Below are 142,989 nucleotides of genomic sequence, written 5' to 3' on the forward strand. Positions count from 1 at the left end.
TATTATGGGAATTGAATTTCATAGAATCACAGAATTGTTGATGTTGAAGGGGTACATTCTGCCCCACCATCCAGATCATTAATGAAGATGTTGAACAGGAATGGACCTAGCACAAACCCTTAGGGTAGTTGCTGGCCTTCAACTAGACCATGCCAATGATCAGCCCCCTCTGGGCCTGGCCAGTTTCCAATCCACTTCATGGTCTTCTCTTCCAGCCCATATTTCATTATTTTCTTTGTGAAAATCTTATGAGAAACAGTGTTGAATGCCCTCCTGAAGACTAGGTAGATAATAACAATGGCTCTTCCTTTGTCTACCAGCCAAGTCAATTCATCATAGGAGTTAATAAACTTTAGTCTTTGTCTAATGAAAACAGATTAGTCAAAAAGTGCTTACAGGCAGACGCAGTCTTTTTCTGAATTAAGTCTTCAAGTGCAATGTGTGGAAGCAGTATCATAGATAATGAATATGATCGTAAAATCTGCAGAAATAGAAGGATTTCATAGAACATCACATCTAATGTTTGACTGCATCCAGTATTTTCTCCCTTGTTAATGGATATTAATGGATATTAATGCATTGTAGAGGACAGAGACTGCACAGTGTGCACTGCCTATATGAGTTAGTGATTTAAGAAAAGCCATACACTTTGCAATATTTACACATTTTGACAGCTCATTTTTTCCTGTTCGAAGACTGCACTAATATATTTTTTTTATCTAGGAATTTAAAATACTCCTTTTTGGAGTGACTCTTTCCTTTTTGAAGTTTCCAGAAGGGTCCTGCTTGGACAGCTGGGGCTTCTCCTCTTTTCCCATCCCCCTACTTCTGGTATCTGAGGGACCATGAGATCTGGACACAGGTGGCACCACCATGCATGAGGTGCTACATCAAAACATGAGGCACTAAGGCAGGATAGAGGCAGCAGTTCAGTACTCTGAAAGTTGCTGTCAGCTTTGTACAAAGCGTGGAAAGAAGGTGACATTGCAAATAGTCCTCACTGGTGACAAAAGAACAGATGTAAGTTTGCTGGTGAAACACAGCCTTTCTGGAATAATTGCATTGCACAAGTTTTTGGGGAAGTCAAAATATTTGAAATCATCAACAGGGGAATGATTTGTTTTGCAAAAGGTAGCCATCTCGAAAATGTCACTAATTCAAAAAGGTCACTAATTAAATGTGTTGATAGGGAATTTGACAATACCCTTTGCACTTTATTTGCATTATGATTCTTTGAGATTGCAGTAAGGTATATTCTGCTCCACCAGATCTAACTCATAATCTGATTAGACAACAGCATCAGGCATTTTTCTTATGCTTTCTTAATTTATTCATGTCTTGGATTCAAATAGAGTCCCTGTGGCCTCATTAACACATCTAATTTGCCTCATCCTGACACTGGGAATAATAGCCTTACACAGTATGTGATTAGAGCTAATGAGAGAAAATAACCTGGGACTTCATTACAGTCACTGTGCCAGACAAGGCTCTCAGTAAATAGAAGGCAAGGAGACTCTTTGGGAAAGTGCCACCTTTAAGTAATAGGACACTGGAGGAAAAAGGTATTTCTGAAACTTTCTGAGATGGTTCATGCACAAAGCTGGCTTATATTTTAGTTTATTAAGAACAAAGAAGACAGTCTTCTAGGGGTAGGTGAAGCACACCAGCAATTTGTATGTGGAAACACCTTCTTCTGCAGAGAATAAATATTGGTGACACCTTGGCTAGACTGGCTTGCCCAGAGAGTTTTTCATCTGTGCACTGAAAATTTCTTTTACTATTTCCCCTTACACTAAATGGATTACGATGGTTTTATGCAGACACAATGTTTGGATGCCCTCTCTATTGGTTTTGGCTGGGAAAGGGTTAATTTTCTTTTTAGTAGTTTGTGTGGTGTTGTGGTTTGGATTTGTGATGCAAGCAGTGTTGATAACACACACACAATCCCCATTTAAGCTAAGACTGAGCAGTGCTTACACAGTATTAAGGTTTGAGTAGCCTGGGAGTGCACAACAGTTTGGGAGGCAACATCTGAACCCAGCTGACCAGAGATACTCCACACCATATGATGCGTTCAGCAATAAAAGCCTTGGGTGAAGAAGGAGGAACTGGGGTGTTGGGAGTTATAGTGGTTTTTTCCCAAATAACCATTACACAAGGTGGAGCCCTGCTTTCCTCAAAATGGCTGAAAAACTGCTTTGTGGTGGGAAGTAGTGATACATTCCTTAATTTGCTTTACTTGCATGCATGGCTTTTGCTCTACCTATTAGACTGTCTTTATCAGCAATTTTTCTCACTTCAGGAATGTGGCTCTGGCTTCTACGAGTTTATAAGAATTAGCTTTGCAGTAGGGTCCAGGCACTGTCTGCAGGGACTACAGTCTGTCCTACAAGGAAGTTGGGATCCTACCCATTCATAAACTCCTTCTACAACCAGAAAACAATGCCTGAGAGATACCACATGTTATGAAAAGAAAATTACCAACTGTAAGCTCTGGTACAGCTGGAACTGTCTGGAAACACAGTAATATTTCCAGAATTTAAGGGAGATAGGGCTATAAGGAATAAAGGGAAAAAAGCAGCTTTGTTAACTTCCTGAAGGGACTACATTAACATGTGCTGATCTTACTAAATATACTTTAAAATGCCTTAGATTGCATTTGTCATAGAGGATCTATCTTTTCTTCAATCTAAATTATGACCAGACAAAATGAGTTATCACCTGGCAGCACTTCTGAAATGATTACTTCAAGAGAGATCAAAGTGTCTAAATGATCACACATTTTATTTCAGAAAGTAACACTGTGAGGGTGAGAATGTTAACTACAGCTGGGCCAGACTCACTGGAGATGAAGGAAGAAAATAATTACATATTATTTATTCGAAAGAGATTATTAAAAAATTATCTTGCTTTATTTTTGTGAGATTAAGTATTAAAACAGTCATGTTGTCATTAGCAAGGATCCATAGTAGAAGTGCTGATATGGTGTATGTTTCATTGTTCCTTTTGTTCCTTTTTATGTCATTTTTAGGAGGGCAAACTTTACAAGATGGCAACAAAACAGTAATATACACAATTTCAGATCCTGATACCTTGCCCTGCTGAAATGTATAATCATTCAACTTTTAATATTTTCAGCATAGAGTGCTTCAGTACTCCATAGAGTACAGAAAACAAAGACGAGATACAAATATGATGCACTTTTACAAGGAACACAAATGGAGGACATTCTGCTGAGTATAGCTCTTACTTCAGTACAGAGTCATCAATTTCTCTCCATGGTCTCTTCTCAGATACTGATCATTTCCTGCCCACTCCCAGTACTGTTCCGTCAGGATTCAGCTGAGTTCAACCGCAGGATTTCTTCACAATTCTCTATATGCTTTCCTCGAAAGCTCTTACAGCATTGCCATGAGACAAAATAACAACATGCCCAAGCAAAAAAAAGTTCTCTAAGATGCAACGTAGTAAATAATGTTTTACATCTATAAACATTCATTAGATAGACATCATTTTCTGGCATTCTCGGGTGCAATGCAGCTTTTTTGCAATTGTTTTTCACTTCAAACTTCATATTTTTTCTCGTCTTTGATCTTGTTAAACACACTTTTGATCTCATTAAGCAGCAAAGCCTTTAAGTGGCAAACTCATAAGTGACAAGTTGAAATGGAAACAGAAAGAGCAACACAACCTTTCTCCATCTCACCTTCCCTCCATTGACTGTGCAGGTATGGCTGGTTATTGGCCTGTTTTGACCTCTGCACACATATGGAAGGGGAAATACAAAACTTAGAGAGCTTTGGGTTATTAGACAAAGATGCCAAGAAATCCAGAGGAAAAGTTTCTCTGCTCTTTCTAGAGGAGAACACAAATGAACACAAATACTGTAATATAAACATGTTCAAGAAATTAATCTGTTGCATCAGAATATTTTTTTAATGATGAAGATTTTAATTATGGGATATAAACTGCTGTAAGTTTTTTTAAATGGAACTCTTGCTTTTCTGTGCATTGCAAATAAATAGTTATAATCAAAACACCACATACAAAATCTAATCTGGAATGAAAGAATACGTAAAGCACAATAGTTGCTTATCTGCTTAAACTACATTTGGTAAATAGGCAAACAAATTTTGGAAGGAATTTCCTTCCTTCACAACTCTTACATCTAAGAGTTCAACCTCCAGGCAAAAGTTCAAAGCCATGAATCCAACCATTTAAGCATGTTAGTCTGAGAACAAATGAGTCCTGGAAGAGTCCTGTTGAAAAACTTTTCCAAACAGAATAATCTTCAATGCCCTGCGAAACCACATGTAAAAAAATGCATAAACAATTGGGTTAAGTGTAGAGTTTAAATAGCCAAACCAAACCAAAGCATCAATGAGAACAGGAGGTATCACGTAATTCATAAATGGATTGGTAGCTGTAAAGAAGAAGAATGGAGTCCAGCAGATGAGAAATGCTCCCATTATGATGCCTAAAGTCTTAGCAGCTTTCCTTTCTCTGCAGAATGAAATGTGGTGCTTCATTTCAAATTGCATTTTTTTTCTGCTAATTGCATTGATAGATCTTGCCTGCTTCTTGGCTACAGAGTATATTTTCCTATAGATGTACAGCATAACAAATCCAGGGATGTAAAAAGACACTGTGGAGGCCACAATACCTGAAGTTTCACTAAAAATGAGAAAGCATCCTCCTGCACAGTAAACATGATTATAAATCTTTTCTGCCCCTTTCAAGTTTAGGTCTAGAAAGATCATCCCAAAAGCAAAAGCAGCAGGGACCATCCAGCTTATGCACACCATGACCATGATGACAAAAGTACTTATCTTTGATTTGTATCTTAAAGGATCACACACAGCATAGTAGCGGTCAATGGATATGAAGGAAAGATGGAAGATAGAAGCTGTGCTCAGCATAATGTCCATACTTGAGTGGATCTTGCAGAAGAACTCCCCAAAATACCAGCAGTGCTCAACAGAGCGCACCATACTGCAAGGCATGATGAAGAATCCCAGCAGGAAGTCTACCATAGCCATTGAAAGTATCAAGAAATTTGTAGGCGTGTGGAGCTGCTTGAAATGGGATATTGAGATGATAACTGCCAGATTTCCAACCACTGTGGCCAGAATAATGCAAACCATGAAGATGTACATGGAGATACGGATGCTGTTTGACCAGGTGCTCCTTATGCAAGAGCCATTTACAGATTCACAGCACAATTGCATCCTTACTGGGGTCTCAAATCCACGTAGCTACGTAGGACACGCACTGTTTCTCCCAATTCTAAAGTATGTTTACAACTGATTTTCCACTTTCTAGATGGGAAGAGCTGCAGAGAGGAAAATAAAAGGGCATTGTAAACACCTTCATTTGGTTGGATGTGCAGGAAATTCACATTTCATATACTTATGAAGGATGAAAGAATTTTGTAATTACATTTAGCAGAATGACACTTTCATCATCCAACTTCCCTGGAAATGGGAATCTCCTTTGATAAAATAAACTGCATAATGGGTTGTCCTCACTCCAGGACAGCAGTGACTCTGAGATGCCTGCACTGGGCAGTGCCTTGTCCAGTGGGCAGATGAAAAGCCTTTTTCAATATTTTCTGCCTCTGTTTTCAGTTCTAGTCTTCTTCATCTGTATTAGCTGGAGTACTCTATCTCCACTTTGCTCTTGAAATTCAGTAATTTTAAATTCTGAAGCTTCCTCAACTTCTTTTTGGATACAGAAGTTTAAAACCTACAAGTCTAAAACAGAAGTGCTAAAGCTGAGGGATCCATGCGTGACCTCTCCTCCAGCCCTGCCCTGATAGTGATGACTGGACAGATCAAGTTTTACTGGAAAATCCTTGCAGGCTCTAGCTGTAAATAGAGATGCCAGGAAGAGATCTCAAAAAAAAAAAAATTCTGCCCTTTTGCTGACAAAATAAAATGGAAGAATCTGACTAATCTAAAACATTATCTGCTGCATAAGCAAATGGGTTTGTTTTCTGTTGAGCTCTAGTTTTTTTTCAGTTCTAGGAGTTTAGCATTACTATGAGTATTGACTATATTTGTCTGTTTTTTTGGCTAAGGCACAAACATGGAGAGAAGCATTCTCAGAACATAGGTTTAGTTTGCATCCAAGGACACAAACACCACTGTCCTCTTGTGTAGGCAGTAGCATGTCCCTTTTGCAAGTCACTCTTTTTATGAAAACATTTAATGACAGTACTTTATGCACTTGGCAAGCAATATTTATATTTGAAAAATCTTTCTTATAAATAACAGAAACATGGTGTTATTGTGAAAAAATAGAGATAATTAGCATATGTTGTTCAGTAGCACTATCATTATGGTATGAAATGGTTGTCAGAAAAATACTGACATGGCGATTCAGCCAGTACTGATTTAACCCACTTGCTTTGGGATTTAGCTGCCTCTGCTTATTCTGGATAGAACACAATTTAAAAAATAATTTCTTTCCCATATTAAACCAAATGTAATTACAAGCATACCATGGCACTGGAAACTGAATGAACATAGACAAAAAACAATAGCTTGCAAAACCTTGACAGCTACAGCTAGCAACCAGCCTATGTTATACAGAGGGATTTTGCAAGTAGGGCCAGGCAGTGGCACCCAAGTGCCAGGGACAAGGTTCACCCAAAGTCACTCTCAGGAGTGGGGAACATATGGAGTGCGAGTATATTTATGTGCTGTTTGGGGTGCTTTTCACTTCCCCGTTTTTCTGCCTACTAATATTTAACACCATCTCTGCACCATTTCACCTCATTTTAATTATCACTTCATATACCTTTTCTTTCCATTTTTGTCAGTCTATTCATGTTTCTTTTCCTCCCTGTCATTCCTTCTTTCATCACGTTTACACCCGAGGCCAGATGACTATTTATTAACTCAAATTTTCAATTTTCACAGTAGAAAGAATGAAACACCAATTTAAATGTATCTACTGGGCATCATTGTAAATGTGCCACACAGATTTTGAACTTCATTTGTTCTGTTTTAAAGTTTAAATAAATTAAATGATTGCGATAAAACATTCTATGAAGCCAATCAAAAAGAATTAACATGCTATCTCTAGTTTTCCTTAAGATTTAAAAGATTAATAACTTATGATTTTCTGATAAATAATCTGTTTTCTGATAGATAAACTGATAGATTTATCAGTTTTCTTATAAATAAACTGTTTTCTGATAGATAAACTGTTTAGCCTTAAAGAAATATTATCGGCCCTGAAAACAGGTTTTCTTAAACCAAAAAAAAAAAAAAAATCAGGGAAATGTTTTTCTTTTTTTTTTTTTTAATAAAAGAAAGTAGAAGGCCATCTTTGGCCTCCAGCCAAAGGATGGAAAAAACTGAGATCAAGTGTGTGGCTTTGCATTACATGGAAACTAAATAAGTCAAAACACATGTGGCAAACTGTTCAGGTGAGCTGAACCCTGAAGAAGTTTTGAAGAAGAAAGCAGAATGCTTTCCTTCCATATATAGTCACAAAAGTTAAAATTAATAAAATGGAAATACAAAGAAGCATACTCTTAAAATCCTCTTCTCTTACCTTTGTCACTTCATTCTGGGTAGAAGTCTCCTCCTGACACTCATTTGTTTTCTACTGGTTGAGTGGCACTTCTTCCTTTTAAAGACCATCTCAGAAGGCAGCTAATCCTCTTCACCACCATTACAGTTCTGTGTAACACAAATTTTGAGAGAACAGGCTTTTAATCCACAGCTGGAGGAGCCTCCAGAAGCCCCCGTGTGTTACTGGTGCATGCTGGTGTGATGGACAGCATCCTGGGCTGTCTGACTCAGTAGCAGCTGTTGATGTGAATAGTAGCTCAAACTGTTTATTTTGTCACCCACATAGAGAGCAAAATCATGGCTGTAGTTCCCATACTGGCTTAATGGGCCCTATTTATAGGTAAATTAAATTGATTTGAAGTACGTTTACTTGTTTGATTAAAAGTTACAGTCATATTGTGAGTGGCCCAGTATTATCTAAGCGAAGAACAAAAGACACCATGTGGTCTACCTCCCATAAGCTTTTAAAATATAGCAACATACATAAGTATAGGTTGGTTACAGCAGCATGTAAGATGTCCTTGGAAAGTATAATGTAGACAGAGTGACACGTTGTGTATCTACCAGCCTAGTCATGATTACTGAACAAACAGGTTTAATCTATCTATCTGTTAGCTCACCAGCTAACAGCTATTTGCAGGATACAACTATTGGAAAAGTGTTTTAAGTAAACACCTTCTATTGGCTGTACCAGAGTCACAGATGAGTAGCATCAATTTTTTGTTCCACAAAGGACCGTGCAGCCTTTTAAAACAGTGATACAGCTGAATGTAAAAAAGCGTTATTGTGATGACCATCAGGTAAAGCCCAGCTAAGCTGAGTGCCTCAAGGGCATATGCAACAAGGTGGGTTGAGATACTATTGCAAATTCTTCTGATGACCTGGGTTAGCTACTTTGTTATGTTGTGTGCACAAAAATCAAAATGGGTGCATACAACTTAGGTCTTTTATAATTTTTTTTTGAGGCTGCTCTCATATACGGACTGAGGTTTTGCACTACAAGGTTCTCTTTGAAAAGAGAGTTTGACAACTAAAAAAGTGCAGAAATAACAATCAGAATGAGGGAGAAATCACTGGAGAGTGTTGAGAGGATATGTTTAGGAGAGGAGTCAGGTCCAATTCTTCAGAGCTGGGGAAAAGTGAAAAAGACATATTAGGTCCCAAATACTGGTCTGTGAAAGAGGCCTTCACCTCCTGAGATGCACGGAGCCAAGCACTTCTCTTTGAGGAATGAAGGTTTAGGTCTTGGTAACTACTGTCTTGACACACATGCATTTTACAGGAAGGTAAAATTTAGGGGAACAAACCCATGTTACATTACTCTGTACAACTTGTTGTTATAAAGAGCTGTCAGCCAGCTCATTAAGGGCACTCAGTCCAAGGCCATCCATGCATGCACACAGGGCTCTCCCTCCATGCTCCACACTCTTGAGTAGCACAGGCCAAAACGCAAGGGCATTTTCTGGAATGGCAGCTCTGCTTCAAGTGCTTCTTCCAGAGGCAGCTCCCTGGCAGCAACCTGCAAAGCTCTGGGGGAACCCCTGGGGCTGGGGTTCCCCTGCCCTGGGCAGGTGTGCCCTGCTGCAGAGGGGCAGGCAGCAGCCAGCCATGCAGGGTGGGTTTTGCTTTGCCTCTTCCTGTGCCCAGGCTCTGTGTCTGGTCAGGGAGCGCTTCCCTCCATCTCCTGGCTTGCAATAAAATTGCACCGCAAGACCCACACACATCGGAAAGGAGTGAACCACAGATCTAGGGGGAGCTGTGAGCATGGGAACGGTGGCATTTAACGGAGTGTTGGCTGGAATGAACGTAAAGCGGGAGGTTTTGATATATCAAGATAATTAAGTAATTAAGCAGGCCAAATTGTAAACTAATTTAGAGTGAGAAGGAACACAGCGGTAAAAAGCTTTCACTTTGTTGGTGCAGACGCTTCAAACAGGAATTTTCTTGTGCCTTAATGCTGATATGGAAAAAATATTCCAAATATTTATGTCATGAAAATAGTCTCAGACTTGCTCCTTAAAATATAAAAGAGAAGCATGCCAAACTCTGTTTTTGTGAGAACTCAAAGCTTACAAATTGGCAGTGTTTAGCAATCTTCTGAATCTGTAGTATAGTAAAGCAGTTATACATCAAAATTAATATTTAAAACTTTTGTACAAAATTGTTGCTGTGTTTTTTTTCCTAAATAAAATTATATTTCTGCAATAATTAGTTTTGGTTTGGAAAATAATTGTTTTGGAAAACCATCTCTCTTTTTTTTGTTTGGAAAACCAAAAAAAGAGAGATGTCACAATGTCTAGAATACTGTGGGTCATCTACTCTCCTTGTTTGTTTGTCTTTAAAACATAAAGCAATTAAAATGGAAAACGGCACATAAGGGAATGGAAATAGCACTTTTTCAGACATAAAAACTATTTGAAAAATGTGTTGAAAATTATCATGTCCTTCTTACACAAAACTGTGGAAGGGACACTGGAAGTGGGAAAGAACAGAAAAGGACTTGAGAATGAGAACTGTTACTTTGAAAAAAATGTCAGGAAAGCACTGGTTTCTACTGTGCTGCTGCACATTGACCTTGCATTTCTGTGGGTATTGTTTGGTCAATCAGCAGAAAGTTTCTCATTTTCATACAGTTCAACTTTAAAACTCTTTCTCTGTTAGGGGAACCATGGAGGCTGTAAGGTGACCCTATGGCTGAAGAGGAGTTTTGAAAGTGTATAACTCCACTCATCTTGTATGCATTTCTCAGAAAAAAAACTCAAAAGAGCACAATATTAAAAAAAAAAAAAAAATCTTCCTAAGTTTCCATTCATATGCTTGAAATCTAGAGGGCAATGCTCAAATTCCCAATAAGCTAGTAGTACAAAATAATTATTTCTTTATAGGGGTTAAACAAGAAGATCTGGCAACTACTAATCTGAATGCTTCTTCTGCAAACATGGCGCAGTTCTACTCAAGACAGTCTGAAATTAGCCCAATTTGTACCCGGGGAATTTGGAGAATAGATGAGATGATTGAGCTGCAAACCCTTTCCCACGGTTTCTGTTCCTAGTTTTCAGTAAAAAATACCATTTTTCCTTGCCAAGTAAAGCTAGCTGTTTATACAGAGTAATGCAATGTTTGTACTCTTTCTGCAAGTATAGTACTTAGGCTAAGGACTATAAATCCAAACTCCAGCATGAATGCAAATCTCTGAAATGCACAGAGGACTAAGAGATTCGGAGAAAATGTTTTAATAGCAAAGCAAAACATATCCATCCAAAGCCAAGGAATTATCTCTACAAGGGGTGAGAGATTCTACATATTTGGTAGTCTCAGTAAGTAGTGCCATAACGTGGTCCAGTGCCTTCATTCTGCAGGAAAAGCTTCTCTCAGGGCTCCTGAGGGCAGGAGCAGCCCCTTGCCTCTCACTCCAGCAGGGCAAGGGAATCCTTGCAGCTGCTGCACAGAGCAGAGGCACAGCAGGGCAGGTCCCTTGTGCCTTGCCAGTGCTTCTCTGCACCCATCAATCCAACAGGAACGAACTGCAGCTACCAACCGTAACTGCTTTGTTGATATTTGTTGGCTTCTGAACACCACCTCTAAAATGGAGGCAAACCCAGAGGAGAGAGGCACTGAACAGTGAAAAGGTACGATCAAATTCTGCATCCTTATGGTCCTCTAATAACTTCAGAGAAAGGAAAGAGCCTTACTCTGAATTCATAGCTGTGTGTGAAAAGAGCTTTGCCACCAGCTATGTTTCTCTTTCAGCCATTGGGAATGAACAGCTTTTAAAATCATACTTCAAATCATACTTACTGCTGTTGGTGCTATTGCTGTTCATTACAGAAAGAATTGTGCAGAATAACAACCATTATCTTCAGTGCTAACCATAGGAGATTCATCTTTGAAAGAAAATTAGATCCTAGACTAGCAAATCAGCAGCTCACCGTATTCCGGACTGCATGACTCGGAGATGGTACGGCACAGGAGCCACTTCCTCATCACCAGCCAGCGCGGGCTGCAGATACAGCGTGGAACTGACTCATCCCACACCAATTCTCCCAACTAAGTGGCTGCATGCTTGGTCTGACTGGTTCACAGCCTGCTGGGAAAATCTCATCAACAGGATGACGTAAATCTTAAATATTCAGAAAAGATAGTGTATGCAAAGATGAATCAATTTGGAGCAAGCTAAAGCCAGGCTTCTTTCATGAAAAAAAGCATGCAAAGTGAAGGAAATGTTTATTGTGGTCAAGGAATAGATGGAGCTAATTAACACTGAACTGTTTTTAAGATCACCCAATATTTCACTTACTCCTTTCAGTTTTGTGTAATGTTGACAAATTTTAACACTTTCAGTTATCTTTAAAATTTGATTTATCTATCCCAGAGTGGATATTTCCCAAAAGCTCCAAGCACAATACTTTAACAGTGTCTGAAAACAAGACTGATTAAAAGACATTGTTTCCTTTTAAAGAAAGAATTTACTAGCTGCTTATTTATGATGCTCAGGTGTCTATATGATATGCTTTGTAACAGGAACTTAAGAGCTGTTGATTTCCTATCTATATACTTTTACCATGCCAGAGAACTATACCTGCAGCTCAATGACAGCATCCCCCATCCTCAAACAATAGTTTTTGTATTGCTGAGGAACCCAAGAATGAGCATCCTCATGGGAAAAAAAATTAACCCCAGAGGAAAGAACTGATCCACTTTGGGTCGGTTTGTGTGTGTCATTTGGTGGGGAGCCAGGTCTTTCAGCTCCTGCTCCCCTGAGGTTTCTCTGAGCCTGTAGCAGGACCTGTGGGGCTCAGGCTGCAACTTCTCCCCTGGATATTTGGGTTTGGGATATGCTTGGGACTTAGGAAGGTATGATACTGGCAAGGTGGCACAAAGGACATGAGGCCAAACAAGAAGAACAACTCATGTTGAAATGGAAGTCCTGAAATGTCACATTGTGGTCTGGGAGTGTGACGACTCTACGAAGCCACTGAACACTAAAATTGCTAATAAAGACTTACATGTCAATTAATGATGTCCTCTAGCTTGTCTGCTCATGGACTGTTCTCTGTTCCTTTCACAAATGCTGGATTTGACTACTAGACACATGCTATTTTCCCAGAAATATTGAATCTGACTGTTTCTAGTAGTCCATTTGCAACCCAACAGGCTGCAGATGCCAGTGCTAATCCACTGTGGGCCATTTTTAAGGGGGCAACCTGCCAGGGCCATCTTTTCCTTCTGCAGCCATTTCTTGCTGTAGGAAGCAGCGATGCTGTGCATGAACATCAGTGGTATCGTGACACTGCAGAAACAGCAACACAACTAGTACAGAAATTACCAGTGCTGGAGGCTTTATCCTTTCTTGCTGAACCTTGGCTCAGGAAGACATGCCTGGGCAGCCCATTTTTTCACCAGAAAAGCTTTATTTATCTTGTCAGTCAGTGCTGTATATCAGTTGAATACCAGGTCACTGAAGAAGAGGTAAGGGTGCACTGAAGTCAATTTGAACTTGATTTATGAGTTGTTATCGAGTCCTTACTAACTGGCTAGTTCCTGCCAATACACAAGACACTTAGAGGGAACAGATGGCAGCAGGAGGTTCAGCTGTTTAAGTGTTCCTCTACCATCTTGTGTACATTTTTGTTCATGCAGGTGAGGACTGGTGAAGAGAAAGCATCTCTCTCTTCTCCTCCCTCCCTTTTTTACCCCCTGTAGTCCATTTTGTTCTTATCTGCAATCTCCCTTCTACTTTCAAATGTTTGTAAGTCATCAAGATCTAATGATGAGCCTTGGCAAATGAGGGAGGAATACAGGTCACATCCTTGGTGATGGAAATGATCGATAAGAAAAGGTTCAGCAGAAAACACCTGGCTTGTAAGACTTCCTTGGCAAAACACAGGAGTGGTTACATTCAGTGTTACACAATCCTCAAGTTCAAGAGGTTTCTGTTTTTGATTAGTCTAATGCTGAGCTTGGAAGAATTCCTGCAAACAGAGGTTAATGTTAACATGAATAAACAACTAAAAGGCCTAGTGTAATACTAAAGGTAGTCTCATAAACTCTTCAACAAAATAAATGTTTGAGTCTATTGCTAGGTAATGATGATTGATTAAACTTAAGCTTTTACATATACACAATCCTCATACATACAGCCATCTGATACTCTTAAGATACAGCTAATTGATACTAGTTATGAAAAGACCACACATGTTTTTTTACTCACACCTGCCAAAAGCTTTCTTTCAGCCTAGCTACCAGAAAGTACCTCATTATTTATTAATGGCCATGTTTTTACAGTTTGCTCTTCCCTCCTGTAAATCAGTGTCAGACATATTTGATTTCTTCTTAGACAAGAATAGTTCTTCTTTTTAAAAAAATGTTCCCATGAATGAATTACAATGTGCTTTCACCATTTGTTTATGGTAGTTATTGCAGCCAACTTGGCATAAGAACATCTCTGAGAAAATTGGAGAAGGCAACCACTTAACAAGAAGAGGATGGGAAGAAAATAAAGGTTTGTACATTTTTTGTACACTTTGTAAGCTGGGTGATAAACTAAGGTACTGGGAATGTCACAGGATCAGTGCACCTAACTTTTGTCAGGATGGGAGCTATATCAGTAACTATCTCTGAACTCTTCAGGGCAGAGTTGATGATTCCCAGCCTCAACCAAACCAAGACAAGTTGTGTGAGACCCTCCATGAAAGGGATCTGAAAAAAACCCACAGATTATGACTGTTTGAGTTCAAAGCTAAATGTAGAACAGCTCTGTTTCTGCAGATGTACAATCAGTAAATACAAACTGAATGCAGCCACCACTAATTTTAGTGGTATTATAGCAAACTCACTGTCCACATTTGACTTTATTGGACCTCAATGAAAAGAGCATTAAGTCAAGATTTCTGGCTCCTACTAGAGACAAAATAAAAGGAAGGGAGAGCTTTAGGTATAAATGCTATATGGAAAACTTAGAAAGGTCTCTAAAAAGCACATGGGAGAGTATATCCTAAAGAGTCTGTCAGTAACATGGCAATGGCATAGGCCTAGAGTTCACTGTACTTTCTTTGCTCAACTTAATAGAAACTGTCAGTACTATATTTTGTCTATGAATTTCATAAATTTTGCAGAATAAAGGTTAGGTTTTTCCAAACTCATCCATAAGTTTGACAAGAAAGTCTTTCCTGAACCACCCCTCTCTCCCCCCAACAATGAATTTTCCTTAGAGAGCCCTAAAACTAGAATCGAATAAACCTTTTTCAGTTTACAAAAATCAATCTCAGATGGCTGGAAAACACATCAAGGTGAATTGCAAAATAGAAAAATAACCATCTTATAAAAAAGTGACCTTAATGTTTCCATGTATTTGACTTTGGTAAGTTCAAGTGTGTCTCATACTGCTAATGTTCATTTAGAAGTAAATGTTCAAAATTGCTGTTACAAAAGTCATCACTTGCTCCTGAAGACTATCTCAAAGGTATTCAAATTATTTTTTTAGTTTTATGTTATTCTATTTTGCAGTACATAAGCTGGGTGATCAACTGTATGCAAATATTCATTCTCTCATTTTTCTGAAAGGGGATTTCCTAAAGATTGACTATATGTTTGACATTAAAATCTATCCCTGTTTTGTATACTCGTTAATCTTGTATCCTGACACTATCACAGCTCCCAGACTATGAGGTTATCAATCAATTTTAACATTAGAAGCAGCAAATGAAGATGGATAGACAAAGTTAAAATCATGCAGTTACAATACATTTTCTATATTGTACATATTTGTAGTAGAAATTCCCTGCTGCCATGAGAATATCTGAATAGAAAATTGATTATTTCCCTTGAAACTTTCTAGTAATGAGTGGCTACAAGAAATATTTTAATACTTTCACAGCTGTTAATTTTTTTCCCAGACTGAAAGAGAAAATAACATTGTGTTGTCAACATGCAGTTTCTGTTTCACCATTCAGCTGTGTCTGATTCACAGACAGACAACACTTGGCAATGTTGTCATGCTCATCTGTGGCTTCAGTAGGAGGTGGTTGTCTGCAGTGTTAAAAGATTAATTTTTAGAAGGTGTACTATAATTACTTCTCTGTTGGGGCTCCATGACATCTCATGGTCCATCACAAGCCACAGAGAAGCATTCCTGTATTAGCTGTGGTAAGCCTTATGATAACTGCTGCTCTCTTCATTGACCTACGCAAGCTATTTCTCTTTTTCAACTTTGTTGCTCTGATGGTGGACATTGGCATTGCAAACACCATCTAGATGAAGTGGGGCTATAATTCAATTGTTGGTTAATTAGAAATTCTGCAGTTCAAATGCATGTCATTGTCATTCTGTCTGTCACCCACTGTAACTGCACTGATTCAATGCACCCAGGAATGGTGTCCCATACTGTCAGTAATTCACCCATGACAACATGACTTGTTCACAAACATTTAGCTTTAAATTACTTGGTTTAAAAGTCGCATGACCTCTGTATCTCACTGTACCACATTATTTAATGCATAACTTGAGGCCATGATGACTTAAATATATGAGTAAAGACATGGCTGAAGAGTACTTCTCTCTTTAAAACTCCAGATTATTACTATTTTGTTTCTTTATTTTTTTTCCCAAGGCCCTACTTTAATTCAGTATGTAAAATAAAGTACATCAGATTTTACTCCAATTTTCCCCAAAATTGTTACTTTTTTACTTAAGGTAGCTGCAATGTTTGGATCATATTTGTTTAAATGGAGTATTTTTATACCTTCATCTGAAGCCTTGCATCAATAAAATCTATTATGAACTTGATTTTCTTTCTGTGAGGTTAGAAACACTGTGGACAGGTGGGTCTTGTTTGCTTTGGCCAGCATCAAGGTGTAAGGAAGAAATATTGATATATGAAGAGCTTGCTTTTCCAGCTCAGAGAGGTATGGGTCTCATTAAGATACCTTCTGTAGTAGGTTTTGGGGTCAGATCATTGACGTGAATTACTTATAAATTAATTTGACTTTTCTGCTCTGGCAGATCTTTCCCAGAGTCAGTAAATATTGCTGCTGTTAAATGTCATTTGTTGCATTGGACATTCATTACTTCTCTGCTTCTCTATTCTGAATGTTTCTGTAATTTGCATCATTTGAAATTTCCTTTTATTATTAAACCTCATATTTCATTAACTGAACTTTGTCTAGTCACTTGTGACCAGCAATCACTGAGGTGAAGATCTGGTTGGTTTTTGCAACCCCTTCAGGGAATCCTCTCCCAAAAGCAGGGTTTGTGGTTCTTGTGTATTGAAATGATGGAAGTATTCTGAGGCTGCTGCAACTGTCCATGCAGCTTCATCCTCTGCTCATCCAAATTCTTTCTTTGTCATCAGAAATGGGAAAGAGTTTCATAAACTCATCAGCACTTCATTGTATGGCACCCTTGAAACCCCCTGAGGGAAAGTTGTGCAGCACATCTCAAAAACTGCAGGTGACCCATTCTTCAAATTTGCTTTTAGTGTAATTTTCAAGGAATCCTGGACTTCTGCATTCTGCTAATGGATGAGATACAAGAGTCCTTTCCTGATATCCTGTATTTAACTAGCAATATTTATTGTATCCTACCTGTGTCAAGCTCTGACAACCCAGGACAGTCAGCTCTGCATGTACCTGGGAAGTACCCAAAACTTCCGGAAATGCCAGCGAGCAACACGTGAGAGATTTTTGTGTTCACTTGTGAGGTGCTGAACAAGGAACCAGCAAGCACGACTAAGAGTCCCTGTCTGTTTTGAGTAAGTGCTCCCAAGTGGTACAGTTATCCCACTGAGTGAAAGTTCAACTGTTTTATTTCCAGGATGAAAACACGCCCAAAAAGAGCCCCTGAAGTTGCATGCTGAGAAGCTGCAGTATGGGGAAAACCAGAAATCATGTGATTTCAACAACTTCTGGATAACATACGTAGGTGTGTGTGGGGTGGGAAGTCACAGAGTGTTTCTTACATGCCACATTTAGCACAGCTCAGTGCTAACCTTGGTGCAGGCTGTAAGAATGGCAGTAGATGCAAAATGCTATGGGATAAGTGTGGAGGCAGGGACCACTCCAAGGCATATTTAATGCAAACAAAGCTCATTTGCTCCATAACATTATAGACAGAAATGGGGCCCAGGGCTGCAAAGTTTGATATATCACTGCTAGAAATCCAAAATAAGGCTCATTTCTCACACTACAAGGTGAAATGTGTTTCAGGTGCTAAAAGATTGCCTATTTCATATATCTTAACAGTTTTGAAGTAATTATCCATATACCCAGGAGAAGGTGTTGGAGTACTGTGTTGTATATGGCAAGTTGGATGTGAAGTGCTCTGGGCGCAACACCCATCTGCCACATACAAAGAGATGCAAAATCAGAGGGACTGCAGAACTGGATGTGCTGTATCTTATCTTAGCCAGACCCAACACCTGGGTGGGCTGTGGAGGACCACTTTCTCTCTCTAAGATTGCACCTAAGATTTTAAAATCTGGTTTTCTCTTTATTTTACAGTACCTTGGTCAGAATGGGGCCAAGACTCATTGAGTGTTAAGTAGGCCCTGTTGATTGGGCTGTAAGGCTGAAAAATACAGAAACGTAATGATTACACAGTCTGAAAAACAGTAAAGGGCAAAAGGGACAGAAAGACTTTCTTGGAGAGAATTTATTCTCCAATAAAATGACAAACCACATTTCACAGATATTCATATCAGTCTTCTTTCTGCTGTAATCCTAGCAATCTATATGATAGGGGGAAAAAGAATTCTGATTAAAAGTTTCACGTGACAGATCATGCTTACTAAAAAATAATTGCACTGGCTCAAGCCCTATTAAAAAGGCACTCACACCAGGGTGAACACATAATTTTGTCCCAAATAAGCCCAATTGCCACAGGTGCTGAGCAGAAGTGCAGTATTGCAGAATAGGAATCATACAAGGTAACTGCTACGGCTCAGGAGGAAACTCCCCTCCTGTCTCTGGTGAGTGTATAACTCCTAAGGAGATACTTTACAGGGAAATTCGCAGAGGATGTGGCTGGTCCTTCTCATAAGGCCTTCCAAAAAGTGTCACTGTAATGAGCGGTTTTGAAGTGCCATGCTTGCTTTTCAAACGCCCGTCACGTAGCACCTGGTGGAAAAGAGAAAGAACAGCACTAATAGTCAACTAACAGAGTAGCAATAGTACATGGTACAGAAAGAATAGACCTTAGATGCTGAATATTTTGATGCAACACTTTCAAAAACAGTCATGATAGTGAAAGAAAACAGAATTCTTTCTGGGTTTGCCACAGCCTCCCCATTATAGCCTTCCCACATTTTCTTGGACCCAGAAATCCTTAAACTTTCTTCTGTCTTTGGAAATAAGTACCATTTTCTCCACCTCATAAGAAAGTGAGAGTGAGAATAACTAATTTGTTAGGTTCTCTTTAGTTACTCATACAAGGCAACAAAGATTATATGCACATCTAGGACACACTTGAAACATTTTTTGATTTGTAGACCCCAGAACAATTTTCAGATGGAAATAGAGAATGTCAAGCTACTGGCCATATGTAGCTTTTCTTAGTTCCTTTTTATGTATCAATTTGAAATCACCAACTGTGAACACCTGTGACAATTCTTTTTTCCCCTGTGACAAAAGGTAAGCATGTATTTGTTAAGGAAGTACAACCTATTGTTTTAAAATTAGACCATGATCATATTTTTAGCATACCAATAAATTCTTTGGTGTGCCTATTTTTACAGAAGTCTCATTCAAAAACAAGTATGAAGGGTGAACAATGCTTTTCAATTTCCCACTCTGTAAAAAAATCACCTTTGTTTCCCCTAAAATTTTTCAGGTCTTTCTCACTGTCTTCATTGTCTTTTGTAAGCTGTTAAATACTTCTTCCAAATCAATTAGGATTTCATCTAGCCTATTGCATAAAACTAATCTAAGGTTTATGAATGAAAACACCTTTGGCAAAACTAAAATATGAGCCACCAAATAAATAAAAAAACCCCACAAATCCCTCAAAAATCACTTTTAACATTCTTAACTGCATAGAATCTCTGCTCTTACAAATTATACTTCTAAGTAATTTTTATTGCTTAGGTAATTTCTCAGAGTATTTTATTTCTTTTTGTCCTAAAATGACCATAATGAGAAACCTGTAAAAATTAGCTCATTGAAAGCAGTGTTTTCTCCATTTGCGATCTGAAGTGGGAAGGCAGATTTGCTAAAGAAAGCACTGAAGAGAGTTTCAGCTCCAGGACTGGTATGTTCTCATCAGTAAGGATTGATTCAATCCACCTGTTTAAATCAGTTCCCTTGGGTTCCAGTCTGCAGAACCAAAGAAAGACATTCTTGGATGGGGCTTTGCTGCCAGATCAGTTTTCTGTGCCACAGCGTGAGAAACCTTGCAGGAAACAGCTCCAGGGTGTCCCATTACCTCGAACTCCCCAGGGGCCAGCTGCACCCCGCTGTACAGCACTTCTGGGAAGACGTAGCTGGTGCCAAACGTGCCACTGAGGGAGAACATCTCAAACTTGGTCTGAGCCGTCTCCACGGGCTGCCCACATGTGCTCAGGTTTGTGCTGGGGCACTTGAGCAGAGTGCAGATCTGTGGGGAGGAGGAGACAGAAAGGCAAAACACCCCTAAGCTTTCAGCAACCACGAGCTGAAATTGGTAGCAAGAAAACTTCCCAGGATGCAGTAATGGACAAATATTTTTAGGTGGTTGGCATGTGGACACACTCACCTCTAAACATTAAATTACCTGCCAATGGTATTTTATGAGAGAACCGTGAAGCCCATCAAATGCACCCAGGACATAAACTTCATCTCTCGTCTTGTTTGACATCTGGTAAACCAGATGACAGCAAAGGTCTCCTTGACAAACTGTGCAATTTCCATCCTTGTGCTTGAGTTCTCTGAAAGTGAATATATCCTTCCGGACAGCTCCCGAGAAAGTGTCGTTTTCTCCAGGAAATTCCTTGATGCTCGTGGCATACAAACTCCAGTTGATGGCAGGAGGATAAGTGGGGGAAAGACGGGGGTGTGCACTCAACTCTGCTAGCAGGAGACGTCCCTCCTCGGTGGCACTGTCGTAGTGGTAGGCAGCAGGTCCTTCTGGTGTGAACAGCCCACTGCCTGCCAAGGACATCACCAGCCCTGCGTTAGCCAGCACCACACAGCACGGCTTGGCAGGGGCGCCAGCCACCCCCACACCACACTGGCATTGTTTTTCAGTGATACTCTTTTCATTCAATACGTTACTGAGAGATTTTGGAATTATTTTAAAGCACAGAACAGCTAAAATACCCATGCTAGTGTTAAAACTTAGGTTCATTTAAAAATAAATCATAGCTCTCCGAGTGGCATATTTGACAAAGGAGGCAATGATGGGGGCAGTTATGTTTCACTGAAGGACACACTGGGCTGTGGCCGAAACTCAGTCTATTTAGGGCAGGCAAAAATATTCCTTTGTAGTTTTCACTTTGATTCAGGGAAGAATAACAGATGCAGCTATGTCGTTTTCTCAGTTAAGAGGGGAAAAAAAAAGCAGTAAATATATTTTCAGAGCAAAGCAAAACATAATATCTCTAAGTCTTCAGCAGCTACAAGAAAAAAAAGAATGTTTTATTCAGTGTACAAGTGGAATTCTCCTTTTGGTTTTACACTATTAGGTTCTGATTAAAACATTTTTTCTCCATTTAACTGTTGATTGAATTTTAAAGAGAAAATGCTGCTTCTAGATGAGAGACTGAAAATTTAAGTGAAACTTTGTGCTATTTTCTGAAATAAAATTTTACTTTTAAGTTATCAAAACTTAATGTCGTGGTCTTTCTATTTTTACCTTTTTCAGAAAATTCAGCATTCTTTTACCTGAAGTTGTTTGTTATATTCAGAAGCAAATAATGATTTTCAGTCCAATTAAAACACTATTTTTCAGAGACTTCACTATGTCTAAACCATTTCTCCCTACTTCTGAATCTGGGAACAAATTCCCTGCTCCTGAATGCAACTCACCTGTCATTGCCATGGTGGTATTGTGAGTATTTGCAGAAAGTAAATTAACACGCATGCCCATGGCCCAGGCAGAGTTAAACTCAATTGCAGTCAGAAAGGGCAAAACATTCATCCAAGCTGTTGGGAAGAGCACGGTGTCCACCTGCATCTTGCTCACCAGGACCACGGCAGGCTCATAGAAAAGGATGTCAAAGCAAGTGAAAATGCCAAACTTCCCAAAAGGAGTCTCAAAGGTGACAGCTTCTGGCTCTTTTGGATAATTAAACTGCGTTTCACCTCTAAACAGATTGTACTGCAGATGAAGAAAATGGCACATTAGTGACCTAAAATAAGGCAAGATTATGAACAGCTTTTATGTCTGAGACAGGCTTTAATGCAGAACTGGGAGCTGAGGTAACTGCTGAGGTAACTGCTCAGGTAACTGAGCTGGCTTGCCCAGCTGGTTTATATCCATCCAACTGACCCTCCTCCCCAAAAATGGGGTGTCTGTGCCCCATCTACCTCCTGAAAGCAATGCCCATTCAGTATTATCTGCTAAACTTCAAGACCAGGGGCCAAAATATCCCCTGCAAAAGCACTGTCTAGGTTGGCTATGAATGTATCAAGGAAAAGCTAATGTTTACTGAGTATGGAAAATTCTGTAATTCTGTCATATTTTCTTACCATTTACTGTCATAAATGTAGCCCTCAAGTGTTTGGCAGCTGGCATGCACTCTGCAGCTGTAGTGCTCCTGGGAATAATTTGCCTGACTGGTCAAGCAATTACTTTGTTTTCCTTCTGGCCATAAGGTCATCACATCATCCTGGATTGGTTGTCACTTATAATAATGTAAAATTACTGTATAAACCATCTGAAATTGGTGCCAGAGAGCTGAAAAATTCATTGATAATAAATTAGAGGTGGATGCTGTAGCATTTCCTTACCTTATGGTACCGAGCCACCAGTTTCCCCTGTGCATCAAAGACCACATCCGTATTGTAGTGGTACCAACCATCCCCAGGGCAGTTGGGATCGCTGGAGTCACACGGCTTCTTGTCCCCAATATTTGCAACCACATAGATGGAATTATTTCTGGCCATGCAGCTGAGTCGTTCCTGCACTGGTGCCGGACCAAATCTAATGCATTTTAGTGAAGGAAAAAAAAGTCTTAGAATTTTAAGTGTCCCATGTATAAGTAATGCATTCAGAATTACTACTCCATTAACTGCACATCCCCAGATGCTGAAAAAGCAATAGGTCAAATCATAGGTTTTGTTCATTTTCTCCTCTGTCCATAGCATCATTTTAAATTGCCAATCTCTTTTATCTTTAAAAAAATGGCCTCCCTGTGTTCTTCTTTCCTGTATCCTTTACAATGTTATTTTCTGTGTGCATAGAATTCCTAGCTAACATGCATACAAAGATGTGAAAAACTTCACAAAGCAAAGACGAGAATAAATCAGTACAGAGACATAAATCCTTAATAGCTTAAAAAGCAAATTATCAAGCAGCTCTAAACCCTGATTCAGAAGAAAATTTTAGACTTTTTAAATAATTGTTGTCTGTATGCCTTTAGTAAAAAGCAGGCCCAGCATTTACAGAGCTGAGGACTCCCGAAATCTAGCTTCATATGGCCTCAGAAGAGAACATAAAAGCTTAGCTTAGACATGAACTCAGTCTTTTCAGTGTCCCCAGCTCACACACATTGGGGTCACCTCTGTGTGTAACACGGCAGATGTGCAAGTGGCTGGATTTCCAAAAGGTCTTTCTTTCAGATCTAGATTAATATTTTGTGCAGTTTGGTTTAGAAATCACTCAGTCACCTGAACTGAGGATTGAATCAGCTTGTCTGATCTATGTAGCTACATGACAATAAAATAGCTTCTACTTACAGAAGGTTTTCACAAGTGATCTAAATTGATAAAGTTGTGCATGTTTTTAAAATAACTATTTTGCCTAAATCATCCTCATTTTTGTCCTTTTACAAGTGAAACTGTCTCAATGCTTTTACCTGATATATTCCCATTGCCATGTAATTAAGAATTCTTTTCTACAGTATTTGTGAATTTTTATAGATTAAGTTCTTAGTAATTTAATGTGAGATGCTCAAGACTCCATGAGTTATATAAAAGGTTGAAATCACCTAAACCACTGCAGAAGGAATCACCTTGAGGGGTCAGTGCAGGGAATCCAATTCACCACCGGATCAGGGATATCCTCCAGGTAGGGGTAGATGGATTCTCTTGTGAATCGCCAGCCATAGATGCCATCTTCAGGAGTCACAATGATGTGGGCACCCTGTCACAACAGGCTCCGTTTAAAGGGCACCCATCAGCACACAGCCAGGAGGGTCAGCAGGAGCAGAAAACACTGACGGACAACCCTCATGGCGGTAGCCCTCGTACCTGCTGGGCGGCTTCCTTGATGGCCCCTTCCAGGACATCCATGTTTTTGTTCATCAGGGCCAAAGCATCGCTGGGAGAAATGGGCTCCTCGGTGGGATGCGGCAGGATGACGGCGTGCTCGTAGACAGCTGCCAGGAAGGTGTCGGAGGCGAGGGCCTGAAGGGCTGCGAGTGCCAGCATCACAGTGGGCAGGAGAGCCTGGGAAGGGAGCATGGCTGCAGCCTCCCAGCTCCTGGATCAGCATGGGGAATATAAACTAGAGAGAAAGAGGAGAAGTAAAGACTAATAGGTTTGCTTTGGCAATAATCTTCTGTTGAGTAATCTGAGAAGATTTCTGCCAAAAAGCCAAAGCTTTCCTAGGAATTTGATCTTGTTTCCAATATGAAAAGTTTTAAATAAAAGTAGAACAAAAGGCTAAGAGAGCTTGTCAGAAGCCATGTTAATCTACAAGGGGTTCATTGGAAGGAGCACTTACACATTTCATTTGCGCATCCCTCTCCACACTTTTAAACCCATCTTGGGGCAAGCCCAGACTCCCCTGGTTAGGATATGCTACTCCATATCACCATACTGCACGTGGCTGCTGTCAGTGAAAACTTCAGCCGCTTCTGAAGACAGATACCTGTGTGGGGTACAGCCCTCTTGCTTCCAAGAGCAGATAATTCAGCAATGCTTATGAGACATGGTCCTGCCATACCTCCTGCTTTTGGCCAATGGCTTATTACAGATCAAGTGGGTGCCTTGAGAGCATCCTCTCCACTGGGCTCACACTGCAGTATAAACTATCCCTTGACCTCTCTGCCTAGAGCTAACAGACTTGCTTGTTTTTTGAGAAAGAATTTGACAACACAATTTTTTCCTTACTATGGTCCTTTCAAAAGGAAGTTTTTGTACAATAAGCAACTTGAAATTGCTCATGAAAAGCACTATTTTTTCTCATGGAAATAAATTTTTAGCATAGTATTTTGTAAATAGACTATTGCTACTATAGTTTTAGATGATCCCTAGAAAAACCTTAGTTAGGACCTGTGATACTTTAGTGAGGGTAAAGGGACATAACCTGACTTGTCATTTAGCACTTAGAAGAAATAAATTTTAAAAAACTTTTTCCCTCCTTGAAAAATCTTCCTCTTTACTATGTAGTGTCACCCAAAAGAATGATTCTTCTCCATCAGCACCAAGGCCTCCTCAGGAGAAGCCAACACTTCATCAAGTTTATGATTCTAAAATGTCATTGTGCTCACAGATGGCTGCAACATCTGTGCTCAGGGCACAGGCCTGCAGAGCAGAAAGCACCAAAAGCACAGCAGAGGCTCAAGTTTTAGGAAGCCCCATGTCTGCAGCCTGAAATCAACTAAGAGGAGGTGGCAGGCAGGCAAAGGCAGTGGGCTTTAAAAAGAGGAAGTCTTGCACAAAAGCTGGGAATTCCCCAGGGTAGCTAAAAGATTACACCCATGTCCGGAAAGACTCAGTATCAAAGGCAAGAGAGCTGCCAGCATTGAGCAATTCTGCCTCACAGCAACAGCAGGGAAGTCACTGAAAAGCCACCACTGTGCTGCAGCTGAAAAAACACATTACTTACCAGATATACAAAACAATCAGGCATATTATTGCTGTAGTAACTCAGTTCAAGGCAAGCATGGGTCCCAGAAGAAAAACAAAATTTGGGAAATCTCAGCAGAGACCAGCATGGACACATTCCTGCCCAAACTCAAGGGCATGAGGTGCTGGGAGATGTAGGCCCTAGCATGGATAATACCTGAGCCACCACAGCTCAGCACAGCACAGCTTGGAGTAGCAAGGGGACTTTGGGGGCTACTGCATATCCTAGGGGGGAGCTGCGGGGAAAGCTGGTTGTCTGAGCAGAACCATCAGCATACCCACCACTTAATAACCAAGCGCCAAAGATCTCTGGTCCCCAAAGGTCTCAGTAGGAAGACTGTCGTGAATAGGACACACAGTTTCTAGATTTTGCCTATTACAGTGTGCTTTCTTCTATCCACAGATCACTCCGGCAGATATCTTGAAGCTAAAGCTGCACGTGCACAAAAATCACTTGTATCTGGCACCCAAGTTTCTTACCTTCTTTGGTTCTGACTCAGCAGTCAGGTAAGGAAAGGGTTTTTTCTGCACTACCCTCGAAGTGTTTATTGTTATCGGTGGTTACACGCAGCCCTGTTTTTATACAGAGTGAGTTGGTATGTGGGTAATGGGTGGACTTACATAGGATTGCTTTCTGTATGCTTGACTCACTTCTCACAATAACACATTTCACAATGATAAGTGTTGTGCAATCTCTGTAGCAAAATAATCCATTATGTCATTATGGCTTCTGCCAGCCTTCTGTAGGAAAATACTCAACACACCTTAACCAAACCACAATAACCTTGAACAAAATCCTGGATTCAAGATACTCACCACATTCAGGGTTGGGATCCTACACCACCTGCACACACATTCCATTATCCAGAGGACTGGCATAGGCAGTGAACAAACCTGAAGAAGCCACCCCTCAGCTTTGAGACTGGCCACACACTCCTGCTGAATCCTTTCTGCAAGATGAGACCTTCCCAGAAGCCGTAACTTCCCTCAAATCCAGATATCCAGATCCTTTCCCTGGGAGAGAGTCGTGGTGTCACCCACCAGGTTCCCTGGGGGCAAGTACAGTGTCTGCACTGAGTTTGTACCCATGGGAGGAGGACCACACTGGATAATCCCTTGCTGGACTGAGATCAGTCTGTGGTCACACAGTAACTGACTCAAACAGTGAACAAGGTTTTAAGACAGTGTGGCCTTAGCAGCAATAATGTTGAGCTTCCATGAGTCAGAGCACATTGTCTGGGGCTTTTGATAAACATGTCATTATGTGAGACATGTCACTGTTATGTCACATGTGAGTATCTATATACATCTGGAAACAAAAAAGGTTATATGGCGCACAGCAGCAGTAATCACAGTGCTGGAGTTTGGAGAATATTTGCACTCCCAATGTCTCACCAGCTCCAGAATATGGGAATGAGGACCTTGAGAACATCATGGAAAAAATCTTAGATGAGTAAAAAAATGGCTAGATGACACTAAGTTGGGTGGAAATGTTGATCTGTGTGAGGGTAGGTAGGAGGGGTCTACAGAGAGACCTGGACAGACTCGACGAATGGACTAAGGGATAATTCCAAGAGGTTCAAGAAGGTGAGGTGTCAGGTCCTACGCTTGAGTCACAGCAACCCCAGGCAGTGCTACAGGCTGGGGGAGGAGTGGCTCGAGAGCTGTTTGGCAGAAATGGACTTGGGAGTGCTGGCTGAGAGCTGGCTCAGTGTGAGCCAGCAGTGTGCCCAGGTGGCCCAGAAGGACAATGGCATCTGAGCCGGTATCAAGCAGTGTGGCCAGCAGAACAAGGGAAGCGATCATCCACTGTACTGGTGAGGCTGCGCTTTGAGTGCTGTGTTTCATTCTGGACCTCTCATTTTAACAAGGGCATTGAGGTGCTGGAGCCTGTCCAGAGAAGGGCAACACGGCTCCTGAAAGGTCTAGAAAACACGCATTATAAGGAACAGCTGAGGGAGCTGGATTTGTTTAGTCTGAAGAAGAGGAAGCTCACAGGAGAGCTAAATCCCTAAATACTTCTCTACATATATCTACATATCTCTACAACTCTCTGAAAGCAGTTTGCAGTGAGGTGAGGGCCAGTCTCTCCTGCTGTGCCTGCAATGAGAGGACCAGATGTAATGGCCTTAAACTGGGAAAGAGGAGATTCAGGTTAGATCTTAGAAAAAAAAAATGTCATGGTGCAAGTGGTCAGGCATTGGAATAGGTTGTGTAGGGGGGTAATGGAGGCCCAGAGATGTTTAAGAGGGGTCTGGATATGGCACTGCATGATGGTTTAGTGGTTTATAGGTTACAGTGACAATGTCAAGTTTACAGCTGGACTGGATGATCTCAAAGGTCTCTTTCAACTCTGAAGATTCTATGATTCTTTGGTGAGACCAGCAATTGTAGCAATGTGGGGAAAAGGAAGGAGAAATTACACAAACAGGTCTCTGACCACTCTTAAGGACACAGCCACAGAACATGCACATCTTTATACACTGATCTGCTGAAAGAAGGTCACTAAGGTCCAGCAGCATCAACAAAACACAGGTCACTTTGGAGAAGAGAAAGCAAAAATGTGAACAGCGACATCTCACCAGGACTAGCTGGTCTGAAACAGAACTATAAATCACCAAATTCCTACAGAAAATTCATCTGCAGGGCAGCCCCACCCAGCATTAACAAGAGGGAGCAAAGGGAAAAGCTCATTTCACATACATTGGTGTTACATGACCAGAAAGAAATAGAGAAGATGGAAGGGAGGAGCTGCTATGAGATACCAGGTCACTCAGTGACTTGTTTACTGGTTGCAGTAAAAATTCTCTCACTGAATAGCAGCCAGTGCAGTCAGGAGGTGTCATCAAGCTATTTTTCAGAACTGACAACCAGAATAAATTGAGGTTTCAATTCCGAGTTTTACTTCAACAGAGATTTTATATGTATAATGATTCAAGTCATGTTCTGACCAAAAAGTGGTGGCACATTTTGTTTCAGGAGGAGCTCTTTGACTGGAGTCCTTGCTCAGTTTCCATGATGCACTCTGTTGCCATTTCCTACGTGATAGGCACCAATGACATAAAGGATTTAAAACCAAAGCAACACAAATAGGGGGGGGAAAGATCTAATTGTGGTAAAAGAGCCGAGTGGCATAAGTCAGCACATGCCATATTCCAGAGACAAAGAAATATTGAGCATGTGTACAGACCTGCCACAAATCACATCTTTCACTGCTTTATTTACTGGTCCCATAATAATCTGCAATGAAAAAACATGCAATGCTGTTTTAATAAGAATGTATACTCTGGACTAAAATTGAGGAATATATACTCTGGACCACAATTGAGGCTTTTTGAGGATTAGAAAAAGAAAAATCCAGCAAACAGATTAAAGCAACTGCTGTTTTGAACTAATAAAATATTAGTATTCTTATTACATAGAAATAGATTATTCTCAAGAAATGGTAGTAATAATATAATATTACCACATTATTACTAAACCAAACACATTGATGAGTTTTTACAATTGGAAATGGGAGACATAATTAGGATGGTTGTTGTAAATGATGCTGTATCCCATTTGGACATAGGAATAACAGTGTAGAGCTTCAGTTACGGAAATATCATGGGGAGGCATGTTGGTTGCAGGTCTTGTTTCAGATGATCCCTTTCATACCAGCATCCAAAAAGCATCACAGTAATGACTGATCTAGTTGGGTATTTTTCTTACTTATCAAACATCCTGCATTCAGAACAGGATTGAAAAACGTGAAACAAAGAGTTTATTAGAGGAGTACCCATATGCAGACACTGAGAGCTCAGAAAAATGTGACAAAACAGGAAGAAGGTGTGTTACACCATATCTCTCACTGAATCAAGTGATTGCATGAAAATGTATTTAATAGGTCTGATTAATCACTATGAGCAGGTTCACTGTGGCTGCTTTGAGACAGTTTATTCCATTACTGTCCAGCAGAGGACTTATCAGGACGCAGCTCCAGGGTGTCTTAAAAACTTCTTCATTCTAGTATCTTCATATTCCTCAGTTCCTGTGCTATGTGTCAGTATGTGCAGCTTGCTTCTGAGTTTCTCTAAATCAAACAAATTGCATTAGCATCTCACTGTACATAGATGTCATGCACCCAACAGGCCAGAAACAAAACTGTCCCTTGAGTTTATCCCAGTGTCTCTCCCAGTCAATTCTGTTTAGCTGGGCATCACTTTCCAACAGCCTTCCACCAGAAAATATTAATCTGGACAGAATTTTTCCTCTGAAATAAGGCATCTAAGTAACTCATTGCCTAGCTCTCGCTAGCCTGAAGCAAAAGAGCAAGCTGGTGGTTCACCAGGTGCAGTAGCATGCCTGCTCCTCTGCACACCTTTCTGTCCACAGGAACCTGCTGTACATTGAGAGAACTTCACTTTTAATCTTCAACTCACTTCAAATCCATTTCTTGCTATGACATTTTCCAGCTTTTGACTTCCTAGTACTTCCAGTATTCCCATTTGAAAAAGGCTGTCTGGGCACTGGGAATCAGAACAGGCTGCCTGCTTTCAGCTACAGCAGACTGCCACTGTAGAGCTGGTTCAGAACATACAGACCTGCAGATGAATGCAGATACCACAGAGTAGTGCTGACTGAGGGTTTCAGTCATTAGGAACTTTGATTTTTGTCTGGTGATGTTCAACCCCAAAATACTTCTCTACATATATTACTACATCCAGCAAGCTCATTCTGTAGCCTTAAACACAAGTCTTTTAAAGGCTGCAATAGAGATCTCGGTGATACTTGAACTAATGTAGCTTGGAAGCCTTCCTCCCTCTCTGCCTCACTTTTAAAACACGTGAAATACAGAGTGAGTCACATTAGGCACAATCAGACATCAGGGTGAAAGAGCAAGCAGCAAATGCTCCCTTGTTTAGCAATAGCGAGGAGATCAGCCAGAAAGGTGACTGCCCTGCCAGGGCTGAGCAGAAATATTTACAAGTGCAGTGCAAGGGGAATGCCCCGCAGAATTCGAGTCCCACTGCCGGCACAAGGTGCAGTGGAGTTATCCCTGTTTGTGCATTGCAAGGGTTAACCCTGCCCGAAGGAGGCTGCCTGAAAGGTCCCTCGGGCAGCCCAGGAGCAATCGCTGCCGAGCACGGAGTACGTGTGAGCTGCAGTCAGCAAGTCGCAAGGCGCTCACTGCTGCCAACAGCACCTAGTTATGTTACTGTGCCCTAACAGCACAGCTTCTCCTAGGGCGCAGGTAGAAATTTAAAGATTCAGTCCTTTTCCTCCCCGAACAGTAGAATGTTTCCCAGTATTTCCACTACATGAATTGTAGAGGGTTTCACTTTGATACTTTCACAGAACGTAATCTTATTTGTAAGACATTGCTTTGTCAAAAAAAGCCCCAAAAATATATTTTGCCTCCTACGTGTCTATATTTTTTAAATTACGTTGGTCAGATTAAGTATAAACAATGTTTGTACTTCAAAGCAAAACTGCAGCATAAACAACAGAATTAGGCACATATAGAAAACTTAGCTGGGAAATACAAAGTACTCCAGTCCACTTGCCTAAGAAACAAAACAGTCTGCAGGGCCCACATCCTCACATGTGCCAGCGTGTCCCACCTACTCCATCTGTTCACTCTCCTTACCCAATACCTGCTGGCACAGTCCCGGCTCTCCCTAGCACCGGTAGGAGCAACCATTCCATGGGAACACACACATGCTCCTGAGAAATTGCTTCTTTTCAGTATTTGTGACACAAACAGTTATCAATCTTTCTGTGCTAGGGAGATTTTCCACATCCTAAAAATGTGGCCAGAAAGATTAAAGCAGACTCTTCCAGCCGTGAGTTAGGCCATGATATGATAACACCCTGTACTGTGCTGAGCCAAATAACTGTTTTTTTGAAGGAACATGTTTTCAATGCTTGTTTTCCTTTTCAAAGGAAGTTAGAATCTTCAAAGGTTCTGGTAATCTCTTGTTTACAAAAGTGGCTGTTCAGAAATGGGGTGGGAACAGTGTTGTGGAAATGGCTGCTAATACTCCAACAAAAATTTCAAATAATTAAAAGCTCTTTTTTATTGGGGCACAACCCACTGAATCCTACACCACTAAAATCAGAGGAATTTATTTTCTAGTGTTCCCAATATTAAGGCCAAGCCTATGCCAACCAAATCCATCATATAAAAACACACACACAACAGTCCAGCATCATATTGATTTTTTGCTGCAAAATCAAGTCAATAAATCAAAGTGCAGTAACTATGCTGGTAGATAAGACAACTAGAAAAATAGAATGCCATTTTAATTATGAACATTACTATGAATTACCATTATTTGTGATTAATTGGCATTACAGAAACGAGCTGATGAAAGCTTGAAGGATCTGCAGTGAAATCATGCTGAAGTTTGATATGTGGATGGAGCGTCCTTTTCATACCACCTCCCATAGAGTGTTACACTCAAAACTGGCTTTGATGTAGTATTCCGATTTTTCAGACGTCCATCAGCTAGCACCTGGTTATGAAAAGGTAAAATAAGCAGGAGCAGCATCAAAGCAGTACTATTGTGTGGCAAACACAAAATCATATATTCAGTAATGCTGACCTAGTTGAGAGAGCTCCAGTCTCAATTGGAGCTAGCAGGAAGTCTGAGGAAAAACTACATTTCTGTCTTGAGGGAGATCTGGTTCTAGAGGATTTGGGGGAACAGGGCAGAAGAGAATTGGCAAGGTGGACTTACTGTATGAATACAGGCAGGAAATCAGGCAGAAAGAAAGCTGCCTTGAACTCAAGGCAGAGGACAAGGACTCTGGTAACAACTAAGTTGCTCTTGTAGTGGCTTTTTGACCACTGATGTCTGAGAAACCACAAGGGTGTCCCATTACCTCGAACTCCCCAGGGGCCAGCTGCACCCCGCTGTACAGCACTTCTGGGAAGACGTAGCTGGTGCCAAACGTGCCACTGAGGGAGAACATCTCAAACTTGGTCTGAGCCATCTCCACGGGCTGCCCACATGTGCTCAGGTTTGTGCTGGGGCATTTGAGCAGAGTGCAGATCTGTGGGGAGGAGGAGACAACAATATATTTAGCAAGATGGTAACTTTTCAGCTGTAGCTTATTTTTTTACCCCTTGATCTGACTGGGCATATTCCAGGCCTGCATTGCCTTAGTCTTATAATTTTACAAATAAATTGTCTTTGACATAAGTGCAGTCAAAGAACCTTATTTAATCTCTGAAGCCAGATCCTGTCCCTTCCACTAATTCTTTCAATTGGCAATTGTCTTATTTGAAAGTTTCTTTCCCACATGTCTTAGTAAGATGAGTTTGTGTATGGAAATTTTAGGCAAACAAAGCAAAGTCTTCTACATGGGTATGTTGTACAAGTGCACATCCAGGTCCTCTTACTGCTAATTGTACATGTTGCTAATTATACTTCATTAGATGGCCTGGTAGTCCACAGGAAGTCTGAATTTGATATTCCCTGTCCAAATCCTAGTTAATATAGGCCAAGGAGATGAAGTTAGCATCTTTTGTTACAGTTTTGTGTTAGTAGTTGCAGCACATAAAGTAGGAATCACAGTGTTGTTTCCCTTTTATCATGAAAGTTATTTATCCAGCTGATAAATGTTTATGGTCTTAATGAGAAAATATGAAACAGGGCTATCACTCCTCTGATTCAGGAATGATTTGAAGGATGTTGTCCGGTTTTGCTGATAGGTGATGGAGTTTTTCTACGTGTCTGGTATTAGGGGATAGAAGCATATTTGCAAAAAATCAGAAGTATTATTCATCAGCAAATGTGGTTTTGTGTTGAAATGCAAATAAGCAGAGAAATAAGGAATATGTTCTGAGGAAATGAAAAAAGTATTGATGGAAAAAGGAAGAGTAGAAATTCCTGTATTCTCTAGAACTTTCAATTCTGTCAGAGACTATCTGGCAACTTCCACAACCACTGAAATAAATATTACAACCAAGCTCACCAAGAACTGAATTTATTCAAGTTACCTTTCTAGTATTAGATGAGCTGTTTGCTGGATAACACCTCCCCTCATATCCCAGAGTCTGCACCAGCTGGTACGAAATGGTGATGCTGACAGACAGAAGTAACTAAAAAGAAGTACAATCTGCTGGCACAATAACTTAATTATGAAGGCAAAGGATGTTTTCAAATATGGCTTTAAGAAAATTCAACCAGGATGTAACTCACTGTCTTTGCAAATATTTGATTAAAGAAGAGAAAGGGAGGATTTTTCCACTAAAAGTCATAAGCCATTTAAGTAAGATTCATTGCTATGATTTGGATAATGACAAAAAATTACCATCTCTGTGACCCTAACTTATCAGAGCATCTCATAAAGACAACTATTATCAACTGATTTTTAACGGCAACTCTTTGATGAAAATACAGTGAGACCACATGTGGAGTACTGTGTCCAGGCTCCTCTTTCTTTCCAGCACAAGAAAAAAAAAGGAGAGTGTCCAGCTGAGGCCACAAGGATGATTAGGAATGAGGAACTTCTCTCTTATGAGGAGAGACTGCGGGAGCTAGAACTGTTAAGTCTAGAGAAGACAGAGGGGTCTCATCAATACATACAAATATCTCTAAGGTGTGTGCCAAGAAGATGGTGCCAGGCTCTATTCAGTGGTGCCCAGCAACAGGATGAGGAGCAATGGCCATAAAAACACAAGAAGTTTCACCTCAACATGAGGAAGAACTTTTTTACATTTAGGGTGGCAGAGCATCAGAACAGGCTGACCAGGGAGGTCATGGATACTCCCTTTCTGGAGACACTCAAAAGCCACCCAGATGTGTTTCTGTGTAATCTGCTCCAGGTGACCTTGCCTTGGCAGAGGGATTGGATTATGTGATCTTCAGATGTCCTTTTCAATCCTAACTATTCTATGATTCTGTGATACAGAGGAGGTTCAAAACACTTACTGCAGATATTCACAGAAAAGAACCTAAATTTAGCTAACATTGCACACCCCTAAAATAGTGAGTGCACTCTGAGCATTTAGAAGAAGAGGTTTAGAGACCTCTCTACTGCATTTGTTGGATTTGAAGGCAAATAGGCTTGGAAGTTTTAGCCATTTCTTTCCATTACTATCAAAAGGTGCACCAGGACTCCAGCATAGAAGACATTGTCTTCTGCTTTTCCACCTGAAAGTTTCTCCCTGTAAATAAGCTTCCTAAAGCAAATAACCCCTTCCAAAGAATTACCTGCAGATAGTACTGTCCTTCAACAACATGAAGGCCATCAAAAGCACCCAGCACATAAACTTCATCATCTCTTTTCTCTGCCATCTTGTAGCTCAAATGACAGCAGAGGTCTTTTTGGCAGACAGTGAGATTCCCCTCAGGCTTAGCGAGCTCCGTGAAAGTAAAGAGGTCTTCAAAGACAATTCCTGTGAATTCATGGTCATTCTGTGAGAATCTTTCAACACTCAAAGCATATGAGTTCCAGCTGACAGCAGGTGGGGAGGCAGGAGAAAGACGAGGGTGTGCATCTAGTTCAGCAATGAGGAGGTGACCATCTTCAGTTTTCATGTTGTAGGAGTATGTTCTGGCTCCAGCTGGTGCATAAATGCCACTCCCTGAGGAGAGCACAGTAGTCAGTCCAAGAAGAATTTAAAAAATCATGTTGTCCTTCTAATCATCTCTGATAGCTTATCCACTATTCTACACAGATTACAGTCATTTTAGTCTCATCTAAGGTGCCCATTGCAACTCAGTACACAGAGCACCTGCTTTGTCAAAGAATAGCATTTATTCCCTTAGATAAGGTCTGCTCAGTGTAGCCAGAGGATGTTTAGTTTTTTTATGTTATGCTATGATTATATTTAAAGCCTCCTGAGTTCTCTTTTCCCCTGTGTCCAATATAGTTGATAATTCCTTTTTTCTTGGCTGATTGATGTGAAAGGACCAGCTACTGATTGAGACAATCCAAAACACAAGATAGTCAAGTATCACAGGCCTGTCCATGAACAGAAAGAGACAGCAACTGTCCAGCCCCCTTTACACTGGCTGAGAACTCCTCCCCTCCTGAGGGATTCACATCTGACCAGCACCAAGCAACTGAGGGAAATCAAAGGTCTGTCATACCATCACTGCAGAAGCCTGTTAGGCATTTCAGATGAAAAGTCCCAAAACAATACTGTGGTTACACAGCTCAGTGAAGACAATGGTGTAACTGAAATATACTATTCCATAAGCTGAGGTCTAAAAAAAAATCAACACTACATTCTAAAATGAAGATGTGGACATCTTAGCAATGTTACTACAACAGGCCTGAACACGTGTTTTTAATGATTTTCTGTTAAATGCAGCTATAAAAATAAATATCTCATTTGGCAGAATAAATGTAGCCACATATATGGTTTATGAGTATATTTACAGTTTGGCATTCAATCATACCCTTAGAAGTGGAGAGGAAAAGAGCCTTAAAAAACACAAAATTTTCTGTTCAGGTATAAGGGCAGTGACCTACTACTTATTTAGAGCCATTAAACGAAAAGATAATCCTAAGAAGCTAGGGAAAATAAAACACTGTGAGTTTTGTTGTGTCTTTATGAAACCAACAGGAACAGGATCCATCAGCTTTAAAATTTAGTGACTACTCTCTTCACCTTCCAGAGAAATACATTATATTCCTCTGCAAAATCACTTTGTAGAACAGGGAATAAGAGATTCGTGGTTATAAAGATTCTTGCACAGAGTAAAAATTAAGTTACCTGTCATTTCCATGCTGGTGTTGTGAGTATTGGCAGCTAAGACATTGACACGCATGCCCATGGCCCAGGCAGAGTGAAACTCAATTGCAGTCAGAAAGGGCAGGACATTCATCCAAGCTGTTGGGAAGAGCACGGTGTCCACCTGCATCTTGCTCACCAGGACCACGGCAGGCTCATAGAAAAGGATGTCAAAGCAAGTGAAAATGCCAAACTTCCCAAAAGGAGTCTCAAAGGTGACAGCTTCTGGCTCTTTTGGATAATTAAACTGATTTTCTCCTAGAAAGAGATTATACTGTAGGGGAAGGAAAATAAGAGAAACCAGTTAGAGGCACTTACTTACCATGTGTCTTGGGGTCATTCCCTAAAGTGGTTCAGAATGACTAAAGAAAACTTTTGACCTGTGTTGGAAGCCCTCACAGGTAGGAAATCAGGCTAAAATTATATGATCATCGTACCCAAAATATGGAACACATATTACATATTGACCTGGCATCTAGCTAGGAAAGCAGCCAGCTGCCTTCAGGTCTGTTGGTGTCATCTGCATAAGAATAATCTCTCCACTCCCCCCACCTTGTTTATATTTCTGGCAACCCAAATGCAACCAGAAGAGAAATAGCAATGTAAGGGAAGCGTGGGAGATCTTGTGCCAAGGGACAAATTGGTGACTTTGGTGTGGAGATGCCCAGAAGTACTGGAAGTACAGAGCACCAGTATGAAGCACAGGATAGTATTTGGGACTCTGCAGAGCAGAAAACAAAGGCTGTGATGATGGGGGAAAGGCAGATGTTCTCCGCCAACAGAAAAATTGAAGTTTGTGACATTCTCAGCTTTCCAACATTTTCTTCCTCCTTCACATACATATTTATTAAGAGTGCTCTATAAATGTCCAGGTGGTCTGAAAGTAAATATGGACACCAAGCCAGAAAAGAAGTTCAAGTTTACTTAACTTGTAATTTACCATGTGGGCCATAGCAGGCTGGACAGATTTGTGTTATCAGTGTTTCACTCACCCAGTTTGCTCACAAATAGATATCTTGGCACTGTCTCTAAACCAGATGAAATAATGGGCCCAAAGTGCATTAAATAAACTGACTTTATCCACACTGGCATGATATCTGGCACACAGTTCATAAACAGCTTTGATGGAACTTGCAGGTATACACATAATATTGAAAGAGGAACTTATAATCCAATATCCTTATCTCTTTTTACACCCATCTGGCATTTTCATTTGCTTTTCTATGTCTAAATAATTCCCACTGTGCAAAAACTGTGCCAAAACAGCATCAGAAATAAAGGTCCTGCCTCTCTGAAGTCAGAGTGCTCATTTATGAGGAAATGGATGTGAACATTGAAATCCTGGAATGTGAAGTGGTAGTCTGGTGAAAAGCTGGCACTGAAAACTGAAACTGCTCAAGCAGCACAATTTACAGTAGTAGTGAGCTAATGAACTGAGGAAGTCAGCAAAAACCATATGCCACTAAATTGTACCAGAACAATCATTTTTCATTCCAGTCTGTTTTGAGAAACAGGACAGCAAATGCAAATTTGGCATTGACGCTTCATAGCAAGAGAGATATTTTTTTTAATTATAAAGAAAAACAAAACTCTCCCAGTGGACAATGGCATCTAATTCTCTTCCCAAACTGAGACATTTTGGAAGTAGTGGAAAATTAATTTCTGTCTCTCCAAGACCACTTTACCTTATGGTACCGAGCCACCAGTTTCCCCTGTGTGTCAAAGACCACATCCGTATTGTAGTGGTAGCGACCATCCCTGGGGCAGCTGGGATCGCTGGAGTCACACGGCTTCTTGTCCCCAATATTTGCAACCACATAGATGGAATTATTTCTGGCCATGCAGCTGAGTCGTTCCTGCACTGGTGCCGGACCAAATCTAATTTATTTTAGGAAATGAGAAAAACAAAATTAACAGAACTTGTGCTGTCAGCGGTGTCCATTTCCAGAATACTTGAGGTCACACCAGCAGCATCTCCAACCTTGCAGCCATGGCACAATAGGCAGACACAGAGTTGCTGCAGTGCTTCCTCAGATTGCTTCCTGCACCTTGGGGTAGGCCCTGGAGACCTGCCATTGGCCCCTGCAGGGATATGCCTGCCAGTCCCCTTCAGCACCTGGAACGTGCTCTGCAGTAAACAGATAATCCTTGGGCTGGGAAAGGGCAGGAGAGCAATTTCTGGGCAGAGGAAGACACTAGCGTGGTGTCACACAAGCAAACATTTTAGCATCAGGCATACTGACACCTGAGGGCTGCAGCTCTGGGCCCTTAGCACACCAAGCAGGGCTGAGATGTGGGATAATGCAGATGATATGGACAAGGCAATTCAGCAATTCATTTTCTCCCACAGACAGGAGCACACAGACCTGTAACCATGGCATGAAGAGCAGTGGGCTAATAATTTTGAGATGTGACAGGGTCCATGTGTCAGAAACTGGCAGCCCCTCTGAAGCATCCATACCAGGCCATAAAGAGAGCAGCCATTCATTCCCCTTTGTAGTGTGCCAATACCCATGGCTTTGCAAGGTGTGTGTGGGCCCCACAAGGGGACCTCCAGGCAAGATACACATACAGCACCAGGAATAAGGCATGCAAGACACTGATGGCAAGTGTTATATTCCCAAAAGCTGCTAGTGAAACCCCTGATTTGGAACAGTGAGGAGGCACTCAGATCACCTCTGCTAAACCTGTGTGATGCACTAGAATGAAGACCTGCTTAGTTAGGCACACAGCCACCCCACATTACACTTCACTGTATACATGAATACAGTGTATATATGAAACACTGTATACTCTATCTACTTATATCTCAGCAAAAAGTTGCACATCCAGTGCAACTGTGACTCTTCTTCTTGGAAGCATTGAGTTATTATATCCTCACAGATACAATAACCTGCTCCTCATCAAGGAGGTGCAGAAAGCCATGGTGAAAAGGGCAGCCCATGGCTGTAATTCCACAGCTGAACACAAATTGCATGCTGTTGGAGTGTAAAGTCCAGGCCTCAGCTATAGCTTAGTTTGTCACTGCTGAAATATGCTGCTTGAATGATCGTGTTCTACAGCACAGAGACTCTAGCAATTCAGACTTTATCTTACCTTAGCTATGGAAAACCAAGATTAAAAGTTCCTGGGTTTTTATCATTTAGAAGTTTGGACTTTAATTACTGACTTCATCACCTCTTATTATCTGCTCAGAGACTACTTCTTGTCTGTCCACAAAAAAGGTTTGTGTGCTTTTGTTTCAACATGTCATTTGTAAAAGACAAACAAACAAAAAAAATCAAAGAAATACTACTGTTAATAATTTACAGTCAGTTCTATTCAAAATAGTGTGGAAGAATTGAAAACAGAATAAGAAGCAGGATATTCTGGCATCAAAAAAAGACATTTCCTCAACTTTTAGTAGTCCAAATTCTGTATGTTGTTTGAATTTCTCCTTAAAGCATCTAATTAAAAAAAAAAATCTTCATGTTTCCCTCTTCAATTAGTCATGGACATATTTAACCATTTAACTACCTTCATACTGAATTTCAATAAAAACTTATGTTAGAGATGTTAGCAGTTCTTAGTAATTTAATGTGAGCTGCTCGAGACTCCATGAGTTATATAAAAGGTTGAAATCACCTAAACCACTGCAGAAGGAATCACCTTGAGGGGTCAGTGCAGGGAATCCAATTCACCACCGGATCAGGGATATCCTCCAGGTAGGGGTAGATGGTTTCTCTTGTGAATCGCCAGCCATAGATGCCATCTTCAGGAGTCACAATGATCTGGGCACCCTGTCACAACAGGCTCCGTTTAAAGGGCACCCATCAGCACACAGCCAGGAGGGTCAGCAGGAGCAGAAAACACTGACGGACAACCCTCACTGCGGTAGCCCTCGTACCTGCTGGGCGGCTTCCTTGATGGCCCCTTCCAGGACATCCATGTTTTTGTTCATCAGGGCCAAAGCATCACTGGGAGAAACGGGCTCCTCGGTGGGATGCGGCAGGATGACGGTGTGCTCGTAGACGGCTGCCATGAAGGTGTCGGAGGCAAGGGCCTGAAGGGCTGCGAGTGCCAGCAGGAGAGCCTGGGAAGGGAGCATGGCTGCAGCCTCCCAGCTCCTAGAGTGCTCTGGACAAACAGTGCAAAAGGAACATGCACAGAAAAGAGAAAGGGGACAAAGTTTACTTTGAAAGAGGGAGGAATGAACTGTAGGTCTGTTAAAGCATTACCTGGGAAGGGTGAGATATAAGAAAGTACTGCAGTACACAGTAAAGATGTCACAATTGAACAAACCAAAAATACTGGGCAGTGCCAAGACTGGTGGAGCCAATGAAAAAATAAGCCATTAAAATAATATCTAGAAAGAACAGCCCAATTTTTGTTGTTATATTCTTCTCTATCACTGATTACAGCAAGACTTTTTGTGTGTCAAAAAAGTTGATACCCAAGTGGATATTGCCACCAGTGGAGCTAGTCTTCTGAGAATTTTGAGTGGCAAAACTCAGAGTAATAAAAACTTCATTCTAGTATCTTCGTATTCCTCAGTTCCTGTGCTATGTGTCAGTATGTGCAGCTTGCTTCTGAGTTTCTCTAAATCAAACAAATTGCATTAGCATCTCACTGTCATGCACCCAACATGCCAGCAACAAAACTGTCCCTTGAGTTTATCCCAGTGTCTCTCCCAGTCCATTCTGTTTAGCTGGGCATCACTTTCCAGCAGCTTTCCACCAGAAAATATTAATCTGGACAGAATTTTTCCTCTGAAATAAGGCATCTAAGTAACTCATTGCCTAGCTCTCGGTAGCCTGAAGCAAAAGAGCAGGCTAGCTCACCAGGTGCAGTAGCATGCCTGCTCCTCTGCACACCTTTCTGTCCACAGGAACCTGCTGTACATTGAGAGAACTTCACTTTTAACCTTCAACTCACTTCAAATCCATTTCTTGCTATGACATTTTCCAGTTTTTTACTTTCTAGTATTTCCAGTATTCCCATTTGAAAAAGGCTGTCTGGGCACTGGGAATCAGAACAGGCTGCCTGCTTTCAGCCACAGCAGACTGCCACTGTAGAGCTGGTTCAGAACATACAGACCTGCAGATGAATGCAGATACCACAGAGTTCTCTCACAGAGTAGTGCTGACTGAGGGTTTCAGTCATTAGGAACTTTGATTTTTATCTGGTGATGTTCTTCCCTAAATACTTCCCTACACACATTACTAGATCCAGAAACACAAGCCTTTTAAAGGCTGCAATAGAGATCTCGGTGATACTTGAATTAATGTAGCTTGGAAGCCTTCCTCCCTCTCTGCCTCACTTTTAAAACACGTGAAATACAGGCTGAGTCACATTAGGCACAATCAGACATCAGGGTGAAAGAGCAAGCAGCAAATGCTCCCGTGTTTAGCAATAGCGAGGAGATCAGCCAGAAAGGTGACTGCCCTGCCAGGGCTGAGCAGAAATATTTACAAGTGCAGTGCAAGGGGAATGCCCCGCAGAATTCGAGTCCCACTGCCGGCACAAGGTGCAGCGGAGTTATCCCTGTTTGCCTCTGTGCCAGCAGGCACCGCTCCCTACTTCCTGCTGGGAGCACGCCCAGGAGCAAGGAACTGACACCCGGTAAACAAACAAATGCACCGAATAAACTGAAGCAAACCGCAGTGACCCGGGCTCTCAGTGGCTGTGGACAATTGAAGCGGAAACTTCTATAGAGGTCCGCCTACTTTCCACACCTCTCTCCTCCCAATCCACTCTTCCCATCCCTGTACTGCACCCGTCCCCATCGCTGCCACCGCCTGATGGTGGGGGCTACCTGAGGATTTAATTCGTGAAGCCGGATGCAATTTGGTGCTAAATCAGCTTAGCTGTAGAGGGAGTCTGTCGTCAGGCTGTGCTCCGACTTCTTTTCTTGAGCTTAGCGAGAGGAGAGCGTGAGGCAGACTGCGCATCGCAAGGGTTAACCCTGCCCGGAGGAGGCTGCCTGAAAGGTCACTGGGACAGCCACGCAATCGCTGCCGAGCACGGAGTACGTGTGAGCTGCAGTCAGGAAGTCGCAAGGCGCTCACTGCTGCCAACAGCACCTAGTTATGTTACTGTGCCCTAACAGCACAGCTTCTCCGAGGGCGCAGGTAGAAATTTAAAGATACAGTGCTTTTCCTCCCTAAACAGTAGAATGTTTCCCAGTACTTCCACTACATTAATTGTAGAGGTTTCAGTTTGATACTTTCACAGAATAGAGTCTTATTTTTAAGACATTCCCTTGTCAAAAAAAAAAAAAGAAAAGAAAACCCAACCAAACAAAACCACCTGCAAATCAATTTTTTATATTATTGGTCAGATTAATTGTAATGTTTGTGCTTCAGAGCAAACCTGCAGAACAAACATCAGAATTAGGCACGCATAGAAATCTTAGCTGGGAAACACAAAGCACCCCAGTGCACTCCCCAGAAACACAGTCTGCAGGGCCCACATCCTCAAACGTGCCAGCATGTCCCACCTGCTCCATCTGTTCACTCTGTGAAAAGTGTGTATTTTATGATTGGCTTTTCACAAGTATTAAAATGAATATTATATGTGTTATGTTAGAAAATTATGCTGTATTAATTTTCTCAAGTAGTGTAATAAATATAGTTTTAGGTTGTAACATAACGTTAAAATAGACCTATGGTATGAAAGATATTTTTTTAAGAAAGGATTCGCACCAGATAGAAGCCACAGAACACCTAAATCTTTCAGAGAAAGGGAATTTATTGCTCCCTTATCAGCAGAAAACTAACTTCTTCCCACCTCGCTCTGACAGGAAGATGGCATGAGGATTAAGAGGAAGAAGTTGACAGTGACCAGACAGAATCCTATGTTTGAATGAATTTGAATAGAATTGATGCATCACGTATGAGGTGTATGAATAACCAACAGGCGATTGTTTTTAACGGTAAATCCTCTGTTAACGGGGTCCTTTTTCAGGCTTGTGTTGCCCAGGAAAAGGTACCCCGACGTCCGTATCTCTTTGTTTTTATTGTCTCATATTGTCCTAATCTCAATTGTTCAAATTTTATTACTCTAACTAGATTACTATTTTTATAACCATTTTATTACTATTAAACTTGTAAAAATTTAAAAAATAAGTGATTGGCATTTTTCACAACTCTCCTTACCCAACACCTGCTGGCATAGTCCCGGCTCTCCCTAGCACCGGTAGGAGCCACCATTCCATGAGAACACACACATGCTCCGGAGAAACTGCTTGTTTTCTGCATTTGTGACACAAACAGTTATCAATCATTCTGTGGTAGGGAATTTTCCACATCCTAAAACTGTGGCCAGAAAGATTAAAGCAGACTCCTCTTTCATGAAGTACATATCATGGTATGATAACACACTGCACTGTGCTGAGCTGAATAACTGTCTTTTGATGGTACATGGTTTTTAGGCTTGTTTTCTTTTTCAAAGGAAATTAGAATCATCAAAGTTTCTCTTGTTCACAAAAGTGGCTGTTCAGAAATGGGGTGGGAACAGTGTTGTGGAAATGGCTGCTAATACTCCAACAAAAATTTCAAATAATTAAAAGCTCTTTTTTATTGGGGCACAACCCACTGAATCCTACACCACTAAAATCAGAGGAATTTATTTTCTAGTGTTCCCAATATTAAGGCCAAGCCTATGCCAACCAAATCCATCATATAAAAACACACACACAACAGTCCAGCATCATATTGATTTTTTGCTGCAAAATCAAGTCAATAAATCAAAGTGCAGTAACTATGCTGGTAGATAAGACAACTAGAAAAATAGAATGCCATTTTAATTATGAACATTACTATGAATTACCATTATTTGTGATTAATTGGCATTACAGAAACGAGCTGATGAAAGCTTGAAGGATCTGCAGTGAAATCATGCTGAAGTTTGATATGTGGATGGAGCGTCCTTTTCATACCATCTCCCATAGAGTGTTACACTCAAAACTGGCTTTGATGTAGTATTCCGATTTTTCAGACGTCCATCAGCTAGCACCTGGTTATGAAAAGGTAAAATAAGCAGGAGCAGCATCAAAGCAGTACTATTGTGTGGCAAACACAAAATCATATATTCAGTAATGCTGACCTAGTTGAGAGAGCTCCAGTCTCAATTGGAGCTAGCAGGAAGTCTGAGGAAAAACTACATTTCTGTCTTGAGGGAGATCTGGTTCTAGAGGATTTGGGGGAACAGGGCAGAAGAGAATTGGCAAGGTGGACTTGCTGTATGAATACAGGCAGGAAAATCAGGCAGAAAGAAAGCTGCCTCAAACTCAAGGCAGAGGACAAGGACTCTGGTAACAACTAAGTTGCTCTTGTAGTGGCTTTTTGACCACTGATGTCTGAGAAACCACAAGGGTGTCCCATTACCTCGAACTCCCCAGGGGCCAGCTGCACCCCGCTGTACAGCACTTCTGGGAAGATGTAGCTGGTGCCAAATGTGCCACTGAGGGAGAACATCTCAAACTTGGTCTGAACCATCTCCATGGGCTGACCACATGTGCTCAGGTGGGCAGAGTGCAGATCTGTAGGGAGGAGGAGACAGAAAGGCAAAACATCACTAAGCTTTCAGCAACCATGTGCTGGACTTGATAGCAAAAAAAGCTGTCATGATGAAAAAACAATCTAAAACATCTATGTATTTATTTATTATATACTCTGTATAGTTCTCTATATATTTCTATGCATACAGAAATGATTTTCAGCACACTAAAAACAAGTGTGGCAGCAAAATTTTGAAGAATCTATACAGTGACAAGCCAAGCGAATACAAATGCTATGTTCATATTTAATTTCCTTATTTTGTTAGATAACCAGATGGCAGATAATCACATCAGCACAATGGTACAACCCACTGAGCAGAAAACAGCTCTCTTGTGACAAAAGCAACCCTTTGAAGACTGGGAGAGATGTACATTCTTCTTTCCTTTTCATACATATACAAGAAACCTGCTTAGAATCATAAAATCATTTAGGTTAGAAAAGACCTTTAAGATCATCAAGTCCAACTATTACCAGCACTGCTAAACCAAACACTAAACCACGTCCCTAAGCACCACATCTACACATTATCTTTAAATATCTTCAGGGATGGCAACTGAACCACCTCCTTAGGCAGCCCATTCCAATGCTTGACAATCTTTTCAGTGAGGATATTTTTCCTAGTAACCAATCTAAACCTCTCCTGGAACAACCTGAAGCCACTTCCTCATGTCCTGTCACTTGGGAGGAGTGATCAACCCGACCTCCACCTCACCACAGCCTCCTTTCAGGTAGTTGCAGGGAGCAATAAGGTCTCCCCTCAGCAATAAATCCTGACAAACCTACAACCTGCAAAACATTAAGAGCAACTTCTGCAGATATGCCACAGATGTACAATCAGCACAGAGAAGCATAAATACTCATCTTCTCCCGTCCTTGCCAAAACTGCTGGGTGACCTCACCTTTAAGGGTGTTACAGCATAGGGTCAACCCAAGGTCTACACTTCCATAATGACACTGAAAAGCAGATTAACATCCCTAATGAAGTCAAAATGTATAATGAAGAAAAGAAATGAATGTATGGGGGGGGGGGCTAAAAAATGCCTTAAATGCCTCCAAGACAAAAAAAAAAAAAAAAAAAAAAAAAAAAAAAAAAAAAGCAGACTGCAAAGAGACTATTGCAGCCTTCTCACAGTTCAAGTAAGAGTAGAAAAGTAGAAAACTCTTACCTGCAAATAATACTGTCATTCAACAACATGTAGCCCATCAAAAGCACCCAGGACATAAATTTCATCTTGCTGCTTCTCTACTGTCTTGGAAGAGATGGCAACAGAGGTCCTGCTGGCATATGGCTCGATTTCCCTCAGATTTAGTGAGTTCCATGAAGGAGAAGAGATCATGGTAAATGACCCCACTGAAAAGAGTGTTTGTTTGATGGAAGTTGTTTGACCTGGCTGGCATACAATGTCCAGTTAACAACAGCAGGAGTCAGGAGAGAGATGTGGGAGTGAACTCAGGTCACCAAAAGGTGACCATTATCCATTTCAGTATTGTATGCTCTTGGACCATCTGGGGCATAAATACCACTCCCTGCAAACATATAACACAAGAAAGTTTCTAATCTGAAAGCAAATATATGAGACAGGAAAGCAGTAGTCACTAATTATATATGTGCAAAATGTAATTCTAATGTTTACCAGACTGTTTTGAAACTAAATTGAGCCTTCATGGACTACAATCTTAACTTAATGGTTTTTTTGCCATCGATGGAAAGTAGATCAAACTCTGGTGTTTCATGTATTTTAAGTGACAAGATTAGTGTCCTGATTATATATGATTTAAATGGCTGAAGTTTTCCATTCTTCTCTAACTGCATTAGAAATCAGTAATTCTGATTAAAATGGGTGGTGACGCTGTCCAATCAAGAAGTTTTTAAGGAAAAGCTATCACCAAAATTCACATCTTTATGCAAGTGCTTTACATAAACAAAGACATCTTTAAAGCCCAGAATAAAACCTATTCATAAAGAATATGAATTGTGACATAGGGTCATAAACTGAGAACTAAAGGAATGGCTCACATGTCCTGTAAAGTTTAGAGCTACATTTTAGCAGGATGTTTCTCTCAGTTCTGTAAACACATGCATACAAAATTGGTGCTTGACTTCTAGCATCTGCTCAGGAAAAAATATACAGTGAAAACAAAGCCTACAAAGAAAATGCGACACCCAAAGTCTCCAGCCCAGAACTACTATTTGCAGAACTCACAAGAACATTTCTTAGAGTTAGGGTTCCATCTAGTGGACAAAATGAAGTTTGGGTCTTTACATGGCCAAAATACCAATAAAACACCAGGGCCAGAAGATGAAGAATATCACTCATAAACGCCCAGGACTGCTTATTTAACTATTAAAGATTAGAGGTGTTGTAGTCAACTTAAGAATTTCCAAGTTCTTACATAGCACATTTTTATTTCCTTTATATCAAGAACTTCACATGTCCAAGTCCTGTGACATGAGTATGCATGCTTAAAGCTGATGTGAATTTCTGCTCAGGTCAGCTGCACTACACAGGTACAAATGCTGCCCATGAGAATGAGGATCACTTAGAGCACTCTCACATTACCCAACTGTCATATCTGAAGTGGAGTTGTGTGTATTTGCTGAAAGGAAGTTGACACCCATTCCCAAGGTGCATGCTGACTGAAACTGGACAGCTGAAAACAGTGGGTGTTCACCTAAGCAGTTAGGAACAGAATGGTGTCAATCTGAAATCTGCTCGCCAAAACCACAGCTGGGTCATGGTAGAGTATGTCTGCACAAGTGAAAATTTCAAAGTAGCAAAAGGATGTATTGAAAGTCACAGATCCTGGATCCTTGGGGTAATTAAATGGTTTCTTTGTCACAAAAAACGTTGCACTGCTCATGGAAAAGAAAAAAAATGGAGAAAATAAAATATTAAGAAAATACCTTGCATCCAACTCTAGTCCTCTCAGCTCCTTCTCACCTGGCTCATCATCAGCACTGGCATGGTCAGCATTTCCTAGTAAGGTGAGGTGTACATTCCTGGTTTCAGTAAAGTCTAATGTCTGATACAAAATGGAAAGGAAGCTATTAACAAGATGTTCCATGGGGAAGCCTGCCCTTTGGTACCCTGAAGTTCCACAGCCATTTGGCTACCACAGCAGTTGTTCTTTCTAGTCCAAAAGAGCTCTGGCAGAGAAAGAAGTATTTCTTATTAAAATCCAGGAACTATTCACAGAAGAAACTGACTGCAAGTTGCTAGGACAGACCACTTTTCTTATCTGTGGTAAAAAGCCACCACAGAGAAGCCCTTCTAGAAACCAGTTATGGGCTCAATGACAAATTAAAATACTTTTGTCACAACTGAGGTCAAGAAGTCTAGCGTGAGTTTGTCAGAAGTGTCCTTGTCTCAGTTCCCCTTTAATATGTTCAGCTGAGCATCCAGAATAGGTGAGGAAATGTTTTTTTTCCACAGTAGCTCCAGAGACCTTAAAGATTTGCTGTTGCAGAAGCAATTAGTACTAACATTCCAGCTAGCATTTATTAGCAAAATAAATCTCAAAATCACCAAGCTAGGTCTTCATATATAATACAAACATGCATTTATCTTTTGTGTATGTATATAAATGCATTCACCAGATGACAAGTTTCCCCCAGGACTGAAGATCAGTTTTTACTCTGTAGATATGGCAAATTTTCATTATTTTTGCATCTCATTTTCAGGCATTCTCAAGATAACACAAGTGCTGGTAGACCAGAAGTATTTTAGACTCTTGTTATCTAAGAAAATGTACAAAACTTAAGGAAAAAGTTGCTTTATTGAAAACAATATTGTGCTTCGTCATTTACAGTTTCAAATTCTGTTTTTACAAGGTAATGAACTTCCTTTAAAAAAGTACAGAAAATCATGGTAGCAAAATAGTAGTTTTTCCCAAGAATAATGCACAGCACACACAGGCATGGAAACCAGACCTCTTTTCACATACAGTGGTGCGCTGTACATGGAACACAATTAAATAGGCTGACAGCTGAGTGTTACTCATCATTTAGGAGAACTTCCAAAAGAAAGGCAGTCAGTGTTTAGTGTTTCAAAACAGTAATGCCTCTACAATTAAACCACAACTGGTTGTTCACTAAGGGATCATGTCCCAGCTCCAGAATAATGAAGCAGTGTTAAGGCCAGTCATCTCAATACTAGGTTACACCACAACAGCAAACAGAGAATTGAAAGTATGTCTGGCTACGTTTCATTGCCCATTAGACGAGTCCTTTCTTCATTATCACCAGGAGGATTTTGCAGGCTGGAACTGGAACTGTTCACGTAAGGAAAAGAACAGGAGAGATAACACAGATTTCATATTCTCTAGAGACTTCTATATGATGCAAACATAATAGGCAAAGAAGCACATTACATGCAAAGAACTACATGGATCACAGGATTTGGTTCCCTACTTTTGCACAGAACCATTCACTGTTCATTCCCATGATCATGCAGGGGTTCAGACTGAAAGGGACCTTTAAAGGTCAGCTAGTCCAGCTACCTTGCCATGGGTACAACATCTTAAACTAGACCAGGTTGCTCAGAGCTACGTCCACCCTGGGCCTGAATGTTTCCATGGATGAGGCATCCACTACCTCCCTGGGCAACCTGGTCTAGTGTTTCTCTACCCTCACTGTAAAATTCTTTTCCTCATATCTCATCTGAATCTACCTTTTTTTAGTTGTTGGTAAGGATACTAAACAGTACTGGTCTCAAGACAGACCCCTGAGGGACACCACTCATCACTAGTCTGTGTCTGGACATTGACCACTGCTCTCTGCATGTGACTATCCAAACAACTCCAGCTCAGAGACACCTTCCTGATGGAGGAACTATCAGTAGGGTTTGCTCATTAATGCCACAGTCCTGCTGCTTGTATAGAATAGACATTGCCTGTTTTAGCTGTCTGTTTAGGCCAGTAGGGATTTAGGAAACCATACAGACAAATTATTTAAGCAATGTTTTTATTGCTCATCTTATCATTCATTATTAGGTTGGTAGTGAGAAAAAATGCAAGTACAGATTTCAAAGGTTTGCTTTAGATGATTGCAAGGAAAATAAATAAAAAATATCTCAGCATACCTTCTCCTGGTTGCCTCAATGATATAAAATATTCCAGTTGCAAGACCCTTTGAGGAAACAGCCAGTTACAACTGCAGTACTTATAACAAACTTATGCAATAGCTTATAACTGCAACAGATACAAAAAACCCCATGTAATTACTTACACTTAACAGTGGCCAGCCTCCTTGGATGGCTGCGGCCCATTCAAAACCCAGCTCTTCATTTAGAAATCCTCCCAGAATTGGACCTACAAATGCCCTGCATCAAATCAAAATCAGGTATTGGCATCCCAAACATAAAGGATAACATACCATATTCTCAAAGAACTGTTTTACTGGGTTTTGTGGCCTTCCTTCATAGACTGTCACCTTTGACAACAAAGACATTTTCTTTCACAGACCTAACTTTCCTAAAATCCACAGTAAGTATGAATTTGGTGTTTGCCAAGGCCCCAGTAAATAGAATTACCTCCTCATCTGGAAACAAGATCCACATCAGAAAGCTGAATGCAGTCTTTTTCAGCAGAGAGACTCAATTAAGGAACTCAATTAAGATGCTCTACGAAAACATCTATGCTGATCAATTCTATCACAAGAAAAATTCAAAGTTGCATCCCTCAAAACATAAAGTTTCTAAACTTCAAGACAAAGGTCTGATGAATATAAGCAGGTGGGGAGGCACAACATGACAGACACAGTCACTGTAAGGTTCAGCTGTGTTTAACTGCCCTGCACCTTCATGCCTGTCTAAAAATGCAGGTTATAAAGGTTACACAGTTGCTGTCTCTTTAGAAAGGTCTTACATATTATGGTCTCTCACACCAGAAAGGGACAAAACTGTGTAAAATTAGAGAGACTTCCTGGAAGCAAGTTACATTATAAAACCAGGCTTGATAGCAGCATAAACCTGGGGTTTGCTAACTTTAGACTGTACTAAATCCTATACCAAATAAACAGGACTGCTAAACAGTTGGATCTTAGAAAAAAAATGGTGCAAATTTGTGCCACTGAAACATACCTGCAGCCACAGAGGACTACCAGGACAGATAAAAATATCCTGTAAGTGACTGTCAATAGGGCACTCTTTCACTTCCCACTGAGTGACAGCTCTGAAGGGCCACTCAGCCAGTAGCACCTTTCACTTATTTCTGGGACGATGACCCTGACTATAGAGAGTTATAGAGTTACAGACACACTCTGCTAAGCTATACAAGCATAAATCTTGAAGAATTTCTGTGGCTTAAAAAGAAGATTCTACCTTAAGCTATCCCTGACAAAAGGAGGAAATGTTGAAAATGGAAAACAGAATTGGTCAGGAGCAGACATCTACCTCACTCTGCCTGGGTGGACTTAGCTTTGTAAAAAATTAAGGTTCACATTTATATTGAGCATTAGATATTTTAGTGAAAGGAAAAATGATCACAGAAAAGTGCAAGCAAACATCCACTTTAATCACTGCAGGTTTTTGATATGCAGAAGATATGTTTCAAGACAAATTCAGAGCATTGTCAAAATAAAAGTTTTACCTTTTGTTGGGTAAAAAGCTTTAACATGCCTACCAGGCACCTGTCAAGCAAGAAACTTTTGAACCAAGGTCAACACAGCAACAGCCAGGCTTCCATGTGGCAGTAGTGTAGAACAGCTGAACTCTCATAGCTTACAAAAAAGGGGTACACTTACCCAAGAGACCACATGGCATTGAAGAGCCCAGACACCAGTCCCAGAAGACTCAGACCTTCTTCAAATCCATTCTCACTGCAGAAAGACAGACCAGTTGGTGTAGTACAACACACACTGTGTCTCAGTCTGTAGACTGAGACACAAGTAGACTCCCTATAGACTTTTTCTCCTCCTTTTAATTTGCACACCACATAAATAGTCAACAAGCAAAAGTGCACAGTAGAATTTCTGTTTACCCAGTACTCTCTTCTTCACTGCGTCTCTGAAGGATTGCAGTGCCATTCCACATCTCTGTTTTCTCGCAAGTTAAGATCACACCATCACACCAATTCCCCGCGTTTCATATGGCAAGTGTGAAACTGTGACAGGTGGCTTTTTAGAAGCAAAGACCTTGTTCCAAAAGGAACATACTAATAAGAGTAAATCAAGACCCTTCTAGGTCATTACTGAGGTACATATTTACAAAGTTATACTGGGAGAATAATGACTGGGGTGCTCAATCAGAAAAAACTAAGACAATAGAGTAGTGGAAACATTTGAGTGTCACTATCTGCCTTTGCCTCAAAAGGGGGCCAAAAAGCCACACTTCACCCCTGAAAAACAGTTACAGATTCCTAGTGTCAGTAACATGAAAGAAGGGTTGGACTGAGTTACTTACTATGCACATTGCAGGATCTCTGGAAACACTGGGATAGCACTCATGCCAAGGGAAAAGCCAATCAAAACCAACACTAGCACAAACATCCACAGCTGACTGAAAGAGAGGCATTTACAAGAAGTTAGCTGCTGAAGACTCTTTTCAGTAAGGACTCCATGTGACTGAAGGCTGTTATATCAGCTCTCCCTGACTGATCAGCAAACTATGTGTCTTGAAGCCAATACTAATACTTGAAAAATCCAATTCTATGCTTCAGAAAAAAGACTTTGTAAAATAATATGAGAACTTGTGCTCAAATTATATATTTTCTTATCAAATGCAGTTCATTTTATGACGTGCATATAGGGAAGAGTTAGATGAAGTTAATTGAGCAACGTCTGTGTGCAAGCATCAGACTTGGTTTGTTGCAGAAGTGAAGGATTTTGAAGTGAAAATTTTGTAGCCTAATATAATACAACCAATACACTTAGCTAAAGAATTTTGAAGCCTTTACTAATTTATTTTTCTCCCCAGCTCAAATCTATGATCTGAATTTGAAACCGCACCTGTTACAAACCTCTGATATTTAAAAATTACCAACCTAGGAGGAGTTATATGCATTAACAAGCCTATTACAGTATCTAACCTAGGACAAAAGGATTGTGTAGTTGTTTTGTTAATGTAGCAGAATGTTTTGCTGTGAATTAACTTGAGAAATATGACATTACAGCTTTCAGATAAAACAGACATTGTCTTTGCTAGTGAAAATAAAGCTATAAGCTGTCACTTTTCTCAGCAGGCTATATACAGAGAGAAGAAATAAAATCAGTACTGCTGCACAGCCATTCAAATAAACCCCATAGTTTAAGAACACTGATGAAACAGAAAAATTTGGAAAAATAAGACAAAATGAGAAGTTTGTTTTGCTGAACAGGAAATGCCACAAAACTCTGAGGGAAGGAAAATAAAAAGCAACATTCTTCCTACCATTAGGAACATTAACATGAACACAGTAACACTAAAAAAGCAAAAGAAAAGTGTATTTTATGAAGCTGTAAAATCTCTGTTTTCAGATGCTTTCACAGCTTTACATTCACAGTCTCATGCTACAACATCAAAAAACAACTATGTTTCATGGTCAAAGGTAGAAGTTAAAAACCTAATCTGTTTCATGGTCAGCTAACTACAGACTTACGGACATACATGACTATGGCTGGAAACATCACATAGTGGGACAGGCTCAGGTAGAGGCAGTACCTTTCAATGTGCAGTACAGGAGCAGGTCCTAGCATGAAAAGGCACACTGCTGTCATTAAGTCTCCAAATATCAGCAGCCACTTCCTGATGTGCTGTGTAAGAAAAGGAAAAGCTATGCAATTTAAAACTGGGAATTTGTCATGTATATCAAGAAACAACAAATTCTTGTTTCCTCACCCCAGATGCAATTACTGGCAGCAGTGACTTAGTACAGAGATTTCAGGATACTGAGCAATGATCCTTCTTGGATAGCAAAGTATTTTAGGTTTTAGTCTTCTTTAATAAAACACCCTGTAGCATTTCATGATGATCTTTAACTTCCTCCCAACCCAGGCCATTCTATGATTCTATGTAGTTCTCATGTACAAAGGGCATTACTAGTTTGTGTCAGAAAAAAATTATCATAAAACTGTCACTGTCCTTCAGGCATAGTATTCAAAGTGTAGGTTTCCTTCATCAATTAGCACTGGGTGTCAAATAGGCAGTTTTAGGTGTACCACTGTCAAAGTCTCTTTCTGTGGTGCTGTTAAGAGCTAAAGGATCAGGCTAAAGGTTAGACAGCCCACTGTGCTGCTCTAATTTGAATATTACACTTTTTAGGAAATAAAGTCAATACAGCTAACCAAAACATCTTTACTCCTCTTCTCAAAAGCTAATAAAATTAGATGTGGTTAAAAGCATGGATAACCGGGACATATTTTCCTACTCTCTATTCCATATTGCTTTGAAAAAGTTTGTGCTTAGTCTACTAGAAAAGCTCAGCACACTTCAGCAGCTTGTCTGATTTCCTTTACTGACTTGGACATTCTTCAATTATCCTGGATCTTGCAAAAGAGACCTCCCACATGGCAGCAATGGGTGCATGTGCAACGTCTTGAAAGGCAGATGCCTTTACAAGACCAGGCCTAGATCCTTTGTTTCATCCACTGTTCCCCACCTTCAAGCAAATGCACGGAGTGCTTCAGTCACCCTGCACACACAGCAGGGTAGGACTCACCGGCAGTCTGTCGCTTACGAGGCCAAGGAGGGGAGAAGACAGGGAATATGAGAGTGCCAAACCAAGGAACACCAAGCCCACATAACCAGCTGGGAGTGTGAACTATGGAAAGGAAGATCAATAAACCAAAAACCAAGACAAACCATATATGCTACATTCATTAAGGACAAGCCAAGATTTATATATTAAGTCAAAATACTGAAAAGTGCAATTTTAAGCATCTTACCGATAACCTGGACAGGTTTTTAATGTATTTGAAATCATCCACAGAGCTTCAGTTTCTTTGCTTTCACCAACACTTTATTTAGGCTTTATATGAGTACAGTTGTGTCAGGTACACAACTGACACAACTGTACTCATATAAAGCCTAAATAATGTCAGGAGGAAACATGCTATGCCCCCCTACAGTGGCACACTGGATTCTAACATTACAACCTGACACACTTGAAACAGACATTTCAGATACTGAAATTTCAACAGATTTAGTCTCTACCTCTCCAATCTTTAGTTTTATTTGCATTAGAAAAGCCTAAGTACTGTATTCATCCATTGTTAATCAGCACATCTTAAAAGTAAGCAGTGCCATAAAACTCGACTCCAACTTTTCAACCAAAAGATGATTTTTATTGGAAGGAATAAGAGGTTTTTTGCTGACACCCCAAGGCCCACATTTTCCTAATACGGACACATATTTCTGCATTGAAACAAAATGTGTAATGATTTAAAAGCACCTTAGTTTCTCAAATAAGTGCCTTAACTAAGAGTTATAAGGTATTCCAAGATGGTTCATATAGTATAGACTAGATAAATATTCACTATTTCCTTGTCATATGCAAATACATGATAATAACTTCAATTTAGTGGTTAGAATACTTGCCAAGAGGGCCACAGCCCTTTCACAGCAAGTATCTGTCAGCACAGAGCAGAGGGAAAGCAGAAGAGCCATAGAAGCACACAGACTCTACAGTGGGATAATTTCAGGTCCCTCCTGGGAGAGGGAAGATGTACATTCACATCTCCACTGATGAAAGAAGTTAGCATCAAGTCTCCTCCACCCCGGACAAGTGCTAAAGTACAGACTAGGCAGACAAAAAGTAGCACAGCCATCTGTGAAACATCACCCCTTGGAAAAACAATTTCTAAATAAAGCCCTCAATGACCACTGCTTAATTTTACCTAGGAACAGAATCTTAAAGGGGTTCACATCAAGAGATGTAACACTGTCAGTTACTGCAGCAGCTTTCAAGAATTTGATTTCAGGAAGGAAGAAAAAAATCCCTTTTTTACAAAAGCAAAATATACCCTATTCAGAGACAGTACTTTGCAGATGAAAGACATTTAAGTGGAGAAAGCCCATTTTAAAAGGCCTTACACTTCTTAATTCTCAAAGTTATCAAGACCCAGCAGAAAGATGGTGCAATAGATACTGACTTATCAGTACTGTGGAAATCAAGTTATTTGGAATTCATACAACTAACAGTTAACTAAAGCAGTGTTAATGGGATCAAGCTCAATTTTGTTAAGGATAATTACATTTATAAGCAGTTACTCACTATTTGTTAAGTCAAGACTTCACTGCACGCTAGCAGGACTTACCTTCTTTAAGATAAATAGAGATATTGTGGGATCAAAAAAACCCAAGCATGCACTTAGAGAAAATATAGTGAGACAGAGTATTAGGACTTTTGGCAGAAGAATGAGCTTCCAAAAGGATTCTTTCCTAGGAGTCGAATCTGTTTCAATAGAAGAGGGGGGGAAAACTGCATCATTTTCAGCAGCATAAGCTCACGATTGATCTTCTTGCTTTAGAAAATAAATAGATCTTTTTTTAGTCTTCTTACTCCTGTTGCACAACAGATAAAAGTCAATAGTTTATTATTATGTGCTATACTATTTTTATAGTAAAAACAAAAATTCAACAGGTGAAGAAAAGCATACAATTTAGATTTCAACACTGCAAATCCCCAACTTGAAAAGAACTAAAGCATGTATTGCTCCAATTATGTGAAAAAAGTATTTGCTCCTCTGCTAGCATTTATACAATGAAATCCTCATGGATATGTCTCAGCTTGATACATGAACACATATATGAACAATTCATATTCAATAAAAGAAACATGCTTTGAGAATAAGATTACTATTTGTCAATTGAGGTGTAGCCACGTTTTTAAACAACTAATTGAACTCCAACATGTTCAATTTGTACTCCAGCAAACTTTTTTTAGATGTCCGGGTCATCCGGGAATTTTAAGTCAGGCCCTCTTCCTGACGGTGCTTCTCCTATAATACCTGAACGTGATCTCAAAGTATACAAAGAACTGAAAGTTCAAGCATTAGCATCCACCAGTTCAGAGCTAACATTTATGTAGTATACTTCCACACTGGCAGCAATATCATGACGATTTCAGAGCTTGGGGAGGTCAGGAGGGAAAGTCAGCAGTAGCAACACATGATTAATAATTGTAAGCTTCTTCTAAAAGCCAATATACTTGAAGTTATTTTCCATGGTTTTCGTATTAAAAAAAATATTAAAGAAGCATTTCGAAGTTACTAGTTGTTTTTTTTCTCTAGAAAAGAATAAAAGAACTGTAACATTACAATTATAGTCTTGCATGAGGACTTAGCTTTAAGCTAGTTTTCTGTCCAAGCAGGATCATCTAAAATTTAATAAATTTATATGACCTCCAGCACTTCATTAAACCCCTCCTTTATTAAATTTAACATTCTTTCACGTTAATCAGATCTTGCATTGCTCAGTACAAATAAACACTTTTTTTCTCCCTATAATTAGTTTTCCCCTCCACTGTTAACTCCTCAAACATGTTGAATTCTCCTGTTCTAGGCAAAATCTGTCTCCAGCTTTTCTTCAACTAGCTGTAATGACAAACCTATAGGAAGCAGACACAACTGATCCTTTACAAGCTCTAAATCTAAGACAAAAGAAAACAAAAATATATCTCAGGTCACTTCCATAGAGTTCTGACTGTTTACAGAAATGGCTATGAGGAGTTGTGTTAATTCCAGGCCATCTCATGAATTTAGGTTAGCATCAAACATGGGCCTGATCAAGATGATAATTCAACTAGAGTTTTGCCCTTTGACTTGGATCAGACTCCAGAAGCCAACTCTTTTTTAAAGACACTGAAGTACATGAGAAGCTAAGGTGAGTGAAGGAAGCAGGTAGAAGGATGCTTACCATATCTTGGCAATATGCACATATTCACAGGGACCAAAGTCAACACTATGCACCCCAGTGTGATGAAAGGGACCTCATAACCAAATGATTGATACAAAAAGCCACCCAAAGGTGGGCCCAGCACCAGTCCAAGTCCTGAAAAAATTTCAAGGCTGCCCTAAAACATGAAAAAACAAGCAGAAAGGAAGTCAGTGTGTTGAGAAAATACAATGCAACAATACAAAGCAAGCCATGTGTCTGAGGAGCAGCACAACACATCCAGGGTAGTGAAAAGCAAGACACCGCATCACTAGGACAAGAGCTAGCAGTGACCTTCACAGGGTGGGATAGCAAAGGGAATTCCACAGTTGTGTGTGTGACAGCCATGACCTCTTTTTCTTCACTACAGGGAACCACCTGTACTGCAGCATTCTCAACTCTGCTGTCACCTAACAGATCTCAGTCTTGAGGCAAGGCAAATGCTCAAGTAGCAGAAAGCATCCACAGGACAGTTCAGGCTGAAGGGATCACCTCTCCCATTACACTCCAGCCTGAGAGAAAGGACCTAAACAAACCTACTCATAATGGGTCATTATCTCATGGGATGAAGTATATGTGCCAAGTTAAAGCTTTCTCTCCATAAACAACTGTTTGGACTCGCTCCCTAGAGGTAGGAAAAAATAATGAAACTGCAATGGGGATAACTCAGATTGTTTTGGATATAATTTAATAATCTGGTATGTTTTAAAAGATACTAATTTGCAAAAGGACAGTAATACAGATGCATTCTTGTGCTACAACGTCATAGTCACCACTGTCAACATCTGCCTCAACACTTGATTAATCAATGCTTAGACCACCAGGAAGAGCTGGTGGTAATAACTACTTACAGATAAAAGTTTTGATAACTTCCAGAACCCAGAAAGATACTCCAGGAAATCATCCTCATCTTTAGTTTTACTGATACAAGTCAGAGTAGTCAAATGTCCTGAAAACAGTCAGAGTCAGCAAAAGTCAAGTTCTTTACCCTAGGTCAGTTTAGGGTTGCAATCTTTTTCTTTCATAGCAAAGAAAATAACTAGGTATGGCCATTAACATCATGCATTCAGATGATGCTTTCACTTTTGTTGCTCACCAGCCATAAAAAACATTTGATCTGTGAGACTTTGGTTCAAATAATTTGCATGATTTGGGGCTGTACATCATTTAGCCCTTCTAAGTTAATGAACTGGGGAGGGCCTGGTGAGGAGGCTGAGACATTGCAGTAGTACAGATCAGAGGATACTGTAAGAGAAGCAAGATTGCTAACGTTCTGAAGTCCACACCTCCTTCCCTCCACAGAGGGATCACGTTGACAGATGCTCAACTTCCCACTCCAACAAGGCTCATGTGCCTATATTTAATAACTTCCCCATATACCCTCTAGGGTACCCAACAAGGAAGGCTGAGAACTTGTACAAAATGGTAAGGAGATGAAAGGTGCTTTTCAGCATCTAGCACTATCAAGAAGGACAACAGAGAGCAAGGCTAAAAAAAGCCTCATCCACTCCTTCAGGCTTCAATTTTACCCTAGGATGCACCTTGCTCAAATAATCAGCACTTTCTTCTGCCTCCTGCCTCAGAGCTAACAGTAACAAGAACTCTCCATCATGCCCATTTTAGGACACTAAATCTACATGAATAAATATGAAGAGGTTTTATTCTCACGCAGAGCAAGACACTAGAGTACACAACACAGTAAAAAGATAAACATTTAGCAGTCATCTGTCTTTTTATAGCACCCTTTCTAGATTTTAAACAAAGGTAGGTACCAAGACACAGCTGTATAGCATTTCTGATTCTGGTCTTGAGATGACCTCCACCATCACATATCATTTTCAGCCATGCATCCATGGTTACTGTGCTGCCATAACAGAAATTCTTTTAATTCTGAATATAAAATGGGTAACTAATTCCCTTTAAGTGAACATTAGTTACTTACCTATTTAAATTATGTTTTAAAATTTGCAACAAGAAACCTTAACCTTATTGACTGAATAAATCCAAAACATGATTACAATATACAAATTCCTTCAATGAAAAGGTCAGCTAATCACTGCTGATACAACTTAGTAGGTTTCTTTCTAGTTATAAAGACATATTCTTATAGATATATATTCATAGAAGTAATTAAGCAGCTTAAGAAAAATATTAATAAAATCAGAAACTTTTCTAATTTTATTTAATGTTCTTAAATAAGTTCTCAACATTTGCTCACTCATTTAACCCAGTTATTTCTGACAAAATATATTTGAACTGAAAATCAGAATGTATTGAAGAATAGACAGAGAAAGCAGTATTTTATTAAACACAAAACTTTTATTTAACACCTTAAAACCCCAACTGAAAAAGGGTAATATCTCTGTTTGAAATGAACTGTTGACAATCAGAAATACTGCCCTCCAAATTTCAAGAAATTCTAGCTCTCATCTTTTCGTACAGAACTTTTATCAATAGATTAGAAAAACTAAGCCAAAATTGTTTCAGTTTTGCATCTTTCAGTCATTTAAATCAAAACCATTTGAATTAATTTTCCTTTTTTTTAACCAATTCATATGGATCCTTACCATCCAGGTAGAAGTAGTCACTAAAAGCTCTACTAGTATTTTATTCGTATTTTGTCTTGATTTTCACTGAAGAGATAACTACTGCCAATAACAGTCATCTGTCTTCAAAGCACAAGCAACTAATATATATTGCTTAATTTATATCTAACCAGAGTTATGCTACAGTCTAAACTTGTTCTAGTATTGTGATTCTAGATTAGAAACAAAACACTACATGATGATTCCAAATAAGCCTGCATACAAGACAACAAATTTACTCCAGATTTTAGGCTGCCCACTGGCAATTTGTCATAGTGCTGGAGCCCAGCTGTACCACTGCTTTCTGAACTTACCAGGACAGTAGCTATATTAGTGGGAAATGCCTTTGCAAGGATTGAGAACGATGCTGTAATTGCTGCTGAAAAGCTTATTGCATCCATTGCTCTTACTAAAAAGCAGAAACCGATGAATATTGGTCCACTTGGCACCTTGTCAAGCATTCTGGAAAAGAAAAATCCCAACAGTAAATTGGGTCTCTCTCAGGATGGAAGAAGCCATCTACTAAAGGCCCTAGAGCATCATTTCTTGCTCATTAAAAGACACAGTTACAAGACACTCAATGCTTTCTATTACTTATCTTTGAACCACATCAGTGAAATTATTCAAACTCTACCAAACTATTTCTGGCAGCTTTTCCCCTTTACTTGGCAGTGAATAGAGCATGAAAATTGTAACCTGTGAAAAACTGCAATGCTACCTTTGCTGTATTCCATAGCTTTTCCAAGCACCTGTGCAAGAAGTCCGATGCAATGTGTTAAAATTAACTAGTAAGAGATTCCTTCATTGTTGATAAAACATTTATTATGCTAAAATTAGTGACTTAGCTTTGCCTATCAGGCTTCTCATTTAAGCCAAATATTTTTAAGGAAAGAATAATTAAAATATTGTGCAGAAATAGTTTTCTTATTGCTGCACCTTTGACAGACTTCTTGCTGTCTGTGAACTACTACTTAAATAGGCAGAACCTACCTCCTCTGCTTTCAAAGGTAACCAGACTCTGAAACCTAGTGAAAGGGAGAAGTGTTCATTCTGCTTTACAAGAGGTAATAAAAATTAAAGATGCAAGAAGTTAGATGACCTAACCACCACACAAAAGATGCCCAAGAGTTTCTAATTTTGTGTCCACCTTTTCATATGGATGAAAATTATCAGAACATAAATGCAACAAAACCAAGCAACAGAAATTACTTACCCAAAGAGAATGGTCACACATCCTGAAACAAACATCCCTGACACAAACATGAATTTTGCTCCAATTTGTGAAAGCTGTAAATTAAATACCATTTTTACATGTTAGTATTTCAAGGAAAAATCAAAAACTTTAAATGTAAGTTACTGTTAAGAAATCAAAAAATTATGGGCTCTTTATAGCACCTGTAACTAAAAGATTGGGAAACACTGCCTCTGCTGGTGTGCCTTCATTCAATGATGAACCTAAAAATACTCTGAACAGTTAAGCGACTTAACCCAGTTTTAGAAAGGTAAGACAATGCTGCAGTTAACTATTTCACAGCAGCATGCTGCAGCTTCTGCAGAGCAGCAGGTTACAGCAGCATTCCTCATTATAAACAAGCAGAAAGTTTGTTTCCAAACCTCCCCTCCAGCACCATCACTGACTGAGGCAAGCCCAGCAATACCCATCAGGTATCTGGCTAGTGAGAGTCAACACAAGCTGATTTTTAAGCAAATTTATGACAACCCTTAACAGCACAAAGCTTTGGCATGGGAAGTATGGTACTTTCAGGCCTCTCCATTCATCACCAGGGAAGGACCCCGCCTTTCTTCATTTCAGACTCTCTCACCAGAGTGAAGCATGACGGGAGGCATGCCATAAAGCAAACTTGATCCCGCAACAAAGTACAGCTGAGCTTCTAATTCCACGCTGCAACTTCCCCTAAGGACAGTAGGTATTTCAGGCCCTTTTACTGTTCAGGCCTGAACAAAGTCCTTGCCTTTCAGCCATTATTACTACAGCCCAAATTTTCTGAGTTTCACAGAAACCCTCAGGACCTCTGATTGCTGCACTGTCCAGGTCTATTGATGCTCACTTCAGCAGTCTGCATGGAGGATGGCACATTCACTCTCTCCCCTGTAAAGTACTTGGTGAGGCTTGTGCCACAGCTGAATACCACTACGGGCACCAAGACTTTGACTTAGGAATGGCACTTATGTGACACTTTATGAGCCACCTCAGCACCAGAGAAAAGCACTCACCACAGGGTCAACAAAGAGGCTGCCCAGTCAAAGACAGAGACGATTTTGAACTGCTGCTCTGCAGCATCCCCAGCTTAGGGAATGTTCCTGAGCAGCCCCAGAAAATAATGCATAAACAGCAGTGTTGCAGCACATAAACAAACATTTGTAGAAATTTATAGAATTTATTTGTGATTTCCTCAACACAAGAAAAATCCTGAATCTGTGGGAAAGCTCAAGTTACAAGAACTGGAGACATTTCTCTCACGTTACTATAGAATGAAGTTAAGGGGAAACTGAGTTAAGCAGCAGAAAGTCATAACAGAGCAAATGTTTAAAAAAAAAAAAGGAAAAAAGGCAACATATCAGAAAATAAGAAGAGGTGCAGCTAACTAAAGAAAAAAGACAAAAACAAAACCAAAACACCTTAATATCGCCGAAGGCAAACCATATATATAAGTAAGTGCCACAAATAAAATGGGGGGTAGGAGAAAGGAGGTCATAGAAAGCAGAATTGATCAGATTACTCTAAAGCAAATAGAACAGTTAACCAGAGAAACAAAACAGTTACATGCCTGTTGCCCTATGCTACTTTCAGGAAAAACAGAAGAGTACTGACAAGACTTAGATGACATTCAGACTGACTGGTCAGACTCCAGTTACTGCAGACAGAAAATTGCAGTAGCAGTACTGAAAAGATATCTCTTTTCTCAGGCTTGCAGAACTGCCTTCATGCACTAACCTGTGTCACCACAGAAAAAAAGTTACAGCTTCAATTATACTTACATAATTTCCCAATATTAAAGAAGCCAAGAAATTGAACAAAGCAAAACATCCAAAAATCAGGCCAACAACTGTGTTACTGGCACCTTTTTTTATTGCCTGCAAAAAAAGATCACAACCATGTAGAGACTCACACAAATTCTTGAGGTGAACAACATTCATGCCTTGCATATTTAAATCTTTTTAGTTGTCTATTAATGCAGCTAGAAAGCAATTTCTTTTCCCAAAGGCAGTAGGGGCTCAAAAGGTAACAACACAATTAAAAGACATGTTGCATTTCTAATAGGTCATCAAGAGAAAAGCAATGTTAATTCATCAGTGAATAGAAGTGTGTTATTTGCTGAACAGGCAGACAGACTATATAAAGGTGTCTTCAATTGGTGTGCAAGGGCACTAGCTCCAAAATTTTGATCCCTTGCACAGTGAGAGGGCAGTAAATAGAGATATCTGTTATCTTCACTGCAACATACCACCCCACAACAAGCACCAGACAATTTTTTACTTATTTAGCTGGCCAAATACACTCACTTGGGCACAAGCAGTACACAGGAATATTTAGAGAAAAAGAATATTCCTTTGTAAATACTTGAGACAAAAATAATATTTCTTTGTAAATACTTTGTAACAATTTGGTCATGAGAGAAATGGACTTCTGCTACAAAGGCACCATGACCATCTTTTTCTTTGTTGTATTCATTCAACATAAGCAGAGATTTTATTTTTTTTCCCCCTTCCTAGGTCAGGAAGTTAGCACAGTTAATGATGGCCCAAAATAAGTTAACAGAGGAAGCTATAAATAAAAAGTCATTGAGAAGCTAGGGCAAAGAAATGCAAGTCAGGACCCTGGCAGAGTTTGATCTCAGCTCTACAAAACAACTATGCAACACTGAGCAAAAAATTATTTCACTTCGCCAAGAATCCACTTTGATTTCTATCTCATCTCATTAGTTTGCTTCTCCTCTGCAGTCACAGGGAAGATTAATCCATGGACAAGATCCAGGTCACCATTTTATGCACTTCAGCTACACCAGCATCATGCTATCACTGAATTCCCACGACCGAAAAGTCTTAACTCAGAGCTTACAGCTAGCCATAAATGTCCCATGGAGCTCAAGATATTTCTAAAAATTTCAACATGCAAAAAAGTAACATAGAGAGTAGCTAAGTTGTTTGTTTACCTCTGAAGGGAAAAAGGGTCCCAGGATTGAGTAGCACATCATCGAACTGAAATTTATAGAAGCTGCTGCAACTAATGTAAAAAGCTGATCTCTGGTGAGCCGTCTTGATTCCTCACCCACTGCTTCTGACACGCCATCATCTAAAAATACCAAATAAAAATTATAACAAAGCATTATAACCTGACAGAGGGGATAAATTTACAAACCAGGCTGGAAAATTAAAATCCACACAAAGCTTGTACGCTCTCGGCTCAGAGCTCGGAGTCGAGCCGTGCTGCCTTTTGCCCCGTGCAGGAGCAGACCTGGCTGCGGTGCAGATGCCGGCAGCCGCCCCTCAGCCCCCCCGGAGGCGCTGGGCTGCAGCCGGAGCTCCCCGCCGCGCCGCCGGCCCGGCCCCGGCGCGACCCGGCCCGCTCCCGGCCCGGCCCGCTCCCGGCCCGCGGGGGAGCCGCTGCCCGGGCCCGGGCCGTGCCGCCGAGGAACGCGGGGAGCCCCCGGCTCGCACCTGGGGCCAGCTCGCCGCCCGCCGCCCGGCTGCCCATGGGGCCGCAGCGGCGCCTCCCGCCGCACGTGTGGCAGCGCCCGCGGGCTCAGCGAGCACCGGGGCCAGCGCCCGCCCGGCCGCCGGCACTGAGCATGCCCGGCCTGCGGCAGCGGTACCGCCCGCACGGGCCGGGAGAGCGCCGGCCTCGCCACGGTCCCGGGGCAGCCTGCCGGCTGCCCGGGTACACTGCACACCTGGCCCAGGGCATGCACACCTGCCCACGGCATGCACACATGGCTCAGAGCATGCACACATGGCTCGGGGCGTGCACACCTGGCGCACAGCATGCACACCTGCCCACGGCATGCACACATGGCTCGGGGCATGCACACCTGGCCCAGAGCATGCACACCTGGCCCAGAGCATGCACACCTGGCCCAGGGCATGCACATCTTGCTCAGAGCATGCACACCTGGCTGAGGGCATGCACACATGGCCCAGGGCATGCACACCTGGCCCAGAGCATGCACACCTGGCACAGCATGCACACCTGGCTCAGGGTATCCATGATACATTGCTAAGATTGGTAGACTGAGCAATATTACCGATTATTACATAGCCTCTAGCAAGTTGCAGAATTCATTACACAAGGGCTTAACAACAGCACTGCCGTAAGTATTAATCTGTAAACTGGCCAGAAGTAAATTCAAGCTGGAGATGAGGAAGAGGTGGTATAATCACTGCATTTAGCACAAGGTCCTATCCACAGGGCAGGACAGTGAGAAAGGAGATGAGGTGTGAGCTGAGGATAACTTCCAAACATTATAAGAGACAGTTATTGTTCACCTGTTGCTTGGAGAGGAAAACCAGTAATCACATCTTAAAGGAACTAAAGGAACTATTTTAACTAAGCTATCAGTATTCCATCTAGTCACCAGTTACAATACTAAGATGCTTAGAAAGAACATTTCAGAACAAATGTTGTCATGTACCTAACTTTAGAATCTCACACTCTACATAACAGGAAAAAGCAGAACTACTTTCTTACCACAAGATTAGAAAACTTAAAAGCTATTTAGCAGCCACACAAAAAAAAAAAAAAACCACACCAGCAACATGTTCCTTTGCTGGAGCCTAGTTTGAGAATATATTTTGTGTGGCATGTATTAGGGCTGTTGAAAAGTCCCTAAGAATGCCTTGAACTTTCTCTGTCTGCTTCCAGAAAAAGACATAACCATAAATCCTTTCCATTGCCTCTTCAGCAGCCTTACCCCCCTCCACAAAAAAAAAAAAAAAAAAGAGGAAGAGCACTTGCAAGTCATCATGAGTTCACAAAAGGATAATAACAAAGGCATGATATATTCAAAGTATGACACACATGACACACAGTAGAGTGAATAAGAGAAAACTTATAGGGAAGGAATAAAATTGTGGCAAGAGAATAAAGCATTCATTTTTGTGGCTGGAGATGCAGTCAATTTTCTCCAGGAGATGAAACAATTCTTACTCCAACTACTTGCCCTTTCAAGTCTAGACTCTTAACTCCACAGCTTCCAACTATTTTCAAACCCCTATAGTCCTTTCATTACTAATTACATATGAGTAACCTAACAAAGCCTATAGAGTCAGATTTCCACAAAGTCAGTGTGCTCTGAAGTGTGAGAAGCAGCAGTGATACAGGATTCCAATAGTGAAACATGGCTACGAAGGTCCCTGCTTATGCGCTGCTCATTATTGCCAAAAGAAACTTGTTAATAGAACATGTTGGTTAATTCTTCACATATTCTTAGTATGCTATGATTGTGGTTTAACACCAGCCAGCAACTCAGCCCTACATATCCTCTCATTCACTCCCTCCTGGTGGGATTGGGAAAGGAATCAGGAGAGCAAAAGTTAGAAAACCTATGTGTTGAGATAAAGACAGTTTAACTGGTGAAGGAAGAGCCAGTTATGCAAGCAAAGCAAAACAGGAATTTCTTCACTAATTCCCACAGCCAGGCAGATGTTTAGCAATCTCAAGGAAAGCAGGGCTCCATCACATGTAATCATTACTTGGGAAGGCAAATGCCATCACTCCAAATGTCCCCCACTTTCTTCTCCTTTCCCCAGCTCTGCATATGGTGAGCATAACAGTATGGGATATCCCTGTGGTCAGTTGGGGTCAGCTGTCCTGGCTGAATCCCCTCCCAGCTCTTTGTCCATCCCCAGCTTCCTCACTGTTGCACTGGGCTGAGAAGCAGAAAAGGCCTTGGCTCTGTGCAAGCACTGCTCAGCAGAAACTAAAACATCCCAGCGTTATCAACACTGTTTACAGCACAAATCCAAAACACAGCCCCATACTAGCTACTGTGATGACAAATAACACTACTCCAGCCAAAACCAGTACAGCTACAAATACTTGCTAACCTTTGACCCAGGACCTGTTACCAGCCTATTACAACAGTTTATCAAGTCTAATAAAAAAATATATTCTTTCAAAGCATACAAGTCTTTCTTGCTTATGTCACATCTGCAACAACTTTAATAACATGTATTTTTTTCTTTCAGATCCCAAACTGCATGTAGAATTCAAGGTTTAGAGCACTAGTTCTCTATAAATACTAGACATAGAGTCAAATTCATGGCTTATGTCCACAAGGTAAAAACATATGAAGTACAATTGCCTTAAGAGCAGCTTCCTTCATGGATATCTGGGACATCAGGAAATACTCAGCACATGTGGTAATACATATTCCTTATTATTGCTCTGTGTAGTTGTAGTGATCTTAGAAAGACTTGCATTGCAATCAAGAAAATCCTTAGTGCATATTTACATCATATTAATATTTTTTTTGTCAGCACCTGCACAATGCTACGGGGAAATAGTTTAAAATTACTCTAATGTGACCACATGATAACCACATCCTTTTAGCGTCTCATGCAAAATCTGTGGAAGGCAACAGAAACCAGCAAACTGTTTTGTTATCATGAATCAAGGCCTTAGTTAATTTCAAATTGGTATTCAGATACCATAGCTTGTCCTCTCTCTGAAACTCCAGAACGACCTTTCCATAATTTCTCCAGGCACTTGAAACTTGACACAGACATCTTTTGCACATGGGTGGCTGTCCTTTTCTACATCTGGAGGCACTTGGAAATACACATCTCTCCCTCGGGGCTGGTGAGCAGAACTTCTGTAGATATAAAACAAGAAGGCTTCCAGCTTGATTTTCCACAGGACAGAAATAATTTCTGTTTTGCAAGGAAAATTAGATAATTATATCCTATGATATTTATTTATTGCACATGCCTGTGTTTTGTATTTCTAGAGACAGATGTGAGATGAAAGTAAGTTTTTGCAAGGATTGTTCAGAACTGAAATTCAGAATTTATTGTTCAGAGTTTAGCAGTGTTATGGACCTCTCTTGGGAGTTTGCAATACCTGATACTTTCATCTGCCTACGTGGCTGCCTCACCACACTGTGCCATTGTCTAAGCCTCTCATTACTCAGTTCCTGATTCTCCAGTTTACAACATGGCACTTAAACTATCCCTGAAGTCTGACATTTTGAAGAAGACATGGGTTGTGGTTGCCAGGGTGAATACAAGGTGAAGATAAATGTTACCAGAGCAAGAGACAACGAGAAATAATGGGGAAAAGGAGCAGGGAAAAGATGGCTGAGACAACAGTGAACCATTATAGTCTCACTGCAGTACTGCTCTTCTGAAAAAGTCCCCAAGTTCAGTTCCCATTTTGATCAGAGTAGAAAAAGAAAGGAAGGCTGCCAGCCTGGAAAGAGAGACAGGGAGAGTCAAGGAATGGCAAGCACAAAGGGTAGTAGCTATAACCAAAGGGGTTTTAAATATATGCAGCAAGATGGTGAGTCCAAATGGATCACTCAGAATAGCAGGCTGGAGATAATAAAAATTCTTGAATGCCATGTGACAGCAGCTCATCTTCCTCTTCCCAAATCCTGTTTGTAATAAAAAAAATTAAAATAATAAAAAAACAAATTTTGAGAGGACCAAGTTCCTCTACTGGCTGCTCAGTGAAACTGCAGGTCGGCATCTGCACTGACACAACTTCAGCCCTTTAGAACCCTGCATCTGGCAGCATCTCATTTTCTAGCACTCTTGTTACACCACTCACCCAGCCTCAAGTGCACTGGAAGTACTTTTAGCACAGGACTGCAATCCTTGGTTTAAACAAGTCATTCCCCATGGATGTATGCCAGCATTTGAACTGCATGGTGCTCAATGAACACCTGGGTGCTCAATGATCTCCAAGGGAAACATAACTCCAATGAACATAACTCCAAGGGAAAATGAAGAGCTTAAGAAACTAGCTACTGCTTCTAGGAATATGGACAGAAAGGTGGAGCAGGTGGAATAGTACCACCAGCATGCAGAACGCCCATATGAGTGCTGAGCTCACACTGTGCAATGAAGCAGACCTTCCAACAGGATCACACGCTTTCATTAGTTATTAGACAAAAATAACAGACTCCTCCTGGGCTATACCAACATTTCCACACAGAGTTCAGTGCCAATGAAAACCTCCTCTCTACAAATGCATAATTTTTATCTCAGCACAGCTTTGTTTTCCTGCAGCTGTTCTAGGAAAACTGCTTTTTAGTGTTTGGCTGCTAGAATATTAGACTATACTTTGACTGTTATTACCATTTTTGCTGCATTACAATGCTTTCAGATGTGCATACTTCCATCTCCTGGCCTGAATATATATAGCACTTCCTGGAGATAACTGATGTGTCATAGGCTGCATACAGACTTCTTATCCTTTCAAGACCTCTAGGGGAGATAATGGTATATTGTTCCAATCAGTACAAAAACTACTCTATAGATTAGGTGCTTTTGAGGCTTTTCAAGGGCACAAGAAGATTAAGTGAGGGGTGGATATAGGGAAACATATTCTTCCCTGAAGAGATGGGAAAAAAGCAGGCAGTATTATTTGTGTGTGCTTGTATGGTTTCTGAGCAGTGCAAAGGAAATTACATATTCCCACTTCTTGTGGCGGAAGGAGGGAAGAAGTCAGGACCATGTCTCACAGGAGCTGCTAAATTAGAAGATCTATGTTGGGACTGCACTGGTTGCAACACACTGGGGTAATGCAACAGGAGTTGCAGTTCAGAGTTTTAAGCAATATATGGCAGCACTGGAGGTGCCAAATGCATCTCAGAGGCTGCCCGTGGTAGCAGTGGGCAGTGTCATTCCTACCCACTTTGTCCTTGGTAGCTCAGCTTGCAGGGAGAGGACAGCCCCCATACTGTGCTTCTCCCTCCGTGACTTGCTCAGAGGTTGGCTTGTGCCCTTTCTAGATCTCTGTAGTGTAAATGTAGGTGACTGCCTCAGAGCTGACACGAGCTGTGTCTCCCAGCTGGAGCGTGGAAGTGCTGCAGCCCCCGGGCAGGCTCTGAAAGGCTGTGCAGCCTGGCTGGGGGCATGTGGGGCGGCTCCGAGACAGCTGAGCAGGTTCCACTTTTCCTCTCTGTCCTCCTCTGCCCTGATCACCTCCAGTGAGTCACTTTGTGCACAGTGTCTCTTCCCTAGCTGTATTTAGCCTTCATCCTGCTGCTTGGCAACACCAGGAAGACCAAGGAAGAACATATTGTGGAAAAGGTGGCTGACAACACTGGTGACAAATGCGTTTGATTGCACTAGCCACAAACCATGGCCATCAATATCTGTTACCTATTTCTCTAATATTTTGTCACTATGTGCTTTTTACAAAAATGGTGACATGCAGAGTACCCAACAGTCAAGTCACCCACCTGAAGCAGCTGGAAAGGACAAAACCCTGTGTCAGACTGAGCACCCGAGCAAAGAACACGTGGCAGTGCTGTGGCTGTGCTGCACTCGCCATCTGAATCACCTGTGTGTGTGTGACAGGAATCACAGCTGAGGGACCTGTGTGTGTGACAGGAATCACAGCTGGATGACCTGTGTGTGTGTGACAGGAATCACAGCTGGATGACCTGTGTGTGTGTGTGACAGGAATCACAGCTGGATGACCCGTGTGTGTGTGTGTGACAGGAATCACAGCTGGATGACCTGTGTGTGTGACAGGAATCACAGCTGGATGACCTGTGTGTGTGTGTGTGTGACAGGAATCACAGCTGGATGACCCGTGTGTGTGTGACAGGAATCACAGCTGGATGACCTGTGTGTGTGTGACAGGAATCACAGCTGGATGACCTGTGTGTGTGACAGGAATCACAGCTGGATGACCCATGTGTGTGTGTGACAGGAATCACAGCTGGATGACCTGTGTGTGTGTGACAGGAATCACAGCTGGATGACCCGTGTGTGTGTGTGACAGGAACAGGGGTGAACATCCTGCCCGAGGGAAGCAGCCCCGGTGAGCCCCGGCTGGGGATCAGCCCGGGTGACTCCTGCCCAGCCGTCACAGATGGTGTTCCCCTCAGAAGCTGCTCCTCCAAACCAAATGGATACTTTAAGTTAACAACTTAGAAGTTGTTTTTCCATTAAAAGAACAACGTTCCTTTTATGGAACCTCTTGGGTGATAGCTTTCCTTCGGAGACTTAATGTGCGCCATTCTTTCCCGGGAAAATAGCAAACCGAGTTTCTTGTGAGGCTTTATTTAAACTCGTTCCTCGTGGAGGAATCCTCCTTTAATCCTCTGCTGTGACTGCTGTCAGCCATTGATAACAACAGGGGTATCTCCCATAAAGATTGACAAATCAAATTTGCAGTTATTGCTTGCAGTTACTCAGTTTCATCCTTTAACTTCTGTCTCAAACCACTTCCCACCTCTTGGTTTCAAACGTGCACAAACCCGGACACGAGGCGGGCAAGCCGAATATCAGGCACCGCGGCGGGCAGCCCCGGCGGGCGCGCACGCGCAGAGGCCGGGGTCCTGTCGCGCTATAAGAGCGCGCGGCGGCGGGCGCGCCCCCTCTCTGTGCAGCGGCGCGCGGCGGGGCCGGGTGAGTGTCCGCGATGGCGCCGGGGCCCGGCCGGGCGGGATCCCCCCGGCCCTCGGGGCATCGCGGCGGGAGCGGGCCGGGCGGGGGCCCCGGGGCTGCCGGCGCCGCTCACCGGGGCGGCCTGTGTCTGTATTTGCAGTAGGAACCCAGGCGGGGACCGCACCCACCGAGAGCGCCATGGCCGAGGAAGGGTGAGCAGGGCCGGGGCCGTCGGGGGCGGCGGGCGGAGGGGCCGGGGCGCTCCGGGTCACGCTCGGGAGCTCTGGCTGCGCCGCGTGTGCAGGCCCCGGCGCGGTGCTGCTGCGTGCTTCCTGCGGGCCGGCATGGGCGCGGGTCCGCCCGGCAGGGCCGCTGTGCGCATGGCGTGCTCCGCTCCCTAAAGGAGCGCGGAGGCAGCGTGGCGCGGTGGCTCGCCAGGAGGATTCAGTGCCTTGGCTTTCCCGTTCATACTTCGTCTGTTTTTCCTTTGGCATAGCGCTTTAACTTGCTTTTTTTCTGTACTTTTTTAATGGCCGGATGCTTGCAGGTGATCGGGAAGCTTTTGCTTTTAGTTGAAAGTTGTTGGCACGGTCAGAACATTGTGTGTCTTCTCTTTAGCATTACTGCTGGAGGTGTAATGGATGTTAACACCGCTCTGCAAGAAGTGCTGAAGACCGCACTTATCCACGATGGCCTTGCTCGCGGTATCCGTGAAGCAGCCAAAGCCTTGGACAAGTAAGTGTGGTGTCACCAGTTTCTCTGCTGTGAGTAGTAAAACTGGGTGAGACCTTGTGATGAGGTGTGTTGAACACCTGCAGTGGCCATTTTGTTCAGGTGTTCAGTTCAAAAGTTATGCAAGATTATAGCTTTCTGCCAGTAATTTTTGTCCTTTGTAGCTTGTGGTTTGGGGCCTTAAAGTGGAATCTTACAATACAGAAACTAAATTATTGAAGAACAGCAGCATCTGGTGTATTAGGTTCTGTCATTTTGTGGCCCTAGTGCCACTGAGTGTTCATGTGGGTGTATTGGTTTTGTGAAGAAAATGGAATGGTGCTTGCTGTATGTGGTTATGAAAACCTAGATTTCAAGAACCTTACATTTTAAGAAGCAATAAAGTATTCTCAAAACATTTATATATTATTTTAATCGGGTTAATATGTATTTCAGACTTTTCCTGAAAAAGTTAATTTAATTTTTATGAAAAAGCCTTAAATTAATCGCTTTCTTATAATTTTTTTTTGCTGTCTCTTTGTATATTGCAACAGTAAGTAAATTGTCAAGTTGCAGTATTGAAACAGGATTGAACTTATGTGCCAGTCATGGGGTAATCAGTTATGGTCTTTTATAGAGCAAAGTATATCTGTATATGTAGATGTACATACACATGTGTGTGTTTATATGCAAGTCCATACTTGCCTTGCAAGGGAAATCTGCTTAAATGTAAAGCTGCAGTGTTTGGGTGATGACATCTCAGTTAGTCGGATACCCCTTCACTCGTCCTGTGAGTGATAACTGCTGTCTGACAAACCTGTGTGCAGAATCCTCTGGGACAAGGCACTAAACAAGGGCACAGAAATGCAGCTTGGGTGACTGGCAGCCAGTTTGTGTGAGCTCTTCTGAGTTCAGCCCCTGCTTTATAAGTTTGTGTGTTCAGATGGGGGTTGTGTTTGTGTGAGGCTTTTACACATTTGTGTGTGATGGTTCTTGTTTGGAAGCATTCCTGGCATTCTTGTGACACTCCTGATGAAGACAGTCTTTTTAGGGAAAACTGGCTTTGTTTGCAGAGGTCACATTTCATTAGGTTAAGCATAGAAGACCTACTCAGCTCTCTCTGTTGTCAGGTATCCCTTTGGTATCTTAACATTGTACCACAGTATACAAAGATCCTAATTAGAATTGGGGCCCTGTCATTACAGCTTCTCTGAACGTAAGTAGAAAAGATTTCCACCTTGATGTGGAAATTCAAGCTTTTAGTAATTAAAATTCTAATGTTAAATTACTGTAATCTGTGGTAAATTAGAAAAAGTGACTTGTAACTTTGTTGCTTTGTGACAAGGACAGTTCTGTGGGGAACCTGGTATTTATCCAGTCATTGGACCTTTTTCCAGTGGCTGAGAATTTATTTAGTTATATTTTTAGAAGCTTTCAAAACAGGAATAGAATCTGAGGATAAAGCTAACAATGTATGAGTAGCCTGTAATGTATATATAAATAACACTAAAAGTGGCAAATCACATCAAAAGTATATGTAGTATTTCAAAAGCTTGTGGTGTCTCATACCCAGAAGCTAAAACTTAGGAAGTGGTTCTCTAGAAATGCATGTGCTGAATGCAATTATTTTTGGTTTTGATTATCAAGAAATTTTAATTAGTGCCTAAAGTAATGTCTGTCAGTTCTCATTTTTTTTAGACGCCAAGCCCATCTCTGTGTTCTGGCTTCAAATTGTGATGAACCCACATATGTAAAATTAGTTGAAGCACTCTGTGCAGAACATCAGATCAACTTAATAAAGGTGAGTGTCCACTTGAGACAAAAGTTTGGAACAGTTACGCTGCTTGTTTCAGCATGTAGAGAGCTGAACCTTTAGAAGACTAGTGTAATTCGTGTATGGCTTCCCTAGGCAGAACTTCCTTTAGCAGCAGATTCTTCTGGTTCTATGTGATTGCCGTTTTTCCACAGTACAAAACTTGTGGATGTAAATGGCGAGGGATGTGGATTGGTTATTTTGCACAGTTGAAGTGAATTCTTGTGTCCTGTACAATAGTAAGGTAAAATTCTTGCTGGGAGTGGAGGGTGGGAGGAACATTGCTGTGACTGCAGGGTGGCTCAGGCTGTACTGATGATGATACTTTGGCTCCCTCTGCTGATGCCTGTGAGGAAAGCAGCCATCCGTTACCCAAAGCTTCTGATGGTACAGCAGCTTCTGGGCTGAGCCAGGTGTGCCGGAGATGGGAAGTGCTAACGTGATGTGGTGCTCTGCACAGGTTGATGACAACAAGAAGCTGGGCGAATGGGTGGGTCTCTGCAAGATCGACAGAGAAGGAAAACCTCGCAAAGTGGTGGGCTGCAGTTGTGTGGTTGTCAAAGTAAGATTGCTAGTTATGTCTTAATTCTTGACTTCTGAAAATAAGTAGTAAACCAAAGGTTGCTTTAGATAAGGAACTATTAAATACAGTTCCTAAATTTTATTTTTTTAACAGTTTTATATTGTTGATAGTAAACCTGAGCTTCTCTCCTGTATCATCCCTGTCATGTTTATTTATTCATGTGCATTTTATGAGTTAATAGTTGTGTCCTCAAAGTATCTATGCCTACCTACCAGTAATAATCAAAAGGAAAGGCCTACCTAGAAGATAGGATGCTTTGCTTTAGACAGAAAAGCCAGTTCAGTGTTCCGCTCAACTGGAAAGTGTTTAGCGGAGCTTATTTCACTATAACACTGGCAGAGTAAAGCCACAGTACGAGCCTGGAAGACTCTGTGTTCTCTGAGGTCCCAAGAGATGGCTACATCTTCACAATGAAGACTAGTGTCTTCTGCATGCATTTTCATAGTTATGCTGCTTTACTTGAGTATGTACATGCTTTACCTGAGTTTCTTTAAGCAAAAAATATTTTGTTTGCATTCCTTTGAATTAAATAAAACAGTGCTTTATTAGAATAGTCTTGCTAAAGAACAGGGAGAGAACTGGCAAAGTGCTTGAGCTTACATGTATAGAATTTTGGGAATTTTTTGTGAGCAAGTATCAGAATCCCATTTGTCTTTGTGAAAAACAGTTTGTAAAAGTTAGGATGGGTCTGTTTTTATGTTAATAATGGGTTATTTTGTGTTACAGGACTATGGCAAGGAATCTCAGGCCAAAGATGTCATCGAAGAGTACTTCAAGTGCAAGAAATGAATGACGAATAAATTTTGAACCAGTCTAGTGTATGTGTGATGATTTGGTGTCCGTGGAACAGTTTCTTTGAGTTACAAAGGATAGCATCAGATGATGTAAAAAACTTTGCAAATGTTGGTGTAGTTTATTAGTATTTTAACTGTGTCAGTTTGCTGAAAAGATGATGGGGATCCCTGCCACCATTCCTGTTTTAGGGTAGTTGTTTTCTGTTTCTACCCCAAAAGTTACCAGCTAGAACATGGCACAGATTAAAGTTGCAATAATGCAGACAGTTAAATACTGTCCTTGCTCAATAGTGCTTTTGTCTCTATTTTTAGGATTCTTAGTAACTTGCCTACTTCAAGTATTGCTGCCTCTGTGATGAAAATTTGGGTTCTTTTGTCAAGACAAATGGGAAGAACAGCCTTAACTGTTTCCCAGTTTTTCTGAGATATTGCAGGATTTCCATAAATGTTTTCTTAATTTATCCAGGGAAGTTAATGGACACAATATATGTTTTACTTGTTTCTCTGCCTTGAATTGTGGGTGATAGCGTCTTCTGACCAGTATTGTAATGCACTTGTAGATTTGATTCTGTAGTTCTCAGTAGGTAGGATAGCCAAGTGGTTGAATTCTCATTGCTCAGATTAGGCAGTGTTAAGCTCCTAACTTGCCCAGTGTTTTGGATTCTGTAGTAGTTAATTGATGTTCAGAACTTGTGTTTTTGTCTGTCTTTTGGAAGCGAGGGATTCAGACTGTCTTAAATTTTCTGCAGAGTAGCTCTTAAGTGGAGTGAGTCATAAGGAATTGTTGATTATGCTGATGTGTAAGACATGAATGTGAATATGTGGGGCTGGGCACCTGTGGTTGAGATGGGAATGTTTTATCTGTTTTCAGGCTCTTCAACTTAAGTTTTCATTGTGGTGTGTAACCCCTTCTTGATATCCCTAGTCATAAGTGTGAGAGTGAAGGCAGGCATCTTCTCCAGCTGGTTTCAGATGGACTTTTCTTAGAGTTCTTCAGGCTCTTGAAGGGTTTCTTAGTTTTGTCCCTGTCTACTACTTTGTAGTAGCTGGATCTGGGGAACTTTGGTTCTTGGAAATGTTTCTATACTAACATTCTCAGGTGTACTCAGTAAAGTCACCTGCTCAAGTGTGTGAGGTCCTTTTGCTAAACTAATGCTTATTCTCAGAAAACAGACCTTAAGGTTTGTCCAAAGGAGGTTGGCAAATCTTGTGAAGGGTCTGGAGCCAGTTAGGAAGCAGGTTATTTAGCCTGGAGGAGGCTTGGGGTAGACCATGCTGCTCTACAGCCACCTGGAAGGAAGGTTGTAATGAGGTGGGGGTCTCTTTGAAGTAGCAAGTTGCAGGTTAAGAGAATATGGCCTGGTGAGGTTGAGACTGGGTGTTAGGAAATATGCTCAGGCATTGGATCAGGCTGCCCAGGGAAATGGTGGAATCGGCAGTCCTGGAGGCAGTTAAAAGACCTGTAGGTGTGACACTTAAGAACATGATTTAGTGGTGGGCTTGGCAGTGTTTGGTTTGCAGTTGGACTCCCATCTTTTCCAACCTAATATATTCCATGATTTAATTCATATGTGTTAAGAGTCCAGCTCACACAAGCTATTAAGGTTTGCAAAATACTCATTTAACATGTTTTAACTTGGTGTGAGAACAATAACATCAAAATGTTTGTTGTGCTTGGTTTATACCAGTAGAATGGCAACATTAGCAGTAGCTGGATTACATTTCCTCTTAATTGCTGTGAAGGGATTCAGGTAAGAGGAGGCTATAGTTTACAGCAAGTTTGTTAGGCAGTGTTTCTTTAGCTGCAGAGGAATGACACAGTAAACATTCAGGAATGCGTCTTAATTTTTTTAGTGTCACAATAGCATTTTACATAGCAATGAATATTAATACTAGGGGATGACATCTTTCCATGCCAAGTTTGTTTTTTTTTTTTAATTTGAATGGAATCAACATTTCCTGAGTGTTTTTGAAAGAAGAATTTAGGTTAAAATCTAAATTTCCTTATCCGAATCCTTAGGTTTCAAATTAGGGCTTTTCCAGGAAATGAAACATTACAAGAAGTGACCTTGGAGCTTAATGCAGAGTAAGCATTGGAGAACTGATTGTTTGCCTAATGCTTTTTACTTAAAATTATCCCTAGGGTTTAGTTTATTTTCAAAAATTTCCCGAGATCCAAATTCTAAGCAAGGCTTTTGATAGACCTTGATATTTAGTAAAGATTTATTTTTCTAAATTGGCTGAGGCGAAGAAGTGATTACTAGTCCTTCATACTGCATCACTTTGTAAATGCTTCTCTGAGGCCTCTGCTTTGTAGAGTAAAGAGGCAATATCTTGGTGCTTTATTGATAAAGAGTATTTTTTTTTTGTTTAACTGTATAAGATGTATTGATTTTGATATGTCCTGCAGGATTTCAGATACGATTTTGGAGGAGTAGGCTTTGGCATTCTACTAGAGGTTGCAGCCCCCCTACCCAAAGGAGTACATTACTGCTCTCCAGAATGGATGTGGTTAGACAGCACTAAACATGGGAAGGGAAATTAACAACTTCAGAGTTAGAGTTCCAGGACTGACGCTGACTTTTCTTCTGTTCATCATATTGTCACTTTCATGGTTTCTTTTTGAAGCTGGAATAACACAAAATGGTTTGCTCAATGATGTATGTTTTGTGGCTTTTAGTTGGCAAAAGCGTCAGAATTTTTTGTTTGCTGAACTGAAACAGTGGGCTTCGGTGGTTTTGTGTGAAAGGGTAGGTGTTTACAAGCCTAAAAATGTTTCACCATGAAGTAGAAAGCTAATTGAAGTCCTTTCAAGAAATTCTGGTAAGTAATTTGTGAAGGTGTCAAGAACAGACTCCCAGAGAGCATTTGAGAACATCCTTTATGATAATAAAAGTCTTGAAACCAGTTAAGCTCATTTTCTTGTGGTACCACCTGTTTGTCATCTGGACCACTAGGGTTTTCTGTCTGTGTTTTGCCGTAGGTCACAAAAGCTTGAGCTCTGCACAGCAGCATATTTGCACAGTTCCTGCTTTGATGGAGTCATGGGTCTGACTGCAGCTGAGGAGGAGAATTGGTTATACCTGACCTGCCCTGTTTCCCATGTGCATATTTCACTGTTTCAGTCCCTTGGAGTCTGGGATAGTGGCACAGCAACTCTGGTGCTTCTGGTAAAAAGGGGGTGTGTGTGCTGATGCGTGAGCCTGAGAGCTCACTTGAAGGTAATTTTGTTTTAGGACAGCTTGCTCACAGCAGGGTCCCATGGTAGTGTGCTGGTGTGCTTTGCAGCAGCGCAAGTGTGGGGGCATCAAGGCTTGTCAGCAGCAAATCTGCTGCTGCACAAGCACTTCTGTGGGCTTCAGCCATTAATGTGGAGAGCATTGCTTACTCTGCCTGCTTTGCCAAGAGAAAAGATGTTCCCGTCTTAGTTTAATGCATTAAGTACTTTATGAAGGGAGAGAACTAATCCCACATATAGAAAAAATAAGCCACAAAATAGCCTTAATAAAAATAAGGCATAGGCCCCAATATTTTCTATTTAATAACATTTCTGGTTAAGAATTGGCTCTATCTGCCTGATTTTGTTCCTTGTTCACTTTGAAAAAGCTGCAAGCCAGTATTCCTCAAGTGTCTCTGTTCCTGAAGCTGGTGCAAGCATTGTCCCTGAAACCTGCTCCCTTTCCTGAAGACTTTACAAAGGTCTCTCTTCCAAGGATGTGAAGGAATTCTGAACATATATCTATTTGTCAGCCTTGAAGATCTCTTGGAGCTGATATGTTTGGGATGTGAAGCCTCAGTAAGATTTGTAATCTGTGTTCGACTGTTGCCTGGAAAATAGGACAGATCTTCCCGAACAACATTAGACTGATAACATAAGAGCAAACCTTTGCTTGAAAGCTTTCAGATACACAATGTGGCAAAACCTGAACATGGCACAGTAATTAAACAATTTTATAAGGTTAATTAATTAGTATACTTATCACATACTGCCCAATTAAAATGTTGGTTGGTTGGGTAATAATTCCCAGGGTGCTGTCCCACTGGATGCAGCCCAGGGGCTTCTTGGCCCCAGTTCTGTTCTCTCTAGTCCAGATTCTGGTTGTATAGCAGAACACCCTTGTAGTTGGTTCTCTTCTTGGAGTAAGACTAAACAATATTTTAGGAATGTGTTTAGGAGGTTAGCATATTGTTCCTAAATGTAGGGAAAGAGGACAGGAAAAATTTCTAGGAGCTACAGCCATGCGTTAGCAATCTACAAAGCTACAAATACATGAAAAATATAAAAAGCTAAAAATCTTAGGCATCAAGACCATTGAAACAGAGAGCAGATGTTAGGTGAACACAGATGTGGTTTGTATTTTTCAGCCTTAAGGAAAGAAGAAGTAATGACATTATTTTTTCAATGGTTTTAAACATTTAAGGAAATACACAGAAATGTTTTCAGCCATTGGTCAACTAACAAATGTCTTCAATAAACTGAGCAGATGGAGTGGTTAGTATGTGTTGTATGTAATGATCCCACATGCATTCATAATTTCTTGGTGCACTGGCATTATTTTTATATGTAAGTCCAGCACAAAAAGCCTTCAATACACATCAACTGCTTCATGTACCTGATCTACTCTAAATTATGATATAATATTTAGCAGAAGTAAATCACTATACAAATATCTGAACTTTCAGCTATTTGTTACCGTGCTTCTTCCTTTTCATTCTGAAAGTGTCCAAATCATATTATATGAACTAATGGAAACTAATCTGAAAATCACTTTGTCTTAAGGAGCTTTTCCCCTCCTCTCCAAAAACAGTTAGGAGGGAATTTTTTATAGTTTGTAAGTAAAAGTATTTAAAATGTTTTCACTGAGACCTCTGAGCAACACAATATTACATAAAATGGGGATACTTTAACAAGTATGCTTAAAAAAATTTAATAAAAAAATTAAAATTCAAACACAATTTGGATTGTATCTGATGGGTTTGTTTAAAAAAATTATTGATACTTAATATTTCATACTGCTGAAAGATTAAGAGGCACAAACCAGAGTTCTGTAAAAATATATCTACAAGGGAGAAAATGTTTAGGTACAAATCAACCTAACTTGTCCTATAGCTCAGTCAGTGTCAGGAATCTGTTCATGTTTGCTGTAGTCTGATTAAGGTCTAAGGCAAGGTAAGTTTTACACTTTGAAGCAGAACAGTAGAGTTATAATATTGATCTAAAATATGCTAATGTGTAAGCAAGCAGACACTATTTTCCAAAAGTGATGAAAAAGGTATTTATGTCAGTTCCTGGCATGCCAAGTTCCTGCCCTATAAAATTTGTAATCAAGTCTTGAAAGTTAAAAAATGTGGTTTATGTGGATGTGCAGAGAAATGTTTATTAAATTACCTGTTTTCATATAAAAAAAAACCAAAAACCCATACTTCCAGTATGCTTTTTTTCCCCTTCTCACCTGAGTGGTTTGAAGACATTTTCTGCAGTGAAAGTGGTCAGATCACTCTTAAAATAAGCTTTGTATTTTGAGGACAGAAAAAAAATCCATGACCCCTAAGTAACCTTTTGTATTGATTGTATTGTTAGCAGCCAGTGTGTTGGATAACATAATACAGATGCTTAGGACAGGTTTAGGAAGGCAAATGGTGAAAAAAACTAAAAGGTTTCTAGTTTTAAAACTATGTGTTTAAGGGAATTGGGGTCATGTTTTGTGGAACTCCTTCCCAAAAAAAAAGAAATGAAACACCCTTAGATATCCATATATATAAAAGTGTTCATATGTCAATAAAGCTGTGGTATATGTTCCTTTTCATCCATTCGTTTGAATGGACAAAATTCAAGTAAGACCCTTCAGCTTTGCTGTTTTCAGAGCAGCAGAATAGAATGTTTGTCAGCTCGCGTACAAGAAGTACCTTTACAAGCACAGAACTTAGCAAGCTACTGTATTTGAAAAAAACATGCAAATTCAAATCCTGTTTCTGCAGAGGCTGACTTCCATCCCTCAAAAAAAAAAATCTCACCTGGTTTTGACTCTTCCCTCATGGTTATCTACCATTTGTTTTTCAGCACAACAGCTTTTACACTTTCTGTTAAAACCAGTATGTCTTGATCTTTTTTTGATCATTGTGAACAGCATCATGATTCTATCTGATCCTCAAACCATATTAATGTCCTTTTCAGATGAAAGTTATTGGAAATATATGGGCCTCTTCTACTTGTAATTGTATGAAAACATCCCTAAAGACACCATTTGGATATGTATTTTGAGTGATTTTTCTTATATTAAGAAGAGAAGAGGCAGACTGGTCAACATGGTTAGTAGCAGGCGGAGGCAGAGCAACAATTGCAAGAGGCTAAGTCAATGAGACAATCTGGCCGTGAGCCTCGAGGTGACCCTCTTTCTCTCACACTTCATTTCTTGCCAATAAAAATCCGTAAAATGAGTGGCAAAGTATAGGGAGAGCAACTGTCAAGGGGTGGAAGAGCAAAGGTGCAGACACGTGGGTGTGCCATTTTACAGGTGGATTACAAAGCTCAAGATAGTATTAGGTGGGAAAGAAAGGCTGTGTGTGCCATCCTGTCTGAGTCTCTTGCATGTATGTGTTATTTAAACATGCAGTCACGTGCTATTTTTTCTACAGTTGTGTCAGAAATTTGAAGGCAAACCAGCAGACTCTAAGAATGATCCAAGGTTCTATTGGGATGAAATCTGCAGTGTATAAAATAAACAAAACAGCAAAACCAAAAATACCACCAACCAACCAACTCCCCTGCTCAAAACCAGCCCCAACAAATCCAAATGAAGATTGTGGTTTTTATGCTTAAAAAAAGTGATGGATATTTGTGCCACCAAGTTCCTGTGAGGGGCTTGGAAAGCCATTTGGAAATGTTCATTGACTGTGCATTTTCATTCCTTGGATGCACTAACTCGCTAGTGCTTTGTTCTTTAGGAATGAATAGTGCTCACGCACGTGGGCATTTTGTTTTAAGCACAGAAAGCTTCCAAGCGTGCTTTATCCCTGAAAAACAGAGTTTAGAAGACTCTCACGCTGGGAGGTCTGCGTGGGTGGGTCCTTGTAGCTTATAATTTCGCCAAGTGTAGAATGGGAAAGTATTCCCGTTTGGGCGGCCGGGGAGGCCGAGCCCCGTTGTGCTTGTCCCGGGTGTCGGGCCCGTCCCGGGCCGGCGGCGCTTCCCGCGCGGGGCGGGAGGTGGCAGCCGCGCCGCGGCCGCAGCGGGGCCCGCGGCGGCAGGTGCGGGCCGCGCAGGGAGCCAGTGTGCGGTGTGGCTCTGTAGTGCCTTTGAGTGCTGCCGGCTTCTATGCCTTCTTTCCAGCGTTGCAGCCTTGTAAAACCCCAGCACGTCAGGTGTCGGGGCTTTTACGGTGTGTAGAAATGTGTTTGCTGAAGCCAAGGACTTTGTTGTACAGCTGCGACGCCTTTAATCCGTTTTTGTGGGAGCTGTACCACACGGGGCTGTACCACCACTCTCGTCTGCTTTCCTTCACAGAGATACTTGATGAACAAGCGAACAGTTTTGGGGCATGTGGTCGAGGATCAAGTAGTTTGGAAGTTCACTTCATGCGTTGTAAGCAACGCCATCCATCAGACCAAAGAACACCATGGTCAAACACATAAAGGAGCAGCACAGACTTGAGATAAGAGCCAAGATAAGTGAAGGCTTTTTTTTTCCTTTTCCCTCCCTGACTCAAGTGTCTGATGTATTACAGCGTTCAAAGCATTTCAGTATGCTTATATTGTATTCACACATATGCAATGTATTTGAAACATTCCTACCAAGGAGATTGTGGTAAAAACTGTAATGTGCAGCTTGCTGGGTTTCATTGTAAAGTAATATAATATCCACATGTGCGAAGGCCAATGCCATATTTTATTTTTTGCTTGCCCCAGGGAATATGATATTAAATTTATCAGCTGAAGTTTTTGAATGAGAACCCATAAATATTTTCTGAGGTGCATCAGTGGCATACATAGGGAGGGAGAAGACATGCAGCACTGGGTGAAGAGGAAGTTGTTCATACTTTCCATCCTCCACTGTCACATAACAGCTATGCCTTGCCCTTCAGATGGGATACTGGTAAAGTTTCTTGGTGACTGAAAACAGGTCTTAAATTGTGGAGAATTTGCTAGTCTGTGATTTTTTTCTTGTAATTATTAACTCTGTTGTACATGGAGTGCAGATGTTGTATTGGATACAGAGCTTGGGGAGGGAGGAGAAGGCTCCCAAAAAGAGAGGTACTGTTCTGAAGACATTTCAAATGCACAGGAGGGCTGTTGGCCTGCCTGCTTTACCTGATGTGCTGTGATTATAGGCATCTTAAATGGACAAGCTGCTACCAAATCTAGGAGGAGTTGGAACTGCCTTTGTGTAGTTGTAAATCTTCCAGGCTCAAGCAAGCATCTCTGCATGGCATTATCTTGTCTGACTGTGTGATCTAGCCTCTTGTTTGGAGTTGATTCAAGCATCTCCAAAACAATTCTGTGGTGCTGTGGTGCTTTAGAACCAGTCCAAGCCATGCTGAGTTATCAGTTTTCTGTCAGCATTGACTCAGTGTGTACCTGCAGCTAAAATTGCCCATATCAGGAATGGTACTGAGAACAAGACCAAAGAGTACATTTTGTCAATGTAGAAAATCTTTGTGCCTCCACACCAATCACCTACAATTGGTCTCTGCATCTCAAGAAGGGCATATTTTTTCTCAAAAAAAACCCCAACAAAAACCAAAAACCAAAAAACCCCAAACAAACAAACAAAAAAAACCCCAAAACCCCCAAAAACTGAAAAGGGCATCTAAATTTGCTTAAAAAAAATAAAAAAAAAAATAAAAAAAAAGTAATAGCAGGCTTATGGTTTCACTTCAGTTTGGAGAGAAAGCTGAAGAGGTTTGAAGCTGATTTACAGCATCAAGAAGGCAGTGCAGAAGATGAGTGCTAAACTTGTTTACCAAATCCTACAGTCCTGGATTGGAGAACATGTATTGAAACTGATCGAATGTAATTTAAAACAGGTTTTTAAAAGTGCCTTTCTTCAAAGCCTGTAATGAACTCCTAAAGCTGGCTGCTGCAAGAAAGTGTGAAGTCAGAACACATCAGGAGTTTCAAAATACATTAGACAAAATAATGGGTAAAAGGTGCAAACCAGATCCTATTGGGAAGGCAGTGATATTCCCTCTAACACCTGAAATCTAACAGCAGGATGCAGAAGGAGCATGAGGATTAGATTTCAGATAGTGGCTTTTTTCATGTGCTCTCCTTAAGCCACCTCTGCAACAGCCACTGTGGGAGACAGAAGCCTGGGTGATGGACATTGGTCTCACAACATGGGACTTTTCTGATAGAAAAAGATCAGATGGGCATGCCCTTGGAGTGCTAAAAGAGCTCAAATTGCTGCCTAAAGCCTCTTGTTTCAAGGTCACAGACTTAAAAAGGTACAAAAGAAATTAGTACTTGCAGAGAAAGCAAGTCAAGAGGAGGTAGCTGCTACAATCCTTCGGAAGTCAGGAAGCAAGACTTTTTAGGAATCTGATTAGCAGGCAGCTCAAAGGTGAAGTCTAGCAGACTGAGGGTGGCTCGCTCAGAAGTGAAAGAGGTAAAAAACCTTTTCTTGTTAACATTTGAGTTGAAAGCATGAGAACCATGAATATAATCATCCAGTTAGCTTTCTATCTTTACTTGTGAGAAATTGTATTAAAATGTCCTTGAGCTTCTTTCTTTCAGAGCTTGCTCTGGTTTTGCCGTGGATGCACCTTCTGTGACAATGTCATCCTGGGAATTGCATCGCTCTTGGATCTACTTATGTTGTACTGGCTGAAGTTGGTCCAGGGCTGAAGCTGGCAGGTGCTCTCTATTGCCCTCCTAGTATGTCACCTTTGTGCACCAGGATGGGCTGTTTCCAAAAAGAGTTGAAAATTGTATTTGTCCAGCCTGTAATGTCTTTAGTCACCCAGCTCTGCCCTTATTAGATACATTCTTTCTCCATAATATTTAATCCACCAGCAAAGATGAACTGGCACTTTTTTTTTGGTATAATAGCAAGAGAGCTCTTGGCACTTCAGAAGGCATTTCTCCCTTTGATCTAAAATAGCCTGTGTGCACTGACTTCTCTGGCACACTGCAATGTTCACCAGTTCTCTTAAGTTTTCCTGAGAGGAACAGAATTGTGAAGGTGGTGAAAGGGTGAACAGGGCAAGAATTTATTTGGTTTTTTTCTTTTAGCTGTTGTTGGCCTGACATCTGAGGAATGAAGCTAAATTTGTAAGGACCATATTTTAAAATATTTGCCAGTTGTTCCAGATAATAAAATAGGGATTTTTGTCTAGAGGAGAAGAAATGAAAATAAATAAACATGGATCTTTTTCACCTAATTTATGACCTGCAAATAAGGTTCCTCCTCAACCTGCATGATTAAATCTCTCCAGTCAGAAGTGACCATTCTGATTACATCTTCTATCAATAAAAAGTCATGAAAACTGTTTTTTTTTTTTTTTTTTAAATAAGAGCAAAGAAATTCAACAATATTAGGTGGCTGAGGTTTAGATTGTTCTGCCATTTCTACCAGGAATTTGACCGTGTTACAGGGAATATATAAATTATAGTTCCTCACCTTTAACATCTCTGTCAAATTTTGTTTCATGGACATCGCTTTTACTCATACCAATTTTATACATGGTAGAGATGGAAAGTTTTTTTGTATAGGTGTGATATTACTTGTTCTTACAGATGCTGGTTATGGCTCAGCTTTGGTTTTTGACCTTGTGGATGTGTCAAGAGGGATTAGAAAGATTTGTTTAAAATGTTGCATTTGTTTAACATTTTTGAAGCCCAGTCTTCTTTTAGAAATACTTTGTGGCGTAAGTGCTTTTGGAGGACGGTTGATTCCCAGAGGAAAAGGTGCAGCAGTTCTGTGTTAAGATCACTGTTCAAACTTATTATCCCAGCCTCAGAAATGTGTTTTCACTAACCTAAGAGTGTGATAAGCTGAAGGAGAAGGTGCACAGCTTAGGCATCTGGCAGTGCTTCCACTGGAGCTGCTGTGCAGGGGTACTGATAGAGGATCATGAAGTGAGGTGTTCTTTCAAATCTTATCATGTCTCAGCTACTTTACAGTCTCTGGAGGGTCCCAGGCAGGGTTTCTACAATCTGTGCCTTAGTGCTCACCAAATTGTACATGTGCTGCAGATGTTTTGGGCTATCACCTGAAGTTTGTGATAACTACAACACATGCTGTTTTGGATGATCTCAATAGGGCATCTAGTATCTTATTTCTGAGGCATTTTTGCTGCAAGAAGCAATAAATTCAATTCTGTCATCATTAGGCAGGTGTTTATAAGTACTGCAAGGCTTTAATCTCTCTCCAGGGAGAAAAATACTTCAGGGGCCCATTCTACAACTTGGCATTTGCTTTGCATCTCTGGCATGTTCCTGTTTCTTTCTATGACAGGAGAGCAAGCATGGTTTTATGGCTAGGACACAGGTCTTGAATCGTTTCCCAGCTTTGCCAATGACTGCTATGAAGTGTAGAGCAAATCAGTTCCTCAAATCGCCAGCTGCAAAGAGTGAGGGTAGTGTGGCTTTTTATTTCTGTGGTGTGTTTCTTCTGCATACCTTTAGGACACCGACCATGTTGTGTTAGATCTATGTATCATGGATCCAAAATTTGTACACAAAGTCACCATCTACTGCTAATAATAGAGCAGAAGTTTAATTTAATTTAATCAGAATATTTGATAAATTGACCTCCAAACAACTTTGCCATCATCCTGTACTTTGATAGTCATATGATGTGCCAACAAGAATTTAATGGTTGTGATGTGGCTACTGCAGTGTTTGGGTTTGGGAGAGTGTCAGCGTGCACCACCTCTGGTTTCCTAAAACAGGTTTATGTAGATGGTGAACTAATTTATAACTGGAACATGAATTAATTTTCTTCAGACCTACAAAAGTTTATCCAAGCAATGTCTCCCTCGTCCCTGTAGAAAGCCCTGTGGTCTCTCATACCCTCCATCTCCAAGAAAGTTTTTTCTGGCTGCAGTGGTTCCTGGATCTGAAGGCAGTTTGCACCATCTGAAAGGCCTGGAAAACCTAAAGTCCACTCACTGATAGTTGTTGAGCAGTCACTAGTGAAACTTTGTGCTGAAACTTTTTGAATATTATTTGGGTAGCTAAGAGAAAACTCATACAACAAAGAACACAGGGAAGGAAAATGTCTCGAAGAAGCTTTGACTAGATTGTATAGAAGGCCAGTAACTCTCTTTGCTCTAATTTCTTACCTCAGGGAAGAAAATAACATAATTTTTAAAGTTTTTGGCCCTGGGAGAAAAGTCACAAAGAAATTCAACAGGTTTCCTCAAGAAAATTTTGATGTGCCACATTGACTTGGAACAGCCCACCCATAAAGGCAATGTTAAAACAATTATCTCAAGAAATTGTGGTGACCTGAAAAAAAAAAAATAAACAGTTCTGAGTAAACTTCCCATATTTAGAAGTATATGGTAGAATAACATTAAGGCAATCAGGAAGTCTATGAGAAACACAAACAAATCCTTAAATCTTTAAATATGAGCTAATTTGAGGTAAATACGAGCACAAAGTCATGAGAACTGCTGCCATTTGCATCAAGCAGTTAATACTTGCTTTTAGCTGCAGTTTAATTTTTTTTCCATTAAATTAAAATAATATTCTTTGTTTTACTCATGAAAACATTTACAAATTCATTGTATTATAAACTATAGCCTATAGTTAGCCTTTAGAAATCTGTGCTGATGTAAAGAAATTTCTCCATTGTTATTTTACAGTTTTCATTGGGTTTTTTTCAGGAAAAGTACACCATAATCTGTTTTTATTTTTCCTGGTGAGTCTAGAAAAATTAAATTGTTTCCTTTCCTAACTCCCCCACTGCATGTTTTTGCACACACATAAGTGCAGATGTGCATACATATTTCCCTAGCACAAGAAGGTAATGTACTTACAAACATTCACGTTATCTCTGTCCACTTCTTTCTTGACTTTAATAATAATGATGTCAGAGTTTCAAACTCCCTTGTGCTTAAAAATCTGAAGTCCGTAAGTACTTTAAAATGTGTAGTACACTACCTTAATTTGGTGCATTTTTATTTCAACAAATAAATATCCTTTTTTTTCCCCTGTGTTAGACAATTTCTGTAATAGTGATTTTAACTGGTTTATCTTCTTAACTAATCCAGCCTTTTCTGTCTATCTGTGTAGGTTATGTCTCCCCAGTCCTGCTGAAGCTGGACCTGTGCAGTGTAAATGTTAAAATCTTGAAGCAAGAAGGAGGGGTGGCACGGGGATCTGTAGTTTAGTGTGTACAATCCTGGACTGGGAACGAGGAGAAAGAAGTTTGGTCCTTTATGTCCAAGTAATTTCTCGAGTCTTTGTTTGCATTTGTTTCTCAATAACTTTCTAAAGTAAAATGCAGAAGCAGTCCATGGGACAGAATACCAGGAAGGCTGTTGAGTTTCTTCTGGTAAGGTCCCTCATCTCTCCCTTGGCGTCTCTGTTTATGACTTCAAGGCTGGTTTATCAAACCTATATATCTACAAGGAGCAGTAAGCACCCCTGACTCTCCTTATGGCCAATGGAAAACACAAATTGAGTGTGTTATCTCATCTTAAAGCAGATATTTAAATGATGAGTGAAATGAAGTGTCTGCTCCTCCAGAACTGCAAGGGGAGCTCTTGAAGACTGGTCCAGGTGCCTGCATACCTCTGGTGCATGGACCCTCATGGTACTCTGAACAGACACCTCAGGCCAGTGCTAAGTCAGAGTACCCCAGTTAAGTAGGCCTGACTTAATATTTTACAGGAAAATCCTGAGTTGAACAACCTTTTGTTGCCTTGCTCCATGGTTTTGTCTGCTGGAATCTGACTAGCAGCCACTAGTATTTATCTGTCCTCCAAATTTGGTAAGAATAAGGAGAATCGCCTTTCCCAAAAAACTCCAAAAAACCCAACAAACTAGCAACAAAACCTCAGGAATCACCACGTAGAAATAAGTGGATTGTACTTGGTTTGTCAGCTGTATGTAGGGGAAGGCATTGGAAGGAAATCAAAGGCAAGGTCAGTGCTTAAAAATAGTGTGTACACAGTACCAAATGGCTGCTTTATCCTGAGCACAGCCACCTAAAAACTGTCCAAAGCTGCAGTTCTGCTCACAGTGTGCAAGCTGAATATATCCCAAAGCTCAAATTGCAGTCCATGAGACTGAAAATCCACGTGGCCAGTTGGTAATGCTAAAAGTCAGTTTAATAAATGTCAGTAAATGTGAACACACAGTGGCTGCCCCTACTTTTAAAGGAAGAATTAGCCAATACACACTTGGGCCTTTTGTTCCTATTGCCTTCAGTGGAAGGTGATGTGGAAACTGTTAAATCAGGTCTGGAGATTATGAAGTCCTAGAAATAATTGTATTTGGAGTAGAAACATCTAACACAAGAGAAGATCCTTGCCATCTTCTCCACAGCACGTCTATTCAGAACAGTACATTTTAAAAAGTTATTGTTAAGGTGTTTCCTTTCCTCTAAATGACTCTGAAAGACATATTTCTTCGCTCCTTCATAATAAGGAATTGGAAACACATACCCATTCCTTGTACAAACCAGTTGCTGGGATTTGGCATTGTATCTCTAGCCATAGCAATATATGGGCAAAACCATAAATGTGTCTAATCCTAAGAAAGACGAAAAATTTTGTTTTCACAAAATGCCAGAAACAAAGTGACTCTGCAAAATGTGAAACAATAAACTGTAAACTGTTTTCCCTCCAGATCAGTGCCAAGATCAGCACAGTATGGGGAAGATGCAGCTCTGATCATGAAGGACAGAGGGAGGAAGAAGCCAAAGGGGGTTTGCTGAATGGCTGTACCCCTTCCAGGGGACACCACCCTCTAGTTGTTCTTGGCAGCTCCACCTGCAAATTGCCTAAAAATTCTGATAGATGTACTATGCCTGTCCTGGAATCTGGGTTACTCAGTCTTAGCTTTCTGCTCCCTGATTATTTTTTTCTGGATTATTTAATTTGTGACTCCTGAAGTAAAAAAATTATTAGCAGCTACAGTAATGTCTGGCACATTCCTGGTTCAGCTATTGTAAAAATGCTTAGGGTTCCTCATCCTAGGATAAAACTAAGCTTCAAAAACAAATACCAAAAATCTTCTCTATGGCCTTTTCTCCAAACCCAGTGAAATAAACTGCAGGGCCATGTTTCCCCTTAGATCAGGAAATCACTCAGCTGAAAGTATTATAAAACATTAAATAGTTATCAAGTGTTTTTCCAGGAATTTTTCAGCACTCATCAGAAAACAGAATCATAACTTATATACACTAATTTTCACTCTTTTACACGTGTATGTAGTGTAACTTCCATTAATGTGTGTCGTGGTTTAACTCCAGCTGCCCCACAGATGCTCCCTGACTTGGACTGAGCACTGCACAGCAACAACTCAAACATCAGTGTGTTACCAACCTTGTTCTCATCCTAAATCCAAAACATAGCACCCTACCAGCTACTGAGAAGAAAATTAACTCTATCCTATCCTAACCTAGGACAAAGTGCCCTTACATTTACAAAAGGGATTCTGTAAAAATGACCCTGTGGTCTCCCAAATTTTTCTTTCAATGGTTTCAGATCAAATTTGCCAACTTTAAATATTATTTTAACAATCTAATGGTGTCATTCACTGATCCCACCTTGAATCACATTTTGTTTTTTCTCTATTGCATTTATAATGAGGATGACTTCATTATTTCACTGACAGTGTTATTAATGATGTGCAAGAGGGGATAGAGACTGGCCCTTCAAGCCTTCCTCCCTTTCTATCTTGCTCTCACAGGAATTGTTGTAATTGTAGACTGTTAACAGAGGAAAAATCTCTATTGTTTGGCCAAGTGTGGAGATATATCTGGATGAGAAAGACAGAGCCTGGTGGGAAGGAACCATATATTAATCTTTTCTGATCATTGTTGTATTTTAAGACTAAAGAGAATTTAGTACACATGTTGAGTGAAAGGATTTAGGCATCTTAAATCACTTCAAAACTAGATTCATTTGCCTTCTGTTTCCTTCTGTTTCTTTCCACCTTATCTCCAGAGAACTTCTGTAGGAGCAACCTGCAATCCTAAATCCCACCCCAGAAGTGTGTTGCTGTTGTGTCTTGCTGTTGGGTGTTGCCCAGGATCCAGGAGAAGGCTGCTTCACCACATGTCACAGCTCTATTGCTTCAGCCCCTCCATCAATGCTGGAACCTTTAGCTGGCCATTGTGTGGCTTGCCCAGAAGAAGTAGGTTTGTTTACATTCAAACATTTTGCATAAACAGCCTTGTCAGCTAAGAGTATCAGAAGAGAAGAAAGGGAACATGCCACTAGTTAAACCATCAGTTCTACTCCATGTTCTTATAGAACAAAAAGCTCTGTTGAGAAGTTTAACTTCTGTCGTTTGGGTAGCTGCTTTAAACACTGCTAGCAAACATCTCTTGCCAGTATGCACCACATCTACACAGAGTTTTTTGTAGAAGCTATGTCTGCAAAGATTTTGTACTATGGAGAATGTTCTAGCCACAGGGTGGAAGCGCCATTATGTTGTAAGTGAAACTTCAGTTTTCCTAGTCTGTAGTGGAGTCTGAAACTGCATGAAATGGGGATAAACAGGCAAATGTACCCAAGTCTCTCCTAACACTTTAAATGGTAGCTTGGCCTTTAGAGCAGTTGCTTTGTAAAGACTTCCTCTGCCTGGAAGCTTCTCATCACCTGCAGAGCCTCCAGACAATGATCCAGCATGCAGGCTTCATCATAATTATTCAGAATAATTTCCACTGACTCTTTGGGCAGTTTTATCCCCTAGTTTCTTTCCCCAGTTTTGCTGACTGGAGTGGTGTGTGTGTATCTACTTTCTTGCAGTGTTCAAGAGCTCCTGTGTGTGAACAGAGCGGATGCCTGGGAGCAGCAGCAAGGCACCTGAGGCTGGTGTGTGGGTGCTGAGCAAGAAGCAGCTCAGTAAAGCCAGCAGTAGGAAGGGAAAGAATTACAGAATAGTTTGTGTTGGAAGGGACTTCTAAAGTTCATCTAGTCCAATGAATGCAGCTGCTTTCTCTCCCGTGTACCCTGTGCTGAGGGCTACTGTGACCCATCCCTGAGATTTTCCTGCTAGTGGTGCTTGGTGAAAAAAGTGAAATCTGAAAATCTAGTGCAGGGGGTATTACAGGTAATAACCTTTCCACAGAGAACAATGGACAGAAGCAGCAGGACATCAGCCATGACTGCCTTCAGTCATCTCTCAGGCAGTGTTGGCCATTCCAGTGGTTTGTAAAAGTGGAAGAGTTCTTATCAGAAATATTTCCCTTCCATCCAGCCTGGAACATCTGGGCTTTGCTGAAGTCATTCATTGTGAACTAAATGCCAATTAGCAGAGTGAAGCCATGCTAGAGACAGGCTGCATGACTGACATTTTTAAAACCCATGGTGATCCAGACAAACTGGGAGCAAAGTGCAGAAAAATGAAAGCTCTTTTTCACACAGGTTTTAATGCATTTACTTCAGGACAAGAAGGAAATGTGTCCTAACATAAGCTTCATTTTCAGGGAAATGCATACATGGATTGTCTGATCTATTAATTACAATAGAATTGAAGGAAAATGTTACTTTTCACAGGGTTTTTAAACCACCCTTAGCACTGCCACTGCTATCACTGCTAGTGGCTGGGAATCATAGAAAAAAAATGTAAGCCTGCAGTTTTCCCTATTTGTATCTGTTTGACTTGGTTTAGACTATGAAATTACTAGACTTGTCTGGTTCACTTTTCTTCATGGGCAATGCAATGTTCTGGCTTTCATATCCTATAAAAGTAGTGATGCCACAAAATTGCAAGGGAAATTCTTTGGTCCCGCAGTATAGATATAATTAAATCCAACTAAAGTATTTTCATTCCCTGAGATGAGGAATCTAAAAAAAAAAAAAACTAGACCAGCAATGTGGGTAATAACATAAATATAATTTTTAATACCATATTATCAGACCGTTGATGAGAATTTTGAATTGAATTTTTAAATACTTTCTTTAATGAAACATACAATCATTATCATATGGTATAATGCCTATAACCAGCTATACCTAACAGGATTGTAATCCTGTTGAGCTGCTGTAATGGCATGAACCACAAAAGCAAAACCCAAGCGGTTTATCAATGTCAACAAACTCCCAGATGGAATTACAGTCTTATACGCACCATTTAGCTATATGCTATTCATTACACCATATGACAAAAATTATGCTTCTATTAAAAATGCACAGATGAGAATATGTGTTGGTGAAGAGGGATTGTTTAAAGAGCAGAAGGCATCTTGTGCTGCAATGCAGTCTCATTTTCCGTGCAATGTCTTTTCAGGCGTATTTGCAGAATGATGGGGAATTAGGTTCAAGTCCTGAAAGAAATGTTGTGTCTTGGGCTCAGAAGAATATTTCTGGTTTTGTCTTTTCATATAAACTTTCCTTGTGCTGTCCATGTGTGGTGAAATCTGGCCACCCTCGGAGAAAGCATGAGCTGGAGCATGGCAATGAGAATCTTTGAGAAATAAACCACGAGGTTCTGGCCTTGGAAGTCCTCTAGAACCCACTGGGACTTTCTAACAGAGTGGAGACAGCCCTTGGATGTTGTAAGGATCATTATTTTGTAAAATTTCAAAACTCGTCAAACAGTATGGATTCCAAAGTTCAATGTGTGGTTTGTGCAGTCATGTTTGTCATTATTTAAGAAAAGTCCCAGTGTAAAAAAAAATAAATTTCCCAGCTTAAAATGAAATTGCAGTGGAAAGCAGTGCCCTAAGACCAACAGGAAGTTAATTGTACCAAGTAAAAGTGTTTTCTGGCTTGGAGCTATCTTGAGAATCTCCAAAGCATTTGAGGAGATCCTTCCTCGGTGCTTCAAGCAGTATTCATCTATTGTTGGAGTAGATAGACTCTCCAGTATTTACCACTATAATGGCTGCATGGGCAAAGAGGAGAGGTGAAAGCACAAAAAGCTGGGCAAGAGAAGTGGCTTGCTGTGCCTTAGGACCCTCCAGAGAAATGTCAGTTCTGTGGATGATCAGTCCACCAAGAGGGACAGCAGCTCTGGGGCTGACCGGAGAGTTCAGCAGGTCACTCCAGGGAGGCAGTAAGGCAGGCTCTGTGAGAACAGTGTGCTCCTGTAGGTTTTAGTCTCTGCTGCAATATCAGAAATAGGGTGATAGCACTGTAGGATAGTGCTTTCAGTAGCTCTGAGTTATTTAATTCCTTCATGCTAGGGAACTGAGCCATGCCTGCCTGGAGCTGGCTTCTCCAGGTGTGCTTTATGCAGGAACAATGGTGGGAACAAACAGGATACATGTGCAGGCTGAAGAAGGAAAACACTCCTTTAAATTCTGTGCCTCAGCTAGTAGATATTTGGTGCAGATTTCTGCAGCTTGCTCAGTGTGGAAGACGTGTCTGGGGACATAAATCCTGTCCCCATGGCCCATGTGACATATGCATGTTGTGGTTTAAACCCAGATGACAACTAGACATCACTCAGCTGCTCACTCAGTCAGCAGAATAGGGGAGAGTAAAAGTGAGAAAACTTGTGGGTTGAGCTAAAGACAGTTTAATAAGAGAAAAAAGGAAGAAAATAATAACAATAATAAAAAATATACAAAGCAAGTGGTGCACAGTGCAGTTTCTTACCAGTCACCAGGAGAAGCCCAGCCAGACCTTGAGCAGCAGCCTCTACCCAGATTCCTCCCAGTTTATGGACCAAGCACATTGCCATATGGTATGGGATACTCCTTTGGACAGTTGGGGTTAGCTGTCCTGTCTTGTGCCACCTCTTGTGCCACCTTCTTGTGCCCCTCCAGCATTCTTACTGGCAGAGCATAGGAAGCTGGAAAGTCCTTGACTTAGTAGAAAGAGTATTTAGAAACAAATAAAAATATAAGTGTGTTATCAACATTATTCTATGCTGAATCCATAACACATCACTGTACCAGCTTAAAAAAAAAAAAATCTAAAAAAAAAAAAATTAATGGAGATCCCCAACTGGCCACAAATGTATGTCCACAAATGCAAGGTGCTACCATCATTGGCTGTGCAGCTTGTCTGAACTGTTGACAGAGCATCAGTCTCATAATTTACTTTTCTTCTGAGCTGGGCATGCATGGAGATTTTTTTCAAACATATTGAACCTAGTTTAGCAGAGAGAAAGCAGGGAATGCCTTGGGTTGTCTCTGATGGGTGACAGTAGCTGGGCAGCATCAACTGCATGAAGGACAAGTTCCAGTTGCCCTAAAAACGGACAGGGTGGAAATTAAGTTAATTTGCAAGACAGCAAGAGATTTTAAGAGCAAAGACTAGGAAATTAGATTGAGCTGGGCAGACATATTTTGTTTAAGTAATTTTGGGTTGTCTTTGTTTTAGTAAAGCAGATTTCATCCCAGTGTCTTCTCAGGCCTAGATAGACCCCCTCTATCTTCTATGTTTCCCTCATGTACAAATCCAAATTCAAAGCTTTGATTTCAGAAAAAAATAGAAATGAGAAAGTTTTCCTGTAAGGTTTATGTTTTGTATTTTTCACTGTTGTTTGTATTCTGTAATTCCATGAGATGTCAGTAGTAACATGTTTCAAGATAGTAGAAATACCACCATAACATGTAATTGTTGGAATATTTAACACTCTGTTTTTATGATAGAAAGACCCTACGTTTTTATAGGAACAAGCATGAAAATATAAAACCACAAATGAAATTTGAAATGTCTCAATTTTCTGAACAACATTATCTCTTTTCAAGACAAATGCCAGAAAAGCAGAGCATTTTTACAAAATTGTTGTTATTAACTTCAGAAACCCTTTGGATGAAAAAAAAGAACCTTAAAATCTTTGTGCAAACTTCATTTTGCTATCCTCAACAACTTTCACAAGGAGACTAAAAACAAGAAAAACCAGGCATGACATTACCCCCTGGCCCCTTCCCATATCTCTCGGTGCTGTTCGTCTCTGTCTAAAATTGGTTGGTGGGATTTCTGAGTGAGCTAGAAGTAGCAGGTGAGAGGGTTAAATAAGCTCCTTAAACAATTTCCATCCTGCCAATGCTCTGTCTTAAAATCCCTGAATTACTCACCAGCACAACTGTTTATTTCATTATTAAAATGAGGCTACAGGGCTCTCCCTTCTCCCACCCACGCATGATGTTCACGGAAGGAGAACTACTCCCACACGATTACAAGGTCTACTATTAAGTGTGAAGTTCATATTTAATTGTAATTGCTAGAAAAATATAATTTAACAGAGAAGTATGCTGAATTTGTAACAAAGTACCCTTTTTATTTGAGCAGGAATATGGATGCTGCCCAAATGTGTCCGCATGGTTCCAATTAAGTTGAGGAATGTTTAATGTAAAACTCAACTTGATGAAAATAACTAAAGTTTCTGACAAACCAATAAATTTGAGTCTAGAAAGCTCTGCATATACAGTACAGTCAGGGAGGGGCAACACCCACTGGGTCATCAATTTTGGTGCAGTCTTCCTGTTCGTTTATGCTAAAATAATACTATGTAGTTAATTCAATTTCTTCCCAACTGTAAACATAGGGAGGAATGCTGGATGCAGATCTAGCTGAGGATGGAGGGGGGCCTGGGCTGATTCATTAAGCCTCTGTGCAATTTCCACGCTGAAATGCTAAGACATTTAAACCCAGCATTACTTTCCTTCTTTTCCTCCTTCTTTTCCTTCTTCTTTTCCTTCTCCTTCTCCTTCTCCTTCTCCTTCTCCTTCTCCTTCTCCTTCTCCTTCTCCTTCTCCTTCTCCTTCTCCTTCTCCTTCTCCTTCTCCTTCTTCCTCTTTCTTTTCTTCTTCTTCCTCTTCTTTTTTTTGGTGGCTAGCACACCAAGAGTTCAGAAAATCAGAGTGTTTGTTGATGGAGACCTGAACACATGGTTACCTGTAGGAGCTGCCAAGGATGCTGCATATGCTGCAGGGAGATTTTCAGCAGATCTCTCAGTGAGTTCTATTCTTCTCAGTCCTCTTGTTACTGGCAGGTCCCACCTCAAGGTTTTGCTGAAGCTTGTGGTAATGTTGGGATCACAGTTTGAACTTGGACACACCTATGTAAAACCAGCTGAGTTCAAAGTGTGACCTTCTACTTAATATAGGTTTTGGATTGGGTTGGTGGTTTTTTTTTTTTTTTTTTTCAGTAGAATTTCTGAATTATAAAAAAAAGCTGTTGTGGTTAATGAGCTTGCTTACGTGCAGGAGGAAATTGATGGTGGACTGTTTTATCATTGTGCAGTTCTTGGGAGTCCTGCCTTCTGAAATGGGAGAGCTCCAGGGTTGTAAAAGCAGCAAAAATCCCCAGAGAATTGGAGTCGAGGGATGCTGGTTATAACCCTGCAATGAGAGCTGCTGTGCGGGGTAAACAAAATAATCATCAGATTTTTAGCTATAACATATAAATCCTCCGCAAGAACCAGGGAAGATCATTTAGCTGACGTGAGTTCAAAAAGAAGCCAATAGATAAGAAATGTTTCGCTTTGCTGCTGTTACCAGGCTGTACCTTACTTTTCTCCACAGCTGCATCTGCAGACAGCCCAGGCTCAGGTTTTCAGGGGTGTCTGCATTCCCAAGGTGTTTCACCAGTGACTAGAACAGGATCTGTAGAAGGGACCAACTTTATACTGCCCTGGGTGACCCCATTGTGCCCAAACAGTGCAATAGGACAACATGCTGGGAAACCACCTCTGTTGGTGGGGGCTTCCTCATCATCCTCTGAACCACCAGTCTCTGTTCTACCTAATACTCTATTTCTGTATTCTCAAAAATTCATCTTATATACTAATTTCCCTCCTCACACACTTTCTACTGAAACTCTGACCTCCTCAGCAGCAGTTTCCATGCCTACCAGGATAATGCCTGTTATATGTTTTAAGCCAGGCCATGCCATGCTCCTCTGAAATGCATTAAAACTTGTCTCGGTTAACATGAATTGCTCTCTAATTCTGCTCAGTGTTTGTGTGCAGACTACATCTCTGAATTCATCTGGCATCTTTTCTTATTCAGGTGTATTCCTAAAGGATCTTATGCAAGGGGAGTTTTGTTTCTCCAGACCTTTCCTCCTCCCCATCAACTTTGTAAGACAAAAGAAAAGCTGGCTAATTAATTTTCACTTTCTACCTACTGAGAGATCTATTTACACTTTAAATGGGGTGGGCCCAGTTGCTCTTCCCCTTCCAAGGCCAAAATAAGAACAGACTTTAAAAAAAGACTTTGTAAGTACCTGTGTTTGCTAGAAATATTTAGCTTCTGAGCCTTGTGACCAAAGCAAATTGTTCATTTGAGCAGAATACAATGGACTTCTATTTCCCATTATGGGAAATACAATCTCTGAGATCCTGAGAGCATTATTTGGTAGCTGAGGCTTGAGGGTCAGTTCAAAGTTATTACTAGCTGTCTCCTGCTCCTGCTTTCCCTTTTCTGTCTGGTCTCCTGATGAGAGACTGCTTCAGTCAGCATTTAAGTAACCTTTTAAAGACTAAGAAAGTTTTTTTTGCCAATTTTTCTCCTAACTTCACAAAATCAGAATGCTCCCTCTAAGGTAATTTTGAAATACAGTGACAGAAATATGGATTAAATAATCAGAAGAGACTCAGAGGATCTAATATGTATTTAAAACTATCAAGATATATTGTTCTATTTTCCCAGAAGTGTAATAATGAATAACCATAAACCTGGCATGCTTATATTAATCTCTATAGGATATTGCAGTTTGCACTCAAGACCTGAAGTATTTTTTCTGTGACAGCATTAGTTGGTTTGCATATTTTCCATTTTTTCTATGCTAGACAGGTCTATACATAAGCCATGTGCTATTTTCTTATTGTACAAAGAAAATAACTAGATGATAATTCAGAATGGGAAAAAACTGCATTTTTATTTTCTACTTTTCAAATACTATCGACAAATCTGATTTGCATAAGATGATTCTACACTTTGGAAGATACCTTTTGTTGATATGGCAGAACTTTAAATTGGTACTTAAGAAATAGCTTGATAGTTTTGTCTGTCTTTATCTCAGAATATAAACTTGCTCATGACACTGGACAAAGAGGAGTTTGATAACCAGGAGCAACTTCACACTTCAACATCTGTGCTTAGACACACCTATAAAGATACTGAAGGGAAATGGATGTGTTTGGGACTTGTGGGTCTTTAACTTGTGGGACAGGGACTTTAACTCCCTGTGGGTGTCCTTCATTGTGGGTACCTGACCCAGGTTATGACATTATCACTTATGTGTCTGCGACAAGCAGGCGGTATTTTGTTCTCTTCAGGGTTTCCAAATGTCTGGAATATTGAAGCAGGAGAAAGCATATCTTTCTAGAGCTTATTTTTATGGAATGTGTTATGAAAAGGGATACGTAGGAAATGGCAAGTCACCAGTATGTTTATTAAAATGACCTTAAGGTCAGATTCTGCCACTGTTAATCAGAAGAGTTGTACCTTACTCCTTGAGGTTTCCTATTGGATTCTGTGCGATTACTTAAGGAATTCAGGTACTACCTGATGGGACCAAAGTGGCAGGGAGGCTGACTCCTAATAAGCAAGCAGCTGTAGTGCAGCATGTCTTCATCTTTACCTTCTATTTCAGCTAGATAAAAAATATTTCAAGTGCAAGTTATTTTCTTCTGAAAATCCTTACTTCACAGAGATGAAATGTTATGTAGCTATTATTTATATATTTTTGATCAATATTTTAATAGATTTATTTTTGTAATGTGAAGTCATCTTTGTTGAAAATTTACTTCTAGATTAGACACTCTCCAGTTTTTTATTTTCAAAAAATCTGCAATAGAAAGAAAATAATTTTGTTGTGACATTTCCTTGAAATCCTCCAAGTTTCACAAAGATATTTTCCAGGGTTTGTTTGTGTTTCTTTTTTATTTTAATTTTATCAGGCCAAACAGTTTGATTTTAGAAGAACTGAGCAGTACTTCATGGACTTTCTGAACTGACAATTAGTGAACAGTGACCTGATTTAATATTGTAATATGATAGTAGCTGCATGAAACAGAATGGAGCCAAGTTGTGGTTTGGGAATGGTACTCCCAGCTTAGTGCTCTCACTGATTGTTCCCAAATCATGTGCCCCTTCCTTCCACTGCAACAGGATGCAGAGAAGAATTGGAGGCACAAAACCTGAAGATCACTGTCTGAGGTAAGAACAATTTACTGGAAACAGCAATGAGATAAGAAAACGAACAGTAACAGCAGCAATACTAATGACAGAGGGTACAAGAAAGAGAAGAATGATTCACACAGGAAACCCCTGACAATACCTGGCTGCTCCCTCCATCATGCTATGCCAGCTCAGAAAAGAGCCCTTCCCCCACCCCCAAAAATGACATGAAGTAGTAAAGAATAACTTATGAGTCCCAGCCATGTCCCCTCCTGCCTACTGCATAAAATTACCCCTGTTCTGGCACAAACCCGGACAGGTTTCTATACAATTCTGAACATAAATGGGAAACTCACCTATGAACAATTATTTGTACTTCTGCAAAATAAAGAGATGAGAACCTGTTTACACACTTTTATACACTGGCAAAAAAGAAATGCCAGAATTAATTTTTTCTTGTCCTTGCTGGAGAAGAAAACAAATCTGGCTAAGGTTTCACTCTAATAAATAGGTTCTTTTCAGCCAGACACAAACCTCTTCTTTGGGCATTTGCAAGAACATTCTTTGCTTTGAGTGTTAGTTCAGGTCGTTGGACTTGAACTCAAGGACTTGAGCACTGCAAGAAGGTATTTTACTAGTAAAAGCTTTCATTTTTTCAAAGTAATAAAGGGTTGTTGTTTGTGGGTCTTTGGGGGGGGGGTTTGTTGTGTTTTTTTGTTGTTTTATTTTTAATAAGCCAGCAAATTTAAAAATGCTCAGATGGAAGGAGATTCTATGATACACAGCTTGCAGTGGAGATGTGTAGCCCTTTCAGAGTATTTCAGAGCCTGGAAAGGATTTATGCCCTGTGCTAGTCCTGTGCTCACAGGCAAGCTGAATGCTGTCTAGTCTAATAGTGAAATTTTTCACATGAAACCCCAAAACTAGATTTTAAAAAGAGCTTAATAATGACTTAAGTGCTTTGAGATGTGCACTATGCAAATGTAAGTCAGAGGAATCAAAAGTCAGTATTCAAGTCAGGAAAATACATGATTCAATATATTTTCCTGTGCCCAGTTTTCTGTGATCTGTTGTGACTACAGTTATTGAGATGTTTACTTTTAACTTCTCTGTGATGGAAGCAATTATGATTATAGAAAATAGAACTTAAAATATATGTAGGTCTAAATGATGTCCTAAGAAAAGACTGGCCTTTTTCTCCTTTCCTTGGGCCAAACTGTGCCTTAAGAGTATGAATGTAAATGTCAGTGATTTTTGCAGGTTTCCTAGCTATAAGGATAAAAAATCTGGTGGATTGTTTAGGTAACCAAGAATAAATATTTCTTATTAAAAAATAAATATTATTTGTGCAAAATGCAGAATATTTCCTTCAAATAGAAGTAGAGACAAAGAAATTTCTTTTTTCATAATCCGTGTGAGCAATTAACATGGGAACTTAAATGCTGAAAATGTATCTGGACTCTTGAGACAATATTTCTGAATAATTAGTACATTCAAAGGAGGGTGAGGATCATATCATGTAATATGTAAAAGGAAAAAGATGTAGCTGTTTGCATTTAAGAAATCCTGAGGAGGAAAATTCTGCATCATCTATTTTTTTTTTGACTGTACAAAATTGTTTGTTATTGTGTATATAGAAATAATTTTGTCAAACGAAAGTTGGACATAGTACTGAAGGCAATATTATTTCCATAGAAAATAATTTTTACAGTAATAGCTCAGCCTCTTGAGATGTATTTTCTCTCCAATTTTAACTCTTGGTGTTTCACTTTCTGATCCACTGGTATAATGTTGTGTATCTTTTATGCAATTTCTTTCTTTTGCAGGCGTGGCAGGTCTTTTAAATGCTTATAATTTATGTTTTCCTCTGAAATAGCCAGTATTGGAGTTACACTGATTTTGTCCTTTACGTTCCTTGCCTAAAAGTGGTGATAACAATGCTACACCTGCAGAGTTTACTTTCCAATCTTAAGAGAGCATCTGGAGATCGTGGTCACAGGTTGTGGTTCTGAAGCACCGGTGCGATGCCAACATAAACCAAGGTCTGTGGAGACTTTGCAGACAGAGCACAAAATGGTGAGACAGGCACTAATGGAGGGAATATCACAAGAGCAGGAGAAATGCTGGTCAGCTCTCAGGACTTAAATACTGAGGGCTTAGGAAAGGTCCCTCTTGGGTCAAGCATTGAACAGCGGTTTCCTGGGTTCTCTGAGGGGGTGCTTTCCTTCACTTGGTCATCTGTGATGGGCTTCTGAACAAGGGTCCAAAGAATGCTTCCTTTGAACCAATAGCAAAAAGCTTTTCCTGGTGTAAGGGGTTAAGCCTAGAGATACTCCCCAGAATTGAGAAATCCCTTACCTTCCATTTTTTCTAAGTGTTTATAATTTCATTTTCCTCAGGCAGACTGTCCCTGAGTTTCTCTTTTCATAGTTTGTGTTGGCTGGAAGCAGGAGGAGTCTGTTATATTTAAATTTATTTATGTTATACTTATGACTATTATATTTCTTAATTTTTAAAATGTCATAAACATTTCCAGTGCTGAGGGCACATGAGCACACCAACCCCACTGGCCTATTGTCCTGGTGAAACGTGGTCAGTTTGGGACTGTCTTCTGCTCCCTATTCCCTTGTACCTCCTGCCTTGGTGGCTTCACACTCTGATCTGCTTTTTTAATTGCCATGTCATACTTCACCCCCATATTCGACTCTTTTGCTATAAAATCAGCCTGAGCCCTCATGCTGTGTCTCCAAGGGCCCCTCAGAGCTGTGTTCAGACTTACTGCATTGGAAAGAATAACATATTTTTAAAATACAGAAGAAAACAATTTATTTTGGTTTTTTAGGACTTTTTTTGCATATCCTAAGTTCTGTCATCTTGTTCTACATTATCTTTGGTTTTGTGCTTATTATGATTTTTTTTTAATTTTTAAAAAAAATTTTATTTTTTATTGCAAGCCAAATCAGGCGAAGATCTTTGGCTTTATCACCTTTCTGCATGTCATAGTGTGTATTGCTTTTTGTATCTCTGTCTTGGACTTGTTACTTGTGACTCTATTTTTGTGTTTTTCCTCTTCGCTGTGGAGTTAAAAATGCATTTGCAGCCTTGTTGTTGTCATCCTTGGTTGTACAATAGTGTCTTGAGCCTTTTTCTTATAATATAATAAATTATTTATAAGAAGTACTTCCAGGTTTTATGGTCTAATATTTTCCTCACAATTTTTCTTACAGCATTCCTTACTCATGAAAACTGGTTTTGTATGATTGATCAACCCTATTTGTGAAATGTAAACTTATTTTAAGACAACTTCTGGGATTGGTAACCAATTTATTTACCAGAACACAACTTAAAATTGAGGTTTACACTATGGCTGAACTTTAAGACTGTAGAAAAACTTTTAAATAACCCTACTGTTTCACAGGAAAATTTTCTTACATGGGAACGAAAGAAAAATTTTGCACTTTGGAATTCCAGAACAATTTAGATAGATACTGATTTTCCTTTTTAGGTCTGTTAGCTGTTGCAATGGTTTTTTCTCCTCACCAACCAAGAAAGTGGTGCTTCTGGAGAGAAATTCAAACCTCTAATTCACTGGCATTTAGCAGGCTTTGGTGTGGATTTGGATGAGTCCATATTTCAAAGAATATGTATGAAGTTTGATGAGCACATCATCAATCCATTGTTTTGCTCACATTTCTTCTCCCCATTGCTGGGAGAATAAAGACAAGGGTGATGTTATGCTCATATCAAATCCCAACTGCAGATATCGTGCCCTTGGATTCTACTTCTAACATTTGATACCAATCAAATATGGGGTTTTTTAGCATAGGATTAGCTGTACAGTATTAAACAGTATGGCACTGTGATGATTATAACTTTAATAAACTAGGAACAGAAGAGTTTATGAATTTGTTTTTCTGCCTGGTAAGTGGGTGCTTAGGCTCAAATTCAGGAAAGAATTTCTATGGAAAAGCAAGCTTACAGCATGCTTAATGTCAGTCACAGGTCTGCACCGCATTAAGGCACATTTCAAAGAAAAAAATTGCACATGGCCATAGGTGTTTTTAAAAATGGGGACTTCAAACATAAATATGAGAGGGGGTTTTTGCAAGAAATCAGAAAAAACTCTGTGTGCTGGTGTAGGAGTGTACCCAGGATGTGTCCTTGGTGAAGGGCAGGTCCCTTGTTTTCCTAGGATTTTCACTGTGCAGTCCCATAGATACCACACAGGCAACATCATCATGAGAAAGTCAAGTAGGAACGTGGAAAGCAAAAGGGAAGAAACATAAAGCAAAAATTTTACTTACCAGTCAGCTTTTCAAGGAATACCCTTGACAGAAGGTGACACAGTTGTTCTGCTAACTGGGCAGTCAAGTCAGAGATGCAGTCTGTGATACCTTGTTTTCTAACAAGTGTTTTCACTTTTTTTTTTTTTTTTAATTTCAGTTGTCATTGAGAACATTTTGATTCGTTTGTCATCAAACTTATATACAGTATTCTATGTCTGTAGTTAATTTATGAGTAGTTTTTGGCACACTTCAAACAGATGTAATGGCTTTGCAATGCGTATAGTGTATTTCTGTTTCCTGACTGAATGAGAGGAATGAGATTTCCACTGCAAATATTTTTTGTAGGGCTTCAAAATTTGCTTTTCCTGAGTATCTAAAAATATTTTTAATACTGTTTCCATGAACATTCCTGTTTCTGTGAACACAAAATCAACAAGGTTGAAATGAAGAGTTTAAAATTTTAAAGGAAAAATAAAGCTCTTCTTTTTAGTGCAATCATCCAGCTTGACCTGAAAGTCACTTTAATCCTAGTTCTAAAGTTTCATAGGGAAGTACACAGCCACAGGCACGTTCACACATTACTTGTGTTCATGGAAGCATTAAGTGAATTTCCAAGTCCTGTCTCAGCACATGCTACATGCAGTGGGAAAAATTCTTTAAAAGTCTCTCTCGCTGTTGGATCCCTGGTCCTTGTGGCTTCATGTCAAGACTCAAGCAGGAAAAGGGAGTACCTAAATTTCAGGTGGATAAGTAGCAGTACTTACACTGTGGTGCAAGAATAATTTCATCAGACTAAACGAAACAAAGCAGTGTTGGGGCTGACTACAAAATTGCAGTTTTTCAAATTGTGGGAAGAAGAACTATATAGCAGTTGTCAAATTTCTTAAAGTGGAAACACATTTCCTAAACCATAAATAATGTTACCAGCAAGAGATAGCCCAATTGCACCTCATCCTCAGGAATCTCTTAAAAATATGTAGGAAAACACTACCTTACAGCTCTGTCATGCAAGATAGTTTTTCTAAAATGCCTCTGACACAGATATCCCCATCCAGCTAAACTCAAACTGCCCCTGCAGCAGAGCAGGGTGGATATGCTGGATGGAGAGCAGATTAGATCAACCCTCTGTCACGCTCCTGTCAGTCACTCTGTGTCCTAAACCAAAAGAAACCTGCAGCAGGTGAGTCCAGCACTTGAGTGAGCTAAACCAGCATCTCCCCTGGCTGATTGCTAGCAGTGGTCAAGACTGCCTTTCTCTTGGGCCAATTTATTTGGATCTTGGCATCTCTGTGGCTCTGTAAGTGATGAACTAGACCAAACGGATCTAAAGTGCAGGCCCAGCTTGGCTAGGTTTATAGGGATTTTACAACTGAATTTTTTTGTTTTACTTATGCAACATTTCCAAGAAATACTTTACTATGTATATATATATATAGCATAGCTGTCAATTATCATGGCAAAAAAGTATTTGGAAACTGGAGAATATTAATAGTAGAGTTGTTTTTAAAGGAATCACCCTACACCATTCTAGGCCAAACCCCTTTATTAAAGTTTTATGAAAATCCTCCCTATTTTTTACATTCCAGTTGAGTCTATTAGCTTTTCAGGTTTTGATGATCCAGCAGGTATAAGCACTTCTCACATTAAATGCAGTGTTGACAAAGGATATTCACTAGCAAAGGTTTCATTAACTGGGGATTATACTGAAACCTTTTCCCAGAATTGCCAATAAATGGAGCCCTAATCAAAAATTTGGCTTTAAATTCAAGTGCAACTAATATAATTTTGTGTTTGGTTTAAAACTACCTGTGGTTATTTTCTCATTTTTGCAATATTCGGCATTATGCCGTCTGAACTCTCAAATAGCATTGTTCCTATGGAGAAAAAGCAAGCTTAAATATCATGTATGAACAAAGCTTGAGTTTACCTTCTGCTTCCAATGAGTACTGTGGAAAAAGAGCCCATTCCTGCAAAGGTGGACAATTAACAAGTTCCCTCAAATGACGCTGTAGGTGTTGGACACACTTCTCAGCCAGGGCTTGCTCCTGGAGTGAAGGTCCTGAGCTGGCACAGTGTGTCAGCACAGCTCAGGGGTGAGGAGGTGCCTTCCCTGCCTGCTCAGAGTTTATGGTGGGTCACAGCCCCAAGGGAGCCTTTGGTGCCTGGGGGTTTGCAGCTCCCCACAGCACTCAGATATGCTGGCCAGGGACAATCCAGCACCATGGCAGGCAATAAGAGTTCTGCCATGGATGTAAGCAGTTTGGCAGGCTTGCTGACCTCAGTATAAAATAATGTAATGCCCTCCCCTGGGCTTCTCTTCCAGAATTGAAGATATCTGGCAAAATCTCCTGTTTTGCACTCTCCAGGTATGTGAAGAGACTACAGCATCTGCTGGCTTCATCAGTCCAGAAAAATCTGCAAATTTACAGAGCCCTTAGGTAGATGCTGAAGTCTTTCTAAGTTTGCTTGTGCACTACAGTGACCTGTTTCACTATCTTTTTAGGAAGAAAAAGTTCCAGTGACCGATTAGAGGATTGAAAGGAGGCATTTGGACCCTGTCACAGCGCTGCAGACCCTGATGCCCGAGGAGGAGAACCATGTTCTGGAAAGGCAATAAGAGCATGATCTAACTCTCTGAAACTCAGTGGGAATCTCTCCAAGGATCTAATAGGTTTAGAGTTTACAACATGGTCTTTTCAGATGAAATTTTTGAAACTACCTGAGGGAGCTGAGTATAGTTTTCTACTCAAATTAATAGAAACTGGATATTTCAATTCCTTAGATGTCTTTGAAAGCCTTACCTCTAAGTAGCATATAAAGATCCACTGTAACTTCCATTGCACCTAATTTACAATTTATAGTTAAGATGATGTAAACTCTAGAGTTTGTTTCAAAATGCAGTTCATTTATTTACAGCTCCCTAAGCTAAGCCACTGTTTAGTGTTCTATGAGAAGAAACCAAATATTTTGTAGTAGTCACAATTGGTGTTTAATCCAAGTTAAGAAGAATATCATATCTCATGAGGAGAACTGAGACAGGATCATAAATCTGAAGTTGTGTCAGTTTTGTTTTTCAAAAAGAGTTTGAACTCATATCACCCCAGCCTCCTTAATGGTTTTACATAAACAATGAAGTGTCTCAAGAAAATCACCAGCAGCTCTTCTGTCAACAGAGAGCTTCATTTTCTCTCCCAGATTAGGGTGGTCTGAAGCTATCAGCAGCTGATCTGACAGAGTAAATCTGAAACAAATTGCTGCTGCTATAATCTTTCCTTGACATGAGGTGCTGCAAAGCAGAGAAACCAAGTATTGTTGCATGACTAAACTGGCTTGGCTGGTGATTCATTATAGTGTATTGAAAAGGATCTCTGCAATTCCTATCTTATCTATCTATCTATCTATCTATCTATCTATCTATCTATCTATCTATCCAAAAATTTGGTTGGGGTGTATTTCTTTACTCCCAGAATAATGTTAGAGAAACCATCTCTCAGTGCCTTCTCATTTTAAGGTTGATCCACAGGTGTAAAATGAAATCATCTGAAGAATATGTTTTTGTTTAGGTTTGAGAAATGTGACAAACTTTGTGAGGTTTGTTGGGTTTTATTCCTAGGGCTACTACTTTTATAGAGCTTAAAATACTGTTGGAAAACGTTAGTCATACTGCAGCTTAGTAGCACGGTAAAGGTGATATTCAAATGCTTGAAGTCCTGTAGCAGAGGTGACTGGCAGAGTATTGCTAATTTCCATGGTACTGGTGGAGATTTCCAGTTTGGTAAGCAGGCAGCAGCTATATGTTACTCCTAGACTTCACTGGAGAGCTGTGGTTCAGATGCTGTGGCTGTTTATTGCCATATCTGGGACTGGATGCTGAAGATTGATTGGTTCCAGCTCAGGAAATCCCCAAACACTGCTGGGTTTCATTTTTCTTTTTTTAAGGAAAGAGAGTTGTTTTTCTCAGTTTGAATAAAGCATCACTTTGTCTTAAATTTGAGCTGCTGAGGGAAGGGCCACCAAGGCAGGTCCCAGCACCCCAAAGCAGCACCATGCTCTGGCTGGGGGCAGAAGAAGAAGTGGTGCATTTTTGGTATCATCCTTGAGGATGCTTTTCTCCTCATCTTGGTACCTGTCCTCTTCTCTTTGTGTGCACATTTACCTCTGTGCCTGACAAGCTAGTTGAATTGGTTTGGATTTTTTCATTCTGTTGGAGGAAATGCCACCAGTGGGAGAGAGGGTTTCCCTCTTACAGCTTGTGTGATATCAAAAGGAGCTGTGTGAATTTGATTGATGTTTTTCTACTAGCAAAACAAAAGAGTTGAAATATTTTAAAGCCTAATTGCATCAAACAAAAATTAAAATATCCTTACAGGAATTCAGGTTGCTGAAAAAGTTGGGTCCGGTTCAGATGCAAGTAAGTTTTATATTTTTTATTAAAACTTAAACAATCAGCCAGTATAATGTTTTCTGAAGTTTCACCCATCATGCTACTTGTTTCTGCAGGGAGAGAAACATAACCTTCCCTTGCTATGTCTCAGGAAAAGTAAATAGCATTGTAAAGAAGCTTGTCATGTCACAAGTTGCTAATTAGAGAGGCTTGGGGAGCTGGCAAGTTTTCAGACTTCATTAAACCTGTTGCAATTCCCCAAGGAAGAAAAATGTTGAGAAAAATCTGCAAATTATATAGATGCAGACAGTCCTGTACCCTTGGACCACTGGACTGTAAATGGTATCAAGGTGGGCAGAGAAGGTAGCTCACAGCTGCACGGACCAGGACCCAGAGCTGTCAGGTGTGGCTGAAGGAGCTGCAGCATGGTGCTCTTGGTTCACTCTCCTGCTTGCAGAAGGTCGTGACAAGCAGGAGAATTGTTTATCAGAAGAAAAACCTGCTGGATCTGGCAAAATGAAGAGATGGTGTGTGGTGAGAGCAGCCTCACTGCACAGTGTGTGGGGCTGGGGCTCCACTGGGGGAGAATGAGTGAAATGTGTTCTTTCTGAAGAGGCTTTGCCTCTCAAGGGCTTTTGTCCTCTCTGCTGTGTGTGGATCATATACTTGCCTCTGCTCCTGCCTTGAGGGTATCACCTGATCACTGGGATGTAATGACAGCAAAGGCAAGGAGAATCCCCTCCATCCTAGCCCTCAGTTGGCAGAGGAGTACATGTAAACATAAATTTCCCTTCACCTTGACAAATTTTCCAAATTCTAAAGCTCAGTGGCATTTTGATTGGGATCTCTTTTAATTGCTCCTATTGAAGCTTTTGTGTTTGTAATGCAAAAATTACACCACTAATGATGGGGACCATCAGTCAGATCAAGTCACTAGAGGTCTCCCCTTTCCCAGCTGTTTGTTCCAACATCTGACCTTGAAGGTAGGGCTCTGATGGTCCCTTTTTATAATGGCCAATTTATTACTTCTTGCAATGAAAATGTCAACTGCAGCTTGAGGAGGGCAGACAGGAAGGACCATAACCCTGGATAATGTAGAGCCTGGTAGAAACAGAGTTAGAGCAACTTTCTCATATCACACACCACACACTTTTTAACCAGAAGTGATCAGAGGGGATGCAGCAGCTGCACCAGGTTATCTGTGCTGTGCAGGGACTAACTTGAGGTGTACTCTGAGACCTTCTAGTTGGTCAGGTCCTGCAGAGCAGTCCAGCCAGGGATTAGTCATGTTCAGGAGTGAAACTACCCAGATTTAGATTAAGGGCTGAATGTAATTTTGACTATAACAAGAGAATACAGAAGTCTGGCTCTTAGTTAGACAAACTATTGCTTTATATTAATTTTATTTTGCTAAAGTTATAGAAAGAACTACATTTTCAGTTGAAAAACATGACCTGAAACTGAGCTAATCCAGTTAACACCTATTTCACAGAAATGCCACCCACCAAGAGTTTTACTGAACAAGATCAAGAATCAATTTTTCAGTGCACACATTAACTATAATGGCAGGTCCTTAGCAATTTTATTCTCTTTCAGTGATTGCTTAACTTTGATCGCATACTGAATGCCCTGAAAATCTCAGATGTGGCTCAACCATCTGGCATTATATTATACATTTTAAAAGGTGTATTTAAGACCTTCTGTGGCTGGAATAACACTTCTGTGGAGCTATTGCTCTCATCTGTGTTCCAAATCCATCACATTATTTTCTTATGAGGCCAGAGCTACCATCACTAATTAGGCCTTTTATTTTGTTTTACTAGATTATCTGGTTTTTAACTTTAAGATCTCCTTGGCCAAAAAACAACTTGGATGAAGTTATCTGAATAAATCCATGCCAGCTCTCAGACAAAACTAACAGAGTTGATTTAATATTATCACCTTTCCAAATGTCACAAGCAAAGTTTTCCTTCTTTCCCAAGAGCCATGAACACTGATTTAAATGCTGAAAACCAGACCTCATCATAGCTGTTTTGTTCTTTCACCAGTTTTTTTGTGTTACTATAAAATGAAACTGTTACATTACGAATGTTTGATTACATGCAATTTTCAGACTTTGCATTGTGTTAGGATGGTGTGATCTTGCAGAAAGGACAAGGAGAACACAATGTTCAGTTTCCTCCTTTTATATATGAGTGGAAAGGTAGGTATTAGTCTGAATCAATGCCTTTGCGTTCTCGTATCCTTACATTTTAGAGAATATGTTTCTTAGTGTACTTCGTGAAAGAGGCAAATGAAAATACAAATGTAAATGTGAAAATAATGAATTATAATTACACATATACTGGGAGTAAGATAATAGGGTGGGGAAGACGGGGCACCCATTGAGCCTGTTACTCTGTCTTGAATCCTTTTTGCTTTGAAACTTTTCTGGAGGCAACAGAAGGTAGAGATCTAGTTCTTCTCTCTGAGTGTCCTGGTTTTGAAAACCCTTTTTGTTTTTGCCAGAGGTTATCTTGGACTGATATTCTTCACTGATGCTGAGCACTGACAGGAACCTAAGGGTGCTTTGAAATGACAGTTTCTACAATGTTTTAAAATTCTAGGCACAGATAAGCACTGAAAAAATTAACTGAAAAAATTAACATACTCTTCATACTTCCCTCAAACTCTAGCTTGTAAATTGCAATTGGCAGAGAAATAAAAATAAATTATTTGAAATTTTTATTCCATGTGCAGTGTAGCTGAACTGTATCATGAACCATAGCTCAACCACTACATCTCCAAAACAATGGTATAGTTAATTTTCCTTTCCAGCAGTGGTTTGGCCTTCCAATTTTGGATGACCTCTGGGACATTGTTGAAATCTCCCATTTTATACTACTGAAGCTAACAGGAGAGAAAGCAGGTCTGTGAACACCACTAGCTCTGTGCTGAGATAAAAATACGACTCTGACAATATATTAACTATATTTTTTTCCTTCATCAGATGCATGTTTTGTTTTGCTTGAAGCAGCATGGGATTTTGTGCTGCATTTTTATAGAACATAAATTCTCTTTTTTTACAGAATAAGGTACCTCCTAGTAAATAAAGCATTTGCCAATCCAGCTCAGCATTGGATAATTATCCTCTTAAATAAAAACCTGTCTGTGATTGAACTTGCAAATATCTTTTCTTAAAAAAGAAAAAGAAGTTGCATTTAAGAATCACATTTGCTTCAGCATCCAAGAGTACCCTAGAGATCTTTGATCTTAAAAAAAAAAGAAAGAAAGCAGACGTCTGTCAAATACTTCTCGGTCATGCACAAAGCCTCCAAGAGAAAGAAAGGGAGTGGTCAGGATGTTGCACTTGCCCCAGTGAGAAAGCTGAAAAACCAAACAAACCTGCAATTATGGCGCAGTTTTCAGCAACAAAGATTCCTTGTATGAAGTACGGGCAAGATTTCTTTTCCACATAAACCTGTCCAGGTCTGGAGCAGCTCTATTGATTTCAGTGGTTTCCACAGACCTGTATCAGTTCTTTGTCCCATGGGAGCTACAGGTGTTGGACATATTATTAGTATGTCAATGCAAAAGGTTAGAAAAGGACTAAATTGTAACGGCTAAATGCCCTCCCTTTAAAATTAAACTGGTGACTGCAAGAAGATTCATGCTGTGAGAAAGGTCTGCTTTCACATGGCCATGGAAGGCCTAGCATTTAACATATTCAACAATTTGCATATTTCTGTTCTTGATTTTAAGGTCTTTGGAGCCCAACAGACTAGGCCTGAAGAGGTCTTAGAAAAAGAGTGCCAGAAAAGGTCCCTCTCACACAGGGACTTTGAGCTCCTTCCCAGGTTTGGAGGATGAGGCCCCAAGGGACTGAGCTGGTCCTGCTTCTCCATTAAGGGCATGTCAGGCACAAACTGGTAGCAGCTAGGAGTGATGGTGCCATAAGATTCCAATTGCCTCTGAAGCTGATGGGCACTTTGCATGCAAATCTCAAGGAAAATCCATTTAGGACTATATAGAGGGATTTATGTTTTTCTGTCCTAGGTAATTTATGCATTTTCTTTAACATTTGTGCCAGATGTTTGTAATTTGCTAAGCTAAAAATCTGACAAACATTTTAAACAAGTCTTTAAAACTTCCCTAATTTTTTTGGAGTTTTTTTTTTTTTTCAAAATTCTATCAGAGATCAAAAAATAAGCAGAGCACTTTCAAAATTAAACAAAACCCATACTCAGACCTTAAGTACTACAAAACGCAGAATTAAAACCACGTAGCAAATTATAAACACAAAGCTGTGTCAAATGCAAAGTAAAAACCTATTTAAAAATGCCTATGTCACAGAAGACTGCAGTATTTTAAACAAGGTTTCTTTCCTGTCAATTTTTGCAATTGTAATATTCTTAAGGGTTTATGTTAAGGTTCATTTGATTCTATTTCTTTAATTAGCCAAAACATCTACTAAATATATGCATGCAAAAAATGTCAGTTGGGAAATTTAAATCACCATATCGTGTTGCTTAGACTTTTTTGTTATTTTAATATACAGTTAAGAAAACATAGCAAGTCTTTGTTTCTAGAGAATATTATATTGCATTGCAGCAGGCATCATTTCCCCTATTTTGGAGTAAAATGGTCATGAATATATTTGTTCTTCAAAGCAAAATCTATGAAATATGCTTTCCTTATCCCTTTAAGCATGTGTGCCTGTACATATGTGCTCTTACTGACTATTTTTGGGGAACCTCCACAGCTGCTTTGAGTTGCCATAGTTCCCTGAAATATTTTTGTCAATATTTTCACTGAAAATATTAGTCACAACAAAATATTTATGGTTTTTAATGTAAATGTGGCACAAAGGGGACATGCCAGCCAGCTACGTCTCTAACTAGTTGTATTAAGCAGCTAGGAAAAATGAAGCAGGAATTGTATGGCGACTGAGCTGGTAGTGGCACTGATAACTGAATCTGATGCACTGAATACAAGAACTCTTTTTTGTCATGTTGTCCCAAGACTTGACAACATTGGAGCTGATGGATATTTTTCTCACTGACTTTTAGCTTAGAGGGTACTCACCTTGTAAGTGTACTTACAAAAGTAACTCACAGAAGACTTTTGAAGCTCTGTGGTCAGGCTTGTTATCCTGACTTGTGTTACAGTCTCAGCTTCATACTTTTATATTTATATCATGGATTTCAGCAATAGAAGGCGGGGGGGGATATATTTAATGTGGGTTGGAAGAGCCATTAAATGTGGAATTATGGGAACGACATTCACTGACTGCAGAAAGTTTGGAAAGCAGATTATGGAGATATCACGCTTCAGTAAAACACCACTGAGGAAAGAGGCTCCTAGGTAAGACAAGCCCAGCAGGCCTAAATTGGAAAATATTATACAGCTAATGACCTGCATTTATTAGCTTCTATCTGAAAATCTTGGAGGCCTGTTTTCCTGTTTTTATCTCTATTATGACTTTGGTTTTTTGCATTTTTTTTCCATGCAATGAACATCCTGAAAAGTTGAGAAAGAGGCAACTGCAGCATTATGGAAACAGTCTCATGGAAGAAGGTTATCACAGACTGACATGCAGTGATCTTTGTCTTCTGCCCTTTTTCCCTCACTTCCTTTTCTTTCCTCAGATGAGGAATTGTAATCGAGCTATTGCCTAACCAGCATGGAAAGGGGTAGATTTGAAATTAATGAATAAAACCCTTCTGTCACTGAATAATCAGACTTCGGTCTTCACCAACACACACCATTTCATGCTCATGGCAGAGCAATCTGAGCCTTGCTTTAGCAAAGCAAGAGAGAAATCAACTCACGCAGCTAAAAATACTGTGCTGCCATTTGACGTTTTTTGGCAGGGAGCTGGAAAATATTATTTTGCAAGGCAAGCTGGTGACATTGTATTTGCATGGCTCAAAACCACTTTGCAGAGACCACCCTTTCTTTCTCTCCACAGACTCCCTTTCTACACCAGCCAAGGAATCCGAATTGCTTCCCCAGAAAGTTTTTGAGCAGAGATTTCTTCTAGTGGCACCACTGGCCCTTCCCATAAGGATAAGTTGGCTGAAATTTTCCTCAAAGGGTGGCTTCCAATGGAGGAAGCCTTTCCAAGAACAGTAAACACACCAAGTTCTTGCCCATGGCATCAAGAATCCCATTTCAGGAAACACTGGGGTAGTAAGACTGATTTCAGTCTGTCACATGTGATTGCACATCATAACACAGGGCAAAAATGTGAGACAACTAGACAACAAAATGCTGGCTCTGAATCAAACATGTAAAGCACTTATTTTCAGCTCCACCATCTGTTATCAGTTTGTGGAGTGTCTTTCCCAGCTGAAAACACAAGGCAGTTTGGCACAAAAGGAGAATTCCTCTGGCTGGTCACCCACTGAAAGATACAAATTTTTTTCCTCTTGTGACGAGCCCATATCTCTATTTTTTTTCCATAATAAAAGAGACTGGTTTGTTAAGGGTAAGTTAAGATCCTCTAGGAAAAAATATTCTCTAGCATCCTACTAGGCAAAATGGTGGTATTGCACGCTCTCCTTCAAAATAAGCACTCAAAAATTAGCAACTGAATTACATAGATTAGCTGAAACTTTTCTGCTGAAAATTTTTCAGTGGTGATCCTTTTTGCTGGATAATCCCTGTGATCATTAACTCTACTCTCATTAACTGATAAAGAGCAAAATATCAAAATAAGTAAGACATTATTTTAGCTGGCAAATAATTATGAAAAAACAGTCACTTATTTTTTTATTTAATGTGGAAAACAGCAAAGGAAAGTAAAACAAATAACCTCTAAGTTTTTCTGTTGAGGCAACATGCCCCCCAACCATTTGCTATTTGAAGTTCATATCACTCTTTAGAATAAACTGATTATTCCTTTAGGGCCTGATTTGGAGAGAGGGAACCAATGTGAAATTCTTTCCTTTTTAATAAAGATCAAAACCACTTGGACATTTATTTGCTGCTTTCTTCCCTGAATACGATGTTTTGGAGTTAAAACCCTGTGTCTCTTGACTTCACTGGGACCATGATTTCACCCCAGCAATTATTCTAAACGCATTACTCATTTAATAAGCATACCACACTAATTCTCTGCTGTTACCGTATGAGCATCTCCCAATGCCAATGTAAACCCACTGCACAAAGCTACATTAAAACAATATTTATGGTTGAGATCTTAAAACAAAAGTCAGGAAACACAGAGTTATGGTTCCCCCAGCCAACCATAACCAGAGGTAGCTTTAGTGTTTTGCATTGCTATGTCTATACCCCACAATGTATGTCCAAATGCCATGACTGAGTTATAGCTGCTGTGGGAACTATAGCTTTGGATTTCAGTATATTCTTTGCATTTAAATTCTTAACCCAGGTTATGAACAATTGTGAAAATTATGATTGCAGCACAGGTTAATGTTTCCAGTTTGCTGTTCTTGGTTACTGCTGAGGCTGCCATGGTAAGCTCTCCCTGTGGTGTAGATGATGGGAAGCCTGAATGTCTCTTTTACTTTGACAAACAAAATACTTTGGCTGCACTCATAAGGTATATAGGGATTAGCTTTTCTGCAAGCTTTGTATCATTCAGCAGATACTCTGGAAGAGAGCAAGGGAGCTAATAGGATTTGACAGAGATTACTTAACATGATTCTAATGCTAATATCCAATTAACTTGGTCAGAGACAGGGAATAATAAGCTGCTTTTCTGTACATTTTATACTGTGTTAGGAAAATGCTGTATCATCACTTCAGGGGAAATGGGACTCTTTTCACCAAGTGTCCTCAGCAACAAACATCCTGACATGTGAAAAAGAGAAAGTTTGTACAGCAGGCAGCCCTAACCAAAATTACTCACAGTGGTGTGAGATACTCTGCCCTATGCAACAAAACCTCTCCAGCTCACATCTGCTGTTGTTCTTGGGCAACTTTCCCTGTAACCTACTGCACAGTTGGTGTGCAGTATATTTAAATAATTCCTTTGGACATAAATATTCTGCAGTAAGGACTAAAAATAGATTTAATAGGTCGACAATAATTGGAATTTGATGGAGAGGTTTGCAGTAAATTGCAGATAATTTTTACAATGTTTCTCAATGATCATGGAATTGAACTCTGAGTTTGGAAAGTATCTGACTCAGGAGTGGGTCATGGCTTGAATGCCAAAGAGGAGCAGAGGAGGCCAGAAGCCCCTCAGACTGTGCCAGTGATGGGCTGGAGCTCGCTAGTCCAGACATATAGAGAACCAAATAGCTGAAGGCTGCTGGCATTTGTCTATCATAAACCCTGGAGGAAAAGAAATTACTTAGGCATGTGTTTTGTCAGGTGAGAAGTCCACAAACAGAACCATGCTAGGCTGTATTTCTTGGGGTGTTGTAGCCTCATCTACATTTGGACTGTGACCACAATTTGTAATTCTTTGTGAACATGACCACTTTCCTAAGGCAAGTTATAATCTTGTCTGCTGGGAAACATCCAACCAAAGCAGAGCATGATAAGTGGAAAGAGAACTGCATGCCTACTAGCAGCCACTCCAAATCATCACCTTTGTTTGCTTTCAGATGTTATCAGCATCCAACTGCAAGGATGAATGAAGTGATACATCTGGCTCACCGACCAAAACATGAGGAGTGTTTTCCCGTGCTCTTAACAGATGCCAGCAGCAGCACACAGCTGAACTGGCCCTTCCATAACCTAATCCCTTTCGAACATGGCTGCTGATATGTTCATACCTCATGGTTATATGTCTTGGCTTTTCATTTTATGTATTGAATTGTTTGGATAAGGTCAATATATACAGCAGTAACATTCCCTCTGACTACACAAGCCCAGCTGCTCCTGCCCCATATTTCAACCAGCTTCCCACTCCATCTAAATATAGCAATGATATAATTGGATTGCACAGGAGCAAAACTGATCATTTTGAGGTCAGAGAATAGACATAATTTGCTTTGTGAATGTATATTTCTTCAGTGTATTTTGCAGCAATTCTAAACAGGTTTCAAGCCAAGTCTCTTCACAGAGGGCTTTTGCATGACCAGAAGAGCAGTACATTACTGCAGACAAGTTTACCATTATTCCCCTGTACACCTCAGTGTGGTGTGTGTGCAGTGCAATGTCTCAATGGGCATGCAAACAAAATATTCTAAAAATAGCTTGACAAATATTTCGTTTGCATGTAGTCAATAGCATGGAAAAAAGACAGCAAAGCTTATTAAAAACTTAGAGAAAAGAAAAAAACCCAAAGCAAGCTATTTTTAGCTCTGTATAAGCAACACTTCAATTGTTCTAAAAAGATACTTTTTGGAAAGAGCTTGAAATATAAACGTATGGACACTATAGCATTTTGCAGAAAGTCTGCCTGTGTCCTGCTGAACTGTTGGATAAGCTGGGGAGCAATAATTTTATACTTTTAAGAATAATTAAAATAAATTAAAATTGCCTACCAAGCTATAAATTAATGCAGAGGTACAAATGCAAATGGCTTGTTATCTCATTCTCACCAGTTCACAAGTATGCTAGTTTGCAAAGCCAAAATTGTGGTATGTATATTACAGAACTTTTTTATAGCAAGGTGGAACTGGGTGTAAAGAGACTTGTCACTGTTTTGTTGCTCAAAATAGATGTTTTTTGTTGCTATGAGAGCATGTTTTTGGGCTTTGGGGTGAAATTGAGATATCTAGCACACTGCTTATTTAGATTGCAGTTTTTAATTAATTTCCTATACCTCCTTTGAATTCTGGGTATCTCTTGATGTTAGTTTATGTGAACTACTGATTTTGGGTTTGGATTTTTAAGAAAAAGGCACCAGTTTTGGTCATATCGATCATGAAATCAGGTTCTGTGATGGGGACTAAAATCAGGACTAAAAAAAGCATGCATGAGCTAGTACATAATGCTTAGCTTGATATGTAACTAAGAGCAAGACACAAGCCTCTGCCCCATCGTTTTCCATGATTTTAATTTACATGTATGGAGTGTTTTGCATACTGTGACCTCTCAATTAACATTATTTATATCTCAGTAAACTACCATGCTACTTTTCCAGATGTCCTAATCCTTTATGTAAATGCACTTATTAAACCCAGCCACCAGGATCAGTGAAACCTGCCAAATCCACAGTGTCTGGACTCACACACTTCATAGACTAAGCTTTATTTGGGTAAACTTGTTCTGTAAGTGTAATCATACTTATCATCTGAAGAGTTAAAGTTTCACTAATGTAAATCCCTGACAAATCAAGCACAGATGTAGCTGTTTGCCCCCAGGCTCAGTCCGTGGATTCACTGCCACCCTTGTATCATCTCCCTGCTCTTTCTCCCAACCCCTCAACCATCCTCCCCACCCTGCAAGTGGCTTTTTTACTACTAGTATTCATTTAGAACTGTTTATGTAGATACATTGCAGGTACTAAACAGGACACTGGAAATTAGTCATTTGGGCTTTTCCCTTTAGATGGAACTGTCTCACAAAATAGTGTTGGCCTGTAATTCTGGGTATCTGTTTTTAACACCTGGAAAAATTTGCTCTGTCAATCCCCAGGTGCCAGACAGATTGTTGCAGTTTGCCAGACAATGTTCCAGATAAGAGCAGAGCTCAATAAATGCTTAATGTAAGCTGGCAAATTCCACAGAGCACCCAAGGAAAATTCAGTCAGACAGCAGAAGGGAGGAGGTGGTGGGGTAACTCCCAGAAAACACTCTATGGAAGTAGACGATGGGGTGAGGAGATGATTCCTCATATTCCTTTGTCTGTGAGAAATGAAAGTTCCCTTCCAGTCATAAAAACAGTAGAGTGAAAACCAAAATAAAATCTGCCAGGCTTCAAACCTTTTATGAAAATGAGGAAAATGCTATTTCTGAATTCAGAGGGTGTTGGCATACACTGGGTTTGTTTCTGATTACTTTAAGTTCTAAATATGTTTCTTTTGCTGGTACCCAGTTGCTATTTATTTGGCTATAGTCTTTGATCTCCCTTATGCTGGCACATCATAAAAAACATATTCCTGTTTGAATTCTATATTATGCAGTTAGTCTTTGCTCGTTACGTTCACCAGGCTGGCTGTACATATAGAATAAGACTCTCTTTGTTTTTGATAGACTCCAGGTGTTTATCACTCCAACTTACTAATGGATTTGACCACAGAAACTGCATGCAAAAGAAAACTGAAGGGCTAATGGCAAAATTACTGGTTTGATAATTCAATGGTCTCCTATACCATAACCACAGGAACCACACACGTGCATGCATGCATACACACAGGGTGAGTTTTGTAAAAGCAAGGATCCTTTGCTTATTCCGTTTTCTTGAGGTGAATTTTTCATTCTGAAAATTAAGTTTTGTTTCAGATTTATTTGCTACTCTGAGTTTTCTTTGAGAGCTTTTTGAATTTAGGCCCTGCTTATTTAATTCCACATGACAGTGCATTTGAGGAATGTCCCGTATCATCTAGCGGATGTGATGCAATTCCAACCACTTTCCTACTCCTCCTTTGTAATTCCAAGGAAAGGGAGCATTCCTATTAGCCTGATAGGCACTGAAAGCTCCAGCTAACATGTTTAATCTGCGTTGCAATACCTTGAGAACTGCTGATATTAACTTAGTGTCTCAGGAGAGGAGCCAAAGCTTTCTATCAGTTATTTTCCACACTGCTTTACAGTAGCCACAAATTACTCTTTTTTCCCCTCCCATTTCTTGTAAATCCAAATTTTGTAGTGGGAAATTATAAAAATTCCAATTAAAAAAAATTTCCTTATTCTTGCACCAACAACCAAATGATAATTACCAGTTTAAGTGCAAAGGTCTGTGAAGGAACTTGCCTTTCACCCTTACCTGAGGTTTGTTACAACTGCTGCAAAATACACTGCAATGAAAGCTGATTTGAATTTATCCTTCAAAGAGGTTGCACACAAATCATATCCCTTTAATGCTCAGAATCTTTCCCTTTGTATGAACTATTTGATTATTTGAAATTTTAAAAGTAAATCTCGGATCAGCTCATTGATTAAATTTTATGAGTGAGTCCCTTAAGACAAGTAAAATTTATCTTTGTTTCACTTAAACACAGGCAGTTTAAAAAAGTGAAGCTGCATAGATATATTCTGTATGTGCCTGTACACACAGGTGAAATTACATATATGTGAACCTTGTTTTAGTTAGAATTACAGGTGGATCATATCCATAGAAAGTGATTTCACTGTGGTCTAAGAGGTAACCCAAGCATTTCTCGCAGTTGAATTTTCCTATTTTGTTATATTGTTTGTTGATTTCCATACTTTAAAGAGTAGGGATGCCTTTTCAGTCTAAATCTGATGCTATAGTTACCAGTTTCATAAAAAAACCCAAAAGTTTTAATTCCCGTATATACCTAAGTACTTTGAATTTTGCATTGAGCTTAATATAGTTTTCTAAGAGCCATAGCAGCGCTGAAGTTTGAATGTGTATAGAGAATAATCTGAGGACAGATTTATCACACTGAGGTTCAGAATTACTCCATTTACACTTGCTAAGCATTATACACTGACATTATGTTAATTTCATCTTTGGCTGCAGGAGAGGTTTCTCTCAGTGGTCACACATGCTTGCTGTGTTGGTTGCTTGCTCTGTCGCCATGCTAATGCGGGGTTTGGCTAACATCCATGGGCTTTTTCCACTGGGAGAAGGAACTGATGCGGCAATTCAGCTTATTAACAAGGCATGCATGCAAGCCCTGCTTTGAGGAGGGTAAAGAAAATAAACGGCAACAGTTTTCTTGCAAATAGTTTGTGGGACTCTTTCCACTGGATCCCAAGTATTTGACTATCACAAATGTTCTTCTGCCTCCCAAAACAGCCATTTTGCTGCAAAGTAGACTCCTGGTTCCCAAATGATGATCTGGATCCAAGTCTGAGCCAAGTTTGAATCCAAGTCCCAGGCCCCTCCTAGGGTAGTGCTTTGGTTTTGGACAAGTCCTGGTGATCTTCTCTCAAACAGTGACTGCCATTCGTTCCAGCAACTCATATAGAAAATGAGTTTAATTCCCTGGACATGAAAGAAGTCAGATTACCCTCTGGCTTTTCTGCTATCTGTGGATCAGCTACAGCTGAAGGCAGCTATTGTCGTTTGCAAAAGAGTGGAAAAAGGAGGGACAAGAGCCAGGGAAGTGAAGTAAAAGGCAACAAGAAGAAACAGCAGCTTGAGGAAATGGAGCAGTGACAACAGCCCTTATGTCCATATAATTCAAAGCCAGATAATGCATAGAAGAAGGAAGAGCTATGAGGCATATAAGGAAAATAAAAGGACTTACCTGTCTGGTTTTATGTTGCTTCAAAATACCTTTTGTATTGCTCTTGGGAAGGTAAAATTCTACCCAGAAATGAAAAAGCAACAATAGCAGTTGCTTTTATACAATACACTACAGAGCACTATCAATTCCGGCTTATTTTCCTCCCTACCATGACAGTTTAATTTAAAGGGGAAAAAATCTAATTTCCTTTGCCGATTATATATCTGGTTAATTCTAATTTCTCAAGTAACGGTTAAAATTCCTGACAATTAATAGAGGAGGCACAGCTCTGCTGATATAGCTTAGACACATTCTCATTGAATCTCTGATTAATTTATGTTGGAAGGGACTTCTACAGATCTTCTAGTCCAGATCCCCATCTCAAAGCAAGGCTAACTTAGATTGAACTTTGAGCACAGAACTTTCCAATCAAGCTTTGGTATCTCCAGGATCAAAAATCCCATATTTTCTTTGGGCCTCTGTTTCAGTGTTTAATCACCCTCATAGCAAAACTGTTTTCCTAATACCTAATCAGATTTTTTTTCATGTTATGACAAGTCCCTTTGTCCCCTGCCTTACTGATGAGCACCAGCTCTGGGGATAGCCCAGGTCTGTGCTCTCTACCTGCTCCCATTACAGCTGCAGCAGTAAATGCCCCATCTCCAGGCTGAACAAGCCCAGCTCCCTGGTCTTCCTCTTGCTCCAGGAGTTCCAGCCTGGACCATCCCACCAGCTCTTCACTGGCCTTACTGCAGTACATTTGTGTCTTTCTTGTGCTTGGGGGCCCAGAGCTGGACACAAGACTGCACTGCAGGAAATAATGGTGTGAATTTTTCAGTGGAAGGACTACTGCTGACATCTAAATTTCCTCACTCAGAGGTGGGGTGTGAACACTCTGTTGCGTCCCTGTAGAGGATATAATGTACATACATTGTGCATAAATTTCCACCATTTTCCAGGAAGGAAAATCAGGGCTTATAGGTTTTATGGATCTGTGTATCATTTCTGCGGGTATATCATCTGCTGGTGTTTAACCTGGACACTGCTTCCTCATATCAGAGTGGGCAAGCAAAGAAATCAGTCTCCTTATGGGTATGTACTTCATGAATATCAATCTGGACAGTTTTTGAAAATGCACTGCTAAGTCTCATTAAGGTAGGCATCAGCTAGTCTGTTAAAGACTTAATAGGTATTCCCCTGAAAAAATTCTCATTGTAAGTTCTTTAAAATTTTAGTTGCTCTGTACTCTTCCCTGTGAGGGTGGTGAGTAATTGGAACAGGCTGCCCAAAGAAGCAGTGGTTCCATGTTACTGGAGGTGTTCAAGGCCAGGCTGGAGGGCTTTGAAAAAACTGGTCTAGTGGAAGGTCTGCCCATGGTAGGGAAGTTGGAATTAGATGGTTTTTATACCCTTTCCAACCCAAATGATTCTATGATTCTTAAGAGGTAGATCAGAGAAAGCATCAGCTCTAAGTATTATTGCAATAACTATTTAAATGAAGAAAAAAAAGCCTTCTGCTTAGTTTGAAAGGAAGAAAAAAATGCTCTATATATCCAGTTTTAAATATAGTAGTCACCATTTACAAGGGAGCTAACATTTATTGCTAGCTATCACATGCACTTAGTTACTTCTCTAAAGCTGTGGGACCCTGGCTGTATTTACACTGCTATGTGCCCTGTGAGATCTGATATGTATGGGGGTTTCCAACAGTGTCAGGTGCTTATCATTCTTATTCCTCCTGTCATTTGGAGAGGTGATTATGGAGAACCTGAAGGCAAATTAGAAAACAGCAGATTAACACTTGCATCAGTGGTGCAATCAAAGTGCATGATTTATGTGTCCTGAACATGTAGAACCCACCCAACTCTATATGCAGCTCTGATAGAAAAATGTATTTTAGTTATGAACTTTGAGACAAATACGTTTTTTGGATAGTCTTTCCAAGAGCAAAATCTCAGGAGCACAAGAAGTCTCAGGAGCTCAAAACTGTGTCAAAAGCCATATGATCAAGCATGTACTGTTGCTTTTTAAATTCCAATAGTTAACGTAGCTTTGCCCCTTGCCTGTCTTCAGAGTCAATGTTTTTAGGTATCATTGAAATGGGACTTCAGAGAAGGAGGCCCTTATGATGAAATTTTAGCTGCAAGACCTCAAAGAGTAGAAATCCCAACCCATGAATAAAAGTATGGCCTTTATAAACTGCATTGGCCTATTTTAGCTAAATACTGACTTTTGGGTACCCTTTGGTTTTAACTTCTGACTCTAGCAATGCACCCCACTGCTGGTGGATAGCTCTGGATTGACAATAGGCAGGCTTTGCTCACGTCTGATGCAGAGGTCACACACAGTTTGGTTTGATTTTTACTGTTTCTATAATCAGCCTTTATACTTCAAAGCACTCCTAAGACTGATAATTAAATGGACACAGGAGAAACTCAGCTCTGGGGCTGAAAATGGCATCCTGGTATGGATGGCAATTGTGACGTGGAAACCTGAAATACCTCAAGGAGCATAAAAGCCAAGGGAATAATTTTGATGATCGTTACTAGGACTGGCTGCTGTTCTTGCTTGCTGGGCTAGACAAAAGGGTATGAAGCCCTTATTTCACAGAACTAGAAGCTTGTGGTCATGGAAAGTAAACAACAGAAAACCAAGATATTTTTAAGGGGGGCAGGAAGCTCATTAGTTAGTTGTGAGAGTAACCCTGGTGACCCAGACTGCCTATCCACAGCCTGGTGGCTGTCAGTCCTGTCTGTCTCACCCCTTCCCAGCAGAAACTGCTACCAGCTGCAGCATCAAAGCACCCTTGGAATCTCTGTCCTTCCTTCTTAATTCTGGTAAGAACAGTGCTCAAGAAAGCTCTGGGGTCTCTGGTCCCATGAGACCCTGTCCCTAAGGAAGGCCCTTGGGACTGGTGGGACCCTATCCTGCCAGGTAGGAAAATTCCAAGCACATTTCAGCCTTCTGTAGGTTCTCCTCTGAAAAAAAAAAAAAACCCAAAACAAAACAAAACAAAAAAAACCCCCAAAAAACCAAAAAAACCCAACTCTTCTGTGCTGTAAAATATCTGCAAAGTATCCTGGCCTCTTCTGTAGGGTCTTCTGAGCAGCAAGTGGGGAGCAGCAAGAGGATGTTTGTTTTGAAAAGGGAAGGGGAAGAAGTATTTGGCTGAAAGGGTATCTGGGGGTGGGCAGACTGGTAAAGCATGCAGGTTGTACTTCTCAGGGTTGAATGGTAACAAGACAGCAGTAGAAACAAAGCATTCTTTAAGGAAATAAAGAGAGAAGTAAAACTGAAAGGGTCCTTAGTGTAGCATTTTGAGTTTATGAGGCATTTCCTCTTGCTGATGAATACGGATAGTTTAACTTTTCTGCACATTATTGTTAAAAATGACTGGAGTACAACTACAAATAGATGTCTGTTCTCCTGTCTGTAAATTCTAAACACAAAAATGCAAAATTTAGCATTGGTTTCAGTGTCAGATCCCCTGTGAACCCAATGCAAATGGTTTAGTTTACATGGATTGTTAAACCACTAGGATAAGCTGTGAGAAAACTTATTTATAGACATTTCAATGACATCTAGAAACCTTTTCCTGTGGCTACATTTCCAAGCATCTTCATTTGCTTACTGTGCACTTTTTTGCAAATGTAAGTTGTAGTTGCACAAATCTTTTGGAAGGTTAGTTGTAGGAGTTGCAAACCAGTTTCTTTTGCAAAACAACATATATTTGTCACCTAAATGAAAATATTTCATGGAAGAAAAGAATGGTTAAATCACCTAATCCAAGAACTGGGGCAGCACAGTGGAACTGGAGTGACTAGTTGTTCTCCTGAAATCACAAGTTCATGATCACTGAATAAACCTTTGAATGTGTGCCAAGAATAAATCTTACTAATTTTTTTGGCCAAGATGTTCAATACCAAACAAGCTTGGAAATAGTAACATTCAATCTACACAAAGTCAGGATTAATTTGAGACATAATTTGGTTCAGGAGAATTCTCACTAAAAAATTACAGAATATTCTAAGTTGGAAGGGACCCACAAGGATCCCTGGTTCTGATTCCTGAGTGGAGGGCTCATATGGGGGGTTGAAGCAAAAACCTTGGCATTGTTAGCACCATGCCCTAACCAACTGAGCTAATCCTATGGGTGCTAGGCAAACTCATCTAAAAATCTGTTCTGTCTTCAACCCCCACATCAGTACATCAGTTTACAAGACTCACCCTTAATATACTTTTTTATGACAATAGAACCTGTTCTTTGTGTATCTTATTTTAAAGCATATTTTTTAGCCCTTCTGTTGTTTCCTAAATTACTTAGGAGAGGCAGATAATAGGATGAGATGCAGGGGATGCTTCAGTGCTGTCACAGAGGATGTGGGGGACCAATCTGTCAGGATGGGCTCTTTCCACCTCTGTTAGGCTCTAGTGGGTTTAAGCAGAGATTGCAGAAGAAAAAGCCCATGAGCATTCCATGCTTGGAGGGCTCCCCAGGCAGACTTGTCTTCTTTTTGAACAGGCCCCAGTTTAGGATCAGCCATTCAGATCTTCTTCAGCTCAGGGAAAAATACTTTTTTAAACCTAAAATTGATTTTAAAATATGAACATGTGTTCAGAAAGCCATGGCAGCGAAGGCAAGACCAGGCTAATACAAGCTGGAAATATCAGAGTGTGCATTAGCCTGCATTGTTGGATCACTTGGCTATTTAATCCTGTTATGGGGCAAGAAATCCCTACACAACGTGCAGGAGGGTTTGACAGGAAGCGAGACAGGAGAAAATGAATTGTTGTGTCTTGTGATATGCTGCATGTAAAAGTGAGCCAGGGGTGAAAGGGTATGATGACAAAGCTGTTGGCAATTTAAATCTTGGCTCAGGCATAAAATAAATACATTATTCGTGATGGTGAAATTAGATGGTGTTGTCATGGATTCATTTTGTCTTCCTGGTGTTTTTCTAGCCCCTTCTCTTTCATCTGACCTATGGCATTCATATCTGCACATCAATGTGTCAAAATATTCTTTGAATGTGTCAGATTTGAGAGCTCTTTAATTGCAACCCAGGCTGCATGCATTTTATCTGAACTCCACATCCAGATACCATTAAAATCTCTGCATTTTGGAGGGTTGTATCAGGCCTTCTAAAGATGGCACTGACTGGGGCAGGTCTGCTTTGGGGAATGGTACCACTGATACCCAGCTTTTACTCTGCCTTTGAGCATGCAGGGCTGACCAGCACAGCCAGGAGGGTGCTACAGGGTTTTCATACAGTCAGGAACAGGGTCCTTAAACTTCACAAGAGGCAGCATGAGCTCATAGAGTTACAACTAAACCAAACCAAGGCAAACCAGAAATATTGTGGCAGTAAGTGCGTGAGTTGGGAGCATTAACTTTCCATTTTTTTTCCCTTGTATTTTTTCACTTTCATGATTTTCTTTTTCATGTGATTTGCTTTCTCTTCCCTTTCCCTTATGGTTTTTACACCTTCTGAAAATGACACCTTTTGCCATGCTGTAGATATTAGTGCAGGGGGTCTCTGCTGGCCTGGCTGCTGCTGCAGTGATGAAGATGGGGATTTCCTCTGGGTGCCGGAGGGATAACCTCTGTTTTCATGTGACTGACTCTGCTTGCTCCTAGCAACCTCCCTGCTTTTTCCAGTTTCCTTTTCAGTTTACACCAGTGGACGGGGAAAGAGTAAAAAGAGCAGGTCGATACTTTTGTTTGGATAACTTCCTCCTGCCACCCCCACTTACTTATCTAAAGCTTATCTGAATCTTTATGGGCTGGAAAGTCACAAAATCAGATGTTCTTGGGAGTGCTTTACTGCTTTCTAGGCTTGGTGTGGGTGGACATACCGCAGGCACAGCTTGTCACACAGTGTTTTGGTAGCTCTAGCTCCGTACAGCTGCCTAGAGCCCAGCTACATATGAAAAATTAAACAAATGAAATATTGGTGGAATTTGGTAAGCACTCTGGAGCACAGCCTGCAGCTCTGTGCTTGGCTTACTGCTGCTTTTCCAGAGGAAGGAGAGCCACCCCCCTCCAGTGACCTGAGCCCTCACAGCTGCTCCCAGGACCTGTTCTCTGAACCCACCATTTTGAAGCCCAAGTGTAACACAATTTCAACCCCACGCCTTATTTGTGTTTGAATTCCTTATGGAATATTTGGTGCCAAGACTGTGGCTGTGTCTTGGTTTTCTATGGAACTTAATGGAGAAAAAAAAAAACTCTTTCAGCCATTTAACTAAAAATATGTGAAATAGGATTAGCCTGTACCTTGTAAAATTTTATTTTAAGCAACTAAGGCCCTGATCCAATCACAATGAGGTCAGTGGGACACTTTCCACTGATTCAGTGGGGCTTGGATATGGTCCTAAGACATTATTTTCAGAAAAAAGGACTGTGAGAAATGTATCTAATATTAGAAATTTATTGTTTATATTCTTTCTATAATTAAAATGGCCAGCTGCTGTTAAAAGGTTTGTTCTGAGTTGAATGTCTGCATATTAAATTTGAGTCTGAAGAAAAATGAGAGATGTTGGCTCTTGACAACAAAGGTTTTCTGCACAGGGATCCAAGTGGGCTGGTGTCTCAGTTATCCTGTTCCACAAGGCACTGCTTCAAGACATTTGTTCAGGTTCTCCAGCCTCCTCCACAAACATGACAGAAGTCTGCAGTCAGTGAGTAGATTTGGGAAAGCTGTTTACATATGACACCACCACTACAGGAATGCATGTAGCAGATCGGATCCACACCTCATTTGTGCTGTTCTTGGACTGACACAACTGAGCCTGCCCTGAAAGTAGTTTCTACATCTTTGGAGTCCCTAATGGCTTGAAATCTTGAAAGACTGAGACACTTGCTGTCGACAGTGGGTGTACGGACAGCCCAGACCTCCAGATGGATGGAGACTTGCTGGATGGGGAAGCAGCTCTTTGCCAATATCTTTAGCAAATGAAAGGAGCTGCATGGGTAAGCTGGGGACATTTTTGTGCAGGAAATCTGCTGAGGTAATTTTTCCTTTTACAGCTGCTAAAAAATGGGGCAAAATTACCATCTGTGTCCACCATCTGTTTCACCCATGCATGGGATGGATGGTGCCTCTAGGCAGAAAGTGCAGCTTTTGGGACTGAAGTATAGGATCCATACTGGAAGACCTAGAAGAAATGGAAAAATGTGGAAAAAAGGAGCTGATGAGGCATGACCTTCTTTTTGGGATGTGAAGATTGTCTGCAAGTGCTCAGGACCACCCATTCCTCCACAGGGAGTCAAAGCACACTTAGGGCAGTTGTCAAGAGACAGTCAGCATGGCGGAGCATCCAAACACACCCAAATGCTGAGCAGTGGTGAATGAGAAGTGACAGCTGGGCCACCTCAGAGCTGTTTGGGCAGGGCATTTTTCATGCAGGCTGCTGAGTACTGTCCTGAGAAGCTGAGTGAGCTTTCCTTTCCTGGCCATGGCCACCCAACACTGCCTTTGTCAGGGACACCAACAGGGACAAGAAGAGGTGTGATGACGGCCTCACCAGCAGCCGCAGGAACACTGCCTCAGGAGGTGCTGATCTCCTCTCCTATGGAGAGTTTGTCCCTTCCAAACTGCTATTTAATTGTGTTCCCTGCCTCCTTTTTCCATCCTGTGGAATCTTGTCTGCAAGACCCCTTTGTTTAAATCTTTTCCTGGTGAGGTTACATGTTCTTGAGTGCTCCAGGAGAGTTATGTGCCCCTTCCTGAGTTCCTGCATGGGAGGTCACAATGTGTGCCATTTAAGCAATTTGCACAAGAATGCTGGGAAGCTGCATCAGTGCTTCTTGCTGTGCAAGAGAGAAGAAACTCTTCAAACACCAATCTTTTTTAAAAATTACATTTCTTCCCATCTCAGAGCAATTTGGCTGATGTTGGGCAGGAATCAGATGTGTTTTATTTCCTTTATTCATTGTATCCAACTGCAAGCTACAGTCAATAGTTCTGTTACCACTTCTGTTAACATACTGGCTGAAGCCAAAACTTGATCCTACTCCAGCTTCACACCTGAATGACTGAAACTGATGCAGTTTTACTGAAAGGTATGGGATCTGTTGGACACACATTGGTATCAGTGCACAGTCACTCACACTTAACCAGTCCTTCTGGAACTAGTAATGGCTCACAGATTTGAATGGGCTTCAACATTTGGACATTAAGCATGGCTTTAATCTCTTTACCTTTTGAACTTACATCAATTACATAATGCTTTGGATATTCTAGAGAGCTGGTTTCAGTTTTAACAGATTTTCATACAAAATGGGCCATCTCCTAGATTTGCTTGCTTTGGGTTATATTTTATAATAAATACTTGATATGTAAAAGTTTTTTAAAACTGAATTTTTATTACTATGGTGGCATCCAATGCTTTTTCAGTGCTCCACCATGACATCAAAAACCACAATTATAGTGAAGTAGACTGCCTGATAACTATGTGTATTTTACTCATATAGCATGAAGAAATGCAGAAATTTAGACTAAAAAAAAAAGTGACTTGATATCACCAAATCAGTCTTTCCCAATAGATATGCTAAGTCCGGCTGCATGAAACTGACCCAAAAACATATACACCAATAAATAGGAATCTCTTTCCACTTAAGTTTCCCCCTATTTCTCATTTATCATTTAGTATGCATTGTTAACACTTTACATGTAGAAATTGAATATTTAAATGTATTTTTTTATTTAAAAAAATGTTTATATTCAATGAGGACTTGCAAGTGTTTAAACACCACTCAGAACAGTTTTTGAATGAGACTGATACTGGCCTACTATCCTTGGATTCAGGTCAAAATTGTATGGTTGCTTCAGCAAGTGTTGTGTAGAGGGCTGTGAGGAAAATGCCAGCTCTTTCTCTCTGTTCGTCTGGTCATATATGCACATATTTTCCATGTGTTCACATTACTGCTCATCCAACAGTGCTGGAGGAGCAAGGCACAATGGAGAGCTGGGTGAGGGAAAGCTGATTTTCGGCTGGATCCATTCCCTGGTCTGGTTCCCTGCAGAACCAAACAAATTACTCACAGCTGCAAGGGCACAAGTAGCTTTGGGTAGATGAAAAAGGGGGAAGGAACCACCCCACCCACCTCCTTTAAACACAACTGGAATAAAATAATCATGGAACTTCAGCTGCAGTCAAACAAGCAGAATTACCTGCTGAAGCTTGGTTTGTGGGGGAACAGAAACAATAAAAGTTGAAAGGAACCTATAGGGTTTGATGAGGTTTGTCTATGTTTGGCAAAGACTTTCCTTTCTTAGAGGTTCTTGGAAATGTCTTCAAAACATTCCAGGGTTGGTTTTCCTCCTTAAATACTCTTCAGTGTTTTATTTTAACAGTGAAGAGCCAAATTCTTCCCTCAGATATTCATGTAAACACTCCCACATTAATCAGAAGAATTGTCTGCACGTACCCTAAGTGCAGGAACTTTCTCATTTGGTATGTGTTTTATTTCTTAAGGAGAAGTCAATTCTGAGCACAGACTTCATCCTAGTCACAGAAATTCACAAAAATTTTGTGTTTTTCCAGCATGGCTTGAGGATGAGTTGCTCTCACCCTACAGGGAACACTAACATTTTAGGAGAAGACTCAGTGCCTACAGAAAGATTGCCCACTAAGCGCAGGGTGTATTAGGACAGTTAAAATGGGGAACCTGATCCTCTGATTTATGAGAAATGATGAAGAAGTAGGAAGAGCTGCACGTAAGAATGGGATAAGACATTAACTCATGGAAAAGAAATTGGTGCATGATATTTGATTTAAAATACAAGGACCGTAACAGTAATGTAGGTCTTTATACTCCTTGATAAAACACTAGTGGACTTAAAAATAGGTTTTAAAAACTGAGCTGCTGTTTTGATTTGTAAAACAAGTTAAACCAAACTTGACAATAAAGCATGTGCTTTAGATTTCCCTGGTTTGAGGCACTGTTTACTCTGGCAGATGTATCCTTAAGTGAAGCTTTTTTTCCCCCCTCAAAGCTGTTACATGGTAGACTGATGTTGGCTGACCCTGAAGCAAAAATTTGAAAACAGCACATTTATTTTCCTGCTAATGCTAAACACACATGCCATGCGGCATTTTTTTGGTCTAGATGGAAAATCTTCAAATCTGGACTATTTGTCCCTTTTACCCTGACTTTAATGCTTTCATGAACACAAAAATAACATAACAAACCTGGGGGATGGGAGTATGTGTGTTTTGCAGTGGGAGAGCAGCCTGTAATTTGCAGGCTGCAGGCTGGAATGGGCAGATGGGAAGAGCCAAAGGGTCAACTTGGTCCCATGCAGTGGCAGTGGCAATGGGCTTTCCCACATGCCTCAGCATCCACTAAAGTTCACAGAGTGCTCCTGCCCAACCAGGAAAAGTGTTAGCAGACCTATAAATTCCCTTCTCTTGCTTTCCTTACAACACAGGCAAAACACCAGGCTGACAGTCATCTTTGCTACTACTTGAACAATTCATCGGGAAAAAACCAACCAACAAACCAAAAAAAATCCTGCAATAGCTTTGATATTTGCAGACAGCTCTGAAGAAAGATGACTTTTTGGAATGGTGGTATTGCTGTGATGTGCAGGCCCCATGCTACAGAGATTTTGTGGAGGCCACATGTGATTGCCTCTAACAGCTTTCACGTAGGTATAAGTAAAGCCAGCACACCTGTAGTGCCACAGTCAATCTCCAAGACACTGAGTTTTGTCTCACTGGAAACCAACTCAAACGACCTTCTAAGTGGTGCTGGAGTCAGCTGAGGGTGTCAGGGCATGTTACCAAAAAAAAAAACAAGAGCAACATGAGCTCGCTGACTGAAGTTACTAATGGAGCAGTGGTTTCGGTGAAACACTGAGGGTCTGTTCCATGCAATTCTTGAATGGATTTGACTGGAATGGACTTCAGCTAAATGGATTAAATTGTTAAACCAATTTAAGGAAGTCCATGTTCAGAGATGAAAGAAGTTGCTTAAATTGGTGCCAATCCCCACATCAGTAAAGAGGGGAAAAAAGATTTTAGAAAGAAGGACTTATAAGAGATCATTCCTCTTGATGAAATATCTAAATCTTTGCCAATGCTAACTGAAAGGAATGAAAAAAAGTACTCTGGAGAGCTTTTAGCAATTAGTTCCTGTTTGCAAAGAATCTGGGTCTGTGTTGCTCTAGGGCGCTCAGCCCAACAGTTTTTAATGTTTTTTTATAAACTGGACTGCGCCTCATTAGAGATGCCCAGCTGTATTTTTCTCTCTTTCACAGCCATACACATCACTTTTCATCCTGTCCTTTTCATCACCTACTGCTTCTTTAGCAAGTAAAGTAAAGCAAGAGAAAACAAAACACAAAGAAATCTCATATGCATTTATCAGTTTTCTCCTGCTGTTTAGCAGCTGGAAACACAGACTTACAGCAGCACCTTGAGACACAGTGCTGTGGCCATCACCCTTGCAGATATTCTGCAGCCATCAGTGGTGTGTGGACCACAGATCCAGGAGCTCTGTTACAAGGTACCCAGGGATCTGTACACACAATCTATTATTTTATTGTAGAAGGCCAGGCTGACTTTGCCTCCCTGTGAGCTGGAGAATAAGCTACCTCTAGCCTACAAATATTATGGCTGTCTCATTGCAAGCAGCAAAATTAAAGTGAATCACATACTACCATCCTACAGATTCTAGATTAAATTGGTGCTATTGGGTCAGAGGAGTTCTGCTGATCCTCATTTATGCAGACATGTTTTCTATAGGTTATGGGCAAAACCTGGAAGAGCCCAATAGATTGTTGTGGCTCTGAATGATGTAGATGCTAAGAGCTATAGGACTGGCCTCATAACCCCTCTATAACGACTGTAGCTGAGCTTTGCTTTTAAAACCACATGTATCTCAGGTTTTTCTCCTATCAGGCTGGCTAATAGAGATGCTAATAGGGTAGAAGTGCACTTCTGGTTCCCCTCAGAGGAGGCAGCAGGAGTTAAAGCTCCAGTCCACTGGGTCAGCCATTCCCTAGGAGTGAACCTTTGCAGAAATTGTTGAGGGAAATAAAGAAAGTAGGACCAGTGTGGCTGAACCAAGGTACCAGCCTGTGTAAGGAAAAACCAAAAAACCTGGCAAAAGATGCTTCTGTTTTTCTACTGTTGCACTTTTGGAATGATAAAATGGGGTTATAGTCAATATGCAACATAGATTGTGGATAAAATTTATCTCCTTTTAGCTTTTAATAACAAAATTCTCACTTGACTACAATTTCAACAGCTTCAGTAAAAGACTTGCTCTCAAATGTTAACAATTGAACCAACATGTGCTGGTGTCCTTGAATGCAGAGGTGTGGCCTCTAAAAACAAGATATGCATGACAGTACCCTTCTGTTCTGTAGCTTAGCAACTTGGGATGTAAATGAATACTCTTCAAAAGAAGATTTCCCATTTTAATTGGCAAGAAGAGAGATCCATGTTAGAAAGCAGATTTTGCATTCAAAGCTGTCCAGTGTAGATGCAAATATATTTGTATTAAAGTGCATTTATTAAGGCTTTGTAGGAATTAATTATTTTCTCAATTTTTATGTATTTCTGCAGTCATGTATATCTATCTATATATGTGTGTATATATATATATATATATATATATATATCCTTTGGATGTTTGTGCATATATGTCTATACATATAAATGATACATTGCTATATAAAACTCCTTTTATATTTTACTGTATTGTGGTACTGTGGTACTGTATTTCTACACCAAATTTAACTCCTGTCCAAATAAAATAAGTTGGTTAATTTTAGTATTGAGCTTACTTTTTTTTCACTTACTACATTTACAAATCAAATGTGACATACTGAAGATATTTAACATCCGTATAATCAAAAAGGAGCCAACATTTCATTTGAGACCAATATAAAATGAGCTATCTTTACTGTCTAGCTGATTGACCTCTACACAGCACAAGCAACAATTCTACTGGCTGAAGCTCTTATTAAGTCTTCCAATGAGGGCTAATCAAAAACCAAATTTAAGTCTTCTTCCTGCTGTGTTATCACCATGATTCCTGGAAACAAGCACCGAAAAAAAATCTCACACTCAGTGGTGGCTTTTTGAAATACTTTTCTTGTGTCACGCTGACACTGTGAGAGGGGCAGAGGAGATGGAAAAGAGGGGAGGCCTGGGGAGCACAGGCTGGTCAGACAAAGCACAGAGGACAGTGCAGGTGCACCAGCCTACTGCTGGGTGAGACACCGTGTTTGCCTCTGCAGCTGCCTCCAGAAATGATTCCTTGGGCCTTGGGGGATGCACTGAACATACTGGAGTTAGTATCAATTGTAACAGATGTGTAACAAATACAGTTCAGATAGTGGTTGGTACTTGGTGGTACCCACCTGAAAAGATTGTCTCACAACACCTGTGGAGATGCTGCCATCCTGGGCAGGGTCTCCTTTGTTTGCAGTAAACCAGAAAAGGGTGTTGCAATCACTCTGCTGCTATTAATCTGAGCTTGCTAAAGAACTTTATTCAAATGGTTTTATTGGTATCCAGCTTCATGGCACCAATGTTTGGAAAGGTGGTGATTTTTAGAGCAGCTCCCCTTGATTATGGAGAGTTCCACCACATTGTGCTTATACAAATCAGGGAAATCCTGATGTTCCCATTCTTCAATGAAGGGCAGGAATCGAGTCTGAGATGTTCACAATGAGTGCCTTGAGGACAAGAGCACCCATTTTTTTCCCTTAGGACACCAATCTCACCTATAAATTTTCTATGAAATTAAGGAAAAAAAAAAAAGGGCATGTTTATGCATGGTGCCAAAGCATTGCCTTTTATTTCAAATGCCCTGTTCAAAAGACCTCAACCTGTAGCAGAAATATTTTCAATTTTTCAATTTAACAGGAATCTCTTAAAAATCTATTTCATTTGGAGCAAAATAATGTCCTTTCTCACTCTCTTCCCTTTTTCAGGAGTTCAGACATACAAAAATCCAGTTATTCACTAGCTCTGTTGAATAGCAGGAGACCTCTTCCACCAAGCAACACAGCTCTCTGTCAGTCCTTTGGCTGGTTATCTAAGGTAAGTGTCACTGTATTACCACTACTTCATATTTAGTGCTGGCATTGCTTATTTTATTCCAAAGGATTTTCTTTTCCAAAGTAAATGACCAAATTTAGCTATACTAAAAATTTTATATTAAAAATTTTTAGTTATCCTACAAATCAGTGCTCAGGCTGGCTTTGAGATGGAGTCTGGTGTGTACATGTGCCCGTGTGTGTATGAGGAGCTAACACAAGTTTTTCCCTACCTGTCTGGGATTGTGTTTGGCAGTGATGATTCCCTCTTAGCCACACGGCTTTTTCAGATAGTTTATGGATTTGGGAGGACTTTGGTCACATCTTTCCTGCCTGCTGTTAACAATGTAACAACATAAAACAGCTGCTTTCTATGCACAGAGGAGTGATCCAGCCTTGCACCAGGGAGTGCATTTTTAGGGGACTGGGCCATTTCTTTCCCTGCTTGAGAGTGCTTAATTTATTTATTGTGTTTTTTTATAATGTGTTCCTGGCTTCTACCGTCCTCCTTCTCTAAAAATGCCTTCAAAACACTGTGCTAGAACCTTTCACATCATACCTCTTAGCAAGCCACAGTCACATCTGGTTTAGAGCCATGGCTGGCGTCAGCTATTCTTCTTACTGACTTTAGAAGCTAAATATTCAGCAGGGATTAAGACACTGTGAAGGGGGAACCAGCAGCTCTCTAGAATCTGGAAATTTCTAGGCACCCTCCTGACACAGGTGCATTAAGGTTTGGGACACAGTAATATCTTGGCTGCTTTACACTGCAAAGCTCTGACAGGAGTCATTGCATCCCCTTGAAGTCTAAGGTAGGGGACATCTAAGGACACAACTTTATGATGACTGATTTCACCTTCTCTTGGTAATAAGAAGTACAAGGTAGAATTAGAGAACAATATTCTTATTTGTAATGTCTCATCCAATGGTATTAGAATGTGTATGTCAATCATAAAGGAAAACATTGTTGTGGATGATATTCCCTGACTTGTTTATAGGAGTAAGCCTTTCATAAGTGTGTAATTATAAAACATTACTTTTGATTGGTAAAGTGTATTTTGCTGGAATGGGCAAGAAAAAAATGAGGATCTTTCACAATTACTTAGCAGTCAGTTTTTTGGGGGTCTGAACCACAATCTTCATCCATATCCAAGCTTTCCAAGCAGATCTTGTTCAGTGACTTTGATTCAGTCAAGGGAACAGATTCTAAGTTCAAACTTAAGTTCCCTAACAGTCAAGAGGAGAAATCGGTCAGGTTTTGAATCCAACTCACTTCTAATATTAATCTGAAGAAAACAAATGTTAACAAAGTGGAAATTTTGCATGCAGCTTCTCTGGCAGTGAAGCTAAGTTTGAGGATTATCGTTTGGAGGCTATCAGAGGTTATGACGGACAGTAGATCAATCTTGCCTTCTTGCTAATGAAACTTTTGTGGAGCCATACTGGAATTTAGATTGTCTCTGTGATCTAGGTTAATACTATGAAAAAAAGCACACGGGAGAGATTACTTGCTATTATTGCTGTCACAAGTTTTTACGTGTCTGGTCAAGTCACTTTTGCACAGCAAGAGTTCACAGAGAACCGCTTGCCATTTCCAGCTGTGTTTTGTGCTGTAACAAAAAAACTGCCTTGGATTATATGTCCTCACAGTATCTTCAGTCACAGCAGGTTAAGATCCTATCAGAAGTCTGTTTGCGATAGACAAATCTTTGGTCTTCTTCATGCAAAATAAAATCCACCTAGGAGCAAAACTAACTGTATTCTCTAAGGATAAATAAACAGGACAATATTTCAGTTCTGTTTATATACAGTTTCAGTTAGCCTCTTCTGAAAACAAGACAGCAGTCTGATGCTTCCTGTCCGAGAACTTCAGTGCTAGAGATTGCCTTTGTCTATTCTACAGGCTGCGTCAGATAAAAATCTAGTGAAAAATGTCATACTGACAGTGAGACCAGCAGAGGTAATTCTGGCAATGCCTTTAGTTACACTTGACTTTCTCTAAGCCTGTTGTGAATTGTGACAGTTGGAGAAGGGTAATAAAATAAAAATAAAATAAAAACAACAACAAATAAGTACCTCAGAGAATTAAAGCTTCTCAGTTCTGATTTCACTGGGAAAGCAGAACTGCTAGCGGTGTCTTATTTTTGTCAGCATGTTAACTTACTTTTTGCTTTTTCTACTGAATAAAGATCACAAAAATGCTGTTTATATATTCTTGGTGTGAATATTTGATTAGTGATATTGCTTTTACCTTGCTTTACATAAGATATTTTACCTAAGATACATAAGATCATAATGATCAATCTCTTTCCTGTGGTACTGGCTACTGTGACAGCAATCTTAGAGGTATTTATGACTGAAAATAACTGAGTGCCATGGACTTAAATAAAAACTCCTCATGAGCACAAAATTTGCAGTATTGGATATGGTGAAAAAGATTTTCAAAAGCACTTCTGAAAGTCTGACTTTTCCCATGCTGAACCCATTACCCTTCTGCCCATCAAGCCTTTCCAAATCCTCGCTTTCTGTGTTGTCTCTATTGCTTTGGTCATGATCCCAAGGCTGCTGTAGGAGGAACAGAGACAGAATAAGCACATAACAGTAATCCTATACTAGCGTGCGGCACGAGAGATTCCTGCAGCAGCGTGGCACGTCGGCTCTTCAGCAGTGTGCCCTGGACAAAGCCTGCCAGCTATTTCCCCTGCAAACCACCCTGCATGGATGTGGCTGTGGCCCTGAGAGCCGAAGGTCCCCGTGGAATGCGTTTGAGAGGCGTGTGGTTGCGCTTTGTTTGACATTATGACAAATCCCAGCTGTGCAGTTGGCTGGGGGCTTGCCAAAGGTAGAGGCTTTCCTCCTCCCTGGCTTTGCATGGCTGCTGGGGAGGGCTGCAGTAACATAACTCTACTTCGCTCCATATTTTCCCATATTTAAAAGAAAATAAACCATATGAAAAAGTGCCCTTCCCGCATGCACGAGGACTTCTGAACTCCTCCTGTGCTCTGGATAATTGTTCTCAACTTGCATTTAATTTTAAAGCTTGCTGCTTCTATTTCAGACCAAAGAGGGACTTGTCAGCCATTTCCAATTACAGTAGTTTGCCTAAGGAAAGACATATTTCGACTTACAAACCTCCTACTGCCTCTGTGTCTCTACCCATCCAAGTACACCTAGGGCTGAGAACAAGCAGAGGATGGCATTGTAGGGTTACAAAAAAATAACATTCAAAGAGGCTCTTGTGATAGGATAAGAGGCAATGGTTTTAAAGTAATTCTTTTAAAGTAAGAGAAGGTAGGAACAAGAGATGATTTTTAAGGAAGGTGGGGATTGACCAGTGAAAGAGGCCAATTAATTAAGGGAGCGATGAATTTGCTGTCTTGCTAACTTCCGATTAAGCTCCTTTTTTTTTCCCTGGAAGATGTATAATAGTAATATTCATTTCACTGAGTTCAAGTCAGATGTAGGCAGTCAAATTTTCAGGTCTTCTATAGTCAAGAAGTCAAGTAGACATCTAATCATCCCTTTTAGTCCTAAATTCAAGAGATCAGTGAGGAAACATCAAAGTGCTTGGAATGAAACTGCAGAAGTTTCACTGTGTGAGAGAACTGAGACAAGTTAAGAAGGAGGTCCTGATCCTACACCAGTTTCTGAACATCCTGATCCTACACCAGTTTGTAAACATCCAGAACAGATGTTGATCTCTGCAGTGGATTTATAATCTCTGCTTAACTCAGGGAACCATAAAGAGAAATGATCAGAGGATCAACTGTTTTTCTACAAAGAACCAATTTTAATAAAGCCCTGATCTTTTTCATGGGATCTTTGAAAAATTGACAATATGTTTCCATGCATAAGACTCTTTAAGTCTTATAATCTTTCTGGCCACTACTGGGACTTTTTTTTTTTTTCCCTCAGTGAACTTCACTTTTGCATTTGCCACTAACTCATGGTTCCAAGATGTAAGGGACTACCAGTGGGGAAATTTAAAGTAGTTTTCTTTTGTAAAACAAAGCTCCTGGGCAGTCACTTTGTGCCTGAGACAATTCTTTGTCCACTTGTTCAGCCCTGAGAGAGACAGAATGATACAGCCACTTTCTATCCTGGGCTTCTTCAGAGGTCCTGTCACAGCTGAAAGAGCCAAAACACATCAGTAGGCTGTGAAATGGCCTCCAGAATTGTGTCTGACACTCTTTAGTGCTGGCATTCCTGTGCTGCACCAGCTGGGCAGTGGGAGCTGGCCGGGCACGCTGCAGCACTCAATGGCACAGCATGGGGACATGGATGGGCATGTCACCCTTCAGCTGTACTGCATCACAAGCGAGGCTAGGTCTGCCTTTAGAAAACCATGACTAATTACTGCCAAGCAGTTGATAATTCTCCAGGTCTGCCCCTGGGTATCTGGATGGAAAGTGCTGCTTTTTGGACTGCTGTAGTGGCCGGCAGGAGAGACCTGCCCTACAATGCAAACATTTGTTTAAGCAGTGCTTTTAGCAGTAGATTACATCTCAGCAGAGCCATGAGTACTGATTCTGGCTGCATGAAGGCCTCCCTTGTAGCAATATATCTATTCTGAGTGTAGACAAGTCTCAGTAACATTAATAAATTGGCACTGAGGGGTTTCTATAATATCTCAGTTTCCCACAGTCAGTTCAGCTTCAGAGAGGACTCTGTGAGTTTTTAAAGGGACAGAGTGGAAAAAAAAAATCAAAAGGAAGCAGAAGAAGAGCGAGGCTCAATGTAGACATGACAGGGACAGGAAGGATATCTTTTTGCTGTCTCAGCCCTGTTTTCCACTTTTTAGATAAACATGTGACTCTTTCTGAGTGCCCAGGTACCGTTGCCCTTCCTCTCTCTAGCTATGTGTGTAACAGGTGGGAAGGGGAAGGATGTGCAGGTGCTGCTTATGGCCCTGCTTGTATCCCCCCAGTTTCATCTAACCTGGAGCTGTGCCTGCCCATAGCACATCTCTGACTCTCACACTAGGTAACCCTCTTCTCCTGCTCCTTGTCTCCATTGCATGCAGCTTCCTTCACTCCTTGAGTTTGCTCTGGTTCCTCTTTTAAGGGCTCACATGCTCTTTCTGAGTTTCCTAGAGTTCCCTTTGTTTACCCACTAACAGAAAACTTCTCCTGTTTCCACAGTGTGGCTGTGATCTCAAATTGTCTCTCCTTTGGTTTTTTAATTTTTTTCTTTCAGCTTGCAAGCTCTTGATCTTCCCCTTAAATGCCCAAGATTCTAAACTCTTCCAACTCGGTCTTCTCACTGTACAAGATGGTAATCCCTCCCAAGTTCTGTTGTAGGGGTTTGAAAAGCCTGTCTGTGTCCATGCAGTAACAAGACAGCATTATGCTTTTGGACTAATATGGAATGGCATATTTCTGACAGTCATATCTTAACACAGGGAAAGTTGTGAAAATCAGACGTGTGGTGCACCCTTTCCCAAGTCAGAAAAGATGAGATGCATTAGTTGCATCTGTATAAGCACTTTTGTCCCTAATTGTTTGGAGTTACATCTGATCCCAAATATAATACTCATTCTGGATGGGAGAAGGTAAAATAAACCCCTGCAATTTCTAATTTTCTCTGGCTACTGATATAATATCTTTTACTTCTGCTAGTAGTAATTTTTAAACTTACCTGCTCACAGGACAGTGTTCTGGCAAGTTCCTGTTGCTGCTCTTCATGGTGTCATTCAAGCACCTTGGCAATAGCCAGCCTAACAAAGCTCTCTCTGAGGCTCAGCCAGATTAGCAGCCCAGATTAGCATAGAGGCAGAGTAAAGCAATAAGGAATAAACCATGCCAAGATCTATATTTGGAGTGGAAAAACAGTTAGGTTAACAAGCTGGAAGTGTCAAGCAGGGGACTCTTGGGAGCTAAGTGCATTTTTCCACTCATTTGGAAAAGAACCTTCTTGTGTAAATAACACCAAAACACCTCATTTCTTACAGAAAGGATGGAGATACAGCAGGTGGACAACCCTTTCACAAGAGAACATTACACTGAAGGTGAGAGGGATCTTGACATCTGGAGACTGGATTTG

General features: G+C 40.4%; 6 protein-coding genes and 3 non-coding genes across 21 annotated transcripts; 4 read left to right on the plus strand and 5 right to left on the minus strand.

Moving 5' to 3' along the window:
- Positions 1 to 2,816: 2,816 nt before the first annotated feature.
- On the minus strand, positions 2,817 to 11,625 carry TAAR1 (trace amine associated receptor 1). Its single transcript, XM_064415845.1, has 3 exons — positions 11,513 to 11,625; positions 7,564 to 7,691; positions 2,817 to 5,332 (listed from the first exon to the last, which is right to left on the minus strand). The coding sequence occupies exon 3, from the start codon at positions 5,226 to 5,228 to the stop codon at positions 4,227 to 4,229; it is 1,002 nt and encodes a 333-aa protein (XP_064271915.1). The 5' UTR covers positions 5,229 to 5,332; positions 7,564 to 7,691; positions 11,513 to 11,625; the 3' UTR covers positions 2,817 to 4,226.
- Positions 11,626 to 17,693: 6,068 nt separating this feature from the next.
- Positions 17,694 to 27,108, minus strand: LOC135296636 (pantetheine hydrolase VNN2-like). Its single transcript, XM_064413214.1, has 7 exons — positions 23,963 to 27,108; positions 23,725 to 23,855; positions 22,502 to 22,694; positions 21,578 to 21,869; positions 20,325 to 20,698; positions 19,998 to 20,168; positions 17,694 to 18,694 (listed from the first exon to the last, which is right to left on the minus strand). The coding sequence occupies exons 1-7, from the start codon at positions 24,173 to 24,175 to the stop codon at positions 18,575 to 18,577; spliced, it is 1,494 nt and encodes a 497-aa protein (XP_064269284.1). The 5' UTR covers positions 24,176 to 27,108; the 3' UTR covers positions 17,694 to 18,574.
- Positions 27,109 to 28,461: 1,353 nt separating this feature from the next.
- On the minus strand, positions 28,462 to 42,319 carry LOC135296637 (pantetheinase-like). Of its 3 annotated transcripts, none has more exons than XR_010358672.1 (9): positions 42,091 to 42,319; positions 40,183 to 40,412; positions 39,945 to 40,075; positions 37,982 to 38,174; positions 36,279 to 36,570; positions 34,768 to 35,141; positions 32,432 to 32,602; positions 31,876 to 32,061; positions 28,462 to 29,636 (listed from the first exon to the last, which is right to left on the minus strand). XR_010358672.1 is itself a non-coding variant. In XM_064413216.1 (9 exons), coding segments are annotated over exons 2-9 (1,440 nt in total). In that variant the 5' UTR covers positions 40,384 to 40,412; positions 42,091 to 42,319; the 3' UTR covers positions 28,463 to 29,635. The 3 variants fall into 3 exon arrangements, 2 of the variants coding, with proteins under 2 accessions (XP_064269286.1, XP_064269285.1); XM_064413216.1 differs by having other exon boundaries at positions 28,463 to 29,636; positions 31,985 to 32,061; XM_064413215.1 differs by lacking the exon at positions 28,462 to 29,636 and having other exon boundaries at positions 31,599 to 32,061.
- Positions 40,419 to 48,443, minus strand: LOC135296638 (pantetheine hydrolase VNN2-like). Of its 5 annotated transcripts, none has more exons than XR_010358673.1 (4): positions 46,003 to 48,443; positions 44,663 to 44,817; positions 44,106 to 44,291; positions 40,419 to 40,874 (listed from the first exon to the last, which is right to left on the minus strand). XR_010358673.1 is itself a non-coding variant. In XM_064413219.1 (4 exons), coding segments are annotated over exons 1-4 (252 nt in total). In that variant the 5' UTR covers positions 46,022 to 48,443; the 3' UTR covers positions 40,419 to 40,873. The 5 variants fall into 5 exon arrangements, 3 of the variants coding, with proteins under 3 accessions (XP_064269289.1, XP_064269288.1, XP_064269287.1); XM_064413219.1 differs by having other exon boundaries at positions 44,215 to 44,291; XR_010358674.1 differs by lacking the exon at positions 40,419 to 40,874 and adding an exon at positions 42,591 to 43,528.
- A 151-nt stretch (positions 48,444 to 48,594) lies between these two features.
- On the minus strand, positions 48,595 to 71,747 carry SLC18B1 (solute carrier family 18 member B1). Of its 5 annotated transcripts, none has more exons than XM_064413211.1 (15): positions 71,698 to 71,747; positions 67,938 to 68,101; positions 64,445 to 64,584; positions 63,270 to 63,365; positions 61,483 to 61,556; positions 60,584 to 60,731; positions 57,667 to 57,823; positions 56,067 to 56,203; positions 54,470 to 54,571; positions 53,473 to 53,564; positions 52,237 to 52,332; positions 51,579 to 51,653; positions 50,064 to 50,157; positions 49,918 to 49,964; positions 48,595 to 49,108 (listed from the first exon to the last, which is right to left on the minus strand). In XM_064413211.1, the coding sequence occupies exons 2-15, from the start codon at positions 67,978 to 67,980 to the stop codon at positions 49,036 to 49,038; spliced, it is 1,374 nt and encodes a 457-aa protein (XP_064269281.1). In that variant the 5' UTR covers positions 67,981 to 68,101; positions 71,698 to 71,747; the 3' UTR covers positions 48,595 to 49,035. The 5 variants fall into 5 exon arrangements, with proteins under 5 accessions (XP_064269281.1, XP_064269279.1, XP_064269280.1 ...); XM_064413209.1 differs by lacking the exon at positions 71,698 to 71,747 and adding an exon at positions 70,697 to 70,803; XM_064413210.1 differs by lacking the exons at positions 49,918 to 49,964; positions 71,698 to 71,747 and adding an exon at positions 70,697 to 70,803.
- Positions 71,748 to 71,789: 42 nt separating this feature from the next.
- RPS12 (ribosomal protein S12) lies at positions 71,790 to 75,775 on the plus strand. 3 transcript variants are annotated; one of them, XM_064413220.1, is made up of 6 exons: positions 71,790 to 71,873; positions 72,013 to 72,064; positions 72,471 to 72,587; positions 74,262 to 74,364; positions 74,837 to 74,938; positions 75,686 to 75,775. In XM_064413220.1, the coding sequence occupies exons 2-6, from the start codon at positions 72,051 to 72,053 to the stop codon at positions 75,746 to 75,748; spliced, it is 399 nt and encodes a 132-aa protein (XP_064269290.1). In that variant the 5' UTR covers positions 71,790 to 71,873; positions 72,013 to 72,050; the 3' UTR covers positions 75,749 to 75,775. The 3 variants fall into 3 exon arrangements, with proteins under 3 accessions (XP_064269290.1, XP_064269291.1, XP_064269292.1); XM_064413221.1 differs by lacking the exon at positions 72,013 to 72,064 and having other exon boundaries at positions 71,837 to 71,873; XM_064413222.1 differs by lacking the exons at positions 71,790 to 71,873; positions 72,013 to 72,064 and having other exon boundaries at positions 74,246 to 74,364.
- Positions 73,306 to 73,380, plus strand: LOC135298287 (small nucleolar RNA SNORD101). Its single transcript, XR_010360285.1, has one exon. It is a non-coding gene; the product is annotated as a small nucleolar RNA SNORD101 (small nucleolar RNA).
- Positions 74,685 to 74,768, plus strand: LOC135298296 (small nucleolar RNA SNORD100). Its single transcript, XR_010360294.1, has one exon. It is a non-coding gene; the product is annotated as a small nucleolar RNA SNORD100 (small nucleolar RNA).
- On the plus strand, positions 75,231 to 75,364 carry LOC135298295 (small nucleolar RNA SNORA33). Its single transcript, XR_010360293.1, has one exon. It is a non-coding gene; the product is annotated as a small nucleolar RNA SNORA33 (small nucleolar RNA).
- Positions 75,776 to 142,989: the final 67,214 nt, after the last annotated feature.

The sequence above is a fragment of the Passer domesticus genome, chromosome 3, assembly GCF_036417665.1.
Source record: "Passer domesticus isolate bPasDom1 chromosome 3, bPasDom1.hap1, whole genome shotgun sequence".
NCBI lineage: Eukaryota > Metazoa > Chordata > Aves > Passeriformes > Passeridae > Passer > Passer domesticus.

Coding starts and splice junctions, on each gene's coding strand:
- TAAR1 (XM_064415845.1), bottom strand. CDS start 5,228: ATGCAATTGTGCTGTGAATCTGTAAATGGCTCTTGCATAAGGAGCACC.
- LOC135296636 (XM_064413214.1), bottom strand. CDS start 24,175: ATGCTCCCTTCCCAGGCTCTCCTGCCCACTGTGATGCTGGCACTCGCA. Junction 22,695..23,724: donor CCCTGCACTGACCCCTCAAG/GTGATTCCTTCT, acceptor AAAATGCATTAG/ATTTGGTCCGGCACCAGTGC. Junction 18,695..19,997: donor TGGCCCCTGGGGAGTTCGAG/GTAATGGGACAC, acceptor CTTTTCCACCAG/GTGCTACGTGACGGGCGTTT.
- LOC135296637 (XM_064413215.1), bottom strand. CDS start 40,383: ATGCTCCCTTCCCAGGCTCTCCTGCTGGCACTCGCAGCCCTTCAGGCC. Junction 38,175..39,944: donor CCCTGCACTGACCCCTCAAG/GTGATTCCTTCT, acceptor AAAATAAATTAG/ATTTGGTCCGGCACCAGTGC. Junction 36,571..37,981: donor TGGTGGCTCGGTACCATAAG/GTAAAGTGGTCT, acceptor CTTCCCCTACAG/TATAATCTCTTTCTAGGAGA.
- LOC135296638 (XM_064413217.1), bottom strand. Junction 44,292..44,662: donor TGGCCCCTGGGGAGTTCGAG/GTAATGGGACAC, acceptor TTTCATAACCAG/GTGCTAGCTGATGGACGTCT.
- SLC18B1 (XM_064413209.1), bottom strand. CDS start 70,788: ATGGCGAGTGCAGCACAGCCACAGCACTGCCACGTGTTCTTTGCTCGG. Junction 61,557..63,269: donor CTTTAATATTGGGAAATTAT/GTAAGTATAATT, acceptor TTTAATTTACAG/CTTTCACAAATTGGAGCAAA. Junction 51,654..52,236: donor GAGATCCTGCAATGTGCATA/GTAAGTAACTCA, acceptor GTCTTTCTGCAG/TGAGAATGGATTTGAAGAAG.
- RPS12 (XM_064413220.1), top strand. Junction 72,588..74,261: donor GCAGCCAAAGCCTTGGACAA/GTAAGTGTGGTG, acceptor CATTTTTTTTAG/ACGCCAAGCCCATCTCTGTG. Junction 74,365..74,836: donor ATCAGATCAACTTAATAAAG/GTGAGTGTCCAC, acceptor TGCTCTGCACAG/GTTGATGACAACAAGAAGCT.